This window comes from Peromyscus leucopus, chromosome 20 (genome assembly GCF_004664715.2).
Source record: "Peromyscus leucopus breed LL Stock chromosome 20, UCI_PerLeu_2.1, whole genome shotgun sequence".
Lineage (NCBI taxonomy): Eukaryota > Metazoa > Chordata > Mammalia > Rodentia > Cricetidae > Peromyscus > Peromyscus leucopus.
Window position 1 is genome coordinate 20,167,890 of NC_051080.1, and position 115,357 is coordinate 20,283,246.

At 52.1% G+C, this 115,357-nt stretch overlaps 2 protein-coding genes across 3 annotated transcripts; both read right to left on the bottom strand.

Annotated features, from left to right (window-relative positions):
* Positions 1-857: 857 nt before the first annotated feature.
* Parvg (parvin gamma) lies at positions 858-10,383 on the bottom strand. Its single transcript, XM_028856755.2, has 9 exons — positions 9,735-10,383; positions 7,655-7,731; positions 7,321-7,415; positions 6,089-6,153; positions 5,426-5,528; positions 4,181-4,321; positions 3,092-3,207; positions 1,914-1,969; positions 858-1,525 (listed from the first exon to the last, which is right to left on the bottom strand). Exons 3-9 carry the CDS (start codon positions 7,397-7,399, stop codon positions 1,495-1,497), a joined length of 591 nt encoding a protein of 196 aa, XP_028712588.1. The 5' UTR covers positions 7,400-7,415; positions 7,655-7,731; positions 9,735-10,383; the 3' UTR covers positions 858-1,494.
* An 8,394-nt stretch (positions 10,384-18,777) lies between these two features.
* Parvb (parvin beta) lies at positions 18,778-108,854 on the bottom strand. Of its 2 annotated transcripts, none has more exons than XM_028856743.2 (13): positions 108,690-108,854; positions 66,018-66,107; positions 64,184-64,254; positions 55,029-55,131; positions 46,958-47,098; positions 45,058-45,173; positions 42,198-42,256; positions 37,496-37,515; positions 31,651-31,712; positions 31,184-31,252; positions 25,869-25,970; positions 22,127-22,199; positions 18,778-21,539 (listed from the first exon to the last, which is right to left on the bottom strand). In XM_028856743.2, exons 1-13 carry the CDS (start codon positions 108,802-108,804, stop codon positions 21,463-21,465), a joined length of 1,098 nt encoding a protein of 365 aa, XP_028712576.1. In that variant the 5' UTR covers positions 108,805-108,854; the 3' UTR covers positions 18,778-21,462. The 2 variants fall into 2 exon arrangements, with proteins under 2 accessions (XP_028712576.1, XP_037053387.1); XM_037197492.1 differs by lacking the exon at positions 108,690-108,854 and adding an exon at positions 80,990-81,104.
* Positions 108,855-115,357: the final 6,503 nt, after the last annotated feature.

Here is a 115,357-nt window from a genome sequence, read left to right on the forward strand (position 1 = left end):
ATATATGTATACGGGTGGGTATAGATGGATAGATAGATATATAAATGAATGGATATATAGATGAGTAGATGGATGATTGTATAGGTATATAGATGGATGGATAGAAGTATAAAATATGGAATATGATGATAGAGGATATTGTTATATGTTATATTTTAGATGATGGATAGATATATAAATTAATGGATATATAGATGAGAGGATAGATGATTGTATATGTATATAAATGGATGGATGCATGCATATATAGATGAATGGATGGATGATTGTACAGGTATATAGATGGATGGATAGATGATGGATATATAAATGAATAGATATATAGATGAGTGGATGGATGATTGTACAGGTATATAGATGGATGGATAGATGATGGATATATAAATGAATAGATATATAGATGAGTGGATGGATAATTGTATAGGTATATAGATGGATGGATGGATGTATAAATTAATGGATATATAGATGAGTGGATGGATGATTGTATAGGTATATAGTGGGTGGATAGATATATAAATGAATGGATATATAGATGAGTGGATGGATGATTGTATATATATATATGGATGGATGGATGGATGGATATATAAATTAATGGATATACAGATGAGTGAATGGATGATTGTATAGGTATATAGATGGGTGGATAGATATATAAATGAATGGATGTATAGATGAGTGGATGGATGATTATATATATATATGGATGGATGGATACATAAATTAATGGATATACAGATGAGTGGATGGTTGATTGTATATATATATAGATGAATGGATAGATATATAAATGAATAGATATGCAGATGAGTGGATGAATGATTGTATATGTATATAGATGAATGGATGAATGCATGGGTGGATATATAAATTAATGGATATATAGATGGATGGGTGATTATATAGGTAAATAGATGGCTGGCTGGCTGCCTGATAGAAAGATGAGTGGGTGGGTAGATAGATGGATAATTGTAAGAAGGAATAAATGGGTGAACAGTTGACTCGTCCATCTGAGGAACAGATAAGTGAAAGAAGTAACAGCTGGTCAGTGCACTGACCTGTGAACCACTCGTCACATTAGCAGCAGCCATGTTATTGCACACCTACCATTGAGAGTGTTCCATGTGCTAAGCACACCCACAGACACCTCCTTCAGCCCTCACCACCAGCTGAAGAAGTGGGTTCCAGACGAGGAAACTGAGGCACAGACCCATTAAGGCACCTACCCAAGCCTACATGGTTAATGAGTGAGGGAAGAGTTAGTGGCATTCGACATCACCACCATTCTGCCCTTGTGGTGTGGACTGTGGGTCTCTCCCCATAATAACAGTACGAAGATGCCAGCTAAAAGACAGACAGACAGAAGGAAGGACACATTCATGAACAAATCCTGTCACAGGAGAGTAGGGGACCACAGTGGAAACAGTTAACCGCTCCATCACCGCTGCTTTGACCCCATCAGAAGGGAAAAATCTTCCCGCAGTTCCTAAGTCACTTACGTGAAGGCCGGTCCTTGTGTGTGCTAGAGGAGAAATTGCAGGAGACAGAAAAGCAATCAAAGACTTAGCCAAAAGTCTGCAGCCCTCTCATCCCCTAATGTAACAAGCTTGGTGCCAGCAGGTGGCAAGGAGATGGGCTCGTTTTCCTGGGCAATCAAGGCAGGGGAGGTGCAGAGACTCTGCGTGGGAAAGGCAAGGCTAAGAGGCTGGCAGCCTTGCCCTGCACGCCACACCTCACAACACTTGCATACTGTGGGGCTGAGGATGTAGGGGCTGGGGGAGGCGAGGGCTGCACAGGGCTGGGGGTCTCTGCAGCCTGCTGGGGGCTGAGAAGCAGCAGGCACAATGAGGGCTTCCCTGGCCCAGCACCCCCTGCATCTCCCACGGGGCCAAGGCCCGGCCCACCCTCACCTGCATTCTGTGAGCTGCTCCACCAGCTTGTCTGACTTCAGGCCGGTCCTGGTGCTCTACAACAGGGAAAGAGGAGGAAAAGGGGTGACTCCAGAGTACCCCAGAACCAAGCCCACAGGGCCAAAGCAGAGTAAGAGAACCTAGTACACTCTGCTTTGCCCCCATCTCAGGATGCTACCATGGGCCAGCTTCCTTGTCCACTTTCCCTGTGGTTATTAAAAACCCATGAGGATAGCACTATAGATGCCTCATTCCTAAGACACCCTAGAGAGGTGTGTGTGTGTGTGTGTGTGTGTGTGTGTGTGTGTGTGTGTGTGTGTGTGTGTAAATGGATATGTGTTCTGTGAATGAACACACAAATTAATGGTCACCTCTGATTTTTTCCCCTGCTTATTTTTTAGTGTGTGTGTGTGTGTGTGTGTGTGTGTGTGTGTGTAGTACACACATGCCATGTTGGACATATGAAGGTCACAGACAAGTTTCAGGAGTCAATTCTCCCTTCCTACGATGTGGGTCTCAGGGACTGAATGAACTCGGGTTGTCAGGCTTGATAAGCCAACACCTTTACCTGCTAAGTTATCTTGTCAGCCTTACCTGACTTATGTAAGTTTGAGAAAGCCATGAAACTGCTGAGCAGTGAACTTTAAGGATAGACTTGGGAAAGGTGGTAAGGGGTTTGACAAGGCCCAGCTGGATACAGCTGGTTCTGTAAGGCAAGTAGAAGGAACACACACACACACACACACACACACACACACACACACACACACACCATAGAACACAAGCTTGCGCTGCCCAATAACAAAGGTTTCTCAGAAGAGGAGACAGGATGTGGTCTTGGGTGACAGATGAAAGACATGATATCTAGGGTAGCCACGGAGAGATGGCCACCTGTGACCCAGGAAATATGGTGGCACCAGTCGACCTCCCTATGGTATACCCGCTCCTGCCTCTGCTAGGCAGAGCTGGCTGCTGAGAACAGGGCTGGCTGACCAGGGCCCTCCTCCTACCCTCCTTGTCTCTGCCAGCCCAGCCCCCCCCCACTGTCCTGATGTGATGAGATGTCCCCATAGGCCCCTGGAGTCACTCCCCATTCAAAGACACCCCCCCCCCATAGATGTAGTGGCATGGAGCAATATGTTCAAATGACCTGGCCCATTCCACCGTCTCACAAGTACCTCAATGTGGATGACTTCCACCTGGACGTTGTCTGGAAGAAGCAGGTCCGGCTGGAAGCGTTTGGCCAGGGCCACCAGGAGATGCAAGGTGGCCAGCAGGTCCTTGTTGAAGATGGCTAAAGAGGAGAAGACAGAAAGTCAGAGTTGAGGGGCCACCAAAACCTGCAGACACCCTCAGAACTGTCCTGTGAAGACCACTGAGGTCAGAATCTGTGTGTGTCTGTCTCTCTCTCTCCTCTCTGTCTCTGTCTATCTCTCTTTTCCTATCTGTCTCTCTTTCTCTGTGTCTCTCTCACTGTCTCTCTTTTTCTATGTGTGTGTGTGTCTGTCTCTTTGTCTCTCTGTCTCTGTTGCTCTCTGTCTCTCTCTGTCTCTGTAGCTCTCTATCTCTGTCTCTCTCTGAGTCTCTGTCTCTCTCGTGTGCGTGTGTGTCTCTGTCTGTCTGTCTCTTCGTCTCTGTTGCTCTCTGTCTCTCTCTCTGTCTCTCTCTCTCTTCTTCTCTCTGTTGTGTTGTGTGTTCTGTCTGTCTGTCTCTTCGTCTCTGTCTCTCTCTCTCGTGTGTATGTGTCTCTGTCTGTCTGTCTTCGTCTCGTCTCTCTGTCTCTCTCTCTCTCTCTCTGTCTGGTGTCTCTCTCTCTCATGCGTGTGTGTGTGTGTGTGTGTGTGTGTGTGTGTGTACCACACCGTCTGAAGGGTGGATGGGAGGCATGCGCACACAGCACACTCATTTGTTAACAGGCAGAAAATTAGTGAAGGCCGGACTGTGAGCACTGTGCAACCCGGCTGAGAGGTGTGGCCTGTTCTGAGGCTCAGCAGAAGCCATGTCCCTGGGAAGTCATCATCCTTGGGCTGCACTGGCCGCAGTGGTACCCCCAGGGCCATGTGCGTAGGTCAGTTTCTCTCCCACCAGACACCTGACTTTGTGTCCAGTGCTTGTGCTCACGCTATGGGCTGCCTGAGGCCTCTTGTGTCCTTCCAGCCCGCGGTGGTGGTTCTTGGGTGGATGAGTGTGCTGATTATCAAGGGAGAAGCCAGTGCAGACGGTCCCGCCTCCCCTCCCAGGTACCAGCCTGGCTCGGCCCCACGTACTCTCCACACTCCACTGGGCCTCTTGCTCTTCGACCTGCAGACTCCGGTTGGTGGCCTCCAAGACGATCCCTAGCTTGCGCCTCTGGCTGGCTGAGGTCAGAGAGATTTCTTCCACTTCCAGCTTGAGGGCTGACAGCTTCTCTGAAAGCAAAAGAGCAGTAAGGACCAGGAAGTATCCAGCAGCTGTCACTGGGGCCCTCTGCCATGAGGATAATGCCACCTTGTTAGAATATATGGATCTGTGGGATATATACTGTCAATGCTGAGCCCTGGGCAACCCAGAACCCTCAACCAAACATGCTCATTATCCAAGGAGTCCCCATCCACATGGGAAATGGGCCCATCCAACAGGGCACATGGACCATGTCTGTGAGCAGGATGCAACCCTTCACGCCGTCCCCTCTGGCCCACCTCATCTTGATCATTGACCCACACCTTGGTCTCTGCACTGCAGTGGCCATACCGTTCCCACAGGGCAGCACCCCTGCTTTCTCCACTGAGACCCGGGCATATCGTTCTGTGTCTGGGAGCCTTGGTCTCACCCATAGCCAGAGAGAGAGGAACAGTAGTGAACTGTTCAGAAAAGCTGACAGCGCCTGCTCCCCGAGAAGTACCCAGAAGCCTCGGCGGAGGCTGGAGGATCACTCTGGAGCTCGTATGCCAAGCTCTGCAGAGTAGTGGCTTGAGGAGGCTCTGAGACTATGGATCTGGGCCCTACCCCTCCCAGGACCCCCTTCCTTGCACAAGACATCTGCAGGCCAGACACGGGTAGGAAAACCAGCCCGAGGTAGGAAGTTGGCCTGACTTTGGACATCACTTCCAGGCACACTGGGACCCGCCAGGCAGAACCACCCCTGCCTCTGCCTCTGGAATGTCCCGCTCAGGATAGCCTGGGTCCTTCCAGCAGCACAGGGTGCTCTAAGGACAGGGACAGTTGATGTCCCAGCTCCTAAAATGATCAGACACTTCATAAATGCTAGATAGGCCACAGTGTGGCAGAAGGAGCAGCAGCCCAGACATTAGACACCAGGTGGAATCCCAGCTCTGTCCTGCCATGCCCAGGTGTGGGCAGGGTCTCCACCTCCGCAGCTCTGCAATCTGGAAAGCCACAGAGGAGTCCCTTCCCCCGGGGTTATAGTAGGAAGCCACTTGAGGGGTCAAGGGGGTGCACTTGGCTCCAAAGCCCCCGGAGCAGCTGCTTAGGAAGCACAGGTGGGGTGAAGCGGGACCTGGGCCTCTGCTTACGGAACAGGTGGTGCAAAATGAGTCCATCGAACATGTCCTCCTCCAGGCTGCGGACCACGATGTGCTCTGGGAGGAGTGTGGTATTGATCCACTCCATCAGCACCTGCCGGTCACAAGAGGACAGCTGACAGGGGTACGAGTCACCTGGCCAAGCTCTCATTTCAGGCTCGAGTGACCTCTTCTACCCGCCAACTACTACCCGTCTTCAAGGCCTGGCCAAGTGGTGTCTCTTCCAGAAAGTTCTCCCTGATCTCCCTGGCCATGTGGAGCCTCCTCTGAGATCTCAAAGACGCTCCTCCCAAGATCTTCCAAATACCTGCCTGAACCCTGAGAGGCTGTTATCCTGTACACGGGGTTTTGGTACCTGGGAGTCGCCATCCCTGTAGCAAATACTTAAAACCGGGGGCGTGGCTGTGGAATTGGGGTGATGGCAATGGCTGGTATGGGCACTTGTTTACAAAGCCTGGACTGCCTCCAAGAGAGGGTTGTAGAAACACGGAGGCTACAGGTGATGCTGGGGATGTCTCAGGAGGAAAAGAACCAGTGTGATGTTGGAATGGAGGAAGGTGGTGTCAGGGTGAGGGTGGACAGGGGTGTGGTGTCTGTAAGTCAGGGGCACCAAGCCTGGCTCCAGAGACTTCAGGGCTGGGCATGATCGGGTACCTTCTGCAGTTCTTCAAACTTGGGGTCCTTCCGGGAATTGGGGGACAGGTATTTCTTCTTTCCTCCTGGAAGCAGAGGTGGGTATGACGTGTGTGAGGATCATGAGAGCCCTTGGCAGATATCTCCCTGCGGGTTACCCACTGAACCTGGGCCCCCAGGGGGATCCTAGCCCTGCCTCTGACTCTCACTTTCTCATGAGCACTGGGGGTACACACTTAAACTCTGAGGTCACCCCTTACTCTGAAGGTCATCAAGCAGATGTGTGGCATCTTCGAGAAGCCCTACCTATACCTGCCTCAAGTGGAGGCACAGCCCAAAAGGAGCAACAGGCTGAGGTGGGCATCACCTATGCTGCCAGGCAGCTCTGGCCAGGGTGTAGCACCAACGTCCCCTGTGCCCTCTTTGGCTTGGCCACTCCCTTCCATGAGGCCTTGGTCAGCAGGGTCCCCACATTTTAAATTCTTAGAACCCTTAGGGCTGGAGAGATGGCTCAGCGGTTAAGAGCACTGACTGCTCTTCCAGAGGACCCAGGTTCAATTCCCAGCACCCACGTGAGAGCTCACAACTATCTATAACTCCAGTTCCAAGGGACCCTCACACAGACACACACACACACACAGGCAAAACACCAATGCACATAAAATAAAAATAAATCAATTATTTAAAAAAAAAAAAAATTCTTACAACCCACAAAGCATCAGGCCCAGAGGGACTTTGTAGATCAGCTGACCTCGATGCACATGAAGAAACTGAGTCAGCACATGGGGCTGACCTGCCCAAGCTCATAAAATATAACCTGCCAAGTGACCCACCTAGATGCTAGATCTCCCAAAACCTTGGAGTACCCCCACCCCTGCTGGGAGAATAAGTAGAACATTGCGCTCATGGCTTGAGGTCAACTAGTGATAACATGAGTGAGTTAGTGAATGGATGTGGAGGGAGGGAAGACGTGAGCGTGGGATGGAGGGAGGGAGGGATGGAAAGAAGAAAGGATAGAGGGATAGGAGGAAGGAGGGAGGGATAAATGTATGGATGGGTGTATGGATGAAAGGATGCATGGGTGATTCATGGATGAGTGAGTGGACAGAGATGAAGAGAGGATGGATGGCGGATGGACAGATAGATGGCTACGTGGACGGTCCTCAGGTACAGCTGTCTTGTTCTAGTCACCTGGTCACACACACTCTCTCCCTCCTCTGATTCCACAACCCTTGCCCTGCCAGGACCAGCACCTCGTGGGAGCTCCTCCTCTGCGGGCTGGTTCACCTCCTTTGGGAACTGCAGCAGGTTGTAGAGGGGCTCTGACTCCATCTTCTCCTCGCCTTCCCTGGAGGGGACAGGAGACAGAGCGCATCACTGTCCCCAAGGCCCAGACTGGCCATTCGCTCATTCTTTCATTCAGACTGGGAGAAACGGAGGACAGGATCGCGTGACTCTGAGCAGACGTGAAGAGCCAAGCAAGGGGGAGAGGAGGGGCCTGGTGTGGAGACATCTGAAGCCGAGCCTGATGGTGCCGGTCTGTGATGACTATCCTTGACTGGCACTGTGGCAGGATCTTAGACTCACCTGATAGATAGGCAAGGCTCTGGGCATCTGCCTAGATTCCCTCAGTGTAGGAAAGAAAGCACCATCTCACGCATGAGCTGAATGAGAAAGGAGAAAGTGAGCTGGACACATCATCTCTCTCTCTCTCTCTCTCTCTCTCTCTCTCTCTCTCTCTCTCTCTCTCTCTCATCTTCCTGATACATTTAACCAGTTACCTCATTCCTCTGCTGCATGACTTTCCCGTCACGAGGGTCTGTCTGAGTTAAAGAAGCCCACCCTCCCTCCCTCCTTCCCTCCCTCCCTCCCTCCCTTCCTTCCTTCCTTCCTTCCTTTCTTCCTTCCTTCCTTCAGTTCCTTCTGTCCTTTCGTCGGGGTATTAAGTTAATACACAGGCTGGGGACAAAGCCTGGGCAAAGGCCTGGTGAGGAAGTGGGTTCCCTGACAGCCAGGCACACAGAAGCCTGCCCACCGCTCCTGGCCAGGAGCTCCAGCCTTCTCTCTGCAGCCAGAACAGAACCCCAGTTCCCACAGAGCCTCAGACTAGTGTGGGAGGGGGGACTCTGGGTCAATCTGTATCAAGATGAACCAGTGGGGTGGAGTGGCCATCCATCCCTTCAGGGTTCCTGCATCCAAGAATTTTAGTGTTCGAGTCTCTTATCAGTTTTCTGCAGGAAATCACGGCCAGGCCTAACATCAACTGAAGTCTCCAGAAAGAAGATGGGGCCCCACAACAACAATTCCACGTGGACCATAATAATATCATTAAGCTGACAAACATCATCCACAGCACATCATCCCAGTTGTGGATGGGGTGGACCAGGCCACAGGCCAAAGCCACCCAGACCTGTTCCCATTCCATGCTGGCTTGGTTTGCAGAGGGAGATTGGTCCATCTGGCCTCTAGTTCTGAATGGGGCTTTCTCAGATGAGCTTGGCATCCCCAGACTTGGGGTGTGGGGCTTTTGCTCATGAAGCCCAGAGCACATGCTTCTTATGGAAGACAAGCAGCACCCTCCCCCCAAGACTCACCAAGGGCAGTATCAGGCCTGAGACCAGCAATCCCCGCTCAGACTCATGAAGGGCGGTATTAGGCCCCTTCAATATCTGCACCCCCCCCACCCCCAGCCTTATGATGGACAGTATCAGGCCTGCCCCACACCCAGAGGGGGTCAGATTCAGAAGCTAACATCCTCCTGGTTCTTTACCCTACTTGGAGTTCTTCTGCCCACTTCCCCTCTGAAAGTTTCACTTGCTGCACGGCCACCGTTGACCCTCCCCTTCTGTCCCTCATTCAGGCTCTGCATCTGCCCCACAGCTCCAGGATCGCCCAGATAGTTGAGGTCTGGGGTCAAGCCAGGAGAAGTTAAAACAAGGAGCCCCAGAGTTATGTGGAGGGAGAGGCACCGGCGGGGCCTGGCAGCTGCCTTCCTCCAACTGGCTGCAGCCTGGGGACCTTGAGAAGCTGAGCCCTGCTCTGAAGCCAGAAGCAAGAGCACAGAGCCCCTGGGAATGAGTCTCGAGCCCCACAAACTGAAGAAGAGGAGAAGAGTTGGGCTGGGGTGGGGGAGCCTGGGCTCCAGCCAGCTCCTCTTTGCTTGAGCTGAGTGATTATAGGCCAATTCGCTCCCTTTTGGCCCTGATGCATCTTTACGGGAGGAGGCTGGACCCTGTGTCTAGCCGAGTACACACAGACCTGAAACTGCCTCTGGTGACCAGTCCCAGATAAGTCCCTTCCCTGCCTATACGACAGTTTCTTCGTGGTCGGGGGAACTCGACTTTTTCCTCATGCAGTGAAGTTCTGAGGGCCCCTGGTCCAAAACACTGCTCATCTGGCTGCAGGAGAGGTAGGCAGGGCCCTGCTGTGTGGACAGGGCTCACAGCTCTTCCATAAAATGAAGTGACAGCCTCAGCAACAGGGCAGGACTCAGGGTTCCCCTTTGACAGACACCCTAACTCTGGGGCCCCAGCTGAGATGTGGCTCTGGGTTCCTATTCACGGGATATCTCTGCCTTCCTCCTCGAGTGTTAGTACCCGGGCATGTGAGCAGATAGAAGATTCTAGTAGCTCAGGAATCCCACAGGTTGAAGGCCAGATGCACTCACCTTGCCTCCTCTTTCCACACTAGGAAACGAAGCCCACTAGCTCAGAGAATAACCAGGTTCGCGACAGAGACAGGTTTCCGGCCCGGAGGTGGAAGGCAGGGCTTCTGCTCACTTCCTCTGCCACCCTGGTGGCCGCAGGCAGCTTCCTCCTCCGAGTTGCTGGTAAGTGAGGCACCCTAAATCCACTGAGAGACTGCCAGAGCCCCAGCCCTGCCCTGTCCCCTAGTTTCCCAAGGCTCAAGGGCATCTTGGATAGTGTCTCTTATTTCCCTTCCTGCCTCTGCCTCTCCATGTCCAAACAACTGCTTGTCTGAGCAGAAAACCGAGGTTAGGGCCTCCATAGCAAACGGTGGGCTCTCCACCTCCTTTTTCTCACAGTGCCCAACCTTCACCTCTGGCTCCACCAGGGCAACATGCCAACCCAGCAGCCCCCGGGGGCTGTCCACTAACTAACTAACTTGCTTGCTTGCTTAATTTCTCGATTTCAAGACAGTCTCATTTAGCCCAGGCTGGCCTCATCAAGTTGAGGTTGACCTTGAACTGCTAACTCTCCTGCCCCAACCCATCTCTCACATGCCTGGGTTCCGGTCATGCGCCATGTCTTAGTTAGGGGTTCTGTTGCTGTGAAGAGACACCATGACCATGACAGCTCTTATACAGAAAAACATTTAACTGTGGTGGCTCACTTAGAGTTCAGAGGTCCAGTCCATTATCATAATACCGGAAGCAAGGCAGCATGCAGGCAGACATGGTGCTGGAGGAGCTGAGAGTTCTTACATCTTGACTCACAGGTAACAACAGGAAGTGGTCTTGGAAACACTGGGTGTGGCTTAAGCATACATGAGACCTCAAAGTCCACCTCCACGGTTGCACACTTCCTTCAACAAGGCCACACCCACTCCAGCAAAGCCACACCTCCTAATAGTGCCACTCCCTTTGTGGGCCATTTTCCTTCAAACCACCACAGGCCACTACACCCACCCAATAGCCCCTAAATAAAAGCCAGTCTGCTGGTCCCAGCCAGAGTCACTGCACCCATAACCTACCTGCTACAGCTCCCGGCCCCCGCCTCCTCTCCCACTCAACCCACCAATACCTGCCTGTTCTCTGTCAGTGTCATGGGCTTTCACTTTGACGTCACACAGCTTGTCCCCCATGGCTTGTAAACTCTGCTCAGCTTTTCACACCGCTCGGACCTCACTCCTGACATGAGCTGCGGTTCTTCCTCCTCCTCTAGGAAGCCTTCCACAACATCCCTGACTAACACATGTGGCTTGGGCCTGCAACCGTCCTGGGTCAGGGTGGCACGAATCCTAAATGGTCTTATAGTCAAAACCCAGAGTCAGATATCAGGGAGAAAGCTGAAAGGTCAGGAAGCAGAGCCAGCCACAGCTACCACCTCTTACCTCACCAACTCCTCAGCCTGACAGAGCCTCTGCGAGAGAGCAAAATCCTGTCTCCTCCTGCCTTATATTCCTTTCTCTGGCCAGCCACCTCACTTCCTGTCTCAATCTTTCCAGTGCTAGGATTAAAGGTGTGTGATCCCCAGTGCCGGAATTGAAGGTGTGTGTGCCACCACTGCCTGACCTCTGTGGCTAACTCGGGCTGGCTGGCTCTGTCCTCTGATCTTCAGATGAGCTTTATTTCTTAGATTACAAATATCACCACAGGTCAGCCAATGGCATTGGCTGGTGTCTGATAGCTGTCCTTCCATCAAGCCAGGAGCTCTGCAGGGAGGGGCCCATCTCTCCCACTCACTATTAAAAGCCAGCACCTACAAAAGAACCCAGAACAAAATGGGTCCAACGAATCTATTTTGATGGCTAGTATTGCTTAAAGCACTGTGCTGGTCACTTTTCTTATCGAAGCGACAAAATGGGTGACAGACTCTGGATATGTGACTCAGTGGCTAGAGTGCCTGCATGCAGGGGGTCATAAACCAGCACCTCATAAACTGGGCGTGATAGCTGACACATGTAATCCAGCTCTCAGGAGTCAGAGGCAGAAGGATCAGAAGTTCAAGGTCGGCCCAGGATGTAAGAGTGCACGAGACTCTGTTTTAAAAAAAAGAAAGAAAAACTAAAGAGAACAACTTGGGGAAAGAGGGGCTTGTTTTGGCTTGCAGTTGAGGGTGTGGTCAAGGCAGGGAAGCAGGAGTGTGAGACGGTCTGATCACGTCGCATCTACAGTCAGGAAGCCGGGGGCGCTGATTGCTGGTGCTCAGCTCACATTCCGCTTTGTATTTAGTCGTGGCCCAACGCCCCCACCCATGTTCAGGGTGGGCCTTTCCTTCCCAGTTACCCCTTTATACAAAGGCCCTCCTCGCAGACACACCCAGAGGCGTGTCTCTCAGGGGATTCCAAATCTCGTCAAGTTGACAGTGCAAATGAGCTGTCACAGGGGCCAAGCGGGCTTCCTGGAGAAGAACGCCTTGGTGGCTCAATAGCAGTTTGCCAATTCCAGGGTGTGGAAAGGACGTCGGAGGTGGGGGAATCGCCACGCAAAGGTCAGGAGGACTTTGGAGACACACAGCACAAGGGCTCAGTCGGAGCCCTCCCGAGCCCAGCTGGCCTCCGAGCTTGAATGTTCAGGATCTAGCCTGTCATGGAGAGTTCCAAAGTGACAGGTGACAAGCTGAGGGAGCAGGAGAAGCTAGCCACCCTTGCTCTGTGACACATCACTACCCAAGTGGCCAGGGCAGGTGGGAGGCAGAGGTAAAGTGCATAAACGCACCGCAGAGGAGTCCTGAGGCACTGTCCAAGGCACAGGGTGGGCACTGTCACTTCTGGTCGTTTTAACCTAATTTAGGCTAAAAGGAAAGCAAATGCTAAGGGCGGTCCCCGCATGGAACTTACTCTGCAAGTAGATGTCACTCCACTGTCGCCTCTGCTCTACAGGGGAAACCGAGGCTCCAGGCTCCCCCACTGCCATTCCGACACACCAGTGAGGGAGCAGGGTTCATGAGGAAATGGGAGAGCAGCCATGACCAGGACTCGCGTGGCTGGGCAGCACAGTAGCTCAGCCCCGAACTCAGGCCCAATGTTCTGAGTCACGTCTGAGCCCTCTGGCCCCTGCATCATGGCGCAGCAGTCAGTGTTGTGTAGTGCAGTTAGCACATCCGAGTGTGGAAACCAGAGTGTGTTCCATGGTTCCATGAAGGAGACACGGCACCAGATGAGTGGACTAGAAGAGATGACTCTCTAGCCCAGTGCATTGTGGGGTGGGGCTCTGGAGGCCAGAGAGCAAGCAGTGGATGGATACTGAGCCCAGAAAGAGGCAGCCACTGGAGAAAGAATGAGGGGGCCGTGGCCACCCGTGATGACTGGAGAGGGCATATAGTAAGAGGACTATACCCCCCAACACCCATGACATACACCTCCCTGTCCTCAGCCCCTCCCCCAGCCGACAAACACTGCTGGGAGCCATGGCCAAGAAAAGCCCAGCAATGGGGTCCACAGAGGTCAGGACACAAAACAGGAATAGGTACAAAGAGGAGGTGGACAGGACACTCAGGAGCCGTGGTCATCACGGCTCCCTGGCCCTAGCAGCTCCTGTCACAGGCCAGCTCTGCAGCAGGTACCACTTGCTGCCAGGAGCCACCTGCAGGCTGCTCCTTGAGCCTTTTTTTCGTGGTCACCGTGGACTTTCTGGGACTGAACTGGATTCTTAAAGAGTGGGTTATCAGTCTCACTCACAGACCGGGTATCTTCAGGAATGGGCGTCTGGGGTTGGTTTCTTGCTTTGGTAGATTCAGAAGTACGAGGACTCAGTAGCCATGAGAGAAAGGAGTCCTTGGAGACTCCCACAGACGGGGTGACACAATCCCCAGTGGTCACGTGCAGCCAAGGGTGGCTAAGTCCACAGCCTCGACTCAATGGTGGCTTCTGCACAAATGCTAGGAGAGGGTCTATTCCAACATGGCAGTGAGCGTGCTCTTGGTGGCCCCTGGAGAGTCGAACATATGAAAACAACCAGCCCAGGCTTGCACTCTCCGCTGAGCTCTGGTCAGCACACTAAGGAGACTCGTAATAGTACTGAAGGAGTCCCTGTCTTCTTGGGGCTGTGGGGAGGATGCAGCTGGGAGACAGATGTAGAATCTCGGCCTGTGACGCGTGAAATTGTGACACAGACTGAAACTACAGCCTACCAAGCCTCCACAGGAAAGCAAGGCATTGTGGACAGGAAGAGGGGATCTAAGCATCCCAAAACTTGGGGGAAGGGCCTCGTAACCATGAGCCTCCCCCCGCCCCAGGTCTGCAGGAAGAGACCCTGCCCTGCCTGGAAAGTGCAGCGTCTGAGATGTCTGTCCTCCAGGGAATGCCAATCTCCTCCCTCCTAGGCTCTGTCACCTCCCACTCCCAGGCGTACATCTGCCACAGGAACCATTCAGTTCTGGGAGTTGATGCTGTATGGAGGCTCACCCCAACAGCCCTTCCCCGCTCTTTACTGTATGGTTTTGAATAGGTTGGGCAGGTCTGGGCTGGATAGGGTGACCCTGACTGGCTCTCCCTGTATCTGTGGTCAGCTGGCAGCTGGTTATCCATAACAGCTTCACTCCCAGGCTCCTGGAAAGTAGGGTTTCTGGCCGTTAACTGCACGACTCTCATCCCCAGCTGGAGAGACGCGGCCCCAAGACTCATCAAATTTCCTTCAGTGTCACATCTGTTATTGTCCCTTTGGCCAAAGCAAGCCACCCAGCCAAGGCAAGAGTCGGCACAGGAAGGTGCTACCCGAGGGCATGGATGAAGGGGAAGGAGGGAGCCCGTTCTAACCCAACCAACACTGAAACCAACACAGCTTGGGTGCTGTGCTAGGACAGGGGATCAGGGCCATGCTCAGCAGGGTCTAGCCCAGGGCCATCACGCTGTGGACAATTGATCCAGCCCTGAAGCAGATGGCCACCCACTAAGGATCGGCTCAATCAACAGCAGAGAAATCCAAACCAGTTCAGCAGCCCTGAGTGCAGCTAACCATGACAGAGGGTCACAGCCAAACCCAATCCCAGACCAGGGTCCACAGAATGGCTTGCTCCCCTGGGGCAGGGAGTGTGTGCGGGGGCGGGGGGGGGCAGTTTTAAAAGGCAAGCAGGCTTGAGTTTAAATCTTTGCCAAATTGAAAAAGCTAAAGGCAGAGTTGAAGCTCCGAGGGTGCATCGCCTTCCTGCCTCTGCAGGGACGGGTGGAGAGGGAATCTCACCAGGGGGACTCCAAGGACTGTAGCTGCTTCCTCGGGCTCTCCGCTCTCCTTAGAGAGCACAGCTCCTCACCCGCAGCTGGCAAGTGGGACTCTCAATCCAGGGCTGGGCCAGCAGCACACTCTCAAGCCTAGAGGCTGCAGCAGAGATGGCCTCATCCAAGGAACAACTAGCTTTTCCCCTTTATGGCTGCCATTAAGTCAACAGGAGCCAATGGGCACGTCAGAGCGAGTACGCTTCCCACACATGGCTTGTAGTGTACTGATGTATATTGCTTACAGCGCAGTCAGTGTTCGGTCTCATCATGACTACCTATGAGTGACTTCATCTGTCCATCCAGGGTGCCCTGAACATTCTATTTCTTTGTATATGTATAGCAACAGTGAGTGGCCCTGTTCCAGATGCCTTGTGTGGACGCCTGTATGCTAGTCCAGAGGCTTGCTTACCCCATAGCCCTCTGAGGATCTGCTTGTCTGGAAATCTAAGGACCATCCCTCCCAAATGAAACTGCAAGAGCTGAATCTTTTTTTCTCTTGCAGCTAGGAAGGAGGCCCTGTGCTTCGTGATGGCGGCTCTTTGGACACGAAGGCCACGTATGCTGTGCCTGGGCCTCAGCGCTCACAAGGCTGCCTAATGGGGACAGAATCAGAAGCTCTGCACTTGACCCTAGCAGTAGTGGTACCCACAGCTAGGTCACCTGGCTCTTCTGAGCCAGCCGGGCCATGGAGGTTCCATGGGTATACCGTGCACCAGGATGATGGACAGTGGGCAGTGGAGAAGTAGCAGTCCTGGTTTCAGAGCTGTGGGGTACAGTGGCGTCCAGTGACATCATGACTCCCTCCTATTGAGAATCATGCCCCTCTCTTGTCCCCAGATTGCCACCACTCCCAGGATGGGCTAAAGCCTGAACAGGCTGTGGTTTAAATGTGTCTCCCATCCAAAGTTCCTGTGTTGAGACCTGATCCTGAATCATGTGCTAATGGTGTTTGGAAACAGGGCTGAACGGATGGAGCCAGGATGAGATGGGGTTCTGAGGATGGGATTCCCAGGCTTGGCTCTGTAAGAGAAAGGGTGACATAAGCTGGCATGCTTACTCTGCCTCTCCATCAGATGTGCTCTGTCCTGTTGTCCTGGGAGGTCCCATAACAGATCTCAACACTGCTGGAGGACTCACTCCCCAGCCTCCAGAACCATGAGCCAAACGTACTTCTATGCTCTGTAAATTACCATCTTGGATGTTTTATCATAGCAACAGAAAACAAAACTAAGACCGTACCCCCAAGCAACCATGGACTCTGAATTGTTCACCAGACACTGGGTGTCATTTGATCTGGCAGTCTACAAAACCAGTGAGTCAAAATGTTCCATGGTCAATAGGAAGAGAGACACTCCAGCAGGCCCTGATCACATACGTGGAGTTCATGAGCAGGTGACTGGGACAGCCTCTCCCTCAGCTCCTTCTGAGGACTCATGGGAAGTCTCCAGCATCTAATCACTGAAGAAGAATCGGGAAGCTTGACTGGCAGGTGGTCTTCTACTGTGACAGCGAGAAGCATGTCTAACCACCTCCTGCTGCACCCTGTCATCCTAGTTCACCAGAAGTCATCCACACGGTCTCCTGATCCAGAACTCAACACTGTCTCTGGCCACTCCATCAGCTCTAAACAGCCAGTCAGAAGGTCCCAGGAGGACCACATGTCATGGCTGGCCTCAAAAAAAGCTAGTGTCCAGTATGTGCTAGTGCTGTGGGATGGTCTGTATGTCAAATTACTCTGATTGGTCAATAAATAAAACACTGATTGGCCAGTGGCTAGGCAGGAAGTATAGGCGGGACTAACAGAGAGGAGAAAAGAAAGAACAGGAAGGCAGAAGGAGTCACTGCCAGCCGCTGCCATGACAAGAAGCATGTGAAGACACCGGTAAGCGACAAGCCACGTGGCAAGGTATAGATTTGTGGAAATGGATTCATTTAAGCTATAAGAAGCAGTTAGCAAGAAGCCTGCCATGGCCATACAGTTTGTAAGCAATACAAGTCTCTGTGTTGGTTGGGTCTGAGCGGCTGTGGGACTGGCGGGTGACAAAGATTTGTCCTGACTGTGGGCAAGGCAGGAAAACAACAGAAAGTAAACTAGGAGATACACACACACACACACACACACACACACACACACACACACACACACACACACACACACACACACACACAAACACACACACACTCTTTCCTCAGACAGGGTCTCTCATGTAGCTCAGGCTAGCTTTGAACTCATTGTACAGCAGAGGGTGACCTCGAATTCCTGATCCCGCTGGTGCCCAGATTATAGACATGTGCTACCAGGTGTGGTCCATCTAGTGCTGGGGGGTTGGGGGGTTGAGTTTAGCACTATGTATCCTGGTCTGCTCTTGAACTCAAGGCTCTCCTCCTGCCTCAGCTTCCCAACAAGGGCCTGAGAACTCTACCAACTGAGCTGTGGTCCCAGTTGCTAAGAGGAAAACTTTGTTTTCATCAATAGTAAAAGAAAAATCCTGTACAACAAAAGAAAGTGGAGATGGACTGCCCTGGGAGCTGACAATTGACCTCAGGGTGTCCCTGACTGAGCACAGTGACTTTGGGGGACATTAATTCTTTGTGGTCCTGTGAGCTGTGGGTGTCAGTAGTCAGCCAAGCCTCCCCAGCTGTGACAGCCGATCTACCTCCAGACATTACGACACATCGCCGAGGGACATGGTACTGAAGATAGCTGGTTTCTGTCCCTCAGAACTGGGAGGCTCAGGCAGAGTAAGCCACCAGCAGTCACTGAAAAAACAAAGCTGGCCTGGAGCCCAAGAGCCCATCCAAAGTCTAAATCCTTCCCAGCCAGAGTTTGTCATTTTTAGCTAGCTTAACAAAAAAAATCCGTGTGTACACATGTATTTTTGTTGTGAAGTGGGGGGCGGGGGGGGGGGTGGGTGTTCGGGGCACATGTGGCCTGTGCGTAGCAGTCCGAGGACAACTTCAGGTGTTAGCGCTCACCTTCTACCTCTTCTGAAGCAGGGTCCCTTTGCTATTCCCTGCCATGTTCACCAGAGTCGCTAGGCTGGCAGGTAGCTTCCAGGGATTCTATCCACTTCCCATCTCATAGGTCTGGGATTATGGACTCCCAATGCCACACCCAGCACATAACCCTAGAGACTCAGTCTTAGGTCTTCCTAAGTACATAGCAAGTACCCTACCCATTGAGCCATCTCTCAACCCTAGTCCATTTAAAGAACATTGCTGACCTGCTGTCTAGACCAGCTAGGCATTTGGGGATCAGGAGAAAATTGTTCTGAGACAAAGTCTCACTCCATAGCCCAGGCTACTCTGGAACTATATAGAACTCTTCTTGGCTTCCCAGTAAACATAACTCTGTAGAGAAAAATGTACCCGAGGCACGGGACTTCTTCAGGGAAGTGGCTGTGGAACGCCAAGTTGAGGTCGCCATCACCGACCGGCTTTGGCTTCCTACTCTGTCCACAGAGAGAGCAGGGAAGCCCATCCCCCAGCCCTCCTGCTCCTCACCAGCCTCTTCCTTCAGCCTGTGCCTGGCAGCCTCAGAAGGAGAGTTCGAGCCAGCCCGGCAATGTGACATGAGGCAGCCCCAGCTCTGGGCAGGGAGAACGGACAGGGAATGTGTGAGAAGCTGCCCCCCAAAGAGCCACAGGCCAGCTGGTGCACCCGAGCTCATTATTAGAGTAAGTCGGAGCACACTGTGACACCCCGAGCTCCGTCTCCCGCCTGCACGTCTGGCACAGGAAGAAGCCATGAGTCCGAGCTGTCGCAAGCACGCTGCCCTGCCGTCCGCCAGGAGGGTCTGATCAAAGCACAGCCAGGGGTTCAGTGGCTTTTATTTAATATCCAGAAATCCAAAGGACACTTGGCTTCGAACAATTAAAAAGACAATGAAGCGCTGCAACATAGAGGGGGGATGGATTTGGCTGTTTGAAAATAAGATTCCCGTTTCGTCCGGCCGCCGAGAGGAGGGTGCAGGGGCTCTGGGCTCAGTCAGGGCTTGCACAATTGGGTGTAAATGGGGAACAAGAGCCGCCTGCAGGCCCACCCAGGTCAGCAGGACTCCAGGGGAGGTGCCGATCGATCGATCGGTGCAGGATGGAGAGCAGCAACCCCAGAGACCTGTCCTGCAGACCTGGGGGAGGGGGAGGAGGTGCAGACCCGCCTGACCCTTCCTTGAGATTCCGTGTGCAGGGGGTGACAGATGATGGCATTTCTACCAGTTTTGGTGGCCAGACTTCTCTTCAAATACATGTCAGGAGAGAATGTAGACCCAAGCAGTAGAAGGTACCAGAACTTCCTTGAATTAACAACTCAAAGAGAAGTATTTGCATTCCAGGGGGCCCCCCAGTGAGAGCCATGGGAAAGTTGGAGGAGGCACTGGCTACCTGAGGGCATGGAGGAGGACAGCTCTCCCTAAACTAATGGGGGCACCAACTGGCTTCTGTGAAGAAAGCCTTGCTTTCCTGAAGTTAGCTTAGGAACTTTGGTTATTGGTGCCTCTGTCCAGGCTGTGGTATGAATGCCACAGTGAGAGGACAGCAAGGACATTAGGTAGCCCTTCCCTGGCATTTCAGAACACAGTGGGGAAGGTCATGCCTTCATGGAACCCTGGCTTCACCAGTCCCACAGCAGGGCAAAGGAGCCCACTTGGATTCCAAGTACAACATATGTCCTCCAGATAGGGATGCACAGGAAACCACCACCACCCTTCCCAGAGCAATCCTTTCCTTCCCCCTCAGCATCACAGGTCTCTGAAAACCCTTTGCATCAAGGCTCCTTGCCCCAGGGCTGTGAGACACCCTTGCCAAGACCACCTGTGAGCAGAGCAAGGCGGAGCCGGCAGCTCCCTCCCGGATGCTGCTGTGGTTCTGAGCGTGTTGGGAAGACAGCACAGGACGTTCCAGTCCCGGCTATTTTGTCAGTGTGGCTCTTGAATGTCACCGCATCCCACAGGGAGACACGGTAATGCCGTTTTAATTATCTCTTTCCCCTGCTGGGAAGCCACCTCCATCGGAGCCGACGGCTCCAAGCCCATCCCCAGCTTAGCAACAGCGGAACCAAGGCGGGGATATTGGACTGTTTTCTGGAACTTCGCTGTCGGCGGGGCTATTCGGTATCAACACCTTGCTCCACAGCCCTGGTCCGTACACGGCAAGGACGGAATCAGAAGAGGAGGTTCACGGTAGCTGCCGTGAACACTGAGGGCTCACGGAAGAGGGTGGCTGTGTGGAGGTAGGAGGAACAGGAGAGGGGTGAGCCACAGAACTAGGATTCCTGAGACAAGCAGCCAGCCAGCCACGGCATCACCACGCCTCTCTAGAGTCAAGGAGAATGGGTGGTGAATGGCCTGTGGGAACAACAGCCCTTTCTTTTCTAGGACATGCTGCAGGGGATGCCAGCAGAGTTCTAGGAAGGATGTGGACATTTCCTATGCCCCCACTAGCCGCTGAGACATGCCCCACAAACCTACTCCTGGCGTGTCGGGGGAGACTGCATTTGGAGACAGGGCCCTTGCGGCTGCCATGGGGTCAGTGAGGTCGTACAGGGAGGGGGTGGGTTCCCTATCAGAACGAAGAGGAGACTAACACAGGAAAGGGGATGGTGTGAAGGCCGAGAGAAGCGGAAGTGGTGGAATCGAAGCCTCAGAAGCCAGCCCTGCCAGCACCTCCATCTCCTGCTTCCAGCCTCCAGAGCCTCCAGATGCACGCCTCTGTCACTCCGGGCGCCTGTAGTAGTGGATACCCTCCCCCCCTTGTAAAGTCTCTAAAAACATGTCCTTTCCCTAACACGGCCTCAGAGACGAAAGGTTCAGGCTCAAGCTGCACATTCAGAGCCAGCAAGAGACCCAGACGTGCCCTGTGCAGCTTCCCCTCGGCCCCCCCACGCCCCCGAGGCATTCTGGGTCCTGAGAGTTTACGTAAAAGGTCAGTCAAAACCAGTAAACCACAAGACGAATGGGGTGGGGGTGGGGGTGGGGGTGGAGACACACGTCACAAGTCTAAGTCTTCTGAGACAGGAGTGAAAAACTGCGAGGATCTTTTTTTACTAAGACAAGACCCTGCTTCCACGGAGAGCCCAGCCCAGGGGGTTCCTGAGGACAAGTGGGGCGGAGTCCCTGGAGCCGGGCCGCTGAGCCCTGCCATCAGCAATTGCTCTGTGGGTTGGAGCGCAGGTGGACAGCCTTCTCCAGCTGAGGGCTAGGCGAGGGTTTCCTTCTTTCCCATCTCCTGATGGCAGCAGCGGGGAAGAGGAAGTGAGGCCTCAAACCTGAGAGCGTGTTTTAAGCACCAAGTTCTCAAAGGCCTAACGGGTTGGCCGGGGGACCATGAAGAAAAGGGTTTTTAAAACAACAACCAAACCAGGCAGGGAGCAGAGAGGACGGCTGGGATGGGAAGCCTGAGGTCTCCTTGGGGACGTGTCTCCTGGGAAAGCAGGGACCGTGGATGGACACACCCACTTTTCTTGCCCAGGACATGGTTCCGGGAGGATCGGCCACTCTGTCACTCCACATCCTTGTACTTGGTGAACAGAGTGTAAAGGACCCGCAGAGTGGATTTGAGGTCCAAGTTCACCACATCTGCAGGAGGAAACAGAGAGAGTCGGCTGAAGAGGAGGAGGGATTTCAGGAGCTGTGAGCTGCACTGCTACATGTGTAGCAGAAAACTGTCGCTGGGGCCTCACACACACACACACACACACACCACACACACACACACACACACACACACACACACACACACCACACACACACACACACACACACACACACACACAACACCACACACACACACACACACACACACACCACACATACACACACACACACACACACACATACACACACAACACATACACACACACACATATACACACACACACACCACACACACACACACACACCACACACACACACACCACACACACACACACACACATACACACACACACACACACAACACACACACACCACACATACACACACACACACCACACACACACACACCACACACACACACACACACAACAAACACACACCACACACACACACACACACACACACAACCACACACAACACACACACACACACACACACACACACACACACACACACACACACCCGCTGTCCCTCTTTTAGTGTTCTGAACTGCTTTGGCGGGGTCTCACCTTCAGGGCGCGCCTTGGGCTTCTTGAGTCCTCCATCCAGCATCAACTCAAAGGCAAAGGCCACATTGTGCACCTGCCAGAGACAAGACCGCAGCAGGGTCAGTGCCCGTGGGGGCCACGTCCCCCACACCTGACCATGTCCACACATTCCTTCCTTCTGTGTAGAAAGAACTGACTGCTTCCTTTTGTACAAAGCCCACCAGGACACAGGGGGAGCACACGGGGAGTCCACGGGGCGTAACTTAATAATTCCTGTTCCCCACGTCACAGATCTGGGTTTAGGGGATGGAAGGATGGCAGCTTCCAGCCTGCCCTCCTCCCCCAGGGTTGATAAGCCAAGTGCTCCCTCTGAGCCAGAATCCGTCACATGATGAGACATGACAGATTGGGAAACTGAGGCTTGGGGAAGACAACTCCCTTGCAAAGGCACTCAGCTCTGGACATTGCTCCGAGCACAGGGCAACTTCGTGCTACCTGTCAGATAACTCAAGAGCTGGGCATCCATGGAGGCCTGTGTCTCTGTGAGGTAGGTACACTGTTCTTGAGGCAACTGGGGATCCTGTTGGAATTCAGGTTAGCTCAAAGGCCAGCATGAAGGTCTCTGGTTATTACAGCCCCAACCATCTGCCTGCCCATCCTGCCCTGCCCTGCCCACCCAATGGAACACTCCACTGAGGCTTCCATTCTGCTAATGTCGGCCAGAGGCTCCAAGCAGGAGTCTCTCTGTCCTGTTTCAAGTCTACAGGAGTCAAGACCAACCAAACCATGTGCAGCTTCTACCTGCCCTGAGCAGGGGAGGATGGGAAGGTGGAGCAGCAAACCAGTAAGTTCACAGACACCAGCTGGACAGGCCTGAGAGCTCACAGTGACCAACTGTCTCTCCAGTAGTGACAGTGTCTGTCACTCTGCCGGGAGTGAGCCAGGAATGCCAGCAATAATCTGCCTTACAATGTCAGTCGTGAATTAACAGAAGGCAGGAGCCCACGGGGTCTGAGCTGCCTGGTTGTGTGGCTTCTTCCACCCCAGCGCCGGAGACTGAACCCAGGGTTTCCTGGGCACCTGGCACATGCACTGCCGCTGAGCTATTCCTCAGCCTAATGTTGGTTGTTTTTATTTTTGTTTTTGTTTTTGCAAGACAGTCTCATTTAGGCCAGGGTGGCCTCAAACTAAGTTTAGGGGGATAACTTTGAACTTCTAACCTTCCTGCCTCCACCTCTCAAGTGCTGGGATTACAGATGTTTATTATCGTGCCTGTTTACACAATGCCAGGGATCGAACCCAGGACCTGCGTATGCTAGGCAAGTACTCTAGCAACTGAGCCACATGCCCAGACTAACGTCTTTGGTTAAACATGTAGGCCGCTGCTTTGCTTGAGGGAGCGCATGGTACATCTGCTCTGCTTGCTGACTCTTCGGCACCCTTAAGATGTCATCACCAAGATGCCAGGGGCCAGAGCAAAGGACCCCCAACTTCAGGCCACAGAGCTGATCAGAGACATTGCAGGGCATGACCCTCCCAGCCACGAGGACTAAGAGACAGATCCGTGGGTCAAGGCTCAGAGAGGTGTGGCAATAACTTGTGATGATGACCCTCACCACCATCCCTAGGAGGAAGAGGTCCGAATGTATATGTAAATGTGTGTAAATGTATGTTACTATACGTGTAAATAAGAAAGGGACCCAATCCTCATGCCTCCCTGAGGAGAGGACCCACATCCCGACCTCCTGCCTCCCTGGAGAATGGGTGGACCCTCTGGATGTGTGTCATCACCAGAGGCATCCTTGAAGCCTTCTAGGCAAGGGCAGTGGCCAGCATAAATGTTCATCCTGGTTTCAAAGGGAGAAAGCCAGGCTGGGGAACGTGGCTTCTCCCACCTGGGCAAAGCCTTGTTTGGACAAAAACCCAGTTCTGCTGGTTACCCACAGTTCTCACCAGCCTCCTTATTAGTTTAAACAAAGACAAGATCTCCCAGAGATATTATAGCTACATGGGGGCCTGGATACACAGGGACCTGTTCACCAGACACTCTGACCTCTGGTCTCTACAACTACATCAGGCTCCCTGGTCCTGATGAGCTCTGTCCCGCTCCTTCCTCACCACACTCGCTCTCCTTCCATCCCCAGCGTGGACCCCAGCATGCCAAGACCTCTCTAATCTGCCCAATTCTATCTCTGCAGGCAAGATAGGAACGACATTTGGCCACGAGCAGACAGACTGCTCGGTGCCAGGAGCCGGCAGATTGATAAACACTGGCCTGTCCCCTGCTGTTCCCCTGGCTCCCGCTGCAGTTGCCACCGTCTGCCTCCAGGCCACATGGGACTCACACTTTGGCAGGTGCCATGAGACCCAAGCAGCCCAGACTGGCCTCTGCCAAGTCCCCGTAAGTGAGGCACTAACTCTTCAGTTGCAGACCCAACTGCAGGGAACCTGGGAGGGACAGAGACAGACACAACAGGGACACAGGTGGGGTGGGGCCCATCCAGGGGGTCCTACAAGAGGAATTGTCTGGGAAACCAAGCACAGAAATAAAATATGCATACATATACACAGCCCCACCACATACACATATATACTCACACACACATGTATGCTCATACACACCACACACACATATACATACACACATAGACAGATCCACAAGGCATATATGAGGGCACATACATGCATACATAAACACACGCCCACATACACAGACATGTATATTTATATAAATGAATACGCATACATACTCATGAACATAAAGACAGACATACACACATATATATATATACACAAACACAGACATACACATGTACATACATATATACATATACTGACATACATATACATGGCTGCACACAGTCATGTATATATACACATGAAGAGACATACATGTATACATATGCAGACATAGACATACACATGCATACAGACACACAGACACACATAGGCACACACAGACACACACACACAGAAACACACACACACATAGACACACACACACACACACACACACACACACACACACACACGTGTCTTCAGATGACACAAACTGCAGACCACAGACAGTGTCTGGGGGACTGCAGGATTCTGAACAATCATCCTCCACTGTCGATCACTAACAATACAGAAAGCAGCTACTTTGCATAGCATTTGCATTGCATTAAGTATTATAAGCCACCAGACAGGATTTAACATCCACAGGAGGAAGTGTGTAGGCTGTAGACGACATTTCACATGTGGGACTTGAGCATCTGCAGGTTTTGGTACCCGAGGGGGCCCTGGAACCCGTCCCCAGCAGATTCTGAGGGACGATTGTAAATATTTGAGAAAAAAAAAAAAAAGCCCTATTGCAGCAGGAGGGAAAAATAGAAGCAAATTGACACATGCAGGCACACGTCACAGAGCCACACACGTGTCACCCCGGGACATAACATTTGGAGGCTCCCAAAGCAGGCCAGCCCAGAGGGCTGTGTGTGGCATTTGACCAGAGTCATTCAAAAACAAAAACAAAAAAACCCGAGCCTGTGGGAAAGACTTGGAGGAGACACGACCAAGCAAACTTGGATGCACTGCATGCCACAGAGGGGTTTCCTAGTCTGTCTTCAGGGAGCTGTATCCCTGATTGAATCCCACATGTTGTGTGGCTCCCCATTCTAAAGGATACTGAGGGGCTGCAGCTGGTCAGTGGCACCAGGGGACATTCCTCCTGTCTACCCCAGTGAGCGTGGCTGGGGCCGCTCCCAGGAGACAGGGCACTTACCTTCTGGTCAAAGCTGTCGGGGGTCAGATAGAAGTTGTGTAGGGGGACGAAGTAGTCTTCAAGGAGGCCCAGGAGCAGAACCAGGTACACGCCGTCTGCGAACTGCAGAGGAAACTAAGTAACAATCCTGGGGCATGTGTGGGGCGGACAGACACCCTGCATGTGTGTAGGAGGGTGTGGGAATGCCCACAAGCTCCAGTGCTCTCCCCCCGCCCAGGTCTCCCTCCCCACCTCAGCATCCCCACCCTGCACTGCAAACTCTCAGCAGAAAGGAAAGAGGAAAGAGGCCCATGCCCTAGTCACCCACAGGAGGGGACCAGGGGTTCAGAACAAAGGGCCCTCACTCTTGACACCCTGCCTGCCCTCAGCAAACCGGGGAGGGGTCACGGCTGCTTTTCAGTGGCAGCAACCGGCCCCTGAGACATAGAATACAAAATCTGCCAACTTAACCAGTTTTAAATAATTTTAAGTTTTAGACTTTATGTGTATGAATGTTTTGCCTGCATGTATGTACGTGCATCACGTGTGTGCCTGGCACCCATGGAAGTCAGGAGAAGATATTGGATGCCCTGGGACTGGAATTACAGCTGTGAGCCACTACGTGGGTACCAGGAATTGAACTCAGGTCCTCTGCAAAAGAAAAAAAGCGCTCTAATGCACAGACCCACCTCTCCAGCCCTTAAATTTGGATTTTTTTTGTGTGTGTGTATATGCACACATACGCCACAGTGAGCATGTGGAGAGCAGAGGACAACTCTCTATCCACCACGTGGGTCCTAGGGTGGTGACACGTGTCTTGACCTGGTGATGAGCCATCTCACTAGCCCTGTCTTTACCATTTTTAAGTGTTCCGGCGGCATAAAGAGCGATTCACACTGCCATGCGCCGTCACCACCAGCCATCTCCAGAATTCTGTCTCCATTAGACACAGGCTCCCTAGGAACCCCCATACTCCTTCCATTGTTATGGTTATATTATTACTATTATTTTATTATTTATATTTTATTTTTTGAGGCAGGGTCATCAATGTATCCCAAGCTGGCCTCAAACTCAAAATGATCCTCCTGCCCCAGCTTCCTGAGTGCTAGAATTTTTGTAGTTGTTGTTGTTGCTTGGTTTTGTTTTGGTTTTTTTTTTTAATTTTTTATTTTTGGGTGTGTGTGTGTGTGTGTGTGTGTGTGTGTGTGTGTGTGTGTGTGTGTGTGCGCGCATGCGCATGTCATAGTGCATTGTGTATATATGAGTACTTCTATAGGCAAGCATGCAGGGGTCAGAGGACACCAGGTGTCTTCCTGTATTGCTCTCTCCTTTATTTCCTTGAGGCAGGGTTTCTCACTGACCCCGGAGCTCACCATTTTCAGCTACTTTGGCTGTCCGGTGAGCCCTGCAGATCCTCCTGTCTGGCCCCCACAGCACCGGGGTTGCAGATGCTCATGACCACACCTGGCTTTTTACCTAGGTGTGGGGGATTTGAACTCAGGTCCTCATATTTGCACAGCATGTGTTCTGGCCCATTGAGCCCACTCCCTAGGCCAGTTTTTTGTTTGTTTGTTTGTTTGTTTGTTTGTTTAAACAGGTTCTCTCTCTAGCCTAGCCTGGTCTGGAATTTTCAGCCATTTTCCTCCCTCGGTTTCCCAAGTATTAGGAACATGTGCCCTCAGCCCCCTTATCCTTCCTAGCTCTGCTGCCTCTTTTTCTTGGCAAACCATTTTAAGTGTGGCTCTTTCTACACCTTGACCACTCAGACAGCAGCAGCATCACTACTGGGCAAGCAATATTCAGAACCCCTGAATTCGACACTATTTTTTATTTTTGGATTCTTTTTGTATATGAGTGTTTTACCTACAAGTATGTATGTATGTGTAAGCATGAGGCGCATGCCCAGTGTCCATGGAGGTCAGAAGAGGACATTGGATCCTCTGGAACTGGAGTTAAAAACGGTTTTTGAGAGCGACTATATGGGTGCTAGGAACCAAACCCAGGTCCTCCACAAGAGCAGCAAGTGCTCTCGACTACTGAGCCAACTCTCCAGCCCCCCTTGACTCTCTTTTAATTACATGATTTCTGTGGTGAGTATGTGTGCTCACCACGCATGGCCACCACGCATGCCCACCCATGCCACGGCACACATGTGGAAGTCAGAGGACAATTTGTGGGAGTCAGTTCTCTCCCTCAACCATTCAGGTTCCAGGATCAAACTCAAGTTGACAAGCTTGGCAGCAAGAATCCCCACCCTCTGAGCCATTTTGCTGGCTCCTGAATTTGGCTCTTTAAAAGCTTATTAAAACACAGAAGGTAGCTTCTAGGGGTACCAGCCATATTTCAACCTCAACATAAATGGTCTGTGACTGCCGTAGTAAATGGCATACCCACAGAATACCTCGATCATTAAAGGAGGGTCTGCCTGTCAGGGCCTTTTTCTAACATTCCCAGGCAGGACTCCTGGAGATGTGGTAGGGCTAGGACCCCTCAGAGGCCTTCAGCTTCCAGGAACTAACATCTCCAAATATGTCAATGACAGCCTAAAGAGGTACTCCTTTAAAAGCTCAGACCCTTTCAACCCAGCCCTCCACTGTCCCCCGAGGATCTTGGAGACTCCCACCTGACAGCATTTAAATGAAAAAGGGAACATCCGCAAATATCTGATTTGAAGAACCAGGAGCTTAGGGGGAAATGCCCCCCTAAGAAGCAAAAGGCATAAAGTCATTTGTGAGCAGGTGATAGGCCTTCCAGGGGACCAGCCACCAAGCACAGACTTAATAGGATGCCAGCGATGGCCAAAGCAGACTTTGCCCAGTTTACACTGTGTGATGTCAGGGAAGAGAAAGACGTGAGCAAAAATACAGCTTTCCCCCTGATCTAAGATGCTCTGGCTATGAGTCCTGCAGGGCCACAAAGGAAATGCTGGGTGGGCTGCCATGGATGTGGGTTGGTCAGTCGCTCACACAGCTGATGCCAGCCTCCATGATTAGACCACCCCAGGCCTCATGGTGCATGCTGCTTTGCTCTCACCCCTCCATGTCTGCCTCCATTTCTAGATGTTAACCCCAAGGAAACAGGCAGGGCACAAATAACTGTGGGTGGAACACCCGCCACTCGGCATGCACAGGATGGGGAAGGGGTCCAATCATAGGGCTGCTTTCCTCTAATGAAGCCTTACCTGAAAGGAAGGCAGTTATTATTTTAACAGTGCTGGGGAGGGAACTGAGGGCCGTGAGCATGAGCAAATGTTACGCAGCTGAGTTGCACCTCCCAACCTAAGAAAGTTACAGTTAAAAGAGCCCAGTGCCAGGCATGGTGGTGTGTGCCTATAACCTTGGCACTCTGGAGGCTGAGACAGGAGATCATCAAAAGTTTAAGGCCAGCCTGGGCTACAAAGTGAATCCAAGGCTAACCTTAAGACCCTATCTTAAGGAGGGAGGGAGGGAGGGACACGGGACACACACACACACACACACACACACACACAGAGAGAGAGAGAGAGAGAGAGAGAGAGAGAGAGAGAGAGAGAGAGAGAGAGAGAGAATGAATATGACTGACACTGAAAAGAGAAATAGCTTCAGACAGAGACATCCATCTCTTGCAAGAAGATGCCCAAATGTATTTAGGGAGAAAAAAACCAACAACACATTACAAAACAGCTGTCCAGTGTGATCGGCTGTTATTAAAAAGAGTGAGTGTGTTGTTTTATGCATGAACACTTTGAAAGAGACCAGGCGGAGTTGGGGGGTGGGCCGTAGGGAGGGAGGGAGGGAGAGAAACAGCTTTTCACTTCAGCTTCCCCGGCTTCAGGAAATCTAAAGTGTCACCCAGCAAGCGTGCTGCATGAGCAAACAGCTAAGGATAAGAGCCGCATTTGCAAATCACGGGCATGCGTGTGCATGTGCACACACACACACGCACACATACACAATCTGCTCCCTAAGGCAGACCACACGGCATTCACCCAGAATCCCCAGGAGAAGTGCTTGGAACAAACCCCGGGGATGCAGTGGGGTGACACATTATGGTGACTTTGGTTTTGTTTTCCTTATCTTCATTTTCAGACATTTCTGCGGTGAACCTGAATTACTTTTTTAATTAGAAAAGCAAATGAGAGAAGTTAAGGAAAGAGAAAGCAATCGAAGAAAACGCCCAGGGGTTTAGGGAGGATCAACTGAGCATTAGGGATGCCTGCGCCGAGGATTCAGACTCGGGACTCAAGCACACAACCAAGCTGGAGAAAATTCTGTTGGACCCTCAGGGCTTCTTGTGTCTGCTCAGAGACAGTCACCACAATGGCGCTCTAGCTGGAGGAGAGAGCGTTTGAGATACTCATGGAAGAAAGGTTTTGTCCCTGTTTCCCCAAATGGATGTTTATTCCTATTCTTGTAACTTGTATGACACACGGGACGGGCACCAGGCTCGGGTCACAGTGCGTATGTAGTCAGATGACAACTTGCAGGAGTCAGCTGTCCCTTCCACTGGGTGCGTCCCTGGGGATCAAACTCACGTCCTCGGGCTTGCTCGGTAATCACTTTTACCAGCTGAGCCATCTCGCCGGCCCCCGGTTGGATGGGGCATTGTCTCCATGCCGCCATAGGACCAAATGTGAGGCTGTGGTGTCTCTACCCCAGAAGCAGAGGGCACAAAGTGCTCCAGACCCGTAGACCTTCCTTCAAAGCAAAGGGTCCTGTGGCAGGGTGGGGTGGAGTCGTGGGGGTGGGTGCTAAAAGTTGAACCGTCTCTCCCCAAAGTAAGTTGGAATCCTAATCCCTAGACTCTGTGTACGTGACGCCATTTGGAAGCAGGGTCCCTGATGCACTTGTATCGTTAGGGTGGGCTCTAATCCAGCACGATGTTTCTTTGCTCTCATGCATCCATTTCTAGACACTAACTCTGAGGAAGCAGACGAGGTGGGGGTGGGGAGGGGCACAGAGAGCTGTGTGCAGAATACAGATGTACAGACACAGGGATGTAGACATGGGAGGAGGTCCTAGAAGATGGAAGTAATGTATCTGTGGATGCAAGAACACCAAAGCTCGCCTGCAGAAACACAGCAGAAACCACAGAGGGACTGGGAAGGAGCTAGCCTGCCCACCCTGGGACTCTGGACTCCCAGCTTACAGAGTCTATGGCTTCAGCCTTCAGTCTCTGGCGCCACAGCTACAGGAAGCAGAGGGTCTGAGCAGCCAGCTTGGTCCGGCTGGGGCAATGCTGTGGGCTATGCTCCTCCTGAGAGGGACAAGGTGGTCCCGCTTGCTGCCACACCCGACCTGAGTTGAAAGCTGCTAGAAGCACAAGCCAGAGGGACCCTTCACCAAAGCTCTGCCTACCTGGGTCTCCAGGTCGGTCACCTCCAAGTTCAGCTTATTCAGGTGTTTGTTCACAAATGTGATGAGAGACTGTCAAGGCAGAGAGGCAAAGGCAATATCAGCAACCTTCTGCAGATCACCCCCAGACCCCACCCCGACGGACTGAGACCTCCAGACCCTCTTCTGGCGGCTAAAACAAAAAGGCTATGCATCGGACACCATGCTCTTAAGCCAGCCCAAGTCTTAACGGCGCAGTGCCAACAGGGATCAAGCTGTACATTCAGTCTGGTCTATATGACCCTATTGTGAGAGGGCACTGCCATGCCACACATGGCTGAGCGTGGTCTCAACACACAAGGCAAACCTTAGACATTCCAAACACCTCTCATCCCTTATCTCCACCTTCCCTGCATCCACAGAGCGTTTAGACAGGGTCTGCATAGGCATGGGTCCTAGGAGGGGTGTGGATGGGGGGCGCAAAAATCTACCTTCTTCACAAGGTTGAGCTTGTCCGGAGCGTGGTCGAAAAGCGTGTCGAAGGCATCCCGCTCTGCCATGACATGCAAGAGAGAACATGGAGGGGAAGTTCTAGAGGGAACTCTGCTACCCTCATCCCAACCTGCAGCCATCAGTTCTGAAAACAGCCACCCTGACCCCTCGGGATGTTCTGCCTGGGGTTCCAGCCTGCTTGATCCCTCGAGTTTCTGCTAGGGCAGAGGGGCCTGCAGGTTGGCATTGCCCCTGAGTGTGAGTAAAACTGGGATCGTGAGCTGGATTATGAACCAAGGGTGCGTGGGGCTTTCTCCAGCTCTTTTAACAATCTGTAAAACTTCTTTGGGCATGGAATGCCAGGTCACACATGGGCACCTACATGCTCCCATTGAGCACCTGAAGTATCTTTGCCTCCTCTCCTTCCCTAAGCTCTATCACTGTCTGTGAATCCCACTACTTCTACTCTTGGCCAGGTCTGCTGCCCCCATTCCTGGTCCACCGCCCCTGACCTGGGGATGGCCACGGCCTCCAGGTTAACTGGCCTCTCCCCCGTCAGCCAGACTCTAAAAGTACAACTGTCTTTTCACCACTGGCCCATGGAAAAACCTACCTCCTCTCTCATCCTCTTAGATTGTGGTCCATCCTCTCTCCCATGCATATAACAAGATGGGCACCCTCCCACACTTCTCCATGGCTTTACAAAATGGCCTCTCTGCAGCCCCGAGGCACAAACATGCCTCAGGGCCTTTGACACAGCAGCCTCACTGTCCCCAGGTTGCCCTCCAAGGCCACCTCCTCTGAAGGGTCCAGGCTTGCTTGCATTTATCAAAACTTGAAACGACAGTTTCTCCTGCTGGACCTTCGGTTCCTAATTCTCCTGGAGAGGTGGATGATTCTCCCCCTCCTGGCCCTGTCTCTGACTCCCACCACAGGGAAGGGTCAACAGAGGTCAGAGTGAAGGCATCTGAGCCCTGGGTGTCCTCCGCAGGATGCCCATGGCTCCCTGAGGTGGCCCATCGCCTCTCTGGTGAACCAGAATCTGCTGTCTCGTGTGTGCAAGCAGATCAGCACAGAAGTCCCCATCCTTCCCTCCTGGAGGCCACCAGAGGACAGAAGCCTTGCAAAATTAGAATATGAAAAAAAAAAAAAAAAAAAAAAAAAAAAAAAAAAAAAAAAAAAAAAAAAAAACAAGCTGGGAAAGAGAGAACCCTGGAAGCCTGAAATCCCTCCCTTCCCACAGTGGACACCTCCAGCCCACCAAGGCTGACAAAGAAAAAAAAGTTTTTTTTTAATCTGAAAAAATCTGCATGTGCCTCTGGCTCTGGACACAAGTACTCCAAAGAGTCTGTGGGTGGCCTGGGGCTCATTGTAACACTGTGGCACAGCCCTGGGGGTGCAGATTGAAGACGCTAGTGAGAGATGCTGACACACGAATTTGTGTGAACTCCATGTGACAAACAGAGCACTCAGAAAAGCCTACTCTATGCAAATGAACCAAAATACCCTTGCTATGCAAATGAGGGGAAAGCCTGCTCTAAGCCCGGCCTGGCAAGTTGGAAGGCTCACGTCCTCACTTGGATCACGCCTCGGTAGACCTGCCGCTCTGGCTGCAACTGTGTGTGTCTCTGCTCTGTCCTTTGTTCAGGGACACAAGAACCTGGAACCCCTCCAAAGGTGCCTTCTGAACCCCAATATCTGCTAATATTGGAAAGAAGTGGGGGACACAGAATCTTTGGGAGAAATGGCTACAACCCTGGTCAAAGCAGAGGCCTGGGGCTCCAGGGCCAACAGAGCACTGTAGAGGGAGCAGAGGCCCTGGGAGGGACCTAGGCCCTGACCTCTGTCTTCTAAGTTCCCGGGGGGTATTGTGTGATCCTGGGACCCAGCGAGCAGAGAGGCCATCCACTCTCTGCTCCAGCTTAGAGTCCTAGCAGGAGGGGGGGGGGTGCACAGGGAGCCTTCTCCCACCTTGGGGGAGACGGGGTGCTGAGGAAGAGGGAGGAGGAGAATGAAGGAAGCTGGGGTGAGCTGAGCAAGCCAGGGTTCCTAGGAGAAGAGCCAGCCAGGATGGTCTAAAGGAAGCCTCCTATCCCCCTACCCCTAAGAGGAAGGTGCCAGAGATTCAGGCCAGGGTCTGGAGACATCTCCATCCAACCTCCATCCAACTTCTTCAGTCTTGGGGGAAGGTGAGAGGCAAAAATGGAGAGAAGGGACCTTGTGTGTGTGCATGTGAGCTTGCTCGAGTGTGTGTGTGTGTGTGTGTGTGTGTGTGTGTGTGTGTGGTGGGGGAAGGAAGGCAGCTCCTTCCCCTAGGAGCTGGTGGGGACAAAACGCCACCCTCAGTTAGCACCAGCTGCCACTCACTTCCATAATCAGCTAAGTCAGATTATCCCCCAGAAAACAATCTGTAAAGGGGCAAAAGGAGCTTAGTCCTCCTCAGGAAGCAGCACAGGCCTGCAAAGCAGCTTAGGCAAAGCCCCAGGAGCCGAGACTCTTGACGTCACTGGTTTATTTAGCTAGGCCCCTGCTGGGCTGCCAGAATGCTATGTGGGCGGCTGCTGGGTGCCTCCCACGCTGGCTGCTCACCTGGGCCTAAGAGGACACATCACGTGGCCCCGTGGCCAGGAAGGACCAGGGGCTCTAAACAAGGGTTGGGGGGACAGGACAGAGCTGGGTTCAAATCCTTATCGTGTGATTTGAAAGCCCACAGACTTCAAGCTACTTCCCTAGCTAAAAGATCTCTGCCTCTGTAAGCAGGAACAACCCTGTCCGTTCCCCCCACCACCTCTGTGAGCATCAAGAATTGCCACACGGACAAGCCTGGCTCTCAGGCATGTCTAGGTCTCCACAATTCCCCTCTTGTGCTAAGGAAGTTACTAGTTGGGAAGGGCACAGACAGCAGGGTCCCTAATCCCTAGTCCACATTTCTGACTCCCCTTGAAAGCAAAGACTGGGGCCACAATGAGCCACGCATCCACCTGGAGTCAGGAGGTTGTGCCCAGGACAGGGTTGAGGGCTCCTGTTTCTCCCCGCTGCAGCCCCTTCTTATAACCCTCAGTGTCTGAGGTTTGATTGACTCTATCGGGCTGGTCTGGGGCAGCACCCAAGTGTGTACCCATAGACAAGAGGTTAGGGTAATGGAGGGATGGAGGAAAGAGCCTTGAAGTCTGAGAGAGAGAGAGAGAGAGAGAGAGAGAGAGAGAGAGAGAGAGAGAGAGAGAGAGAGAAGAGAGAGAGAGAGAGAAGGCATTCCAGCCAGAGAGAACACAATGTGCAAAGAGAAACACGAGCGCGCCCAGAGTTGATTTAAGAGCAAGGTGGCCTGGGTGGGGAGAGGCTGACCACCGGGAGCTGCATTGTTCAGTGCAGTACCCTGGGTGCAGGGTGACCAGGGGGTGCGAACAGGGGTGTGAACCCCAGGTTAGAGGTTTAGCACGGGTTCTGGTGGAGAGCTGAAGGGAGGGGACTGGATCACAGCAAACTGAGTGTGGGACGAAGAAGATGCTTCTCTTCTTGCCCATCCCATCCCGACAGCAGCGTCAGAAAGGGCTCCGGAGTCCGGGAACTGGGGAGGAAGGGCCACCAGCTAGAGAAAAGGCAACCGGCAAAACTGTTGCTATGGAGACCGGGCTCTAACCTCCCAGCTCCCAGGAGACTTGTTTCCAGGGAGAGAAAAACCTGCTCCCACCTCAGCCAGGACATGATGCTGATGGGAAGAAGCTGGGCACCCCTTTATCTGCTGGAATGATGGAAGGGTGGAACAGAGAGGAGCTGCTCCGGGTGCACACAACACTTGAAGGCCAAGCAGGCTGAGGGAACTGGTTCCATCAAGGCTCAGCCTAGGGGGGTCAGCACACTGTCTTGGACCCTCCTCACAAGAGACAGCGGTGCAGGGAGGGCTGCTGAGATCATGCAGGCTTGGGGTGAGTGGCTGCCTCCAGGATACTTCTAGAGTCCTGAGCAAAGGAAGAGGCTATTGGACGTGACGGCAAACAGCAACTGCACATGTCCTGGGGCAGGGGAGCGTACACGCAAACAGTGAGGCTCCTAGGAGTAGGGTAGGGCTCTAAGTGTGACCTGAGGTCGCAGGACCAGTGCGTGCTGGCTTGTGGCAGGGGATCCCTGGTGAGGGATAGCTAAGCCAATGCAGGAGGGAACCATGGGTAATTTAGCAGGAGGGTCTTGTGGCTGGAAAAAGCAGTGGAAGTGAGGGAGCCACAGGGCTGGGCCCGGACACTTAGGAGGTGAAAAAAAAGTCAAGGAGGCCACAGGGGATGTGATGTCTGGGATGTCCTTAGAGGCCACTGTAGGGACAGCGGACAGGAAACAGATATGACAAGGGGTACCTGGGACCTTTCTCCCGAGCGATGTGCGAAGAAGCCGAGGGCTCAGCAGGAACCAACATGGCAGGGGGCACTGTGGCACCAACGGTGGCAGTGTGACCAGACCCTGGCAGAGCACTGAAGCCAGATGGGACCAGAAATCCTGGGACAGCCATGGGCCACTCCCCCTCCCCGCCAAGAGGATGTCTGGGAGCCCAGGGATTCACTGCACCAAGGCTAAGGCTGTCAGGCGCGTAACTAGGAGACCTCTTTGCGTCAGCAGAAGCACAAGGCGGGGGCGAAACTAATTGCCTGTCACTGGCTAATAGTCTGTTTCATCTTACGCCAGAGCATGTGAGAAGTGAAGTGGGTACAGCCTCCGAGGCCTGGCCTCAGATGTCCCCAGCACTGTGGCGGAGTCCTGGCAGCACCTGGCTCTCTCCTTGGCAGCCACACCCCGCGCACGCGCACCTGACCAGGTGCTCTTCCCACTGGCCGGGGCTCCCAAGATACCGACCCAGGCTCCCCTCCCCCCAGCCAAGCCAACTCTTTTCAAATCCTCTGAACCTGAAACAGGGCCAACCCAAACACAAGAGTGACAGTCCCACACTCAGACACTCACTCTCAGATCCCCCATTCGTCATCTTCCCGCCTCTGCGATCCCCGGGGGTTCAGAGCCTCCTCCGTGTAGAGGAGGCTACAGGGGGAGACATGTCTCTAAACTAGCCTGCACCTGGACAGGGGCAGGGGTCCCACATGGACCCGTGTCTGCCTCCACCCTGCCTCTTCTTCACAGACTGAACAGAGGCTCCCTTCCACCTTCCTTTATTTGTGTTTAGTAACAGTGACACTAAAGATGAGGAAGGAAGCAGGAGAGCTGAGTTGCTTAAACAAAATGCTGAAAAGCCTGTGAATTTTCCCAGCAGCCATAGCACCTGCCCATTGGAAAAGGCTCAGGGGCCACGTGGCTACGGCTTTCTCTCAGACTCAAGACCTCCCAGGCCATCAGAGCTGTGTCCACTCCCCAGGTGATTCACACCCTTCTTTATAACCTCCTGGTAAGAGAAGGGTGCTCTTTGAGGTTTTGGAGGAGGCACCTGACTCCCAGCGATTCCCCAGTGTCAGGTATACATCTGGAAATGAGCTGGGAGCTTCTAACTGGCTTCTGGCTTTTTGGGTTTGGTTTGGTTTTGCTTTTTGCTTTTTTTCCCTTACCTCCCTGCTGGCTGGAGAACACTATTATGGCCAAGGGCTCTCTGCTTTGAACTGCCCACATCCCTACCTAAGCTAGGAGCCAGGCTTCTACTTCCAAGGGTTTAAATGCACACAGGTTTTTGGTCTCTTTGCCCTCTCTTGCCCAGGGGACAGGGTCAGGTGAGTGGGTAATTACCTCCTTTCCTCCCTCCCTCCAGCCTCACCCCTCCTGCCCAAGTTCACAAGCATGACCTTGAGAACCCCAGAGCTTTCTGGGTTGGCCCCATGGGTCTCAGTGTGTCCCACCCCAAACTGGGGTACTTACCAAACCGACCCATCATGAGCCTGTGAACAAGAACAAAGTGTCAGACGGTGGCATAGACCAAGTCTTAAGAAGGAGACAGGTAGAGCCAATCAGACCCCAGCCCCCAACCTCAGGGCCCCCCACCCAGGGAGGGGCATGTACAGATGACTGACATCAGCATACAGGTAGTGCCCTCTTTCCTGACACAGTGACCACCCTGGTGTGCCATTTAGAGAGGACAGATAGAATGGATGATGGGACATAGGAGTCTATTGGTTCTGATCAAATTGTCTCACAGCCACGGCCATCATATAGAGAAGTGTTTCTCAATCTGTGAGTCGCATCCCTTTGGGGGGATCCAATGACCCTTTCACAGGGTCATATATCAGACATTCTGCATATCAGATATTTACATGATGAGTCATAATAGTAGCAAAATTACTGTTATGAAGTAGCAACAAAAATAACTTTATGGTTGGGGTCATCACACCATGGGGAACTATATTAAAGGGTCATAGCCTGAGGAAGGTTGAGAACCACTGAGATAGAGGATGAGCATGGAAGAAAAGCCATTTGAAAGCTTAAAGATTAATGAGCTGTGAGAACTTGGAAAATGAGGCTGGGAAACCTTGCTGGTGAAGTTTTGGAGGGAATGTTGAAAGTCCCTCAAAGACTCTTTGGGGATTTTTAATGTATTTTAACTTTAATCTTTTGCTGTTCTGCCTGTATGTATGTCTGTGTGAGGGTGTTGGATCCTGGAGTTATAGACAGTTGTGAGCTGCCGTGTGGATGCTGGGAATTGAACCTGGGTCCTCTGAAAGAGCATGTTCTTGAAAGCTAAGCCATCTCTCCAATCCCATCTATGGGGCTTTCTATGTGGTATTTTGAGGTAATCCGTGACTCTGGTCAGCTGGGACTGAAGAATCAGCTATGATAAACAAGAAACCAGCATCGATGAGGTAAAATCTGAGAAGCGTTTCCTTAGGGTCAGGACACAGAAGCTGTGTTTCAGAGGGGCCAAGGCTGTACCTGGGGCTGGCATCTGAACTTGGTAAGGTGGCGCCGGTTTTGAAGGCATGAAGGGGTCACAGAGAGAAGGTGAAGCCTGGCACTATGAGAGACCAGGAGAGGCCCTTGATGAGGGGACAGCCTCTGTTGCAGCAGAAGCCCCAAAATTGAAGGGGCCATGGAGAAAGGCAATACGTGGGAGGGTAGGGTCCCTAAGGAGAGGCCAGGAGGCCATGGGTAGAGACCACAGCATTTTAGAGATGCCAGGACAATGGGATGACCACCAAGGACGTCGGCAAGTATGGCATGGGGTCAGCGTGAGCCTAGGACACAAGCTGTGTGTGCTGCCCAGGGGAGAGCCAGAAAGGTAAAGCTGCGCAGGCTCCGTGGCGCCCAGCAGATCGTGAGTCCCAGACGTCAGACACTAAGCTGTTGACACAGCCAGAGTTGGGTTTGCCTTGAGTTGATTGGGACTGGGGCCTGGATTGGGTGAGAAGCAGGTTGAGCAAGCCCGTGAGCGGTGCTCTCCCATGACCTCGGCTTCAGCGTCTCCCTCCAGGTTCGTTCCCCAAGTTCCTGCCCTGACTTCTCTCAGTGATGGACGACAACTGTAAACTGGAATAAGCCGTTTCCTCCCTCAGTTGCTTCTGGTCATGGTGTTTATCACAGCTATGGAAAGTAAACTAAGTTAGTTTGGCTGCAGCTAACCCAGCCACCACAAAGACCCGTGAGCCATGGTCCTGGAGCCAACTTCCAGAGGATGAGGGTCAGTTTCTGTGACACTCAGCTGCTGCTACCCGTGTGCTCCCTTCCTAAAGCTAAGAGATTCACTCAGTCCCTAGGCACCAACCTCTAGGGCAGGCAAGTGCTCCGGCTCCATCTTATTAAGTGCTTACTGGGAAGTCCTACTATGTGCAGCACATAAAGACACAGAACCAAACACCCTGAGTCTGGACCCGGCCAGAGTTTCTCCTCCACAGCTCAGAGCCGGTAACAAGGAGAATTCTGAAAGGCTGCAGGAATGGTAAGGCCATTCACTCCTGGCTGGCTGGCAAGCTGGAAGGGCTTCCTGGAGGGAGAGCCCTCTGAGAAACTAGGAGTTAAGTGTTAACAATGTGCCCGGTGTAATGTGCACACCTCTGATCCCAGCACTCGGGAGGCAGAGGCAGGCAGACTTCTGTGAGTTCAAAGCCAGCCTGGTCTACATAGTAAGACCTTTTCTCCAAAAACCAAAAAACCCACCAAACTAACCTCAGGCCTGGGCATTCCCAGAGGTGCGTGCGTGCAGCAGAGAAGATGCAGGCAGGATAAGCCAGAGGTGCACTGCAGGGACCATGATGGGCCAAGGCCTCTCTCTAGTTTTGGCAGGCACCAAATGTTCTATGGATCCATCAGAGCCCCTGTGGCCACAGGGATGGGGGTGGGGGGTGGACAGGGGGCAGACAGGGGACTAGAAAAACCTCAGCTCCTTCCTTGGCTACATGGAAGCGTCTGGCACCCAGCAGAAATGGCTCAACGGATGTGTCCCCCTCCCTGACTACAGTGTGCACCTGTGCCTGAAAACACCACCGTGGCCACAGAATTTCCCAAGCCTCCACCCTGTGCCTGGTCTTACATTCCACCCAACCATCAGCCTGACTTTCTCCCCAGCCCCGAGAGAGAGGAACCATGTTCACCACCCACCCTGTTCCTCCCATGACCAGCTCCATCAGGCACACAGTAGGCCCCCAGAGTGCTGGACATAGCTGGTGGCCAAACCTCTCTCTGCTTTCAGGTTTCGCCCCTGATGACTGTGGAGCCTCCCGATTCTCTTGCTGCCTTCTCTGGTCCCCCCTCGCCCTGTACAGTTGGCAATAGATAGCTTTGGCTGCTTCCCACAGCTGCACAGGCCCCTGACCACTCAAGGTCAGAAGGTGGAGTCTGTTCCCCCAAATTCCTAGCTCAGGATGACCCGAGACTTACTCTGACCCACAGAAAAAAAAAAAAAAAAAAGGCATGGTACAGGAATCCAGGGTTAGACCAGGACGAGGGTACTCAGCTTCTCAGAACATGCAGGGAACTAGAGAGGAAGCTCTCCCATGAGGAGGAAAGCAGTATGAGAGCTACCTTGGTCCATCAGGACCTGGGAAGCCCTCAGATACAGACCCCACAGGACCAGTCACGGCAAGATTAGCAGAACGGCCTGGTTGAGCCCCATTCCCACGAGTGGCTGCAGGCTTGTGAGTTAAAATGAAATGGCCCAGGGGCGGCGTCTCGAGTCAGGCCACCAAGCCCCCACCCCACCGTGCAGTCCCTTGAACTCACCCTTCTGCAGCCACAGACCCACTGTGCTGGCACAACACACTCCCACCTGCTCCCCCAGCTCTCTGCCCTTCCCTGCGGGCTGCCGGGAGCAGGACGGAACACCACCCGTCACAGGGAACACGGCCACATCTTCAGCTTCTCTGGCAGCCCACTCACCACGCTTGAGTGGATTCTGTGCCAGTCAGCTGCCGAAAGGCTGTAGACGCGCAGCCTTAGCATCCCCGTGAATGGAGCTTGTGGGCTAGCGGACGCCGTCGATGTTTTAAACATGGAAACAGGTTTAGTCAGGAGGAGCAAAAGTGGCGGGTTCCTAGGACCCGCCATGGGGCATTGTGGAACCACACACACAGTACACTGTCTAGTTTGTTATTTGGGTAGAGTTTCTCTAGGCTATTTAAAATTCTAGCTTTCTCAGAGAGACCAGAGGACTCCACAGTGTCCACCATAGGACAGTTCTCACTGATCACATGGTTCCTTCCTCTAAAGGAGCAACTAGTGATTGGCAAGTGAAGAGGAAAACTAGGAAGCAAGCAGGACACAAGAGGCTCCATGGCCATCCTGAGCATTCTTCCAAATTTTTTTTGGAGGGGGAGTTGTTTTGAGACAGGGTTTCTCTGTGTAGCCCTGGCTGTCCTAGATCTCGCTCTGTAGACCAGCCTGGCCTCAAATTCACAGAGACTTGCCTGTGTCTGCCTCCCCGAGTGCTGGGATTCAAGGTGTGTGCCACCACCACCTGGCTTAAATTTTTTCAGTTGTGTGTAATGTATGTGTGTCGTGTGTGTGTGTGTGTGTGTGTTGAATGTGTGTGTGTGTGGTGTGTGTGTGTGTGTGTGTGTGTGTGTGTGTGTGTGTGTGATGTGTGCATGCATGTGCAAGTGTGCGCATTTGCAGAGGTCAGAGACTGACTCACCACCTTGTTTTTTTTGAGGCAGAGTCTCCCACTGAACCTGGAGCCCACTGATTGGGCTAGACAGGCTGACCAATGGGCTCCAAAGATTCTCCTGTCTCTGTCACCACAGTGATGGGGTTACAGATATGCACTCCCATACCTGAATTGTTTTTTTTTTTTAATGTAGGTGCTGAGAATCAGTTCCTTACGCTCACACGGCAAGCGCTTTACTGACTGCAGCATCCCTTTGGCTCATCTTCTGAAACAAGAATTAGAAAGCCCTGAGGGGAGAGAGATGGACATGAAGCCTGGAAGAAAGTGTGTGGAGGAGGAGACAGGCAGGTACCTCCACATAAAAGCACACACAAGGACTAAAGAATATAGAGGAATACAGGCCTACCCAGGCCAGTGTCCCTGGCTGAAGCCAGAGTCTAGGGCCTGGCTTGCACGAGGCATGGGTCCCTGGGGACCAGTTGGTACAAGGTACAAAACCCTGAGGGGCGGCCGCCGCCGTCCACTTACTCTGTGGTCGTGGTCAGTTCCTCTGAGACGTGGCTGGAATGGAGCAGGCCTTCCCGCTTCTGAAAACCCCAAAGCAAGAACATCAATACACAGACCACGGGGCAGGAGCGACGTAGAGAACGCACGTGGAACCCATGGGAAATCCCCTCCCAGGTGGCCCTGGCAGGATGCCAGCCTAGAAAGGGCTACATACCCAGTGCACACTTCATGCCTGAGCAGGGATACTCCAGGTGATCATAAGGGAGACCCTTTCTGGTCTATGACTGTCCTCAAATTGTTCTCCAGGGTGCCCTGGGATAAGGCCGCTAAGCAAGGCTCCAGAGAAACATCCCAGGCAAGACCCACCCAAGAAAGCTCATATTCTGCAGCTGGGGCAGGGGACATGGGTAGTCAGGAAGTTCACGAGTCACGCTGAGGAGACACCAGAGAAAGATCATGTGGGTAATGGGCCACAGAGAAGGCCCCAAACATGTCTACCTAGGACCTCAGAACTTGCTTTTCCTTAGAGGCTTCCAATACCAGCAAAGAGGGGCCAGACAGAGATGAGCAGTGGTGAGTGATGAACTCTGAAGCTAGGGTGAGTGGCCCTCTTGAAAAAAACGAAAGAGTAGAAACGGAGGAGCACGGCCATGAACCCGGGACACTAAAGGCAGCCAGCAGAACAGGGCAAAAAGGACCACTGCTTCCCTGAAAGGAAGCCAGCAGTGCTGGGAGAAGAAATCCACCACCACTTGAAGCCCCCAGTTAGTGGCGCTTCACCCCAGCAACCCTGGCAGGCACACAGCCAGGAGGAGAGCCAAGGGGATGGTGGACGGCAGCCCGTATACACCGGGAGTTCCCAGAGGCCAGCCAAAGTAACCAGAACCACGGGAATCTGTCCTAACCAGGAGCCCCTCACACTCTTCCCTGAGCTGGCCTCCAGGGATCTTGTAGACTCATTCTTATTAACAAGTAACAGCAGGACTGGAGAGATGGCTCAGAAGTTCAGAGCACTGGCTGCTCTTCCAGAGGTCCTGAGTTCAATTCCCAGCAACCACAAGGTGGCTCACAGCCATCTATAACGAGATCTGGTGCCCTCTTCTGGCTTGCAGGCAGAACACTGTATACATAATAAATAAATCTTTAAACATAAAACAAACAAACAAAACCCCACAAGTAACAGCAGCTTGGCTCACCCCTAGCCTCACACCAAATGATACTCGAGAGCCCACCCAAAGACTCTACGTATTTGGTTCACTTATTTGCAGGCTAAGCATGAATGAGGTGCCTATTAGTTGCTAGGCATTGGGGAAATCACTGGTAAACTGAGAGCTGGATAATTGTATGGTTAGCACCATCATCCCAAGTTTGTAGGGAAATCGCGGCAACCCTGAGAAGTCAAAAGGCCTGCCCAAAGCTTCCGCTGCTGGGAATAAGCAAGGCTTGGCCTTCATGCATTCCAGCCATGAAATGCCATGTGCCATGCTTTGCTTCGTCTCTAATTAGATAGTGGGTTACCCGAGCAAGCATATGGACAGCCCAGAGGACCTTGGGCGAGGCAGAAAGAAGCTCTGAACTGAGCTCGGGGTGCTATTTCTGAGAAGCTGCCATCTAGCTGGACTTCCTCACTCGGTCCCTTCTACTTTGGTCTCTGCACAGACAACTCGGGAACCCTGGTCGAGGCACCGAATGCAGGAGGGTGCTTGCTGGGAGCGGTCAGACTTTCCAAAAATCCAAGCTTGTCTTGGACCAACGCGTGAGACTGAAAGGAAATACCCGGACGGTGAGCCCGCTCAGCACTCTTGGGGCCTGGGGCTGACGTAGGTAGGTTTAGGAACCGTTTTCCCATGTGTCCTTGGGAAGCCTTTCCCGGACCGCTGCCTATGAACCAGCAGCCAAGACTAGGGCCACAGGAATGGTCCCCCTGGGTCTGCGTCACTCTCGCTGACCACAAACATCCTGGTTGGGAAGGAAGCAGGGAGAAATGGCAGGTGACCTTCACTTAATGTCAGAAAGGGCCTTCCCAGCAGGGTACAGCTAAGCTCCCAGGGCAGTAGAGAGGTCAGAACGGCTTCAGAAAACACAGGCTCAGCCAGGTCGTCATGGACCACAGACCACAGAACAGATAAGTTAAAAATTCAGAGAACAGAGAGAAGCTGGGTGTCTCCGGGAACATAAACACCAACGACATGCAGGTCCCAACTGTGACCTCAGCCCTTTGGCAGACATGGCGGCTCTTCCAGGCCACATGGGTTTTCCTCACTCAGTGTTCCCACAAGTCCAGGCATATGCCTGGCACCCAGTGGGCGCTTAATACATATTTAAATGTAATGCACAGTGAAATTGTGCACAGGAAATAAGTCGGGCCAGCATCTGTGAGCTTGAAAGGCTAAAAAACAGGACAGTATGCATAGCAAATCCACGCCTGGCCCCATTACCAGGACCCCAGGTCCTGGCTGCCGTCTCCAAGTAAATCAAGAGAAATGAACCTAAAAAAAGAGATAATGGGGAATGATGGCTTATAATAGAGAGCAAATGTAGAGAGCCTTTAATTTGGGTGTCTATTTCACCCTGCCGGTCACAGCCTCCTCCAGTGAGTAATAAGCACATTCAAGGGATTGAATTCTGACTCGGTGGCTTTGGAGAGAAATGAACGTTCTTTTCAGAAATCTGGGAAATTAAACCTCAACGCCCGTGTGCCACTCTTCAAATCAACGCCATTGTTCCCGCTCCAATCATTTCTCAAAGAGCCAGGGTGAGATATGCAGTTTATCAAGAGGGGAAAAATACAAGGTAGCCTCCTGGAAAACTACAGGGAAAAGAAGTCAGCTTGCCTCGCCCACAGAGAGACGGGCAGAGAGATGGCCCAGTGTCTACTCACCCGGACGACCACCACCTGCACAGTGACGTGCTCGGGAAGGTGGATGGGGGCCCTGAAGTGCATGGCCAGGGAGACGAGGAGGTGAAGAATGGACACCAGGTTCTTTCCATGGATAGCTTTGGGGTGGAGAGGGAAGAAACAGAGGCCTCGGGTCAGACACAGTAGAGACCAGGGGACCATCTTAAGGGTATGTCTCAAGGAGACCTCTGGGGGAGGGCAAAAGGACCTCAGACAGAGAGGGCTGATAAGGCCCCAGGGGACTTCTGCCTGGCTTCTCTCAATTCTTTCTTGTTGGCCCAAGCAACTTGACAACCATGTTCTTTTTTCTTTTTTTTTTTGGGGGGGGGGGAGGAGCAAATCAGGGTCTCACTATGTATAGTCCTGGCTGGCCTAGAACAGCTGGCCTCAAACACACACTGATCCACCTGCCTCAGCATCCCGAGTGCTAGGATTAAAGGTGTGTGTCACTGTGCCTGGTTCTGGCAGCCACTTTTAAAAGCATCACGTTTTTTAAAGCAGAGAATCGCAGGTTTTGGGGAGAAGGACAGGTCATAGCCACATACCCACCACAATAACACATGTCATTATCATTGGCACTGGGCAAACTTCTGCTGCTATACAACCAGCTGTCCCCAAAGGGGTGGGTGACAAGGGCAGGAGTTGCTCTGGGCCCAGTCGGCCCTGGCTGCCTGCTCTGACTCTCCCTGAATGTAAAGTTTCAGGCCAGGTGTTAGCAAATCTGTGGAGGGATTTGCAGCTGGTCAGGCATCTCCTACCCACAGCCCCAGCTCCAAGGCTAGAAGGATGGGTCTACTCAACACCACGCCAAGAAACCAGGGGCAGAGCCAGTCCCATCTCTACAGCCAAGATCCAAGCTCCCTCTGCAGACCACAGAGCCCTGGTCATGAAGGGCAGGCTCTGGCACCATACCACATCGCACCTGCCTAGCAAGGAGCCAGAGGAGATGGGGACAGGGACATGACAGATGCCATCCGCTTTTTCAGTCAGCTCATCCCCTTCTGCTCCCTCTGGGCTATGAACTCTGATGCCACAAACCCCTCAAACCAGCTGACAAATGACATTCCTGAGCTAGCATGGGCTCCTTGGCACCTGCCTCAGTAGGCCACCCCCTATGGCTCACTTTATGCCACTACCCTGGGTGTTTGGTGTCAAGTCTCAACAAAAACTCCTTGGACCAGGCATATAATCCCAGCATTCAGGAGGTGGAGATAGGAGAATCAGGGCTTAAAGGCCAGCCTGGGCTACATAGTGAGTCCAAGGTCTAGCCTGGGCTACATGAGACTCTTAAAAAAATACAAGGTCTGAGGAGATGTCTCAGTCCATAAAATGTTGGCCACACAAGCATGAGGGCTCAAGTTGGAGTTTTTAAAAAACCACCTGTGGTAGCTCATGCTAGTAATCCCAGCAGAGGGTAGCTGGGGACAGAAGGAACCTGAGTTCACTGGCCAGCCAGCCCTGCCTCACTGGTGAGCTGCAGGTCTCAGTGAGAGACCCTAACCTCAAAACAAACAAGGTGCATGGTTCCTGAGGAATGCTGCCTGAGGCTGACCTCTGGCCTCCACACAAGTGCACTCAGACCCACACAAAATAAACAAATAAACGTGAGCAAATGAGAATCCTAGAGCTGAAATACAGGGGTGGAGCGGGAGGGGGTCAGGGGTGGGGTGGTATAAGGGGGTGGGGAGGCAAAGCACTGGTGTGTGATTGTGCCCTTAGCTTCCAGACCTCTCCTCTGCCACCTGGCCTCCGGCAGAACCGGTCAAGAGGGTGCACTGGTTTTTTAACCACGGGGCTATCGTTGGATGACTGAAGACAAGATGGGAAGACAAAAGTACGGTTGTTGCTTCCAATGCTCCCTCCCCACACGGAGGCCGCTCACAGTCCACGTTCCAGCGCAGTGGCCAGCCGTGGGACCGAAGCAGGTCTTGCACAGCTTCGAGGACCGTCTGCAACTTCTGCTTCTGCCCGATCTCCGACTGCGTCACCTCAGCCACGTTCAGCTTGCAGTGTGCCAGCTTTTCTGTGGAGACAAGGACAAGGTCATGAGGCAAGAGTGTCCAAGCAGAAGGAGCTGGAGCCATCTGTGCCCTGGCTGGAACAGGGGCACCAGGGGGCACCTGGCATCTTAGCCCAAATCCCTGGCCCCGTGGTGCAGTGTTGAGGCCATTTCTACGGAGAGAAAGTTATACTACAAGCGAAGGGGCAGTTAAGGATGAAACAGGCACTCGGAACAGCTTATGACCTGGAAAAGAATCCTTCAAGATGCCGCTGGGGGCTAAGCAAGGTTGTGGCGGCAGTCGGGCACCGGAAGGCACAGAGGAAGGACAGAGCTGTCCAAAGTTGTCTTCTGGCCTGCTGCCAGCTAGTACCTTCTAGGTGTGCCCGGGAAGCTACACCCGTGAAATCTCAACCACCTGGCTACCTGAATGAGACCCAACAGTGACAATACCAGTTGACAGGCCAGCATGGGTAGGGAAAATCTCACAAAGCCCCGCCCCTAGATGAAGAACCACGGGCGATTAGTGGCTGCTGAGAGGAGAAAACCTGTCTTCTCCAGGGACATCGAGTCCCCTGGTTGATTATTCAATGCCAAGTGGTCAGCCTTAAAGGCACACACACATGAACAGCACTCAGTGAGCTGATTAAGTTGTAAACACACACACATGAGGAAGAGGAAGTAACTGGGTCGGCTACAGAGGGTAGCTGCAGGGAGTGTGGGAAGGGGAGGTGTCCCGGTAGGGTCCCAGACTTCAAATTTCAATAAACACAAGAAGAAAATCTCAGCGATGCTTCCCTGCACTCCCAGGTTCTTCCCCAGTCTCTAACATTTTCACACCGCAAGAAGTTTGATTGGAGATTTGCCGAGTTTGTGACTGTGTCGTTTTTTTTTAAGAGCAGGCAGGAAGCACTCCGGAGGAGCCTGGACGAGAATTGTCACATTCACTCAGGATTCAATTACCCAGACGGAGACCCAGCCGCCTTCAATTTCCTTTGGGAATGGGGGAGGCAGCAGGTGAGAGCAGGTAGCCACAGACACAGCAGCCAGCGCTCCGGGGCTCCTGCTGAAGGCAAGGAGTCCTGTTCCCTCCTAGTCTTTAATTCCAAGATGTGATATTTCCTGACAAGGCTCCTCTGCCCAACTAGCAAAGGCCCAGACCCAGGGTGGCTGGAGGCAATTTCCTGGAATGTGATTTCCATGTCCTTAGCCCGGGATGCAAGGCTGTCAACAGCCACATTGTCACTGAGATCATGAACCCCATCAAGTTCTGCTGCACACATTTTAGCTGGGCCCAGGAGTTCAGTGTTCTCGCCCCCAACTTCCAGCTCCTGCAGTTAGAACGGTCAGTTCTGCAATCTGTGGGATGAGATGGTACCATGAGCTTCTACTGCACACGGTCCAACCCCTCAGTCACATGATCACTCAACAAACAGCTCCTGGGTGCTGGAGAGACATACGGACAAGAGAGGCCCTCAGGAAGGGGACAGACAGTGAACATGAGAACCAAGAAAGGCCATGGACAGACACACGGCAGGTCGGGCAGAGGTGAGTGTGACGGAGATAACAATCTGGTACTTCCACACTGCCTCTGGGGACGAGGGTGCCTGCTTCCACGGACTCTCACCACCTGTCACCTGTGTCGCAGGCCCCAGCAGGGACACCCACAGCTATGCGCATGCGCGCGCGAGCGACATGAAAATACACAACAAGCTAGGCCCACAGGTGTGCGGCCACCAAGGACAGGGCGGACACCGGGGAAGGAAACAGGGAAGGAGGGAGGGACGAAGAGAACCCAGCAGGCCCTCTTGTCCCCTGCCACCAGCCACGTCACCTGCAATGGCAGAGGAGGCAGCCACATCAGTCAGCGTTAGCTGGGGGAGAGGCAAGTGGTGGCCTACAGAGGCTCATTCTCTAGCCCCGGGCCCAGAGGTCTGAGACAAGGTGTTGGCTGTTTTCTTCTGTGTTCCCCCATGGATGGCCCTCTGTGTGCAGATGTCTGGTAAGCTACACGTTTTTTTTTAATGAGATGCTCCCTATGTAGTAGCCAAGGCTGGCCTTGAACTCAGTTTCCTGCCTGAGCATCTCAAGTGCTGGGATGGGCAGATAGGCAGCATGACCCTGGCTAGTCTCTTCTCATAAGGACATCTGTCATCCTGGAGTAGGGCCAAGCCTCAGAACCTCATTTCCAATGAATTACTCCTTTTTAAAATGTGTCTCTAAACACAGTCACATTCTAAGGTCTGAGGGTTAGGATGTTGTCTTAGTTCGGGCTACTATTGCTGTGACCAAAAGTAACTTTGAGAGAAAAGGGCTTACTTTGCTTATATATCCCAGTCACAGTCCATCCTCAAAAGCAGTCAGGGCAGGAACTCAAACAGGGCAGGAACCTGGAGGCAGGAGCTGATGCAGAGGCCATGGAGGGATGCTGCTAACTGACTTGCCCCTCATGACTTGCTCAGCCTGCTTTCTTTTTTCTTTTCTTTTTCTTTTTTTTTTTTTTTTTTTTTTTTTTGAGATAGGGTCTCTCTACATAATCCTGGCTGTCCTGGAATTCACTCTGTAGACCAGGCTGGCCTCAAATTCACAGAGATCTGCCTGCCTCTGCCTCCCAAGTTCTGGGATTAAAGGCGTGCACCACCACTGCCTGGCTTCAGCCTGCTTTCTGCCTGCACTCTTACAGGACTCAAGACCACCAGCCCAGGGGTGGTCCCACTCACAGCAGGCTGGGCCCCTCCCACATTACTCACTAATTAAGAAAATGCCCTCAGCAGTGGCTCTCAGTCTTCCTAGTGCTGTGACCCTTTAATACAGTTCCTCATGTTGTGGTGACCCCCAACCATAACATTTTTTTTCATTACTGCTTCATAACTGTAATTTTGCTACTGTTATGAATTGTAATGTAAGTATTTTTGGAGATAGAGGTTTACTAAAGGAGTTATGACCCACAGATTGAGAACTGTTGTCCCACAGTCTTGCCTGTAGTCTGATCTTACGGAGGCGTTTTTCTCAGTTGAGGTTTCCTCCGCTCAGATGATTCCAGCTAGTGTCAAGTTGACATAAAAACTAGCCAGCACTGATGTCAATATATGAATGTGAGATTAGAGGCTATGACTCAGCCCAAGAAAGCAGGTCCTGTGTCCGGTTGTCTTGCCTTAGGTCTCCATGACACAGTGATGCCACAAAGCAGGGAAAAGAGACTTCTCTGCGCATCCATCAGGAACTGGTCTGCCGACTGCTGGCGTGGCAGAGATGCCATGGCCTCCTCTTACCAATATGGAAGGGACGGAGAAAGGCTGGGTGACCCCTGAGTGCGGCATGTAGCTGAGAGTGACGGCACACAAGGACTAAGGATGTCCCAGTGAGTACCAGCCGGCCCGGGAGACCCCCAGCATCCTACATGGACATTCCACCCTGCCCACCAACTTGAGGTGAGTGCTACAAACCCAGCTGAGCTGAAGCCTAGCCTGCTGCAGCAACCCCCTATTATTTCCAGCATCCCCTCTCCTCGGGGGGCCCTGGGGGCTCACCCTTGATGAGTGCCACATGGCCAAGTTCATCCAGAGCCCACGCCACCCTCATCGTAGCAAGATGTGTCCGTGTGCACATCTGCATCCCAGCATTCCTGGAGGAGCAAGAATGAAGATGCAGCCAGAGAAGAAGGCTGTGGACCATCTAGCCTGGAGCAGGCTGAGGTAAGCAAGAGACCCTGCCTCACACGCAGGGGAAGGAGGAAGGATACCTGGAATTGCCCTCTGACCTCCACATGGGCACTATGGCAAACACATGCCCACACTCTCATGTACACGCCCATGAAAAAAAAAAAAAAACCTTCCTACTTCCATGTTCCACTCCGCGGGGTTCCTTCCCATAGGCTGATCTCACCAGACTTCTTTGCTGGGTCTCCCTCATCTTGACCAGTCCTGGCTCCACCGCTGGCATCGTATTGCTCAGCCAGCACCCCTTATCTGATCTATAGCTCTGCCCTTGGAAAGCCCGAGAGCCCAGCACCTACATCAAGGTCACTCCTGGCATCCCTGGTCTCAGGGGCCGTGTGGGTCATCGTTGCATCTTATCAGAAACAGCATCGCCCACGCAACCAGGCATAGATGTGCTGACTGACGTCCTCTTCAGCCTTGAATACTCTTCCCATTGTCCTTTTCTCTGTCCAAAGCACTTGACAGAAGAGGCTTCCAAGCGGCTTCTTCAAGTACCGACTGGAGATATTCAAATGAGAGGGTATAACAAGCACTCCACAATACACAGACAGCAGAGCCAGGACAAGCCTCAAGCCTCACACGACCAGCCTGGAGAAGCAATGAGTGGGATTTCCAGCCACAGTGGCTTCAGCTCAGTGCCGCATCTACCAGGCAAGCTGAAGACGGAGCCAAAAGCTGTGCCCAAGAGGTCAACAACATCTGCTCTCAAAGATGGACCGGGTCAGGCATCAGTGTGGCTGACAGCCAGCCACAGGCAGGGTTGATGCAAAGCCAGAGCCTGTCCGGGATACCCAGATTCAGCACCAGCTTGAAGGACTGCTCCATGAAAAGGCATTGCCATGGGCGAGTGGGGACGGTCAGAGGTTAAGAGCAGTGCTTGTTGCTCAGTCATGAGAACCAAGTTCAGATTCCAGCACCCAAACATCTCATAAACATCTGAGCTCAGCTCCAAGAGAAAAATCTGGGTGTGGCAGTCCCCACCGATAACGCCAGCACAGATGGGGGTGGATGGAGAGGTGGAGTCGGAAGGATCCCAAGAGTTCACTGGCCAGTTAATCTTGCCAAATTGGTGAACTCCCAATTCAGTGAGAGACCATGTCTCAAGAAATAAGGTGGAGAGAACTGAGGAAGACATCTGACATTGACCTCTGGCCTCCACTCACACATAAATACATGTGCATGAGCACCTGTGTACACACACATGCAAACACACATACATACACACATACAAGCATGGCCCTTGCAGCCTAATCACCAAGTCCAAGAGTCAGAGAGAAGTTAAGTCGATAACATACTCAAACCCCAGGAGAGGAGGCAGGCTGACCACCCAAGGTAGCCTCACCATCTACTGGGACCTCGTGACACATCATTCATAGCTCAGTGTGCTCCCTTGGCCTCAGCTGACTGTCTGAAACTCAGATGCCCCGTTTGTAGACATGGCAAGCAGCTAGCTAGTCGCAGACAGAGCTGTGCAGGAGTGTGCCACTCTTTCCAGCAGGCCAGTGCCTGTAGGGAGACACTACAGAGCACTGCCGGAGCGCTGGGGTGTCCACCATAAAACCCGGGCACTTATGAAACCACCCTCACAGTCCAGCGTCTTCTTTAAACAAAATTATTAATTAACTGATTGATTGTGGGGGAGTCTGTAGGCATGCAGGCCGCAGTATGTGTGCGGAAGCCAAAGGACAGCTTTGGGGGTCAGTTCTCTCCTTCCGCCACGTAGGTCTCAGGAAGCAAAGGCCATCAGCTTAGTGACGTGTGCCCTTACCCAAGGATCTCAACTCTCCAGCTTCATTTCTGAGCTGCAGAACTTTATTCTAAGACGGGGATTCTTAACCAAACTTCCATGTTCACTCTTGACCATTTGGTATTTGGCCCAATGAGGACTTTGCAACCCCTCTCCGGGAAATGGTTAGGCCCATGGTGCTAAACACCGCCTCCGAGTGGTTGCATTCCATCTAACTCTGCAGCCAGAGCTCCTAACTCTGGTCCCAGCATGAGGTTCCAGACAGGTAGACACCCCAAAACCTCGTCCATGAGGCCCCCAGCTCTTCACCCATTCACCAGTTGCTCAGTCCATACCTCTGGTCTCCACCCTCCGCTCCTGTGGCAGCTTTACTCTCCGAAACATCTGTCCACATCTGCACTCCAAACCCTGGCCAGAGTCATTTCAGAAGCCATTTCAGGGCATCCTGAGCCACACCCAGCTCCAACTCCAGACCTTCCTCCCCACCCACTCTGCACCCAGAAGCCTGAGTAAACTTTGTAAAAGCCAACTCAGATCATGGCATGGCCCTGTTCGAAACTCCCAGTGGCTCTTGTGACATGGGATGAAAGTCCTTGTCTACCAGGGCTGGCCTTGTCTGTCTTCCCAGCCTCACCCCAGATTCCCACCTCCTTCCCTGCTTCACAACAGGCTCCGCCTGGCCACAGAGCCTCCACCTCTGAGGCTGGATCTAGAACTCTGCTGAGCTGTGAGCTCCGCAGAGAGACCACCATGGCCATCCAGCCACTCAGCACTCCATAATCTCACCATTCCCTCCTTCACTGGCCATCACCTTGGCTAAGGATCAGACCTTCCCCATCATTATCAGTAGCCTGGCACTGTGCACCTCCAGCAATGTGAAGCCATGGGCTCTGATTCACAAAAAAAAGTATTACTTTGTAACGCTAAGGAAAGAACAATCCGGACTGGAGTAAAGACTCAGTGCTTAAGAGCACTGGCTGCTCTTCTAGAAGACCTGCTTCAATTCCCAGCACCCATATGGCAGCTCACAGCCATCTATAAACTCCAGTTCCAGGGATCTGGTGCCCTCTTCTGACCTCCACAGGTACTGCAAGCAAGTGGTATACACACACACACACACACACACACACACACACACACACACACACATGCATACACATAAAATCAAAATAAATAAAGAAAAAGAAAAGAGTGATCAGATGAATCTATATCGGTCCATCTTCTATAGGACAAGATGTCCAAACCCTTCAAAGGTGTCATAAGAGACAGAGAGTAAAAGGTGGGGCAGGGGTTGGGAGGAGTCGGGAAAGAATAGGGATAGCACAAATGCCCTGGATGAAAAGGCATTTGGAGACACTGGGTCACCAGGCCTGTCCTTGGGCTGCTGGGAGAATCTGCTGTGGTAAGAAAAGACTTGTAAGATCAGGACCTGTGCCCAAGACACCTGACACACAGCTGAGGGAGAAGAGTCCCGTGCAAGCCTGAAAGACAATACCTCACCACATCCCACAACCACCAAGACTCCCCTGGAGGTAACAGCACAGCCCCCAAGATGCGCTCACAACATCCCGGGGCACAACAGCCCCAGGTAAGAGCTGGTCCCAAGGCTTCATCATACACATTTTTTTTTCTATTTGAGACAAGCTTTTATTATATAGTTTAGGCTAGCCTTAAACTAGCAATCCTCCTGCCTCAGCCTCCCAAGTGCTAGGATGACAGGCATGAATCACCGCACCAGCCTGAGGCGTCATGAATCCCGTGGCACTACCTACCATGCCTCACCCCTGACTTCATCCTTCTCTAGTCTCCTGGCCACTCTTCCCTTATTTTTCCCCAGGAGCTCAGACCCCAGCACTTGGTAAGGTCACCCACTCTGGCCATATGATATGACAACTGTATGACCTTTATACTCTCTAGACCCATGGCATCTGTCACTGTCTGCTCAGACCACACCCTCTGGAATGGCAGGGTAGAGGGATGTCTGCTTCAGCAGTCACTGACCTAGAACCCAGCCTTCAGCAAGGCTCAGGAACATTTGATGGAGAGGCTGCCCACCTGTCCATCTTTCCTTCCATCAGTCTATCTTGAGGACACACTCAATCATCCTCAGCCAGAACTTGGAGACAGTAAAGCCTGAAAGTATGAGTGAGGACAATGATAAATTCCCTCACATGGGATTTGTTGGAGACCTGCCCTCTGCCGCGTCCCATCCTAAACGTCCTCAACACTGGATGGAACCAGGCTGGCCAGAGAGATGAGATGAGGGACATGGCTCCTCTCTGAACCCTGTTTCCTTGGTCCATGGCGTGAGTATCCAATAAAAGCTGCTGCAGCCCCGTGAGAAACCACGCGTACCCAGAGGAGAAACCATGCAGACGGACAACAAACACAGCTAGGGCTGCCAGGAGGCATAAACCAAGCTTTGGGTCAGTTCCCAAAAGCCCAGGGCAAGGAGGATGGTGCCACATGGTAGGGTCCCGGCACTCACCCAGAAGCTTCTGTAGCACCTGGCCATCGTAGAGGTCTTCCTCCAGCTGCTTCACGATGATGCGCTCCTCCGCCAGCACATCGTTGATCCAGTCCAGGAGCACCTGGGGGAGGGGAGAAGCATGTCAGAATTGTCGGAGAAAGCAGGGTTGGAGCTGGCTCAGACAGGCAGCCGCCCAAAGACACAAGGGCTACCAGACACCTGCCTGGTAACCATGGAGGACAACAGGTATCTCTTGGTCCATGGCCAGAGCATGAGTGGAGAGCCAGACCCATACATGGAGCTAGGACTTCCTAATAGTCCCCAACAGAGCCCTGGCAGGACCAGGCAGGCTGGGATCCTGCACCGACCGTGGGTAATGGGTGACACATATCTCCCAACGGAAGCGTTTACAGCTCCACTTGGGCACTGGGTACTAAATGAATAAGTGCTGGGAAGAGAGGGGGAAGGGGACCATGAAGCACAAACCCCCTCCTAGCCTGCACTTCAGCAGCCCTGAGTCCAGAGTCCCAGGCTAATGCAAGAGGTCCCAGCCTGGCTCTCCTGTTCCCTGAACTCTGCGGACTGTTCGGCCAATGGAGAACCCACCTGCATACCCTTCCAGGATTCACCAAGCTTGTAAGGGTCACCCCAACCACGTTAGAATATTATCCTGTCCCCGAACAGAAACCAGGACCTTCTCCCTGCAGCTCTGCCCCTGTCCATCTCCCGATCCTGAGTCCCATCAATGGGATTCCACAGTATGCAAACTCCTCCCTCACACCTGGCTTCTCTCAACATGGCGTTTGAAGCCCATCCCTGTCATGACTCCTACCTCTCCCCCACTTCCGGCTGAACACCTTACCACCGCATGACACAGAGCTATGTACATCTTCTCTGTCTCCCTCCATTGCTGGACAGCTGAGCAGTGTCACTTTCTGTCCGTCAAGCCGCTGGGAACACTCATGGTCAAGTTCTTCGCTTCTATTTTTTCCAGACCCACCTTCCCCAGAAGGCTTTTCTTAATAGGGTTTTCCACTCAACACATTGGGAGGGCATGCTGTCGAAGCACGACCCCTGCACTGTTCATCGTCTCTGGGACAGAGGGCTTCCCAAGGACAATGCTTGCTCACCCTCCCACCCAGAATAAAACAGATACCTGCCCAGGCTGCAGCCGTGACCCTCAGACTGTGACTTTCCCAATGCCAGCAAAATGGATTAAGCTATCTAATTGGACCCCTGAGCCTTTGGGAGGTAGAGGTCTGTGGCCACTCTCGAAAGGATCAAATGCACAAATCCGAATGCACAGTGTCTTGTCGTTCTCTAAGAAAGCAGTGACTGAGAAATTGGCAACAAAGCCAAGTCCCCTCAAGTCCTGACCAGCTTTCAAGCGACCGCAGGAGACTAAACCAGACTCACAGGGATCTCAGAGCTTATGAGTCACATGTGGCTAGGGTGAAGGGCCACACAGCCTTGGAGCTCTGTGGATGTGTCAAAGCGTCTTCCGAGGGGCAGGGGGAGAGTGGGCGCCCTCTCCAGCTCTCTGGTTGATTGGGCTCCAGTCTGGCCTGTGTTCTCTGACCATTGGGCTGTCCATCTCTGGGCAGGGCCTGACTGGAGGAAACAGGTTGCAAGGGGCGGATCCTAGATGCCTGCTTGTCCTCTGCCCAAGGGTCTGAGGTGTGTTCTCACACTGGGGGCTGCAAACCACAGCAAGGATTTCCTCCATGCAAAAAAACAAAACAAAACAAACAAACAAAACGGCACAGTCTCCACTTCATAAGGAATGAAAACACGACAGTGTGCTGAGGTCACCATGACTGTGGTGCTGGCTGGCTGGTCTGGTGTCAAGTGGACACAGCCAGAGTCACCTGGGAAGAGGGAACCTCAGCTGAGAAAAGGCCTCCACCAGAGTGGCCAGTAGGCAAGCCTATGGTACATTTTCTTGATTAATGATTGATGTAAAAGGGCCCGATTTGGGCTATGCCACTCCTGGGCAGGTGGCCCTGGGTGTAATAAGAAAGCAGGCTGAGCAAGCCCGTGAGCAGTACTCCTCCACGGCCTCTGCCTCAGTTCCTGCCTCCAGGTTCCTGCCCTGGCTTATCTGGACGATGATTACAAGGTTTAGGTGTCTTTCCTTCCCAGGGTGCTTTTGGTCAGGGTGTTCATCAGAGCAACAGAAACCCCAAGACAACGGATAAGGGTGGATGTTCTCTGCCCGTCATCAAAAAGGGAAGGGAAGCTTGTGCTGTCCTGCTGTCCCACCTCTGACTGCAAAGGCCACAGCTGCTGGGTCTTCCTTTGCGGGGTCTCCCCTGATGATAAGAACACGAGTGAGTGTCCGCAGCAGGTTCTACCCTGGGCCGTGAGGATGAAGAGAGATGCAGTGCAGTCCCTGCCCACAAGGGCAGTGACCTGTCATGGGTGTTATGCTGGGGACAGTGAGGGCATGGAAGGCACACAGGGTGGACACGGAGCCAGCCCTGCCCCCGGTCTGCCACAGCGTTCAGGAAGAGTTGACTCCTCCACCCTGAGAGCCAACATGAGCCAACATGGTGGTTCGCTGTCGGCCACCATCCCCATACCTCTATCACTGTGACTGTGTCTCTGGTCAATCCCCTGCATGCTCGCTAGGGTCTTGTCCCCCTGCCCATCTCAGTGGTTGCTAGAACATGCCAAGCACCTGCATACCACAGGACCTTTGCCTCTGCTGTTGAGCAGTTGGCCATGACCTTCTCCTAGGTATTGGTGCAGAGGTCTGCTTAAATGCCACCTCCCAGACTGCCCTGCAGGGAGCAGCAGAAAGTGGGTATGAGGCTTCCAGGCACCCCCGGCCACCTGATGGCATATTCACTCGGCCCTCTCCGTGCTTTCTCCCAGGTACACTGTGAGCTTGGCGAGTGAGCCGTTTTGCTCAGTACTTATCCCCAGTGGCTAAGATCCCAGTTTGAGGTCTCAAACAAACCAGAAAACTGCCTCGGGGAATTCACATCTAGAAAGGACTCTCTACCCTACAGGCCCTTCCAGAGGCTTCCTTTCTCAAACACAATCCTGCCAGGAAATCTCCAGAGAATGTTTCTTCTATGAGAATCGAAAACTTAAAGAAGAAAACAACAAAACAAACCAAAACCCCACATCTAGATCTCTGGCCTACTCGGAGCAGGAACAAAAAGCTAAAAATGAACTCTACATGACGGGCCAGGCTCTCGGGTCCAGGAGGCAAGCATCCTCCCCTGTCTCACTGCCACCACCCCCCCAGGAGGAGCACTTGACTTGGAGACATCGCCTGTCACCCCATCATTCTGCTCCCGGTCATCCTTCTTATCTTCTGTTCCACAAAAGAGCTTTTAAAGATAGCATCAGCCATTATTTTTAGGGACTCGTTCATCTGCGAGCCCCAAGTCCTGCGGGTGAATAAGGAGGACATATATTAATTACATCCTTACACGGCACTCGATCACGGCTAGCTCTATGAGCTCGCTCTAACCAGAATAAAAAATTACTTTCCCCTTAGTTCCTTCTGAATTATAATCAGGTCTGCAGTCTGTCTCCCCCAGAGCCATGACAGTTACATTTTAATCATTTCCAAACAGAGTCCTGGCTGTGTTGTCCCCTGGGGATGGAGATGCACCTTACTGAATTGGGCGGAGTCAGTGGGGGCTGAGCCTGGCAGAGCACTTCCATACAACCCAGGCGCAAGAGGAAAAAAACCAGCTTCATGACAAGGGTAAGCCTTGCCCAGCAACTGAATGATGAGATATGAAATCAGCTCTTGGAGGAAGATGCAACCCAGCATGAGGTGCCTAGCTGCTCTGGCTAGCCTGTTTAGGAAGGGCTGTGTGGGTTTATTGGGTTTCTCTTCCCAACTCTAAAATGCATCATTCCAACACCAGTTCTCTAACCTCATATGCCTCTGTAGTCAACATGCTTATGACACTGCCCAGAGTCCGGCACCCCAGGTTACGAGCTCAGTCATTGGCCATCAGTAAAAAGAATCACCCTCCAGGCCCCTTCCCTCCCAGAGATCAACAGTGCCAACCCCTTCACCACTCATGTTTGGGTTCCCTTAGGATCATCCTCCACTGGAAGCAAACTGGGGATTCACCAAATGTCCTCATTAGCAGTGACCAAGAGTGTGTGCTGCCGAGATCTCTTACCCAGGCAACTCTGAGGGTTTCAGAGTTCTGGGCCAGGCCCCGGGGACAAGGACCAAATGGAGACACTGAGCACAGAGGCATCTCCCCTAAAAGAAAAGCACAGGATGCTTCCTAACAGAACAGTTAATGACATGAAGTATCTCAGCCATATGCCTCCAACACACTGGCCACCTACAAGGAATTCAGGTTGATTCCAGCAGACACCAGAAGACACGGCCACAGGAAAAAATGCTAGAAGAGGACATTAGGGTGAATCTTTGAGGCTCCTGGGCCCACAAAATGCAGGTCCATGTCTAAGGTGATGCCTGGCTGGCCAATGCACCCTCCCCACCAGACCTGATCCCTTTCCATGCCCATCATCAGATAATGAATGGCCATGGGTTGAGGTACTGCACTTTCCCGAGTTGGGATTGGACCTTCGCCCCTTAATGGCCCCATAAGCACAGCAGATGCTCAAAATAGTTTTTTAATGATCAACCTCATTCCAATGTCTGCCCAGCCAGAGCCAGGGACTTCAGATGAAGGCAGAGGGCAGCTCACAACACGGCAAAGACGACAACCACAAAATAGTAGGGGACAGAGAAGGCCACCAAGACAACAGAGGGAAAAACGTAGAGGACGGAGAGCAGAGAGGAAAAAACACGGCCAGCCAGGCATCCTCAGAAACTCAGCCATGGTCCCAAAGACTGGGAGAGGCTGTGAAGGACAGACGGCCACAATGACCATGTACAGAAGGACAGAAGGACAGGATGTGAGCCAGACCGAGCCGTCCTCTAACCTGCTCAAGCCAACATACCAGACAGGTTTTAAGATTAAAAAAAAAAAAAAACCCGCATCTGGGGAGGCAGGGGTATGGTTCAGTGATGGAGCAAGGTCCTGGGTGCCCTCCCCAGTTCTAGGGGAAAAAACAAACAAAACACAAAACCTGTTTCTGGACAGCACCCCCCACAGGGGACCACCAGAAGCTGGGTCACTGGTCTGCAACATAGACAACATTCTGAAACAACGAGATTCACACAGTGACCCTGGACACTGAGGTTCTGGAACCATCTGCACAGAGGTACAATCACGAGCTCCCAGCCTCTGCCCCCTCTCCCACAGCCCATTCCCTAGATCCTGATCCCAAGTGTGCCTCCCCCAGCTGACTGTGCCTGTCTCCAACGGTGACCTTAAGGACAACAGCTTCCAGTGCAGTGGAAGGTTCTCAACCTTCCTAATGCTGCGACCCTTTAATACAGTTTCTCATGTTGTGGTGGCCTTCAACCATAAAATTATTTCTGCTATTTCATAACTGTAATTTTGCTACTGTTATGAATCATAATGTAAATATCTAATATGCAGGGTATCTGATAAGAGATCCGGGTAAAAAAGTTGTTCAACCCCCAAAGGGGTCACGACCCACAGGTTGATAACCACTGTTCCAGTGGGTTCTAGGGTCCTTCTGGTGAATTTTCAAGTCTAAGGTATGCTGGGACCCCTGAGATTGCCAGTGTGTCCTGGAGGAAACAGTCTCCTCTAAACATACACTCAGAGGGTCCCTGCTCAGCACAGCAGTAACAAAGCCACGGAATATGTGGAGCAGAGGGACAGAGGGAGGAGGCATGGAATGATAGTGAAGGGTCTGAACAGAGCAGACCCGAGGTGCCTAGCTCTGCGGTGATCCGGGGAAGGAGCCAGACACCAAGTCCAGTCCCAGCAGTAGCTGGGAGGCTGTCCATCCCACACTCATAGCACAAGTGCATTATCTGGGCCAGCCAGGACAGCCAGGACAGGAAAAAGGAAACGTCCACAGTCCTCCAACACGAACGAGCAAGCTCCAGCCAGACCACGGCTTTTCTCCCGGCTTGGGAACCCTGATCAACAGGACGAGTCTATCAGAACCACTGCACCTACCTCCCACACTTGCCTGTCTCAGAGCCCAGCCTTGCCAAGTAGTTTGACACACTGTACACCTCACCACACAGCCACACAATAGCTGATGACCCTCCCCCCCAAACCCCAGAACTGCTCCCCTGTGCCTGATGTTCACACTAGGTTTTGAAAGTACTAGGTGAAGACCAGCCTGCTGGGAGATGAGATCTCAGGCTGGATCTGAAGTCTAGTCTCCACATGTGTAGCTGAAGGCCAATGGGATGGCTGTGGGAACAGGACGTCTCTAGGACTCGGCCACTGTGGTAGGTGTAGAGCCACCCTGTCTGACTGATGTGGATGGTCAGCTCCAGTGAAGATTGGCTTCCTGTGGCTGCTCTAGGGGACTCCACGACTCTGGTGGTTTCCCATGGATCCTCTCACACACTGGAGGCAAGAAGCCCAGAACCGCTGTTGCCGAGCTGAGGTCAAGTGTTAGGCGAGGAGAGCTAACCCCTCTGGAGGCTCTTAGGACCTTGTTTCCCTGGCTTCTCCAGTTTCTAGAGGCTCCCACAGACCTCAGCACCCAGCTTTTGTCCTTCCTCCAACCCAGCAGATGGAGCCAGGCTTCCCTCTTCCTGACACCTCCATCTGCAGCCTTGGCCACCCAGCCCAGATGCAACGGGTAACCTTTCGTTCGTTTGGTTTGTTGTTGTTTTTGTTTGGTTGATTGGTTGGTTGGCTTGGGGTTTGTTTTATTCTGTTTTCTGAGACAGAGTTTCTCCCAGGATGTCAGCCAGACCGAGCTGTCCTCTAACCTGCTCAGGCCAACATACCAGATAGGTTTTAAGTTTGGAACTGGCTGTCCTGGAACTCACTGTGTAGACCAGGCTGTCCTCAAACTCAGAGATCTATGTACTTTGGCCTCCCGAGTGCTGGGATTAAAGGTGTGCACCATCACTGCCCAGAGAGATGATTGATCTTAATTGTCAACTTGACGCAATCTAGACTCAACTGAGGAGTGTCTACATTGGGTTGGCCTGTGGGGGACTGTCTTAATTAAGCTGTGTCTACATTGGGTTGGCCTATGGGGGACTGTCTTAATTAAGCTAATTGATGTGAGAGGACTAAGCCCACTGTGGGTGGCACCAACCCCTAGACCTATGGGGTCTCCAAAAGAATAAGAATGGAAGAGGCTGAGGATAATAGGCAAGCAAGTAAGCATGCACACATTCATTCTCTCTGCTCTTAGTGTGGATGTGACTAGCTGCTTCAAGTCCCTGCTACCTTGACATGCTCACAGTGTTGGACTGTAACCCAGAACTGCAAATTAGATGAAACTCCTTCTCCCCTGCATAGTGAGACACTGTCTAAAAAAATAAAAAAAAAAAAAAAATGGAAAACGAATCACCCTCAGCCAGGCAATGGTGGCTCACACCTTTAATCCCACCACCTAGGAGGCAGAGGCGGGTGGATCTCTGAGTTCAAGGACAGCCTAATTTACAGAGTGAGTTCCAGGACAGCCAGGGTTGCACAGGGAACCCTGCCTCGAAAAAAAAAAAAAATCACCCTCTTTGGGTAGCCATAACAGACATTTCCAGTTCATATTTCTAGACGGCACAGCTGGCAAGCATCCCTGATTCCCCTGAATGGACCCTTGTGAAAACTCAAGGACACCGCCATGTGCAGTATTTCAACACGCCTAGGTCACCCCAACCAAGTCTGGGTCTCTGAGGTTTGACCCTATCTGCCTGCCTGTCTCAGGTGGGTGGCCTCCAGGAGTCCTACTGTGGCTTAGATCTGAACAATCAACGTCTCAAGCTGCCCCTGGACAGGACCAGACATATGATAGGGAAGGGCAGTCGGGTGTTCCTGGGAGCCACTGAGCCACAGTCCTACCCACCTGTACCTGTGACCTTTGGGAGCAAAGCTTCTGCTTTCCCACCCAGCTGACAATCACATGCTCCCCGAGTGCTCTGGTTTCATTCTATCGCCATGTTAAAACATTTCCAACCAATGCAGCTGAGGGAAGTCAAGGGTTTATTGGCTTACACTTCCAGGTCCGTCCACCACTGAGGGACGTCGGGGCAGACATTCACGCAGGAGCTTGAAGCAGAAACCCTGGAGGAACACTACTTGCTGGTTTATTCACAGACTCATGCTTAGCTAGCTTTCTTATATAACCTAGGACTGCCTGCCAAGGGTATGGTGCCACCCACAGTGGGCTGTGCCCACCTATATCAATTAGCAGTCAAGACCATCTCTCACAGACATGCCACAGGCCAAGTCTGATCTGGGCAAGGCCTCAATGGAGACTCCCTCTTCAGGTGACTCCAGGCTGTGTCAAGTTGACATTTGAGGACACCAAGGCCCCTCTTCAGATGAGGCCATGGTGGGGGAAGACAGCAACTTGCTCCCCAAATCAGCTTGAATCCAGATCCATGAAGCTATAACAACTAGGCCTGTCTGCAGGGTGTGTTGATTCCAAACAGACCCTGTACAGCTCCTGTGAGTACCATGTGACAGCCCCATAAAGGCATAGGGCTGCCCTAGCACATGGGAGCACCTATAGGACCCATGTTCCATCTCATTCTTCAGCTCACACTCCACTCCTCTATACCCCTTTCTTTTTTTTTTTTTATTCATTATTTTATTTATCTTACATACCAACCACAGTTCTCCCTCCCTCCTCTTCTTCTGTTCCCTCCTCCCACCTCCTTTCTACCGGTCCCCATCCACTCCTCAGAAAGGGGAAGGCCTCCCATGCGAGGCAACAACACAAGGCACATCAAGTTGAGGTAGTAACAAGCTCCTCCCCCTGCATCAAGGCTGAGTGAGGCATCCCACCATAGGGAATAGGTTCCAAAGAGCCAGCTCAGGCACCAGGGACAGATCCTGGTCCCCCTGCTAGGAGCTCCACAAACAGATCAAGTACACAACTGTCACCCACACGCAGAGGGCCTAGGTCGGTCCCACGCAGGCTCCCTAGCTGTCAGTCTACAGTCCATGAGCTCCCACAAGCTCAGCTCTGTACATCTTCTATTGTAGCCTCATTGGGCCTCTCAGGAGCCTGGAGGCTCAACTCCTCCTTGTGTCTACAGAAGCCCTGAGGCTCCAAAAGAAGGCCTGGAGCCAACAGGGATGCTCCAATACCATCAGACTGTACCTCACCTTGACCAGCTCCTTGAACTTGGGGTCCTCTCTGGAGGTGGGATCGATCATGGTACGCTCCTCATTCTCCTCTGCCAAAGACAGAAAGGGCCAGAGTGAATCGGGGAGGTGGGGTGGAGGGTTGAGAGGGATGTCAGGGGGTAGAGGACTCCCTGCTTACTCACATGGGGCAGGAAGCAGGTGGAAAAGCAGAGACCCACCATGGTCTCAGTGAGAACAGGTCTCCTGCCTTGTCGGCTACACACCAAGATCAGAAATAAATCCTGCAGGGAAGCAGGAGGAGATGAAGCTAGTCTCTTATCTCCCCAGCCTTAGACTCCAAAGACTCTAATGAGTCTAAACCATGCTGGCATGGGGAGAGAAAAGACAGTGGGTAGCCCTGCTGTGGGCTGGGAAGTGCCCGACCAGAACCAGAGGGTTGGAGAGAGCTGGGAACACCAGTAGTTCCTGGATCACTGTGTAGCGGGTGACTGGTTGAGCCATGCCCTGAAACACCACCCCTAGTGAGGTGGCAGGTAGCTGTTACACCTGCCTATGACCTAGAGGTACCTGTCCCTGGGGCGTGGCCGCTGGGGGCCCCTTAAGACCTGGGATGCACGCATGCAGCTCTTTCCTCACTACCTCGCAGTTTGGGATGTTGGAATGGACCAGGGAAGAGGCATCACATACAATACGGGGAAGTATTAGAAATAGCAAAACCATGCAAAGGGATGACATTTTACCCATCTCTCCTGTTAGGTTTTCCCTCTGTGTTCTAGCCTGGATCTGACAGACAGCAAGAGACCAGTGGAGTTCATCAGGGGAGCGGGACAGGAAGGTGGGGCAGGGATGAAGACACAGGGGCCAGAACAGAAAGGACCAGGTCCCACAGATGCCAGGGTGCTGTGGGCCCACTGACCACAGCGGGGATGTGGGGGGGAAGTCCTGTTTCCCAGGCAGAGACCAGCCCAGATGCAGCTGCTGCAACCATGCAATGATAAGCATGTCCTTCTGGCGGGGAGAGAATGTCACAGACCAGTGGTCTCGGGTACCAGGCCTCAGGTTGGGCCTCCCCTGCTTCCTCCCTGAGAGCCTGATGGCCTTGTCATGGAAAATCTGGGTAGACAGGGATCTCCATCTGAACCAGGGTTTGGAAATACGCAGTGTCCCATACCTGCCTTCCACAGTGACTTGCTGCCAAAACACGAGGCCAGGAAAGGCCACTTTGACTGCCACCCTGTCATCAACCTGCCAGGAGTCAGGGGCCTCCCCATCCACAGTTCCCACACAGCCAGCTACAGGACCAGCACAGTTCTTCAGGGCAGCCATCGAGATATATAGGTTGTCTGGGATGTGTACCTAGTTTCTAAATGTCTTCATGTTTTGAGACCTTGGGGTCCGCTCTTCCCAGGGAGACTCTCCTCCCGGGATGGCTGTCCTCTGGCCTCCTCCTCTAGGGATTTATGGGGTTCCATACCCTGAGCCAATACTCTCTGCCTCATCTTCTCTCATCCCCTAGGCCAGCTGCCAGCTAACTCGAGTCAGTACCTTGTTCCTGGAGCTTACACCATCCAGTCCTCTACTAGGTAAACAAGTCAACTCCTCCTCTCTCTCCTCCACTGCTTTCCCAGCTCTGCTTGGCCATCTCCTGGAACTGTGACCATAACAAGCCACGTTCCCAATGGCACTCATCTACACCTGGATGCCAATGAAACCTGCACCGGAAGACAGGAGCAGAAACCTGCTTCTCCCCAGAGATCTCTCTGAATAAGACGCAGATTCTCAAACACCACCCACCCATAGGGGGTCCCTACCCCAGGGATGGACAGCAAAGGATGTCAAGCGGCCACAGTACCTAGCTGGGTGTCTTCAGGGTGGATGTCCACCAAAGCCGGGGCCATTGGAGAATTGATGGCACTCTTGCCTTCTTCTTGCAAGTCAGTCACTGTTGAGTAAAGAGAGACCCAGTCAGTATGCAGAGAGCCCAAAAGGAAAGTCCCATGTTTCCAACATGTCGCTTACATGCACATCCCTTCATGGCGGCAGGTCCAGGGAAGCCGAGGGAAAGTGCTCCCAGCCCAGAACACATGCCATTTTGCTTTGCATCAAGCAGTTCTTAATTCCTTCCAAGCCTGACCAGTCTGTCCACGCTCTTCTTTGGAATATGTGACTGAGACATGGAAGCTTCTGGTTGCTTCTAATGGCTTCCAGATCTGCCTGAAGCTGCTTTGGGAGACAAAGCTTAGACCCCCAGCAAGGGCAGAGAACGTAGATGGAGCGGCCTTCTGTCTCTGGCAGAGCCGTGTCTGGGGTTGTAGACTCGAGGTGTGAACAGGCCTGCTTGCACACACGGGTGATCAGAATTTAAAGTGTGCCACATCCTTTGGGACGGAAGTCTGACGGAGGTGTAGTGAACTCTTACATTTTGTGCTGTCCTTGTATCTATTTTTAAACAGGCTAGAATCTCAGACCAGAAGCCAGCTCAGCCTGGACATATACCTCCTCCCTGCTGGGCACAACCCTTCCAGATCTCTGCCCTGGGAACAGTTAACCTCCAAGAGGGCATCCGCACGCAGCCAGCCTGGATGTCCCCTCTCACCTCACTTCCCACGTGGACCAAGCAGAGAGTCATGACAACCAGCCCTCACTTGCCGGTCCTCGGGCCTGCAGGGAAATCTGCTTGGATGATGTCCCAAACCCAGCAAGGCATGGCCCACAGTCCTCTTTCTCCCCACATGCTCCACTAATTCTCTAGGTGGTAAGTCACTAAATCTCTATTACCGTCTCTCCTGGCCCCCGGAGGGCCATGCTTCCTCCTAAGATCTTAAATCTCTATAGAATGTAACGGCATCGGGATCAAGGCCAGTAGGAAAAACAACGAACTCTAAGGAGACGAGTGAGCAAGCTTCCACGCTGGCCGTGTGTGGGCCCAGAGACTGCAAGCTGTGCATAAGCCTGTATGCATGTCGGCTGAGGGTGGGGGATAGTGTCGAGGTTCAGACAGTGTGCACCCGGTCCTGTGACACCACACAGGATCCTTCATCTCCCCCAGAGACCCTGATGGCCCTTGGTCACAGCCACGGAGGGTGGGGCTTAGGAGGACAGCTTGTACAGATGCAAGACTTGGCTTCTTCCTGTCTACAGAAAGCTCTACCATGTCTGGAGCCCTGGAACCAGAAATGGTGGCTTCCATACCCCTGGACCTCAAAGTCCAGACTCTAGCCCCAAGATCCAGAAGTGACAGAGACGGGTCCGGGCCTAGACCTGTAGCTTTTTACAGGCTTGAGTGGGAAGTACTGATCACTGACGGATCACACATCTTCTCTGAGGGGATCTCCAGGGGCAGGTGTCCCACCACTCTATCCTTCCGCCTCAGAGAGTGATACGCCCTCTCAGCTTGGCCTGGAATACTGTCACCACCTCAAAGCTTTGACATGTTGGTCACCTGGCACCCACAACAGCAGGTGATGGATGGGGTAACACCATATATGACACTAGTGATCCCAACTCTACTGACTGGGAGACCCCAAGTCAGTCTTGTTAACACCTCCGACCCTGCTGCCTCAGACGGCATTTCCTGTTTGTTCTCTGAGGTCCCCAGGCAGGCTGAAGAACGCAAGCCCCCAGCTTAGAGCAGGACACACGACAGGCTCTTGAGACACGGCTGTGGATCCAGCTCTGGTGACAAGCCACCCTCTGCCTTCACAAGCACAGACACCAGCTCTAACATCAGCGAAGATGCTGATGTCCAGCTTTTTGTGAAAAAGGAGACCCTCTCGTGAACTTGCACACCCATGTTCAAGGCTACATTGTTCACCACAGCCAAAAAGGTGAAATTGGTACAGATGCTCATAGATTCAAAACAAAATAAAACAAAACAAAAAAAGGAAGGAAAATTATAATAGCCACACCCATGGGGATCCATAAATAGGACTTAGTCATGCATGGAAAGGCTCTTAACCACTGAGCCATCCCTCCAGCCCCTACTAATCATTCCTAATCCCCCAGTCCTCACCATGACTCTGTGAGGGAAGCAGGCAACTATAAAAAACTTTCATGAGTCAGTGACCACCAATGGGTGTGGACTCCCTTTGCCCCACCCCACCCCCCAAAGACACACAAAGATCCATCCTGGGACGCCAGGTGAGTTTAGAAAACAGACGGAATCCCAGCAAATATTTGCACTTCATAGTGAGATGGAAAGTCAGAAATAGGAAGAGAAGAAACTCTCCAAGGAAATTCAACACCACGGCAGCCCAGTGACCAGGTTCCCCCAAATCCCATCTGGGGGTCCCTTATGCCAAGGCCACACGCAGTGGTTGGGGTGACAGGCAAAGAAAAAAAAAAAAAGACAGTTTCTGTTGAGAATGAGGCCGTTCAGGGAGACTCCAGCGAGCCACCTAGGAGACTCATATCAAGGAGCCACCGTTCCTCTCAGAAAGACCCCAGTGGGTAAAGTACTGAGAAATCGTGAAGGCCCATGAGCAATCTCCAAAACCCACGTTAAAAAGCCAGCACTGGCCCCTGTAATCCCAGTGCTTGGGGAGGCAGAGACAGGTGGCTCCCTGGAGCTTACTGGCCAGCCAGCCTAATCCGTCAGCCCCAGTCCCAGGGAGAGACCCCGTCTGAAAGAGCAAGATGGAGGCTCCTGAGGCACAACATGAAGGGTGACCACGGGCCTCCACGTGTACCTGCAACATGCACGAACACACAAACACAAACGAAATGTAAAACAATAATAATAACAAAGACCGTGGAGCCACTACATGCATCAGGCCCCTACCTAGACTCGGGGCACGAAGCCCAGGGCCCGGGGAAGAGACTGGGATTGTGAACTTGATTCCAAAATCTCGGAGTTGGGTGGGGGTGGGGTGGAGGGGGGTGGAGCAAAGAGAATGCCATTATCAAAGCACAGAAACTAGGTCACATAAAACAGAAATTTCCACATCGCCCTTGCACATCAAAAACAACAGTAAGCAGGGCCAGGGACTGTGTGACCTTCATAAAGAAGAAGCATGCACGCACGCAGAGCCAGCCAGGCTGCGGTCCGCATGCTCTCCCCAGGGTAGTCCTTCCTGTTCAAGGCCTTGGGGTAACACAGACTCCGAGCCCAGGAAGAGTGCTGTGAACTTGGCCAAACCTGCCAAGCCCAAGCTCAAACCTCACTCTGCCACATACGTGTGGGGTCAGGCAGGCCCCCTGTACCTCGCTAAGCCTCAGTTTCCCCTCTGTAGCACAAAGGTGGGAACAGTCCCTGCTCCCAGAGGTGTTTAGAGGGATGGAGAGGTCTGGGACACTCAGCATCTGGCTCAGGTTGCATACATAGCTATAAGCTGGAGGATTAGCTCTGACCAATGGTGGCTACCTGAGGAGGCTCAGGAGAGCCACTACCATGGAAGAGCATGGAGGAGGTACAGGTCCTTCATATCGGGAGAACCATGGGAGACTTCCTGGAGGAGGCATCCAATGAACCAGTCTTGAAAGAAGGTCAGACTCAGAAGCAGCCCTGGAAATACAGAGCAGTATGTGGTGGTGGTGGTGGTGGTGGTGGTGGTGGTGGTGGTAGTGGTGGTGGTGGTGGTAGGGAGGCCCAGCCCAGGGGCCTACAGATACCAAGGGTGAAGGGATCCATTGCCCCAGCCTGAATCTTCCAGGTATCATACTCGGCGTTGGACGGTTTCCAGTGTTAACCCAATGGGCAGCTTCGAGGACCCACCAGTCTTTCGAGGACGGATTTGGAGAACCTATGTCTTCCGCTTCACCAGCGACCAGCCCACCGGGCTACTGGGTTTCAGCGAATCCCAGGAATGCTGAGGTTTTTAAAGTTATGCTCCAGATACCAAGAGGATACACACTTCAAAGATCTGAGATGCCAATGGCTGGGAGCTAGCTGCGCCCAGCTCCAGACCTGGGGTAGGTCTGTGATGGAGCTCCTGTGACTCGGTGGAGTCCTAGGAGCCTATGGCCTGGTTTTCCCAAGCATCCTCATTGTTCTGAGCTGAACGCCCTGTCCACACGCAGCCCAGCAGCCGGACATGAAGAGTGGGTATCAACATGGCCCTCCAGGCAAGGAGCCCTCTCGCTGTACCGAATCTCCAGGGCTTGTAGGGAGCTGGTTGTACAGAAATACCAACTGAGGACCAAGAGGAGGAAGCCAGGGAAGGAGGGAGATGGAAGCCAGAGAGGGATGGAGTTGGAAGCCGGGGAAGGAGAGATGGAGGTCAGGGAAGGGAGAGAGGAAGACAGAAAAGAGAGGACAGGGTAACTGAGGCAAGCCTCTTGTCTCCTCCCTCCCTCTCCAAAGACTAGGTAAGGCTTAGAAAGCAAAAACGTTAGATGCAGGAATGCACACCTTTAATCCTGGCCTGGGGGAAGTGGAGGCTAAGAAAGACCAGCTCAAGGTCATTCTCAGCTGCACAGTGAGTTGGAGGGCCAGCCTGGGCTACATAAGACCTGGTCTCGAATTTTTCTTGATTAAAACTTAAAAGAAAGCAATCTGGGGGTGGAGGGGAGCCACCTTTCTTGACTTACAGTCTCAGAGGGAAAAAGACAGCTTCAGAAGCCCCCTGCCCGCCCCCTCACGACCATCACCGGGCGCCTCCTAAGAGCCTGCTGCTATTTATACCTCAGGCCAAGCGCCGAGCTCACAGCTTTGATTTTATTCTTTATCCTTTTCTTTGTATGGCTCCATTTATATATTTATTTATTTATACCCAGGCTCTTAAGGAAAAAAAGATTTTTTTTTTGGGGGGGGGGCGGAGCGGCCATTTGTTTCCTCTCGACATTATTAGGAAAACACGGCTTTGAAAGCGGGCTGGTAGAAGAACAAGCGCCTCCCTCAGAGTGGAGGAGGAGAAACACGGGCACAGGCAGCCACTCTCCGCTGCTCACCCCGAGACAGGGACATGGGCCTGGAAAAACTGGGGTGCAAGCCCCTCACAGTGAGAGGAGGGGTCTTCAGGGACACAAAGGCCTGCCGGAAGGGTTGGGAGGAATGGGCTGCAGGCAGAGCAATGGTGACTCCATTTACTGAACATCCGCATAGCAGCGGCGGCATCACACACTGCCCACAGGGACTTTCTGTACCATATATTCACTTCCTGGTTTTCACAGAGAACAAAGGATCATGGCCGGGAAATCTCAGCAAACCCACTCTGAACCAGGATCAAAGCAAAACTCTCACAAAAGGGGCCATGCCACACCTGCTGCACATCAAAAGGAGAATCTGAAACCGGTAGCAAAGAAACGGCCTCAATTTGGGGCACTTAACCAGCCCTCCGCAGGCTGGCACCCAGCGGTGCCCTGCATAGACCCGCTCAAAGACAGAGCACTCTACGGAGCCTCAGAAGAATGGAGGAGACAAAGAGCCCATTGTCTGTCTCCCCCATCTCTCCTCCTAGCCAAGGGGGTGCAGGGCCCCATGAGCCAGCAACAGAGACCCCCAGGACACCTCTGATAGCCGAGCCTGGGAACAGGAGTTTTCTGTGAATTCGCTAACTCTGTAGAAGTTCTAATTCACCAGCCACAAAGGGCTCTTCAGAGCAGTTCCGAAAAGAAACCAACTTGGGCTGCAGGTGAGGCTCTCCCAGCTCAGACAAGAGCTGACCCAAATAAGATGTAAGGAAGAGTGAAAATGTCATCAGTCTGGGCAGCTGAGGCCAACTGCTGCCAGCGACCTTTCTGACATCCTCAGGCATGCACAGGGTGAGGGACGGAATTCAAGTTGGAGAACTGTTCCTGTCACGTGCACACACGAAGACCCTGATGTGCCAGGCTGATCCATGACAGCGGAGTTCAGCACCAAGCATGAGGACCACAGGCAGGATGGATGAGGCCACACCCAGTGTGAAGTGTGGTTAGGCTAGGGAACCCAGGGAGAGTCTGCCGCTCTGCCCCAGATGCAGGAAAGAGGGAACGATGTTCAAACATCCTAGAGATAGCCTCTTCACCATCAAGGCCCAGCTGGACTGCTGCTCATGAGAAATGGGTTTGGTTTCCCCACACAGGCCACGGCCCAGGGTACTGAGCACAGGCTGTTCCAGTGTGCTAGCTCAGTAATTTCTAAGAGTAGGTCATTTCTACACTATGTTGGCAAGGCCTAGGAATAGAATGTGACCGGGACTTAAGCTATTGATTTATGGACTTGTTCAGCTGGGGCCTAAGGTCCCACTGTACTTCTTGAGACACTAAAATAAGTTCAGACACTAACAAAAAGAACGTGCGCATCTTAAAAGGGTACAGTGGAAAGGAGGTCATCGGCCCACATCAGGAGCCATTGCTGAAGATGACGTCCCATTGAAGCTGTGGAAGTAAGGGCTCTAGAACCTCTGGGATCCCAGGAAGGCTGTTGGAGGGGAGGGCCTGCCTCCAGCTCACCAGCTGATGGCCAACTGCATCCTCCACGTCCAATAGCCAAGCTGGTACCCTGTCTCACGCCAAAGGAACCAGTGTGACGAAAGAAGGAGGCACAGTCACACCCACGCTGAGTCTTTGAAAGACATACCTGACCCTGGGACACTCTGGGCCTTTTGCTCCACTAACATTTTAAATAGAGGAGTTCCCATCAGACACAGCCATCTTCCCAGCAACCCAAGCTGGCCCTGTCACTGGCCCAGGGTGGAAAGCTCCAAAGTAAAGCCCACACTTCTGGGTGGTTCCCAGAGATTCCTGATAAGGGACTGACCTCTCACAAATTCAGCTGTGCCCTCTCCTCCCCCACCCCTGTACCTTCCTCAAAGCCCACGGGAGCCAGGTCATGTTAGGCCGCACTTGGCCCACACTCGAGGTGCCCTTCTCTTATCACAAATGCCTAGAATACACACTCATTGCACCCACCCACCCTAGATGGAGCTGGGGCCACTCTGGAACATACTCACTCCCCTGTGCCCAGAATCAGGTCTCAGGTCATCACCGTGGTCATGCATCCAGCGCAACACCAGGCCCTGAATGCATTTGCAGAAAAGACATAGGAAAGAGAGAGCAGAGGATTTCACCCAGGGAAAGCTACCCAGGACAGAGACAGTGACTGTCACCTACAGTCACCACTTCGCTGGATGGGAAAGAGGCCTCCCAGTAAGGCTCACATTAGCCCAGCAGTCGTGGGTCACCAAGAACCCAATTACAGCATCGCAGCCTCCATGAGCCAAGGGGAAGGATGCCGCCCTGAGATTAGGGGTGGATTGGGGCAACCAGCCTTGGGCCACGCTCAGCCGCCTCTACTTTCATGAGGGCAGACCAACCATTCACGCAGGTCTCCCAGAGACAGAGACCCCCCCACGCCAGGCAGAATGCATCTGTCTCGGGAACTAGGTGTGATCACTGCACGCGATGCCTGGTTTCGTGTGTGTGTGTGTGTGTGTGTGTGTGTGTGTGTGTGTGTGTGTGTGTGTGCAGCTGAAGCTCAGAGCCAGGGTTAAACAGACAATTCCCTCAGCCCCCAAACACAGTCTTTTTCTTCCCTTCTGTTCCCCAGGGTGATCAGAAAAATGTTAGAACTACAGAAAAACGCCTTGAATAGGAAGAAAGGTTTCTGGGTTCACAGTGAAATGTCAAGTTTACCATATAGGGCCCCTGGGCAGGCTGAATCGGGGACGGGAGGGCCAAGGCCGCCTAGCTCATAGAGAATATGGTCCTCAAAGGATAAAAGGCAGCCTAGCTATCTCCCCACATGCAAAGCCTCATGGGCCAGCTTCTTCAACTCATCTTCTGAACAGGAGGGAGAATTCTAGAGGCTAGCCAGCTGTCAGCCAGGCATGAGCATCGGCTGGTCTCTAACACCTGAGTATCGCCCCCCCCCAACCCAATTCACTGTGCTCCCTAGACACTGACCCATCCAGTCCTTCCTCCAACACAGTCCTCTACTGCCTCCAGAATCCAGTCCACACATGCCACAATGTCACCAGCCACCAGTTACCTGGCCCGGATAACTTCCAGTACCTTCTCCCCTCCCTCTGGCTGCCTCCCCTAAAGAGCTCAGACCACGGTGCCTTTACTCAGCCCATGCACCCTCCCTGGGGCCACATCCCACAGCTACTGCTGGAAGTGCATCCAGAACTTTGCATCAGCCTGTGCCCGACTGGAAGTCATCTCCCAGTTCTGAACCTCGGCTGGCAGTCACTACAGTCCAGAGAAACAGGGAAGAGACCCTCGCAGAACAGCAGAAGGACACAGTATCCTTCACTGCAGGGGATACTAACTGGGCAGGATCATGAGGCTGTCGTGACAACGGTCTGCTATGTAGAGAGTGGCTAAGGACGAGATTGAGGTCTTTCGCTCCTTCTCACTCCCTCACCGGCACCCAGGCTGGACCACTTTAGCAAGACTTAGACTCATCCACGCCACCTGAGCTCACCAGAACAGAACTGTGTTAAATCCACGTTCTGGAAGCCCCAGATCTCTGCCAGTGCCAAATAATGCTCAGGGGATTCAGAGGGCAGTACCAAGGTCACCGATTATCAAAGAACCCAGACTTCAAATGTCCACCCTCAAGACCAGGCTGGCCTATTGGGAAGTCCTGGATTCTCTGCCCAGGCACTTGTGTTGTGGGTAGTGAGGATTCCAGCAGATGCCCACCAGGCCTCAGGGATGCCCAAAGGCACAGTCTCCGCCCCCCACCAATACCCCCAAGTCCTTGCAGAAAGCAGGTGTCGAACATGAGCGAGCACGCAATGTCTACGGGAGGCGCAGGGCCACTTAGGTTCAAAAAGCTGTCGTAAAGTTAAAATGCAGCCGCAGTCCAGCGGGGGAGGAAGTAGGGAGGCAGAGCTGCAGGGTGGGAAGGGCAAGCAAGAGGCACAGGCCTCTGAAGACGGTCAGGGACCTCTGGGACCTCCGCGGCAGGGGCCCAGGTCACCACTGGGGTCAAACCCCAGGGTCTCACACACGCTAGGCAAGCGTTCTACCACTGAATTATGTCCCCAGCCCTTACTTTCTGGGACTGACTTAGTTAGGGTTACTATTGCTATTATGAAAAGGTTTATCTGGCTTACACTCCCACATCGTAAGTCCATCCCTGTGGAAGTCAGGACAGGAACTCAAGGAGGGCAGGAGCTGATGCAGAGGCCATGGAAGGATGCTGTTTCCTGGCTTGCTCCTCGTGGCTTGCTCAGCCCGCTTTCTTATAGAACCCAGGACCACCAGCCCAGGGGGAGTCCCATCCATGATGGGCTGGACCCTCCTCCATCAATCACTAATTAAGAAAATGCCCTAAGGCATGTCTACTTATAGCCCAATCTTATGGAGACATTTTCTCAGTTGAGGCTCCCTCCTCTCAGATGACTATCTATAGCTTATGTCAAGTTGCCATAAAACTAGCCAGAACGGTGGTTCAGGCTATCCTGAAACTCTCAGTTCTCCTTGCCTCGGCCTCCCAAGGGTTGGAATTGCAGTATGTGACATCATACCCCGCCAGGGTCACTATTTCATCTGTCTAGAGGACTTCAGCCCCTGCCGATGAAGTCAGCCTCCTGCTGCCCAGAAGGGGTCCCCTGGCTCACCATCTGTTTTCTTGGCCCTGGCCCTCGGCTCAGGTGCCAGTGATCCCTGAATCTAACCCACAGGCCTCAGCAGGCCCTTCTGCTGCAAGCCTCGGAGCCCCTGACTTATGAGGGATGCTTTTGTTACACTTCTTCCCGTCGATCACAACCACACTGCCTTTTCAACAACACTTCAAAGTGATTTTAGGGGTTGGGGATTTAGCTCAGTGGTAGGACGCTTGCCTAGCAAGCGCAAGGAAGGGAAATGCAAAACCCACAAGAAACTCATAACCATCGAAAGAGCAGGGCTCAAATCTCCCTGCCTGTGGCGGCAACAATCACTTCCCTCCGTGAAAGCTGCACAGAGCGCTCACCAAGGCAGGCTGGGAATGAAATCCACTGCTCACCCGAAACAGCAGAACAAGCCTGGTCAAGCTCAGCATAGATAGAGAAATGCACTGTGTTGCAGCAGGAAAACAGAACCAGCGGCAGGAAGGTTTAAACTCCTCAGCAGAGCCGGGGAGGCAGGCTTCCCAACTGTGGAACTAGCATTAATTAATCTGATCGGTAATGTCCCCACATACTCAGGGAAGTCCAAATTGGTTCTGCTGAGAAAATAAGAAGGTTAAATCATTAAGCCATTAACAACAACAACAACATAAAAAAAGAGGCTCTACTGTACACCTGCCATGGGAACCCCCCTACTGGGCCGGGAACGGGACCGCTATGGGCATAGCTCCCTCTAGCGGTCATTTGTGCTATAGCTGTCAGATGAGACGCGGTGGGGTCCAGTTCATTTTCTTTTGCTGAGGGGGAAAAAAAAAAAAGAAAGGAACAGCCTGGACAAGTGGGACGCTCAGAAGTGGGGCACTCAGAAGTGGGAGCTCAGAAGTGGGGTGCTCAGAACGCTAGCACTGGGCTCTGTGAGCTGGACTCCTACCAGACATTCAGGGCGTCTGTGTGGTGTTTCATCCAGCTAGAAATAGCCCGCTCCACCCAGCCCCAATGGATTCGCACTCGCGGGGACTGATCTTCACTTCAGGCCAGGCCTCCGAGGGAAGTACCCCAGAGGAGGAACCAGGGCTAAAAACATGCGTAGACACACTCCCTAGCCCAAGAGTGTTGGGACCGACACACCCCGCACCCTTCCCAGCACAGTCCCTCCTCTGCCAGCTCCCTTCTTCCCAGGCGCTGTCACTGTGCGACGCGTCTGCGCCCAAGGCTTCGCTGCCATCGCTTCTGTACAGGACAGGCATGTCACCTGCCTGTCTCCTGCCTTCCGGCACCACACTGAACAGACAAACTGCTCGGAGGACGTCTGGCTGATCCTCAGGGAGTCCGGGAGCAAATGGTTCAGCATTCCACAACTGTAATCAGTCTTTGTATTGATTTATATTGATTTTTCTCCATTTTTTTTTATTTGTTTGTTTTTTTAGAAGACTCTTGATACATTATCCAAGCTAGCCTCAGATTTATAATTCTCCTGCCTCGTTGGCCCAGATGCTGGGATTATAGGTGTTTGCCACCACATCTGACTTAACATTCCTTCCAGGGACTATCACTATAACTCACTGGGCCACTTTCCTTCTTTCTGTTCCCCGCGGCCCCCCCCCCGCCCCGCCCTCCTGAGACAGGGTTTTTCTGTTTAGCCTTGGCTGGAACTCACTCTGTAGACCAGGCTGGCCTCGAACTCACAGAGATGCACCTGCCTCTGCCTCCCGAATGCTGGGATTAAGCTCCTGAACCTTTTATGCCTGCATCGTGCTCCCCATTCGTGACAAACAAAAAGGCCATTGGATGCATACTGTGGATGTGCAAGTGGCCCCCTGGGATTTCCAGGCAGAAGGAGAAGAAGCCGTGAGCCTGGAGCAGAGACAGTCGGGGAGACACGGTGTTGATGGCTGGAGAGGAGAAGAGACAACCCAGGTCCCTCCCTGAACTGGAAGAGGGCAAAGATGGATCCTCACTGCAGTTTCCAGAAGGTTGTAAAGCCCTGCCCTCACCCTGTCTGATGACTCTGAGGGCTGTAAGGTGACAGACCCATGTTGTTCTAACCATGCAGGGTCTGGTGCTTTGTTGCCACGGCAACAACAAAAGCCAGGCACAGGAGCACACCGCTTCAATCACAGCACTCGGGAGGCAGGCGGAGCTAGGTGAGTTCAAGACCAGCCTGGACTACACAGTGAATTCCGAGACAGCCAGGGCTAGATAGAGAGACGATCTCAAAAAGAAAGAAAGGAAGAAAAATAAGAAGGGCTGGCTGCCAGCACGCTTGCACAACCCTGTGTACTCCCATTGGCCATTCAAGAGCTATGGAAACGGTCGAGCCTGGGTCACACAGCAGAACATTAAACAGATCGGAAGAGCCATTTAACCTCGCTGTGCATAACAGCACCGTGCCTCGCAGCAAGGAGCCACGGCATGTGACACCAAGGCCAGGGGTGGGGAGGTTGAGGGGGGCGGGGGATTGACCTCTAGAGAGCAGATCTCCAAACACGCATTGACTTTTATGTGCAGACGCCACAGGATGGATGGGTAGCCATCTCCCCTGAGCTAGCCTCTCAGAAGGCTTAGCCTGGCAGCTCCGGGCTAAAAGGCGGGTGGTGGGGCCAGGCTACCTCCAGCTTTCCGCCTGCCCGGCCATTTAATAGTTCACAGGAACAGTCGGAGGTGTGCTAATTGCTTGCCCTTTGCAGCCACAGCTGTGCCCCATAAGCCTCCCTCCTCCCGAAGCTTTGTGTCTCCTCTTTGTCCCTGGGACCACCTCCCTGGACCCGAACCAACAGGGCAAGTAAGTGTATATCCTCCACCCTGCTGTCATTCCCCAAGTGCCGAGTCCTTGAGGACTGCGTGGGCATTTTCAAATCCACACACAGGCCGCCGGCTCCCCTGAGGCCTGGAGGCGGCGGCCTGGAAACTGTGTTCTGAAGGTGATTGTCCTTCCGATCTTCCATCTTCCTGTTTCTGGCAGGTGGGGGGACTTAAGAACAACCACGGAAACATGCCCTTCTCTGTAAGGTCCTGTGGCCAGCATGGGTGTCATAAGCCAGGGGCAGGGAGTGCTCCGCCAACATCCCCATCAGAAAGCTGCCCGCTCTGTATTCTCCCTTCGTTCCCCTTATCCCATCAGGCATCCAGCTGCAAGTCCCCAGTCCAGAAGGATGAGAGAGACTCTGGGGAAGGACCAGAGACTTCAGGGCCAGCTCCATAGAGCAGGAAGCAGCCCTCTATCCAAGCCCGCCACCCACTTCCTCTATCGGTTGTCTGACCGCGGCAGGCTGGAAGGGTGTAGCTACTCGAGGAGGGAGCTGCCATGTGCCCAGGGAAGGCAGCAAAGTGCTGATACTCTCATTGCAGCCAAGTCAGTTCTGAGGTCCTTTCCCCATCCCAGCAGCCAGGGACGTCAGACACACCTAAGAATGCTCTGGAAGCTCTCTCAGCCTTGAACCCAGTAGGAAAAAAGAGGGGAGAAGGGAAGAAGGGGAGAAGAGGCGGAACCAAGCAGCGCTGGCTGCTTCCTGCAGGACACGCCTTCCAAACTCAGCTCCGGTCCAGGCATGGTGGCCTGTGGTCCCAGCACTCAGGAAGCTGAAACAGGAGGAATCCTCAGGGGTAGAGGCCAGCCTGGCTACAGAATAAGACCCTGTCTGAAAACAAGCCAGAAAGGGGGGGCGGGCAGTGAGATGGCTCAGTGGATAAAGGTGCTTGCTGCCAAGCCTGACTGCCTGGGTTCGATTCCCGGGGCCCACAGGGTAGAAGGCAAGAACTGACTTCTACACAACTTGTCCTCTGACTTACCACACACGCTGTGGCACAGGCATGCACAGATGCACACAGATAAATGTGCAAGCCTTTTTTAAAAAGAATTAAAGCTTGGGGGAGAGACGCCTCCGCTGCTGGCATCTCTCTCTCTCTCTCTCTCTCTCTCTCTCTCTCTCTCTCTCTCTGGCCAGCAGGAGTTGGGCACAGGGCTCTCTCTGCAGCAAGACGGCCAACCCGAGCAGGATGTGACACACTGCTCCAGGGGAGATACCGGGAGCAGGGATGGTGGGAAGAGTGGTGGACACCCGGGGGGAACCGGGCGGCTCCTGCATTACCCGGGACTGCAATACAGGCACCGGCTCCATGCTACCAGAGCCCTGGGTCTCTCTCCTAAAAGACACGTGGACCTTCTCTGTCTCAGCAGCTCTCCACCCACAGGAGAACATCCAGCAGGTGATCAGGTGGGACTGTGTCTCGAAGCCAAAAGAACAGGTAGGGGGTAGGGCTGAACAGGGGCCCACTTTACCAGGTCTACTTCTGCAAATCCCACACGGCTCAGAGGGATAGTGCCTGACACCTAAGTTCCATCTTCAGAACACACACACACACACACACACACACACACACACACACACACACACGCATGCACGCACACACGCAATAGCAATTCACTGCTCTCTGCTTCCTGGCAATGGACGCCTTCCCGCCATTATGGACTGAACCCTCGAAATGACCCTTCCTTTGGTGGTTTCTGTCAGGGATTCTGTAGCGGCAAAGACACATTGAGTATTCCCTACGCCACCAAAGAGGCATGGTGCCAGAGTCACACAACAGTCCAACAGCCTGGGGGGTGTAGGGTGAAGAGGAGGTGGAGGAGCCCTGATTGGGAACCAGGTCACTGGATCAGCCCCTACGTCCCATTCCCACTTGCTGAGTGACCTGAGGCAGGTGGTTTAACCTCTCTGGGCTCCAGTTGTCGCCGCTGTGAAAGAAAAACTGTCACAAGGACATCAACTACCCCAATGCTCACACATTAAAAAGCGGATGCTGGGTCACCATTCACAGTGAACACGGAGGTCCGGCTTCTCGGGCCTACCCAGCACTAAATGCCTCCCACTGGCTACTCCAGTGATAAGATGGGGCTCGAGAGATGGCCAAGCAGGGACATGTGCTTCCCAACAAGACTGAGTTCCTTCTGTAGGACCCCTATGGTAGAAAGAACAGACTCCCCTCTGACTGTACATGCTGGCTGTGGCATGTGCACTATACACTACACACACGCATGTACACACACACACACACACACACACACACACACACACACACAAATTCTAACCACAGCTTGTGGCCGACAATGTCCCAAGTCCCACTCTTCTGGTTCCAAAGATCCACATGGCCCACCCCACAAGTTAGACCCTCATCTCCCTTGACTGCCACAAGATGACCAAGGGTCCTCCTTCCCCATCACCGACACCAGCACCCCACCACCTTCCCAGGAAAAGGCCAGTCCAGGGTCCATTCTTGCAAAACAATCCCCAAAGAGCAAGGCCACAGCAGCAGCGCTGGCTGAGCAGGGAAAGGGACAACTCACTGTCAGCAACGTGAGGCCAAGGCGGGTGTCGGGGTGCTCTCTAGACCCACAAGCAAGCTGCCACAGTCACTGTCCAGGCAGGAGGGATGCATATGTGTCATAAGGGTCACAGGGACATCACCACCATGACTTGCAAATAAGGAGCCCTGAGGAAGCCACAGAGGCCAGGGCTGTCTGATAAGATAATGCCACTGTCCACATCATATGCAACTTCAGGAACCACGGTGGCAATTCCCCCTACCAGATGCTCCCCAGAGGTCCTGGTGGCTCTGGGAATGGAGGGGGACAACCACCCTGTGGGGTGACTTGAGTCCCACCAAACTCTGCAGGAAAGTGACCAGGAAATTCCCAACTCTGAGCTACCTAGTGGGCTCTGGGGAGGGGCAGGGGTCTGCCATCTCTTGGGGACAGACAGCTCTATGAGCCCCAGTGGAAGGTGACATGGCCAGGCAGCAGTATCTCCTAGTTGTCAAGTACACAGAAGACGAAACACAAGGGTGCTGAGTGCCTGTCACCTGTTACCACGACAACAGAAATCAAATTAATCAACAGCTTAAGCCAAGCAGAACTGTGTTTTGTGTTTCAGTTTTGTGGGAACAGATCTCTATATACACCCCTGAACGGCCTGAAACTCCTGATCCTCCTGGCTCAGCCTGCAGAGTGCTAGGATTACTAGTGTGTCCCAGCAATCCTGACTTTTTTGTTTTGCTTTTGTTTTGTTTTTTGTTTTTGTTTTGTTTCGTTTTTTGGTTTTTGTTTGTTTTTTGTTTTTTGTTTGTTTTTTGTTTTTTTTGCAAAAGAAGATTCTGAAAGTGCAGAAGAGGAAGCCAAGGTAAAATTCTATGGCCTTTGCCTGCAATACATCCCCTTTTCTGCAGCCACAGGACACTCTGCCTGGGCTTTGAGCCCCGCATACTCTGCAGCTATTTGTGGAGTGCAGATGGAAACCCCGATGGACCTCTTGGGCCGTCTGTGATCAATGAACTCATATAATGTCTGGCATCACCAGTTGCTATTGGTTGTAATTTTAACTACAGCTGTGTGTTGCTTCCTACCCGAGTGGGCAGTTTCAGCTTGAAGACCACACTTAAGAAACGCCTAGACAATGTAGATCCATTATTCCACGTGATCTCCCAGTGCCACCAAAGGATGCTAGAAACACAAACTGGACAAGGCTGCTGTGCCCCCCAGAAGCTCACAGACAGTCGTCTCTGATCGGCAGGCACACTCTGTCCTAATGAGCAAAGTGTAGTGAGGCAGAACCTCGATGGCCTCACGTGTGCCCACACGGAGCATATGCCCTGTGTGTGGCATGCATGCTGCACTTCCATCCCACTGGCAGAGAAGAGGTTGCTCACACAGTGTCTCCCCAGGGATGCAGGAGGAATCAGCTGCGCGCACGCGCGGATGTCATGATGACCACCGTGACCGCGGCAGGATCTTCCTGCTCCATCGGTCTTACAAGCCTATCAGCCTAGAGCTGGCAGAAGGATTCAGGGCCTCGATCAACGCTCCACAGATGCTCCATGGCCCTGGTAGGTTCAGCAAGGAGAGAGGGAGCCACCCCTCGGGGAGGCCAGCATTCCCTAAAGGGCTCAGCTTTGAGACAGGCAGCACCACACCAGGAGGGAGGTCCCACAAAGCTGTGCAAGTTCACAGTTGCAACTTCCCTTGGCCATGGATGAAATCCCTCTGCACCACCAGCCCAGATAAACCTCTCTTCCCTCAAGGTGTTTTGTTGACGTGATGAGGACGTTAACACAGCATGCAAAGAAGAAATGCAGGAGGGGGGATGCTTAGTGTGTCCCTAGCATGTACAAGGTCAAGGTCGTGGGTTGCATCCCAGGTACTAGAGAGACAGGAGTGCCTTAAAGCCCTTGGGACCTCCTGTACATTGAAGAGTCTAGAAACATCTCTAGCCCTACTGATTTGGTCTGTACCTGGGTTCCTGAACCAAGTTCCTAAAACCCTTGTCATTCCTTGAGAGACAGAAGCATCTTTTGTTCTAATGAGTCAGCTTGTGGAGGTTCCTGCATGGGACTGGTCCCAGAAGGACCAAGGTGCCATGAGAAGCTTGGAAATGCCAGCTCTCCTGACTTCTGGAGAGGAGAGGGGCTGGGGTCTGAGCCTCTCATTTGTCCTGGCTTCGTGTGACGCCTCTGTAAAAATCCCTTACCTAGCACAGTTTGGAGGGCTTCCCGATTGACAAGACATGCCCTCATGTTGGGACAGTGGCCTGCCTTAGCTCCAGAAGGGATGCTCCTGTGTTCAGAGTCTCTCAGATTCACCACACCCCTCCTCATCCCACTATTCATCCTGGAACTTTGCTGGGCTTTCTTAATAAACAATGCACAAAAGAGAACGGTTTCGCAGGGTTCCACAAATGAACTAAACCAAGGAGGGCACAGAAACCCCACTTCCCAGCAGCCCCTTCACAAGCTACAGCCTGCACTGGCACCTGGAGTGATAGTGGGGTGTCGTGATAGTGGGGTGTCGTGATAGTGGGGTGTCCTTGCAAGCTGAGCCTCAACCCCAGCTCTGATGCTCTCTGGGTACACAGTCAACAGGAAGACACACCCCATAGTGTCCCCAAAGAGCTGTTTGGTGTGATAAGAGGTCCTCTCATGCCTGCCAGGGTGACAGAGGCACAGAGCCACGTGTGGCCATCTGTCTCTGCTGTGGCTGTCTGTCTCCTGCGGTTCTCAGCACACTAGCCAAGTGCTGTCCAAATCATCCATTGAGTTCTGGGCTTACAAATCCATAGCCCTGAAGCACGCTCACGGTACTGACTCGGCCACTTAGGAACAAGCTCAGGGAAGCGGGAAGTGTAAGTTCCTGGGGTCCATGCACCCACTAAAGTCAAGTGGACAACCTCTGCCTCCTTGTTTTCCCCCATTTTGTGGTCTATTTAGTGCAGTGTTCTTGTGTTTTAGGATGGTGACCACTGTGTATAAGACCTGGAGCAGCTGCCAGAGCTCCCAAACACAGGATGACGGTGGCCTGATGGAGGAGCATGTCACAGAAGCCTAAGGCAGGGTGAAAGACAGTTGGGATCTGAGAGTTCCATGGCAATGAACCGAGAGACAGAGACAGAGAGACAGAGATAGAGAGACAAAGAGGGAGGGAGGGAGGAAGAAGAGAGGGAGGAAGGAGGGGAGAAAAAAGGGAGGGAAAGAGGGAGGAAGAGAGGGAGAAAAGGAGGGAGGGAGGGAGGGAGGGAGGGAGGGAGGGAGGAGGAGGGAACTAGTTCCTCTCAGCCCCGATACTGAGGTTAATGATTTCCGTGACCATCAGCCAGGAAGTCCTAACACTGAGACTCTGTGCATCTCTGAGTGCTCTTCCCACCTCTGGGGCACGGGGAAGAACAGAACTTCCAACAGGAGGATCAGAGGAGGCCTGGAAAGGAGGCAAATGTGTCCTGGGATGTCACATCCACCCCTCCAGCTCTGCTCAGCACGCATGCCACGTGCAGAATGGCAAGCGCTATTTAAAGCCACATGACAGCAGGCCTTGCTGTGTTTAATGACACTCAGCCCGCACCTGTCAAACAAGTTCTGTGAGACTTCTCAGAGGAAGCCGTGCCACAGGCAGCAGCCTCTTAAGCAGAGGCCATCCATGGGCCTCCGCACTCAACAGGCAAATTCAGGGCCTGGAGTACCCCTGCACCCCTTAGAGCACACCTGGGTGCCATGCCGGCTCCTTCATATCCCCAAGGCTGGCAATGGAAACCCTTGAACAGCACGTATGCCAGAAGAAAAAAAAAATTATTATTTATCTCATGGCTGAAATGGCATCACACAAAACACCACAGCAGAGGGAAGTTAGCTTCTGGGGTTGGGCACTGCGGACACAAACAGAGATTCTCGGTCTTCCTCATTAGCTGAGGGCAAACCCGATCTCCCACCCCTTGGAGCCTGAGAGTCTGAACGGAACCACTGGGTGCAGGGCGCAGATAATCACAAGCAGCTGTTTTGACTATCTACGCATCCCCCATCATTTCCTCGCCTCTGAAAAACAAGAGGACGAACAGTGATAACCCAGGGGCATGACAACACATGTGGCATGTGGCAGCTAGGAACAGGAGTTCAAGGTCATTCTTGGATTTATAGTGAGTTCGAAGCCATCCTGGCTACAGCGAAGTTGATTGGGGTGGGGGAGGGGCTGTGCTGCTGCTGCTGCTGCTGATGGTGATGATGATGAGATGATGATAATGAGATTTAGTCACTAACAGAGTTCTGGTCACTGTGAGTTGAGTCAATGTCCCTTGGAACTCACGTCCCCCTGGGACCTGAGAGACTACTTATTTGAAAATAAGGTATTTGAAGATAGGCTCAAGATCACAGCAGATTAGGGCAGACCCACAGATGCACGGAGGGAATGTGGTGAGAAGATAGAGGCAGAGGTGCACAGGAGGGTACCATGTGACATGGGAAAGATGTGTCACAGGGGTCAGACCTCAGGCAACAGCTGCAGCTGGAAGAGGCAGGAAGGATCCTCCCTGGATGGCTGGGACAGGGTCCTGCTGCACCCTGGGCTGTGGTCATCGCAGAGGCGGGTGTAGTACGGCCCCGCTCTTCAAGCCAGCAGGCAGTGCTGGGTGCTAGCACAGAGCTAATATTGTCTTGTTATTTTTCTTAATGTTCTTGTTACTGTCTTGTGGATTTTTCTAAAGAATCATTTCATTTTTAATGATGTATATGTGGGGGGAGGGAGCATGCACACATGAGTGGCAGTGCCTGCTGAGGCCAGAGGCCTTGATCTCTCTGGCGCTGGAATTCCAGGTCTTCTACAAGACCATTACATGCTCTTAACCTCTGAGTCATCTCGGCAGCCTGCACATCTGTGGATTTTGAGACAAGGTCTTGCTACATAGCCCAGGCTAGCTTGCAACTTACTCTGTAGACCAGGCTGGACTCAAACTTTCTCCAACTCTCCGTCTCTGCCTCCCGAGTGCTGGATTTATGGGTACATGTGCCACACGAGGCTGGTTTTGTTGTTGCTGTTGAATTTCTGAGATAGGTAGATCAGATTGGCTTGGAACTGGCTGTGTAGCGCAGGCTGGCTTTGACTTGTGATAATGTCTCTGGCCCTGGGATTGGCTACACTTAACTATTTTCAAGATCCCAGTTAGCTGGAATTTTAATCCCCATCCTAGACAAGGAGGCAACTAAAATTGGGAGAGGTCTTGCCCCGGCTTCAAGCGAAGTGCCTGCCCCAGAGAGGCTGGGTAGAGGAGGTTCTGGGTCACCAGTCTGGGTCCTACCTCACAGCACATTTGTGACCCCACTGTGGCTCCCCAGAACCTAAAGCTGTGGTCTCAGGGCTCAAGCCCCAACCCCAGGCTCTGTGGCCTCTAGCCTTCCTCCTCCACCACCCAGGCCTTGGTTTTGAGCGTCCCTGTCTAAATTATCATGAAGTTGTTTTCACTACCCTCTTTCCAGAGCATCCAGTTTTATCCACCAGGTCCCTCCCTGGTGACCCAGGGAGCCCCCTGCAGAGGCCAGTCTGCTCACAGTACTGGCAAAGGCCTGAGGGCTGCAAGGACAGCTCCGCCAAGGTTACAAAGCCTATCGGATGACACGTGAGCTCCGTGGGCCAGCTGTCCCCAGACTTCACCCTTGGCCAAGGTGCAGCATGGAGTCCTCTGTCTTTGGAGGTTTTAGAAACACAAAGGTTATTTTTAGTAGCTGTGACTGCCCCTTGGCTATTCCATTAGTTTCAGAGGCAAATAATTCCCTTCCGTGCAACTTGACAGGCTCACATAAGAATTGCCCTCACCCACAAATACTTACTGAGCGTGCCACCACATGCTGTACCCTGCCTGGCTCATTACTTTAAAAAATAAATAATTTACTTAGCTAATGATCGTGAATCCTCTAATTCAATTTGCTCTTAAATGTGTTTAATTTTCCCATAATAGAACCGCACACTTCGAAACGAAGCGTTTCTGCTGTGTTGAAACAGGAGACAAAAGAAGGGAAAAGAGATGCTGGTGTAGGGGCAAGCCTCTGACCCTAACACTCAGAGGCAGAAGTGGAAGGGTCGTGAGTTCAAGGCCAGCCTGAGCCGCATGGTGAGGCTTTCTCAAAACACAACAAACCAAAAACACAGGCAAGGGAGGTGGAATGCAACTGAGCCCCACCCAGATCCCTGAGCCACCAGACTGGAATACATGAGGCCTTGAAGAACACAGAACAGTGTGGGGGTGAAGCTGTCAGAACTTCTATTTGTTTGTTTGTTTGTTTATTTATTTGTTTGGGGTTTTCAAGGCAAGGTTTCTCTGTGTAACAGTCCCAGCTGTCCTGGAACTCACTCTGTAGACCAGGCTGGCTTCGAACTCACAGAGATCCACCCTCTGACTCCTGAGCACTGGGATTAAAGGCGTGCACCACCACAGCCCAGCCAGAACTTCTTTTTAAATACTAGATTAAGAAGAAATAGAGCTAGGCAGGAGATCAGAGGACTAAGTGCCCTGGCGGTGACTGGTTTTCACATGGGTGCTGGAGATGCAAACTCGGGTCCTCTTTCTTGCACGGCAGCAGCATTTTACTTACTGAGTCCGTCCCCCCAGCCCTGCGCTTTTCGACTTCTAAGACCAAAGGTCATGGTTACCGTGCTTGTAACAGGTAGGCAGCTCCCACTGCGGTCTTGACATGACCAAAGACAGTCCACAGAGAGTACCCAAGCTGGGAGAGGATGCCCAGTTGGTAAAAGGCTTGCTGTCAGCATGCAAACCTGAGTTCAGGTCTCCAGTACCCACATAAAAGCTGGGTGAGGCTCACACACACAACCTCAGGGCTGGGGAGTGGAAACGGGTAGATCCCGGGGTTTCCCTGGTCAGCCAGCCTTGCCAAAATGTCCAGCTCCAGATTCAAAGGCTTCTCAAAAAATAAGGTGGAGGGGCTGGAGAGATGGCCCAGTGGTTAAGAGCCCTGACTGCTCTTGCAGAGGTCCCAGGTCTGACTCCCAACATCCACGTATCCACCTGTAACTTCAGTCCCAGGGGATCGGATGCTTTTATCTGACCTCCATGAGGACCAGCCACACATGTGGTGCAAAGACATATATGCAGGCAATAGACTCATACACTTAAAAATAATAGTAAATAAATAAATACCGTGGAAAGCAGTTGAGGAAAATAACTGAAGTTGATCTCTGGCCACACACAGGCAGGTACATCAAACACAGAGAGAGAGAGAGAGACTCATAGAGCAGAGAGAAAGAGGGAGAGACACACACACATAGTTACACACACACACACAGATACATACACACAGACACACAAAGACATGGACACACCCACACAATGAGAAAAGAGAGGAAATGAAATCATGCCTCTGATCTATAGCATCAAAACTATGGCACAGACTAAGACTCAGCAGATGATAGTTCGGGGCATCTGGCCCTCAGCCAGTGTTTGTCAATAAAGCTTTATTGGAACGGAGCTAGACTCATCTGTGTCCATACCATCTGTGGTTGCCACAGCACAGTTCAGTACGACAGAGTCAGCATGCCTTCTGAAGATGAAATATCGATTGACTGCCCCCTTTACAGAAGACCCCAGCTGTAGATAAAGACTGAGGCGCAAAAGGAACCTGGGCTCAAAGACACAGGCCAATACCTACAACAGTACAAACTCAAGAAGGTATGACACAAGGTGGCCTGAGATCACCTCTTGATCAACCCCACCATGGCCAGAGCCAAGTCCAGTGATGGCAACCAACCCCACATTGCATAGCTAGGGACATTGAGGGACAGGGGATCCAGAGTCAGGCAGGTTTCGGGGAACTTTGTGTGCACCCCAAGAAGTCAAAACAGACATGAAATAGAACTCAAAGGTCCAATGGGCCCAGAGCTGGTTCTTGGTGGGACAGGAGGGAAGACTGAATTCCTGGCTGTTCTGCCCACTGCCTCAGCTCAGTGGGCACAGACACCTGAAATCTCAGCATGCAGGAGGCTAAGGCAGGAGGATAGGGACATTCAGGGACAGCCTGGGCTACATGGTGAGACCCTATCTCAAAATAAAGAGTGGGCGGCAGCCAGCTCCGAGACACAGTGCTCGCCTGACAAGGCTTGAGCCTGGGTTCAATCTCTAGTGTAGGAAAAAAAAAGTCCACCCTTCTACGCCCCGATGGTTAAGCCCCTGAGAAGCCACTCCTGGGCAGCCACCTGCCCCCGCTCACAGGAACAAGGTGCCACTTTTGAGTTTGATTTCCAGTTCCTTCTCTGGGGCTGTTGTGGGCCCCGAGGGCTCTCTACAACACGCCCTGAAATGGTGCCTAAAATTAGATGACTCCGGCACAAGGAAAATAATAACCAGTAAACAGGGCTTCGGGAGCAGGGACGCGGCCTCGGAGGGCACTTTACAGCTGGTGGAATCCAATATCTTCCATCGACCTCAACACGCGCTCGCTCTGCATGGCCTCCACCGTGGTCGCTCGGTGGGTATTTTTATGCCTGTTAAAAAGCACAGCCCACGGGGTAGGCACACAGCTCAGTGCCTCAGTGCTTGCCTAGCCTGTGTGAAGCCCTCAGTTCAATTCTCAGCCTCCCCCTCCGAAGTGTGGAGCAAGAGCCAATTTAATCAGACAGAAGCTAAGCTTGCGGAATGGGCTTCGATCTTTGCCCACTTACCGTGGAGGAGGGACTCAGAGACAAACTGTCCATCACGGCTGCCGGTCTCTCATTTAGACACTATCACATCTGATACCTCACAGAAGTCTCCCACAAGGATATAAGACCCTGATGAGACCACTCAGCAAGAGACCAGGCTCCTCCCCTCTCTCCAGGCCTCAGTTTCCCTATCTGTAAAATGAGACTCATTTCAGGCTGAGGAAGGCAGCACAGTACTCCTGGCCTGGCAGCTGGGCTCCCATGACGGAGTGTGGTGAGGGCAGGTACAGAGGCGGGGGCTTAGGGATTCCTGAGACACACACCCCTCCCCCACAAAACACTTCGCAATGGCTGGACTCGAGTAGAGCTAGGAGTTCGCATCCCACAGGAAGTGAAGGTCATGGTCCGTGGGAGATCATGAGTTAGTCACACGGCACACATGACCCCATCCCCTAGGGGTGCTTCTCCTATCGGGCTTGGGGAGCATGCAAAGGACATGTGGACTCCTTACTGACTCGGCCTGTGATGTGCTCCAAAGTGACCAGTCTCAATAAAGATGACCTTGGTCTCCATCCAGCTCCTGCTGCGGACCCTTGAAAAGCCATGGGCCAGGCAGGGTCTCAGCCCTCCTCCCTAGGAGCCCCTCCCACTTGGGGAGTATCCTCACTTTGGTCACCCTTTGACCCTCTTTATTTCACTCTGAGCACCAAATAACAAATCAGGACACCACTGGCTTGTGGCAGCTTTGGTGACCATCATCGTCCAGCATCTAGCTCCCTGGGTTGAGGTCACCAAGAACAAGAAAGGCTCCATTGCCCCCTCCTCCACCCCCACCCCCAAAAAACACAGCTGGGGCTGGAGAGATGGCTCCGCAGCTTAGAGCATTGGCTCCTCTTCCATAGGACCTGGGTTCAAATCCCAGCACCCACAGGGTGGCTCACAACTGTCTGTGACCCCAGTCTCAGGGGATCTGATGCCCTCTTCTGGCCTCTATAGGCACTACACACACATAGTGCACATCCATATATACACACACAAAACACCCATACACATACAAAATTAAATTTTAATTTAAAAAAAAATTAAATTTCCAGAGAAATAAGAGAACTGGAATAACCACCCAGGGAGGCCATTTTGCCTCATTCCACAGAGAATTTGCCAGCCTGTCCAGTGAGGACATGGAGGTGTCTCTGTCTCCCTTTCTGGCCAGCCTTGCCTGGGCTAATTCCATATTCTGTGTGGCCCCTATCTGTCTCATGGACAAAAACTGTATCCACCACAGCTGAGGACAGCCCCCACCCTCCCCTGGCCTCAGGGAAGTTTCCAGGCCCAACTTGCTGCCTTCTGAGCACTGGATTAAAGGTATGTGCCTCCTCTCTTGATCATTTTATGCTCAGGCAGACAGACCTGGATAAATATGTTTGGAATAGGATTTTTTTTCTAGATTTATTATTTTTATATTTGCCTGCATGTGTGTATATGTACTACATGTGTGCAGTGCCCAAGGAGACCAGTAGAGGGCGACAGATCCCCTAGAACTGAAATTTAATACAGTGGGTGCTGGGAACTGAACCCTGGTCCTCTGCAAGAGCAGCAAATGTTCTTAACTGCTGGCTCATCTCTCCAGCCCCTTGAACCAGGATTTTAATAAAAATGTGAAAAACATCATCAACAAGTCAAAAGCAAAACCAGCCAGGCATGGTGGAACATGCCTTTAATCCCAGCCCTCAAGGGTAGAGGGGGGCGTTTTTCTATGAATTTGAGGCCAAGCTGGTCTACTTAGTGAGTTCCAGGTCAGCCAAGTTGACACAGGGTGATCCCATCTAAAAAGAAACAAGAAAACTGGGGATGTAGCTCAGGGTCTGGTGCTGGCCTAGTGTACAAACTGTCCTGGGCTCAGTCATGAGCTCTAGAGCGAGGCCAGCAGTGGGAGACTGTAACAGCCACTGTCTACATTCATTTGATCGTGTGCTGGGCCCACGGGTTCTGACCGCCAACGCAGGGTCAGGAAGAGGACATCATGTCTGGGGTTTCCCTGTTCTGAGACTCCAGTGAGGAGCTCACATGTGCTGAGAGCCTCACGCCGAGTGAATACAACCATCTGGGCAACGCCAAGGCCAGACTCCAGCCAGCAGAAAACATGGGACACAGCCCTGCGAGTCTGTTATCCCAACTTCGGGGGTGGGGAGGATGGCAGGAGGATCCATGGGCCCTGCTGGCCCAGTCTAGGGCCATCAGTGAGTTCCAGGGGGACCCTATCTCTAAAAACAGTGCATAACACCTGAGGGACACCACCTGAAGTTGACCTCTGGCCTCTGAACACATGTGCCCGTACACACACACACACACACACACACACACACACACACACACACACACACCTGGAGAAAGATGCTAGAAAGCCAGAACTCCATGTCTCTACAGAGTCTGCATTTACTAGCTCAGTCGAGACAGGATTCACACTCTGTATAAATTCCCTTACTTAACGACACCAGTCAGCGACTTTCAGAATATTCAGAATGTGTGGCCATCACCATCATCAACTTAAAAACATTCTCCTCACCCCCAAAGCACCCATTCACACTCATTTGCTAGCTCCCAGCCTCCAACGACCACTTGTCTATTTAGGGCCCTATTGATTTGCCTCCTCTGGATTTTTCATCCCACAATATTTGTCCTTTTGTGAATGGATTCTTAGCACAGTCCCGATTCTTCCATGTTGCAGCATATCCCGATGTTTCCTCCCTTTTCACTGCTGTAGACTATCCCACTTGATGGACCACCTTTCCCCTCATTACCAGTTAATAGCCCGGGGCTGTTTCTAATCTATGGCTATTATAAATAAGGAACAGAAATGGAAACCTTACACTCACATTCCAGTTCTGATCAAGTCAGCTCACAGCTTTAAAAAATTTATATATATATATATATATATATATATATATATATATATATATATTGTATATTATATAGTATATGTATATAAATATGTATATAAAATATAAATATATCATATAAAAATATAATTATATAGCCAGGCGGTGGTGGCGCATGCCATTAATCCCAGCACTTGGGAGGCAGAGCCAGGCAGATCTCTGTGAGTTTGAGGCCAGTCTGAGCTACAGAGTAAGATCCAGGACAAGCACCAAAACTACACAGAGAAACCCTGTCTCAAAAAAACAAAAAAACAAAACAAACAAACAAACATATTTTATGATATTGATGTGTATTTATAATATATACTTGTTATATTATAATTTATAATATATTATACAGTTATATGTGGTATTAATATATATTTATAATATATATAATTTTAAAGAATATATGTATATATTCTTCTTCCCCCAAAAGATTCTCCCAACAAGAACATTAAGAGAGGCATAGAAGCCGATGTCTACGAGAGCAAACTAAATAATTGTAGAAATGCATCCTTGCAATGAGGCCCAAGCAAACAAATAAAACAAAAACACCAGCAGCTGCATACAATAAGATTAAAATTCTCTGTGTGCTGCTCCAACAAAATCTCAAACCATTAAAATCTCATTATACTAATAACACGTCTCCTGCACACATTTCAGGACAACACTCTCTCCCCCTGGCAAAAGGCTTCCAAGCAACCTCACAGGAAGTTGGAAAATGTCCTCCCTGTCCCCATGAGGGACATTCCAGCTCATCTCTGTAGAAGCCCACACCTGGACCAAGTTACCCTGGGAAAGAGATGGCAGAGATGCGCCCTGGGCACCCAGCTGCAGTCCCTGCTGATTGCTCATACTCAAGCCTTCCCATAGGAAAGCAGCTACCCAAATGCACCATGCTGGGTGGCCCCATTGTGTTCTTATGGCTTCCCTCCAAAGACCAGCCTTTTCCTCTCTTCTGGCATTTCTTCTCCCTCTGGTGGGCCGAGTGGGGAGGTGTGGTGGTTTGAAAGAAAATGTCCGTCCCCCCCCCCCTCCATAGGCTCATAAGGAATGACACTATTTGGAGTGTGGCCTTGTTGGAGGAAGTATTCCTGGGAACGGAATGCTGAGGGCTCAGATGCTCAATCCAGGTCCAGTGTTGCTCTCTTCCTGCTGCCTGTGGATCAAGATGTAGAACTCTCAGCTACCTCTCCATCACCATGGCTGCCTGCTCACTGCCATGATTCCCACCATGATGTTAATGGACTAACCTCTGAACTGTAAGCCAGCCTCAATTAAATGTTTTCCTTTATAAGAGTTGCTGTGGTCAGGCCGGGCGGTGGTGGCGCACGCCTTTAATCCCAGCACTTGGAAGGCAGAGGCAGGCGGATCTCTGTGAGTTCGAGCAGCCTGGCTACAAGTGAGTTAGGAAAGCGCAAAGCTAATAGAGAAATCTGTTCAAAAAAAAAAAAAAAAAAAAAAAAGAGTTGCTGTGGTCAAGTGTCTCTTCACAGTAACAGAAACCCTGAGACAGGAGGGTGGCAGTGGGCTGATGGGTGAGATGCTAACAAAAAGATGCTGGCACCTATGTGGCTCATGTGACCCGCCCCCCCAAGGCCTTATGTTAAAATCCACAAGCTGTGGAAGCACATAAAGACCTCCTCACCCTCTGCAGGAGGCCAAGGCTGACGTTTTCCCCTCTCTCACCTCTGGATCCAGCCAGCAGTCACTGATGCCAAAGACTGTGTTGAGAAATCACCAGAGATGAAGACTTCAAACCACATAGACATGCCACCCTGTAGTTCTGGACATCATTAAGTCTAAACCCTAGCTGTCTGCAGGGCTGAAGCCCTCGGGAGAACCACCACAGGGTGCTCCAGCTTCCGCAGCTCCCCACCTCCTCACCCCACCCCTACAGCACTTCAGTTCCCCAGCTCTGCTTCCCTCAGCAGCTCCCTCTCTGGCTGCCCTCTCACTCTCCTCCAACAAGAACCTGCGGGGCTGGGGACAGCGCAGCGGCAGGGCACTTGTCCAGCATGTGAGAGGCCCTGGGTTCGATTCCCACTGGTGAAAAAAAGAAAAAAAAAAAAAAGCAAGAGGAAACGGGGTGAGGAGGAAGGAAGGGGCCAATAAGCAGGCTCAGCAGATAAAGGTGATTGCTGACAAGCCTGACAACTTGAGTTCAATGGTGGGAGAGAACAGACTCAATCATAATAAAGGGAAAGAGAAAGGCTACCAAGCCCAGTGGTACAGGTTTGAATCCAAAATGCCTCCTGTGACAGAGGCTAATGGGCTGTGGGCAGTGGCTGGACCCTGGGGCTCCTGCCCTAATTAAGTCACCCCCTTAATGAAATGATCACATGGATTATTGGGGGGACCTGTCTGAGGGAAGATCTTGCTCACTGAAGAGACCTTGTCCTAGCCACGGGAGCATCTCTCTGCTTTCACTGTGACATAAGCATGCCTGCTCCACCAGGCCCTTCCCGTGATGCACCGTACCTCCACAGGACCATAAACCACAGGGTCAAGTGGCCGCTGGCTGAAACTTATCTCCAGAATAAATCTGGCCTTAAATGCTTCCCTCAATTGTTCTGTTGTAGCAGCAACCGCCTGACTAACACCACCAGAAACCAGTGACCACACTGTGCGCACTGAAGGTTGACTAACACCAGAAACCAATGACCACAGTGTGCACACTGAAAGGTGACTCACACCAGAAACCAGTGACCACACTGAAAGTCACCTAACACCAGTGACCCGGGACCATACTGTGTACACTGAAAATTCAAGCTCATCGCCCCTACTCACGAGCCTTAATTTAGTAACATCCTCAGACCCTTCTGACCATTGGCAAGGGCTTGGGCTCTGGGCTGAAGACATCTTTGGGATTGACCACACCTGATTTTGTATTCATTTCAAGATAATTTCTCTTGTGTCAGTATCTTTCTTACATGCATCCTGTGCAGGGTGGAAGGGAAGACTGGACCCAGGCACTCCCATTCTGCTAACAGAGCATATCCTGATTCTCGCTGGCCATAGCCTGGTCAGTCCTGCAGGCCCCACAGTCCTCCTTGGCTCAGAGCCCTGACTGCCCTGCCCCATCTCCTCTCTCCAGAGTCTTCTGCCTGTCATTTATATGGCATGCCTTCGGCAACATTTGGCATTGTGGTAGCATACATATCGCTTCAGTATGCATTTACAGCCCCTTTTCTTGTGAGTTGAAATTCACAACTCAGTTGAAATGTACACACCATGACATACGCTGATTTTTAAGCACACCTTCAATGAGCATTAGCAGGTGAGTGTGCCTGCACTTCCTAAACCCTTCTCATGATAGAAAAGACACACCCTGCCCCGTCTATTTTGCCCCTCTGCTTCTCAGTCCCGGTGAAGATGGGCAGATTCACCTGACCACACCACTCCATCACGATGCCTTTTCTCACCACAGACATCCCCTAGGTGGCCCCCCAGAGTGGCCTATCTTGCAGAACTTTCTGAAATCACAACACCTGTTCCTTCAGTGCTGGTTGCTTCAGCTGGGTAGAGAGCGTTATTGAGCATCTATGGCACTGTATGTGTGTTCCTTGTCACTACCTGCCTATGAATGGCCATCCATCCACTATTTCTTCCATTGCTGCTGGGCTCAGGAGCTGTTGCTGGGTTTCTGTGTCTTTTTAGAAACACAAGTGTCTGGGTTTGAGTCAAGACATCTGAGAGGGAAATTACCAGGGCAGAAGGAGGATGCAGTTTCCATTTTAAAGAAAATCAAGGGCTAGGAAGATGGCTCAGAGAGTAAAAGTGGTTGCTGCCAAGTCTGACAACCTGAGTTCGAATCCAGGACCCCTATGGAGGAAGGAGAGAAATGACTCCTGAAAGCTGTCTTCTGATATCCATATACAGCCCACCTCACACACACACATACGGATTTATGAATGGATGGATGGATGGATGGATGGATGGATGGATGGATGGATGGATGGATGGGTGGATGGATGGATGGACGGGTGGATCAATGGATGTATAGATGATGGATGGATGGATGAAGGATAGATGGATAGATGGTGGATGGATGGATAGATGATGGATGATGGATGGATGGATGAGGGATGGGTGGATGGATGGATAGATAATGGATGGATGATGAATAGATGGTGGATGATAGATAGATGATGGATAATGAATGGATAAATGACAGGTGTGTAGATGATGGATGGATAGATTGATGAATGGGAGGATGAGTGGGTGGGTGGATAGATGGATGACGGATGAATGTATAGATGATGGATGGATGAATGGGTGAGTAGATGATGGAAAGATAGATGATGGATGGATAGATGATGGATGGATGGATGGATAGGTGATGGATGGGTGGATGGATGAATGGTCAGACAGACAGATGTAAGAAAACTGTTTACAAGTCTCTTAGCAACCACACCTCCACCAATCTTGGCAGCATGGAGAGCCACTCAGGAGGCACCAGGATACACCTCCTCTGAGCTCCCAGGAGTGATAATCATAGGTCTCCCCTCTTCAGTGCAGCATCTGTTATGACCCCCCTTGCTCTCCTGGGCTGTGTACCTCTTTCTTATCCAGCTACCATCTCTGCAGGTCTACAAGGCCCACTCTAATGACTCCCAGTCCCCTTTACAGAAGAGGAGACTGAGGTATGGGACAGAGGTAGCTGTTTCCCAAAGCCGAAGTCTATCAGGGCTGATTCATACTTCTAAGACCAGTGCCCCAACCAACTGGGACACCTAGGCTTGAGCTTAATAAGTATAAATGACTGATGAGTATTTCCCATCATGGTTTCCCCGTGACACAGCTGACCCAGAACCTCAGGCTAGTGGGAAGACAGGTCCCAAGCCTCATGAAAGCAGACGACAGGATGCTACCAATGTCCCATGCTGCAGAAGGTGTGACATATAAATGACAAGAAGACGGCTCTGGAGAGAGGAGAGAGAGCAGGGTGGTCAGGATCCTGAGACAAGGAGGATTGTGGGGCCTGCAGGATGGAGGCAGGCCCTCTTAGACAGTGGCTGGCTGCAGAATGAAATGACCAGGGTCCAGGCCTCCATACCACTCAGCACAGAATGCATGCAATTAGTCTCCTCCATGGCATTGACTCTCAGGCTAAGTGTCACCAAAATGCCAGGGTTGGAGCTAGTAAGGGAAGAGGATACATACCCAGCTGGTCACAGCTCCAGCTGAGGGGTATGAGAGCTCTTGCAGGTTGTGAGACCCTCACATCACCCAGCCTCTGCTCTCCCACAACATAGGAGTCACTTTCCAGCCTGTGAGAAGCAACACAAGGCACCACGCATGAGGTGAGCATGGGCCAGGAGTGTCAGAGGACCCTGAGTCTCAGTGGCACTGTGGTTGTGACCACTTGGCTTCTGTTCTGGCTTGTTTGGTTTTTAATTCTCTTGCTCTTTCTTTCATGTCTTAGGTAGTCTTCTATCAAGACTAAATACACACACACACACACACACACACACACACACACACATACATACATACACATACATAAAACATAAATACACACACTTATATACATTCACATTGTGACAGTTGGTTTTAATTGTCAACTTGCCACAATCTAGAATCACCTGGATTCTAGAAGGTCTCAATGAGGGACTGTCTGGTCCAGGTTGGCCTTTGGTCATGTCTGTGGGAAGACTGTCTTGATTACCTTAATTGAGGTAAGGAGACCCAGTCCACTGTGAGTGGCGCCATTCCCTGGGTTTGGCCTGGGCTGTAGGAGAGTAGAGAAATTGAGCTGAGCACTAAGGGTGCATGTATTCATTCTCTCTGCTCTTGACTGTGAATGTGATGTGGCCAGCTCTCTTGCCTTCCACATCATTATGAAGTTTCTAGAATTATAAGCCAAATAAACTTTTCTCCCCTGAGTTGTTTTTGGTCAAGATATTTTTATCACAGCAACAGAAAAGAAACTAAAACACACATACATACACACACACACACACACACACATACATACATACATACATACACACATACATACATAAATACACACACAGGGAGACACACACATACACTTCAAGTATGGGTACCTATAATCCTTACTTTGAAAGATCGTGTTAATTAAAAATAGGAGGAAGAGGAGGAGAACAAGAGCTAAGCTTTGGGCAGATGTCCCTCAAATCCACTGATACTAAAATAGTCACCTACGCTACATGGGCTGAGCTGGAGGCCGCTCCATCATATATTTAGAGCCTAGGCCTGGGGGTTCCAGCTCCCTGCAGTAACCTGAGCCTTGGCCATCCAGCAGGCAGCTCAGGGTCACTGAACCAGACAGCTCTAGACTTACGAGCACTAGGAGCTATCAACATAGCCTCTTTAACTTTGCGATAACTTGATATTAAAGCCTAGGTTTTAAGATTTGTAAATTTTTTTTGTTTTGTTTTGTTTTGTTTTTTGTTTTTTGAGACAGGTTTCTCTGTGTAGCTTTGCGCCTTTCTGGACTCACTTGGTAGCCAGGCTGGCCTCGAACTCACAGAGATCCACCTGCCTCTGCTCCGAGTGCTGGATTAAAGCGTGCCCACCACCCCAGCAAGATTTGTAAATTTTTAAGTGAGAAGAAGCATAAAGATGCATAGCTTTTCTGAAGAGTGACACTTCTTTTTTTTTATTTATTTATTTTTTAAATTACACTCATATATTAATCACATTTGTGATATTCATAGATTACATTCTCAGTATTCATTCAATTATATATATATATATATATATATATTTAATTTTAAATGTCAAATGTCATTTCTTGAAGGGGGTAGGAGGTCTTAATTACAGGCTTACAGCACAATGGGAGGACCCCGGAGGGCAGAAGTTCACTACTGATGTTTTACAATCTTGCATCTAAGCTGTTAACGCCCATTATTCAGGATACACAGACAAGGAACTTCCCTTAGGCATTCAGGAGGGTGGAACCTGGGAGGAAATTAGCATTGGGAGGATATCATGGTCAAGGTCCGCAAGCAAGGCAACAGTTACCCAAAACGGGGGCCAGAACCCTGCAGGTCCCCCTTTTATTAAAAAATGAGCTTCTGACTTGGGTTGCGTGGGACGTCAGCAGGTCACCTTACCCGTCATGGAGACGCCTGCCCAGGCCATACAGGCACTCTGTCTTAGGTTGGTGAGTGCCCCCCAGGCATTATCCGTCTCTGAATACTCATTATCATACTAACTTGAGTGACACTTCTTTAAAAGAATAAACTCTCCAGGTGACGTTGCCTGGGCAAGCCCATGTGAAGAATGTGGGCTGGTTGACCAGCAAGGAAGAGCTCAAATAACAAAGTCAAGGTTGGCTGTAGCATGAATCTTAAAAGTTCTTATTAATAAAATCAAACCTGAGCCAGGTGTTGGGGTGAACTAGAAGATCAGAGAGACAGAACAAGCCACAGCTAACCTCACCTGGCCAACTTCTCAGCTGATCTTGTTTCCTCAGACTGGAAGCTTCTGTGTCCTCATCCCAATGGCTCTCAGCTGAGCTGCTGCTCGAAGCCTGAAAGCTTAACCAGGCCAAATGCTTAACCAGCCAAATGCTTCTAGTTTCTGGTCCTCATGCCTTATATACCTTTCTGCTTTCTACCACCACTCCCTGGGATTATAGGCTTGCTTTCTGGGATTAAAGGCATGATGAGTCACCATGCTTGGCTGTATCCTTGAACATGTGGATTTCTGCCTCTGGAATGCTAGGATTAAAGGCATGTGCTACCACTGCCTATCCTTTATGTTTAATATTGTGGCTGTTCTGTCTCTGACCCCGGGTAAGTTTATTAGCATGCACAATATTTGGGGGAATACAATACCACAGTTGGCAATTCAGGAGGTCTAAGCTTGAGGACCCCTGTGTTCAACAACCAACACACACACACCAGCCTAAGAAAGAGCCCTGGGGCTGCTAAGGCTCCCTGACCCCTCGGGCTGGGCTGACAGCCAGTGGAAAGGCCCTGCACAGGGTTTGGAGGTTTCTGCTGCTTTGCAAACTTGCTTGCCTGCAGCCCAGACCACAGGGGCAGAGCAAAGAGAAGGCTTCAGGGTCACAGCAGCTGAGGGCAATGTGCTTGGTTTTCACTGTCAACTTGGTACACACTGGTTAGATCGTCAGTGAGGGATTCTCTGGAGATCAGCCTGTGGGTATGTCTGTGGAGGACTAGCTGTGTCTGGGGGCAGGGAGTGCCTGCCTGTATGTAAGTGTGCCTGGTGCCCAGGGATATCAGAAGAGGGTGTCAGATCCTCTGGAATTGGTGTTACGGATGGTTATGAGCTACCATGAGCATGCCAAGAACCAGACCCAGTCCTTTGCGAGAGCAACCTATGCTCTTCACCACTGAACCATCGCTCTATCCCTGCAGGGCAGTGTTTCTCAACCTGTGGGTTGTGACCCCTTGACGTTAAAAGAATCTTTCACCATCAGAAAACACAGGTATTTTACATTACAATTCCTAAGAGTAGCAAAATTACAGTTATGAAATAGCAATGAAATAACTGTGTGGCTGGGGGTCACCACAACATGAGGAACTGTATTAAGGGTCGCAGCATTAGGAAGATTGAGTGCTACTGCTGTAGGGGATTGTCTTGGCTGCCTTAATTGATGTGAGAAGATCAGCCTCAAAGTGGGTAGTACTGGCCCAGAGCCCTGGCCAGCTGAGGAGTAAATCTGCTTGCATTTTCATTCTGCTCTTATCTGGCTGTGGCTAGAGCGGCTTCAAATCCCTTCCTTGACTTCCCAGCCACCATGGCTGTAACCTGCAGCAGTGACTGGATCCCTGGGTTATGTTCGTTGGGGTGTTTTACCAGAGCAACAGGAATGCAGCCAGAACAGAGTTAGGGTCCCACCTCTCCTCCACGCAGGGACGTCTACAACTCTGTTACCAGCATCCAACCACCTGTCGGGTGGAGCGCTGAAGGACTGGACAGCCACAGTTGCTGGAAAGATGGGAGCCCGGGGAGAGGTTTCTGTTCCAGCAATACCACTCAGACAGGTGGGGAGGCACGTGGTTCCCGGGACCGTTTCTCTTAGGCTCCGACACACCCTCAGAAGTCTGTAATTGAGCTAAGTTTGCTAAAAACCCAGCAGCAACCCCCTGCTCTACCACCAGACCAGAAGTGTCACTTGTCAGCATTCATCATTCAGTAACTCTGCTCCGCAGCCACCCGTGCTGACAAGGCTTGTTGGCTCCTTCCTCGAATCCTGTGAAAGATGCCGCTATGGCTTCGGGATGGCAGACACTGAGACTGGTAGAGAGGAAGCCACCCATCCCTGCAGCCAGGCTGTAAGCCGTGCACCCCCACAGTTCTGTCCTTGATGCCCAACAATCTCTACAAACCAGAACCAACTCAGCCGAAGAGCGGTCAGAGGCATTCATCTGCCTCCACTCAACCTGACGTAAGGACGAAGGCGAGATCCCACAGCCGGGTGTGTGGGCCCCCACGGCACGAGCATGCTTGGCCAGGGCTGGTGGGGCACAGCTGATGCTGCTTGCTCTAGACACAAATTCTTCCTCAGTCTGTATTTACTCCTAACCAGAAGCCCCTCTTTAGAATATGTGTTACTAAGAATTAATGACGCACAGGCCGGCAATAGATTGCTCATGTCTGCACTCTCTTACCCCACCAGCCATTCACATAGACAAGATTAATACCATTAAGCCAAGTCAAGTTTATATTTCACTTCATAAGAGTGGGACGTTCTCCAGCCCAAACGTACTCATTGGCTGTTTACTTTCCTAAAAAGTGAAGCATACAGCCAATTCGAAGAGAAGAAAATGTTTTCTTTGAGTGTGCTTTTTTCTTCTTTTTCTCCTCCTCCTCCTTCTTCTTTGTGATGGATCACGTATTTGCCAAGAAGAAAATAGCTAGGTACAGGGAGCTGACCTCGGTCAGCCACGGCAGGGCGGAATCCATCAAAAGAACGCTTTAGAACCAGCCAGCGCGGCAGGTGTTGGCTCACTTTTGCTGTCTAAACACCCCTTAATTATTCTGAGGACTGGACGGGAGCAACGGGGTGAGCCGCTTCGGAGTGTTTGGTAAATACTAATTCCACAGAGGTGAGATGGGAATGCAAGCAGAGTGCCACTAAGGAGCACTGGGTTGGATAGATGGTTGACTGGATCCTTCTGGGGAAACCATGACCTCCGTGTAGAGGAATCACCGAGTTAGAAGAGAAAGCGTAGCTCAGAAAGGTAGAGGTCGAAAGAGGCACGGTTCTCGGGGCCAAGAGACACCTCTTGCTCTGCTGAAGCCAGTTTTCCAAGAGATCTCGGGAAGCCGCCAAGAAAAGCAGCCGCTACAGGTCAAGGCATTCCCAGGGATCACAGAACGCACGCGAACACTTGGAGGAAGCCTGGATTTAATTTTATGATCAGAACAATAATGGCAAGAAACCCAAGGAAGCCAAACGCAGCCGCCATGAATGCCCCCTCATGTCCTCTCAGAGAGCTGCACAAGCCCCAGACGGGTGTTGCTCAACCTAGCAACATCAGGAACACAGGTGACAGACAGCTGGCTGCGTGCTGGGGATCTCAGCTCAGAGAAGAGAAGGCTGGACAGTGACTGAGGACACAGCAGCTGAGAGTCCAGACCACCTAACTGGACCTTTCTTCATGGACCAGGAACTGCCTGCCTCCTTCCCAGCAAGATGGCCTGCTTAATGACCTTCTAGGAAGAAAAGGGGGGGGGGCTCAGCTCCGTGGTACCACAAGGACTTAGCATGCTCATGGCCTTGTCTTCCATCCCCAGTACCCTGGGTTTGGAGGTTTGGAGAAAGGCTGGGTTTGGAGAAAGGCTCTGTGGACCAGTTTCTCTTCATTGGCAGGGTCTCTAGAGCCTCACAGCTCCTTGTTCCCCTTTCTACTAGAACATTCTAGAAACCAAGCACACATGCTCTCATTCCTCACCTGCTGGCACCCACCTGCTCCTACCTCTCTTCCCACCCTCCCGAGGCTGTTACACTGAGGCTCACTCCACCTACATCTACATCCTCACCAGCTTCCTCACTGCCCACTCCAACAATGTGGCCTACAGGGCCGCTAATGAATGTCACCCAAATAGGTCATTCTTGCTGAACCCCAGGACCTCCCTCTGTGGCTGACCATGGCCCCACATGCCATACCACAGCTCAGCCACAAGGCGGCCCCCTGCAACTTCCCCAAAAGGGCCTGGTTGAGGGGGTCTTCTCAGGGGACTCCCCGCTTCCTCTGGCTAATTTATCGTCACCATCTGTTCTCACGTGTCCTGGTTAAGTTTCATCGTCAGGTTGACACAATCCGGGAAGAGGAAACCTTAACTGAAGAACTGCCCCAATCAAATTGACCTGTGGTCCCGTCTGTGAGAGAAAGGTCTGGATTGATGATTGACACGGGAGTCTCGGGACCTGTATGAGCTAGCTGGACAAAGAGCCAGCAAGTGAGCCAATAAAAGTGGGGCTCCTGGGCTGGAGAGATGGCTCAGCTGTTAAAGGCTAGGCTCACAACCAAAAATATAAAAGTGGGGCTCCTCTGTGGTCCCTGCTTTAGCTCCTGCCCCAACTTCCCTCAATGACGCACCGGGCCCGGAAGTGTAAGCCAAACAAACTCTCAAATCTAGCAGTGTATCTCCAAGATCTCTACATCTACTCACCCCTCCCCTGACCAGGCCTCGCTGTCCTAAGTACAGGGCCTGAGCCAGATTGGCTCCTGAGGTCCCCAGGACACAGCCAGCTGTCTGTCACCTGTTTCCTGATGTGTTCAGGTCTAGGAGCAACACTCCCCTAGGGTCTGGGCCCCAGGCGACAGCGGCTTCCCCTCCTTCTCCTACTAGGGCCCACTGGGATGCGGGAGAATTTGGTTGCATTTTCTTCTTGCACAGCACTGAGTAATTTCGGCAGTGTGGGGCTAGGGAAGCCGCTCAGTGGTAGAGTGCTTTGGCTAGCATGCACAAGGCCCAGGGTTAGACTCTCAGCCCCACGTGAGCCAGGCAGAGTGGCCCAGAGACGCAGAGGAAACTTAGCCGGACAGCGAGTGAAGGGGGCCAGTGTGAAAAGCCTCAGCCACTTGGATTCTGCTCATGATTTTAGAAAAGACGAAACTAGGAAGGTTATTAGAAAATAAAATAAAATCCAAGAGTTTAGGGGCCTTGGGGGAAGGGAGAGTCGGACAAGCAGTGCAGAGAGGAAAAGGATCTTGGGACAGTGGCATTGCCAGGTGACCAGGCAGCAGGGATCCTTCACTCTACATTGTCCCAACATTCAGGATGAGAGAAGTCCCACTGTCAACCATGGGCTTTGAGGCAAAAAACTTTAGTTGGTTTAGGGCTGAGATGAAGTTCCACACTGCCTGGAAGAATTGAGGGGGTGGGGTGGGGACACGCACACTCCAGTCTTCATTCCATTTTGCTAGGAATCAAAAGTGCATGCAGATAGATAGGTAGATAGGTAGGTAGATAGGTAGGTAGATAGGTAGGTAGATAGGTAGGTAGATAGAGAGATAGAGATAGAAAAATGACTGATACATACATTGACAGATGATAGATAATAGATACAGACAATTGATAAAGTAGACAGTTGATAGATGATAGATTGTATAACCATATAGTATAATGTATCATACATTACATACGTGTGTCTTAAGGCAACCGGGGACTAGAAAACTCTTATCTACTCCACTCATGGTCTGGTGGCCTGGCTCTCTGAGAAACCCCAACGCTGGTCCCTGGGGAGTAGTGCCTTGCCTGCCGTTAGAAGCCTGTCCCAGAAGCAGAAGGGCCTCCTGGGGAGCTGAACCTGTCCCCCTTATCACCCAGGGCCTCACTGGAGGACAGCTGTGCTAGTCCCTGCCCCAGCCTTGGACCTGTGGGCCTTTCCTCCTGCAGCCACAGGGGACCCTGTGTGGGACATCTTTCCTCAGGACCTCCCCCCACCCCATACCCTGACCTCCAGAGGTTGGAAGCTGGCTCCTGACCTCTCAGGGCACAGACTCAAGACGCCCCATGGGGAAGCCCGAGTGTTGTAGGCGTTCCCTTCCGTTTTCCAATGTGCACAGTTAGTCACACTTCCCTTTTCTGACCAGGCCACCCAGTGACACCATAGTGCCTCTACTGAGCTGAATCACGCCCCGTTCATTCTTAGACACTTCCTGTGCTGGGCACCCTAGCACGCCCCACCTCCTACCCCCACCCCCTGGAACATGATGGAACATTCATCCCCTCTTTGCTACTCTGCCAGGCAGGACAGGGCTAAAATGCCCATACGTCCCTGAACCTTGAATTTCACCAGCCATCCCTCCTCACTTCCGGGGTCCTCAGCTCAGCAAATGTCCAGAGGCCACCCTAGACTTTCTGACAAAGGAAGAGAAACAGCTAAGCGTTTGGCTGGGAGGCTGGGAAGCCCCATACCCTCCCCCTGGTCATTCCCTAGCAGGCATCCATGCATAAGCTCCCACGGCCCAAAGTCAAGGCTAAGAGCAGTCAGGAGGGCCAGTTGCCAAGGCAACAGGTCTGCAGCAACACTGGCAGCTCTCAACGCTCAATTATTCAAGACCTCATTACACAGTCTTCACAGTTGCCCCTCCATTCCTTCTCCACTCCCCGGAGGACCACATGGAAGCCAGTCAGCCCTTCCAAGGTGGAGTCTTCCTTCCATTCCTGCCTCAGAGACCAATTAGGGTTGCAACTTTCTGGTTATAGGGGTGACAGGTACTCCAACCTTGAGAACCAAGGCAGAGGACCCAGTGAACCCACCAGGGTGGCAACACCAGCAGAAGCAGCAGGCAGAGGGAGGTGCTGGTGAGGTTCTGGGTACATTTAAACTGGGCCAGACTGGCCTTCGGTCTTCTGGACACAACGTGACCTCATACAAAGCAAAGCACTTAGGACTGGAAACTGAGGCCAGCTCATTACTCGTCTTGTGTATCCCTCATGTTCCAACAGTACAAGCACCACCTCAGAAAAGCTGTAACAGGGGCAGGGACGGCAGCTCAGTCAGCAAAGTGCTGGCATGAGGATCAGAATTCCATCCCTGGCACTGATGATCTTTAAAAAGTCAAAAGCCAAGTGTTGCCCGCCTGTCGTCTCAGTCAGGGGAGGTAAAGACAGAGGACCTCCGGGCTTACTGGTCCAAGTCAAAGAGCTCCAGGTTCAGTGAGAGACTTGGCCTCAAGAAACAAGATGGAACCCAGTGCAGCGGCACACGCCTTTAATCCCAGCACAGAGAAGGCAAAACCATGTTGGTCTCTTAAGTTCTAAGCCAGCATGGTCTATATAACAAGTTTTAGGCCAGCCAGGATAGATAGATAGGTAGGTAGGTAGGTAGATAGATAGATAGATAGATAGATAGATAGATAGATAGATAGATGATAGATAGACAATAAGGAACATTGAGGAAGACACCCAACATGACCTCTAGCCTGTACGTGCACGCGCACGCACACGCACACGCACACACACACACACACACACACACACACACGGAACACACAGAAACTGTAACCATTCACACACTCACACTCACACATGCTTTTCTATGAGAGATTTTCTTTATTAGTTTTCATCCCCAACATCACCACCCCCATTCCAGGGCCCTCTGACAATTACAGCTTAGGATCACGGGACTTCCCATCAGCTTCCACACTAGGGCACCTACTCCCAGGGTCCTGAAGGATATGAGCCTCCCCGCTACTTTTGGAGGTCTGGATGGCGGTATCCAAACCACATCAGATTTACATAGATGGTAAGCCACGAACGGGCGGCGGCAACACACCCGCAGTTCCCGATACAGGGGAGGCTGAGGCAGGGGGATCATCACTTAAACCCAGGACTTGGAGCCCAGGCTTGGTGACAGAGCATAACCCCAACTCAAAAACAAAAACAAAACCAGCCGATGGAAAGAACGGAGGTCTGTGACTTTCAGACAAGATCACACAGACTAAACCAGACAGACAAGAGGACAACCAATTACTCTCACGAGACCCAATGAAGATGAACGGGAGTGCAAGCCGGCCTGTAGGGTCTGCAATGGAAGATCTGAGTGGGGGGGGGGAGGGGGGAGGGAGACCTGCCTGCCTGCCCTCAGGAAACTGGACTATCTAGTTTGGTAAAGGGCATTTTGGGGTTGAAGGCCTGGGGAGGCAAGTCTGGGCCGGGTGTGGGGGCCACAGGATCTTCCTGGGTTCTATCAAAAGTGTAGGCAGTACCTCACTTCCAGACAAGCTCTGCATTTCCCTACATGCCCTGCCTTTCAAGATGCCTTGAAAGGCCAGAGTGAGTCTGCCCATAATTTAGGGCCTGAAGGCTCCTCTAAGGGTAAATATATCACCCCCTGTCCTTCCGGCTCACGGGGTGTTTATCAGTCACCTCGGGGACCAGCTTGTCCCTGAAGGTCCAGGAAGGCTTTCTAGGAGTCAGCGTGGCTCCAGTGACTGGACGAGACCCTCTGCGTAACCTAACAGAGGATCCCTAGCCAGCTAATCCCCAGGAAGTCGGGCCCTGGAGCTTCTCTCTACCTGCCCTTTCTCTCAGCCAGCCCCTCCCATTTCTGGTGAGCGCCAGGAACCTCAGCCCAAGGGCAAGAGCCTCCAGGCCAAAACAATAGAAAAGTCCGGAATGTCTGTAAGGGGAGGGCTAGGAACTACGCTGTGCTTAAGGCACTGGCCAAGGGAGCAGAAGTTACATCCCTTGAATTTTTTTTTTTTTTAAGTTTAAAAAGTAAAAGGATGCCGTTTTTAAATTACTTTCCTGTGCAAGGGACATGACTGGGGGACTGGGGGTGGGGGTGGGGAGCTCATAGCCCTGGTTCCAGGCTTCTCAGGTTCCTGGCCTGTGTGTCTTGTGCCCTTTCACTGACTCCCAGTTTAGAAACGAAGCCGCGCGTGCCGGCATCAAGCAGTCAGCAGCCCATCCTCTCCACCACGCATGTGTCCAATCACTGGGAAGAGAGCGTCACGCGACAAGGGTAGGCACGAGAACCATAGCATGCTCGGCCTGTGTCCGGAGCAGGACGCACGTCCCGGGCACCGAGCCAGCACTGCAAAGGGCGCAGGGACAGGGACTGGCCTGTCCCAAAGGTCGCGGGCAGTGCATCCCGGGCGCGGAGGGAGGGCTCATTGGCGCCGCCGGGGCGGGCAGGGAGCAGACACCCAGGGGACACCGCTGGGACCGGGCTTGCGCCAAGAGGACACGGGGGGCGCACTCACCCTCCCTGGTCTTCTTCTTCCTCGCCAGCGTGCCGCCCAACTTGCCCAGGAAAGACTCGTCCTTCTTCATCTTGGGGGCCCTCGGGGTGGGCGATCGCGGTGGCGCGGAGGACATATGTGAGTGCGCGCCACCCGCCGCTGGCCGGGGAGTGGCCAGGAGGGCGCGGCTGCGGCTTCCCCGCCCCTGCCTACTGACCTCGAGGTCCCGCGGCTGCAGCTGAGCTCCCCGCCCGCAACGCAGCGGGACCCTGCGCGCGGTGCCAGGCACCACCGCCCCCCTTTTGTGCGGCCTCAGCGTGCTGGAAGCCCAGAATCAATGAGTCCCACAAATATGTAAAGTCAGCTGTTGAGTCTCTGCCAGGATCCCGGGCATCCCTTATTGGGTCGATGCTTGGTGTGTAGTGGGTGCCTTTGTGGGACAGTGGCCTCACAGAGCGACCCTTCCCCCAAGGCAAGCTCAGCCAAAGGCTTCCACGGGAGCTTGAAGAATCAGGAAGGGTACCTGGAGGAAGAACGCAGGCCCAGGGAAGGATATTAGGCTACCACGGCCAGGTTTGAGTTGCACAAAATTGACTTGTTGCTGAACAGGAGACGGTGAACAGGGATGAGGTCAGGCAGGGAGGTCTACTAAGGAGGGAAGTGAAAGACACTGGGGGTAGAAGCTGAGGCAAGCTTTGGCAGAGGGAAAAGCCAGATGGCCCGTGGCTGCAGGCGCAGGGTGGGTGCATGGCTCAGCAGAGATAGGAGCTATCAGGACCTGGGCTGGGGTGAAGCTGCCACACCTAATCATAGGGTGGGAGGGTGGGAGGTGGTTCCCTGGGGTGGGGTGGGGGTGGTTCCCTCTCCCTTTGTACAGGCTCAGAGCCTCACTCCCTCCCGTGAGCGATTTCAGTTCAGTGCAGGAAATATTTACAATTCACATTGGCAGAAGGGGTGGCCCTCGCCTTGGAATTCGTCATGGGGAATGGGGGTGCCCAGTACCTATGGCGTTACTAGCCAAGCGTGGAGTAGGGGCAGTGGAGACTCCAACAGGAGGAGGAGGAGCAGAGGGCCAGGATTTAGGAAGAAATAGGGAAGAGAGAGTTGTTAGGGAGGCATAGTTTGCAGAGACATAGTTTCCCTTCACTCGGAGAGAAAGAAAACTCAGAGGCAGGGACAGTCTTCTCTCACCCAGCCCAGGTCCTGGCTGCTCCTGTCTCTACAAAGCCACCTTCCCGCTCTCTCGGCATCACAGGCCATTTGGCCTTTCCTGGCCTACTCTTCAGTGCTGAGGCGGCTTCCCTCCTAACCATGGGGAGCCTCTGAGACCCCAGGATCAGGGAAATCTCAGAACTGCAAACTCCCTGTATCCCATGGACAGTTAATCTGATTGTCAACTTGATGAGCTCTGGGATCACCTTGGAAACGAACCTCTGGACATACCTAGCGGGTTACCTACTCTGGGCAGGACCATCCCAGGAGCTGGGCCCCCAACTGAATAAAAAGCTGTCATGGCTGTTCTTGGTTATCCATTTGATCACATCTGTAATTAACTAAAACCTAAGTGGCTGGGCGCACCTGGAAGGGATTTTTCTTAATGACATCACTTGAAGTGGGAAGAACCACGCTAAAGCCAGACCTTTTGAGGTGGGAAGATCCACCTTTAATCTGGGCTACTTCTTCTGCCTGCAGCTTATACAAGGGACATGGAAGGAGGAAGCTTTTTCTCTCTTCTCCTGCCTTCCCTTGCTCTTGCTGGCAAGGCTATTCCTCCACTGGCATTAGAGCCCAGTTCTTCCGGATTCTGGCATGTACTGAAGACCAGCTGAAACATCCAGCCTCATGCACTGAACAAGTACTGGATTCTTGTACTTTCCATTGATAGACAGCCATTATTAGACAAGCTGGAACACAGCCTATAAGCCACTCTAATAGATCACTCACACAGCCGGGCGTTGGTGGCGCACACCTTTAATTCCAGCACTCGGGAGGCAGAGCCAGGCGGATCTCTGTGAGTTCCAGGCCAGCCTGGTCTACAAAGTGAGTTCCAGGAAAGGCGCAAAGCTACACAGAGAAACCCTGTCTTGAAACCCCCCCCAAAAAATTAATTAAAAAAATAATAAAGGGTTGCAGGATGAGGAGGTTGAGGGCCACTGCTCTAGAGAACCCTGCTAATAGAAGGCGAAAGAGAACTGAGTAGCAGCATTCATCTCTCTCTGCTTTCTGACTGTTGGTACAATCTGAACAGCAGCCGTACACTCCTACCACTGTGCCTGCCCCTCCTTGATGGATGCCTTATCTTCAAACTGCAAGCCAAAATAAACCTTAAGTTGCATCTGCAACAGGTAAAACAACTAACATCCGTGACGAGGGCGTGGCAGACGGAAGGGGGGTCAAGAGGAGGAAACTTTCAAAGATAAATTGGCAAACCTTGCAGAGTGCATGCCAGGGTTAGGGATGGGAAGGTAAAAAGAGGTCTTGAAGGCATCTCCATCTCAAGAGGAAATCTCAAGCTGGGGAGAACACTGACAGATCAATGTAGTTACTGATACTCCTGTGAGATGGGGACAGAGCTGAGCACGGCAGAGACTTTGGGACCTGAGAGCTGGAAACAGACTGTCATGCCTCTGGCTTCTGTGGCTTCTAAGAATCTGTTCCACTTAGAGGAGCACACAGAAGACACTTACACTGTTTCGTGAGGCCCTGGCACGCCCCAGAGGGAATATCGCTGGCCAGGATGGGGCAAGAGAGAAGGAACTTGGAACTGGGAACCAGAAAGAAAATGGAAGAGGGCTGTCTTGGTTCTGGTAGAACGCAGGACAGCCAAGGTGGGAAACAGAAGCATCAGTGACTGTCCTGGGCACAGGGAGGGGCCACTGACTCGAGAGGTCATGAGACTATTTCATCAGTGACCAGCAAGCACACAGAAGTCTCCAATTCCATTGGTAGTTTCTAATTTGAATGCCGTAGAGACAAGGTGAATCCTGCCTTTTTAAACAGGGTTATTTTGTTTTTAATTATGTATATGTGTGAATGTCTGTACAGGTTTGTAGACATGAGTGCAGGTGCCTCAGAAGCCAGGAGAAAGTATGGATTCCCTGGAGCTGGAGTTATAGGTGGGGTGAGTTCTGGGAACCAAATTCAGGTCCTCTCCAGGAGCAGTGTGGTGGTTTAAATGAGAATGGCCACCATAGACTCATACATTTGAATGTTTGTTTCCCAGCTGGTGGAACTGTTTGGGAGGGATGAGGAGGTGTGGCCTTGTTGGAGGAGGTATGTCACCAGGAGCTGGCTTTGAGATTTCAAAATCCCATGCCATTTCCAGTTAGAGCTCTCTCTCTCTCTCTCTCTCTCTCTCTCTCTCTCTCTCTCTCTCTCTCTCTCTCTCTGTGTGTGTGTGTTTTATATTTGTCGATTAGACGTAAGCTCTCAGCTCCTGCTCCAGTGCCATGCTTGCCTGCCTGCTGTCATGCTCCCATGACTATGATTGTTATGGGCTCAGCCTCTGAACTATAAACCCTGATTATGTTGTCTTTTATTTTATTTTCCCCAGAGCTGAGGACCGAACCCAGGGCCTTGTGCTTGCTAAGCAAGCACTCTACCACTGAGCTAAATCCCCAACCCCTATGTTGTCTTTTATAAGTTGCCTTGGTCATAGTGTTTTGTCACAGCAACAGAGAAGCAACAAGACAAGTTGTATATACTCTTAACTGCTGAGCTGGCGCTCCAGCCCTATTCTTGATTTTTTTTAATGCCATACATCATAAAGAAGAAGCCTGAAACTTCCAGCTCCTGACAGGAGCTCCTCTGTTTCAAGAGAAGAAGTCACAGACAGGGATGTTTGTTGTCAGGGAAACTGACATGGGCTATACAGAACAGAGGGGTCCTGGCATCTGAGTTGCATAAACCAGAATCCACTGTCTGGGGTGCTGGCTCCATGGTGAAGTCTGTAGCACCCTTCCCTGATGAGGGATGCCTTTTGCAGTCCCTTGGACTGAGAGCTGCGCACTCAGCCTATTTTTCACGCACCACTTGCTGCAAGATGAGGTGGTTCCCTAGTCAATGCCGTTTGGAAGACAATTTGAGACTCTTGCAATGGTTAAAAATGGATTTTCATCCCATAAATGTCACTAGTAGCAACTGAAAGCATCCTTAGAGCCTGAGGAGATGGCTTGCTACACAAGTGTGAAGACCTGAGTTCATCCCCCAGCATTCATATTAAAAGCTGTGTGGGGAGGCGCATCCTTGTAATCTCACCACTTAGAAGGCAAAGGTGCCCTGGGGAGCAGGGAGGGGGGCTCACTGGCCAGCCTATCAGCCTATCTAGATTCATCAGTAAGCCCTTGTCCCAGTGGGAGATCTTTTTTTTTTTTTTTTTTTTTTTTTGAGCTGAGGATCAAACCCAGGGCCTTGAGCTTACTAGGCAAGCGCTCTACCACTGAGCTAAATCCTCAACCCGAGTGGGAGACCTTGTTTCAAACAAACAAAAGAGATGGACGAAGCCAGGTGGTGGTGCACGCCTTTAATCCCAGCACTCGGGAGGCAGAGGCAGGCAGATAGATCTCTGTGAGTTCAAGGCCAGCCTGGGCTACAGAGTAAGTTCCAGGATAGGCTCCAAAGCTATACAGAGAAACCCTGTCTCAAAAAACTAAAAAAAAAAAAAAAAAAAAAAAAAAAAAGGATGGATGGGCTGCAGAGACATCTCAGCAGTTAAGATCATTTGCTGCTCTTGCAGAGGACCTAAGTTTGGTTCCCAGCTCCCACGTGGAAGCTCACAACTTCCTATGACTCCATCTCTAGGATATCTGACGTTCCCCTTCTGGCCTCCAAGGGAAGATCCCCACATGTGCACATGTACATACACATAAAGGAGAAAAATCTTAAAGATGTTTTAAAAGATGGACAGGTCCCAAGGAATGGTACCCAAGGTTGACGTCTGGTTTCCACATGTGAGTCACATATGTACATGTGTCCCACACATCAGTGAACCCCAGAAACACACACACACACACACACACACACACACACACACACACACACACTTCTTCGATGGCTATGCTTTAATTTGCACTTTCCTTATAGAGAGAAAGGGAAAATGTTGACCTCTCTCCCCCTCTCCCCCCTCAAGCTCTCCCTCCTGGCTGGCTGGCTTCTTCTCTGTTGATATGGCTCAAGTCAGACTTTCCAGAATGCCAGACTTCAGCAAACATAAACACTAATCTAGTCCAAAGACAGCACCTAAATGGATGCAGAGAGAACCTCGCTCCCATCTCCGCAGACACGGTCCTCTGCCTCTTGGTATGCAGTGCACACAGCCTCCGTGACTCCGAGGATGCATCCCATTTAGAAGATAATTAGGAAAATCGGGTTAGGCACAGCTGCTCCTGTCATAGATGCCACTTGACTGGCTTTTGATCTGTGTTTTCCAGAGATGCCGGGTCCTCATAAGCTGAGCGAAGGACAGGAATACACACTTTAAGAGCTCTTAGTGCACAGGCCCTGGGCCCTGCGCTGGGCTCCACGCTGTGTAGTATCTGCCGGTCTCCATTACCTACATTCCTGTCACCTACCCCATACATCTAGAGTCACAGGGTAATGCATTCAGGTGGCCCAGGGTCTGGTGTGGTCTCTCTGGGACCGGAAGAGAGCTATGCTATGCATCCAGGAACCCCAGGATGACAATGTTACAAACACCAGCACCTCTCACCTGGCCCCACACTTCAGCATAAGCAAAACAGGGATCAGAGATGCGAGGGGCCGGGGTGAACAGCCAGCCAGTGTTTGCATACCATACAATCATATTGACCAAATACACAGTGTCAGGGCTGGGGGTGGAGCTCAGTGAGAGCGTGTATTCCTTACTTTTCTATTGTTAGGATAAAACACCACAACCAAGGCAACTTACACGAGTTTATTTGGGCTTACAGTTCCAGAGGTTTCGAGTCCACAATGGTGGGGCCCACCCTCAGTACCATACTTCCTCCAGCAAGATCACGTCTACATCATAACAGATGATGAGAAACCAGGTGCACACGCACACCCTCACTAACAGTTGATACCCGGCAGGCTCCATTCTCAGCTCAGGTGGTTACCCAGATGGGCACCCATGAGTGATCAAGAACCTCACAGGTGTATATACTCAGGGGAGAAGTCGCCCAGGTGTGCCCCGTCATGTTAGCATTTCCACACACACAAATTAGCCTCCACAATGCCTTGTTGCAAACAGCTCAGTGAGTGGTGTTCCTATGTCAGATAACCTGCAGCCTGTGGTAGAACTGCTTCACACACACAAAGACGCATGCATGCATGCATGCACACACGAGTTCGCTGCCCTCACATTTGGGCTCTTTGCTCACCACCTGTCTGGTTCATCTGTCACCCACTTTTCTCATTGCTGCAACAAAATATCCAACAGAAACAGCTTAAAGGGGGACTTGTTACTGCCCACCGGTCCAGGGAACTTCAGCCTATGATGGCAGGGAGGGTGCTCTCTCCATATTGGAGAGAGCACAGGATCATATCACACAGCCAACTAGAAAACAACGAGCCAGACCAAACCTGGAAATTCCCACAAATCTGCCCCCACCCCCACCTCCCGCCCCGTGAGTCAGTTCCACCAGCTAGACCCTACTTCTCAAAGGTTCCACAACTCCCCAAATAGGGCCACCAGCTGGGGACCGGTGTGCGCA

Bases quoted from the DNA above. Each gene is read 5' to 3' on its own strand.
- Parvg (XM_028856755.2), bottom strand. From the start codon at position 7,399: ATGGAGTCAGAGCCCCTCTACAACCTGCTGCAGTTCCCAAAGGAGGTG. The intron at 1,970-3,091 runs GTACTTGTGAGA...TCCCTGTTGTAG, and splicing joins TGGAAGTCATCCACATTGAG to AGCACCAGGACCGGCCTGAA. The intron at 1,526-1,913 runs GTGAGGGTGGGC...TTTCTCCTCTAG, and splicing joins GAGCAGCTCACAGAATGCAG to CACACACAAGGACCGGCCTT.
- Parvb (XM_028856743.2), bottom strand. From the start codon at position 108,804: ATGTCCTCCGCGCCACCGCGATCGCCCACCCCGAGGGCCCCCAAGATG. The intron at 64,255-66,017 runs GTACTGTGGCCG...TGTCTTTGGCAG, and splicing joins CCCTGAAGACACCCAGCTAG to AGGAGAATGAGGAGCGTACC. The intron at 31,713-37,495 runs GTAAGTACCCCA...ATGTCATGGCAG, and splicing joins GCTCATGATGGGTCGGTTTG to AGCGGGATGCCTTCGACACG.